We start from the raw sequence: 144,179 nt of genomic DNA on the forward strand, positions 1-144,179 counted from the left end.
ACTTAGTCATTTTTACGGTGTTTATCAGACTTTCAGATAGGGGAAATGTCAGTGACCGTTCTGATTTCATTTATAGAGCGATTCGCCCGATGAGTCCTTGATATTTAGTCGTTTTCAGCCAATTTTCTGAATTTTTTAAAATTTTACTTTTTTGTGAAAATATCCGCTAAATGAGGGAATAATATGTGTAAGGGTACCCCAGGAGAGTTCCAAATGTGTGTGGGTAGAATATATATCCCATGGGGTAAAATTGAAAAAAGTTGAAAAAATTTTTTTTTTGGACTTAGTCATTTTTCCCGTATTTATCAGACTTTCAGATGGGGGAAATTTCAGTGAGCATTCCGATTTCAGTTCCAGAGCAATTCGCCCGATGAGTCCTTGATATTTAGTCGTTTTCAGCAATTTTCTGAATTTTTGAAAATTTTACTTTTTTTGTGAAAATATCCGCTAAATGTGGGAATAATATGTGTGAGTGTACCCCAGGAGAGTTCCAAATGTGTTTGGGTAGAATATATATCCCACGAGGGTAAAATTGAAAAAAGTTGAAAAACATTTTTTTTTTGACTTACTCATTTTTCCGGCGTTATCAGACTTTCAGATCGGGGAAATGTCAGTGAGTATTCCGATTTCAGTTCCAGAGCAATTCGCCCGATGAGTCCTTGATATTTAGTAGTTTTCAGCCTATTTTCTGAATTTTTGAAAATTTCACTTTTTTGTGAAAATATCCGCTAAATGTGGGAATAATATGTGTGAGGGTACCCCAGGAGAGTTCCAAATGTGTGTGGGTAGAATATATATCCCACGGGGGTAAAATTGAAAAAAGTTGCACAATTTTTTTTTGGGACTTAGTCATTTTTCCGGCGTTTATCAGACTTTCAGATAGGGGAAATGTCAGTGAGTGTTCCGATTTCAGTTCCAGAATGATTCACCCAATGAGTCCTTGATATTTAGTCGTTTTCAGACAATTTTCAGAATTTTTATAATTTTTTTTAGACTTAGTCCTTTTTCCGGCGTTTTATCAGACTTTCAGATAGGGGAAATGTCAGTGAGCATTCCGATTTCAGTTCCAGAGCGATTCGTCCGATGATTCCTTAATTTTTAGTTGTTTTCAGCCAATTTTCTGAATTTTTTTAAATTTTACTTTTTTGTGAAAATATCCACTAAATGAGGGAATAATATGTGTGAGGGTAGCCTAGGAGAGTTCCAAATGTGTGTGGGTAGAATATATATCCCACGGGGGTAAAATTGAAAAATGTTGAAAAAATTTTTTTTTTGGACTTAGTCATTTTTACGGTGTTCATCAGACTTTCAGATAGGGGAAATGTCAGTGAGTGTTCAGATTTCAGCTCCAGAGCGATTCGCCCGATGAGTCCTTGATATTTAGTCGTTTTCAGCCAATTTTCTGAATTTTTGAAAATTTCACTTTTTTGTGAAAATATCCACTAAATGAGGGAATAATATGTGTGAGGGTACCCCAGGAGAGTTCCAAATGTGTGTGGGTAGAATATATATCCCACGGGGGTAAAATTGAAAAAAGTTGAAAATTTTTTTTTTTTGGATTGTCATTTTTCAGGCATTTATCAGACTTTCAGATAGGGGAAATGTCAGTGAGCATTCCTATTTCATTTCCAGAGCGATTAACCCGATCAGTCCATGATATTTAGTCGTTTTCAGACAATTTTCCGAATTTTTGAAAATTTCACTTTTTTGTGAAAATATCCGCTAAATGAGGGAATAATATGTGTGAGGGTACACCAGGAGAGTTCCAAATGTGTGTGGGTAGAATATATATCCCACGGGGGTAAGATTGAAAAAAGTTGAAAACATTTTTTTTTTGGACTTAGTCATTTTTACGGTGTTTATCAGACTTTCAGATAGGGAAAATGTCAGTGACCGTTCTGATTTCATTTCCAGAGCGATTCGCCCGATGAGTCCTTAATATTTAGTCGTTTTCAGCCAATTTTCTGAATTTTTGAAAATTTCACTTTTTTGTGAAAATATCCACTAAATGAGGGAATGCTATTTGTGAGGGTGCCCCAGGAGAGTTCCAAATGTGTGGGTAGAATATATATCCCACGGAATAAAATTTAAAAAAGTTGAAAAAAAATTTTTTTTGGACTTAGTCATTTTTCTGGCGTTTAGGAGACTTTCAGATAAGGGAAATGTCAGTGAGCATTCCGATTTCAGTTCCAGAATGATTCATCCAATGAGTCCTTGATATTTAGTCGTTTTCAGCCAATTTTCAGAATTTTTATAATTTTTTTTAGACTTAGTCATTTTTCCGGCGTTTATTAGACTTTCAGATGGGGGAAATTTCAGTGAGCATTCCGATTTCAGTTCCAGAGCAATTCGCCCGATGAGTCCTTGATATTTAGTCGATTTCAGCCAATTTTCTGAATTTTTGAAAATTTTACTTTTTTTGTGAAAATATCCGCTAAATGTGGGAATAATATGTGTGAGTGTACCCCAGGAGAGTTCCAAATGTGTTTGGGTAGAATATATATCCCACGAGGGTAAAATTGAAAAAAGTTGAAAAACATTTTTTTTTTGACTTACTCATTTTTCCGGCGTTATCAGACTTTCAGATCGGGGAAATGTCAGTGAGTATTCCGATTTCAGTTCCAGAGCAATTCGCCCGATGAGTCCTTGATATTTAGTAGTTTTCAGCCTATTTTCTGAATTTTTGAAAATTTCACTTTTTTGTGAAAATATCCGCTAAATGTGGGAATAATATGTGTGAGGGTACCCCAGGAGAGTTCCAAATGTGTGTGGGTAGAATATATATCCCACGGGGGTAAAATTGAAAAAAGTTGCACAATTTTTTTTTGGGACTTAGTCATTTTTCCGGCGTTTATCAGACTTTCAGATAGGGGAAATGTCAGTGAGTGTTCCGATTTCAGTTCCAGAATGATTCACCCAATGAGTCCTTGATATTTAGTCGTTTTCAGACAATTTTCAGAATTTTTATAATTTTTTTTAGACTTAGTCCTTTTTCCGGCGTTTTATCAGACTTTCAGATAGGGGAAATGTCAGTGAGCATTCCGATTTCAGTTCCAGAGCGATTCGTCCGATGATTCCTTAATTTTTAGATGTTTTCAGCCAATTTTCTGAATTTTTTTAAATTTTACTTTTTTGTGAAAATATCCACTAAATGAGGGAATAATATGTGTGAGGGTAGCCTAGGAGAGTTCCAAATGTGTGTGGGTAGAATATATATCCCACGGGGGTAAAATTGAAAAATGTTGAAAAAATTTTTTTTTTGGACTTAGTCATTTTTACGGTGTTCATCAGACTTTCAGATAGGGGAAATGTCAGTGAGTGTTCAGATTTCAGCTCCAGAGCGATTCGCCCGATGAGTCCTTGATATTTAGTCGTTTTCAGCCAATTTTCTGAATTTTTGAAAATTTCACTTTTTTGTGAAAATATCCACTAAATGAGGGAATAATATGTGTGAGGGTACCCCAGGAGAGTTCCAAATGTGTGTGGGTAGAATATATATCCCACGGGGGTAAAATTGAAAAAAGTTGAAAATTTTTTTTTTTTGGATTGTCATTTTTCAGGCATTTATCAGACTTTCAGATAGGGGAAATGTCAGTGAGCATTCCTATTTCATTTCCAGAGCGATTAACCCGATCAGTCCATGATATTTAGTCGTTTTCAGACAATTTTCCGAATTTTTGAAAATTTCACTTTTTTGTGAAAATATCCGCTAAATGAGGGAATAATATGTGTGAGGGTACACCAGGAGAGTTCCAAATGTGTGTGGGTAGAATATATATCCCACGGGGGTAAGATTGAAAAAAGTTGAAAACATTTTTTTTTTGGACTTAGTCATTTTTACGGTGTTTATCAGACTTTCAGATAGGGAAAATGTCAGTGACCGTTCTGATTTCATTTCCAGAGCGATTCGCCCGATGAGTCCTTAATATTTAGTCGTTTTCAGCCAATTTTCTGAATTTTTGAAAATTTCACTTTTTTGTGAAAATATCCACTAAATGAGGGAATGCTATTTGTGAGGGTGCCCCAGGCGAGTTCCAAATGTGTGGGTAGAATATATATCCCACGGAATAAAATTTAAAAAAGTTGAAAAAAAATTTTTTTTGGACTTAGTCATTTTTCTGGCGTTTAGGAGACTTTCAGATAAGGGAAATGTCAGTGAGCATTCCGATTTCAGTTCCAGAATGATTCATCCAATGAGTCCTTGATATTTAGTCGTTTTCAGCCAATTTTCAGAATTTTTATAATTTTTTTTAGACTTAGTCATTTTTCCGGCGTTTATTAGACTTTCAGATGGGGGAAATTTCAGTGAGCATTCCGATTTCAGTTCCAGAGCAATTCGCCCGATGAGTCCTTGATATTTAGTCGTTTTCAGCCAATTTTCTGAATTTTTGAAAATTTTACTTTTTTTGTGAAAATATCCGCTAAATGTGGGAATAATATGTGTGAGTGTACCCCAGGAGAGTTCCAAATGTGTGTGGGTAGAATATACATCCCACGAGGGTAAAATTGAAAAAAGTTGAAAAAAATTTTTTTTTTGACTTACTCATTTTTCCGGCGTTATCAGACTTTCAGATAGGGGAAATGTCAGTGAGCATTCCGATTTCAGTTCCAGAGCAATTCGCCCGATAAGTCCTTGATATTTAGTCGTTTTCAGCCAATTTTCTGAATTTTTGAAAATTTCACTTTTTTGTGAAAATATCCGCTAAATGTGGGAATAATATGTGTGAGGGTACCCCAGGAGAGTTCCAAATATGTGTGGGTAGAATATATATCCCACGGGGTAAAATTAAAATAAGTTGAAACTTTTTTTTTTTGGACTTTGTCATTTTTCCGCCGTTTATCAGACTTTCAGATAGGGGAAATGTCAGTGAGCGTTCCGATTTCTGTTCCAGTGCGATTCGCCAGATGAGTCCTTGATATTTAGTCGTTTTCAGCCAATTTTCTGAATTTTTGAAAATTTTACTGTTTTTGTGAAAATATCCGCTAAATGTGGGAATAATATGTGTGATTGTACCCCAGGAGAGTTCCAAATGTGTGTGGGTAGAATATACATCCCACGAGGGTAAAATTGAAAAAAGTTGAAAAAAATTTTTTTTTTGACTTACTCATTTTTCCGGCGTTATCAGACTTTCAGATAGGGGAAATGTCAGTGAGCATTCCGATTTCAGTTCCAGAGCAATTCGCCCGATAAGTCCTTGATATTTAGTCGTTTTCAGCCAATTTTCTGAATTTTTGAAAATTGCACTTTTTTGTGAAAATATCTGCTAAATGTGGGAATAATATGTGAGAGGGTACCCCAGGAGAGTGCCAAATGTGTGTGGGTAGAATATATATCCCACGGGGGTAAAAGTGAAAAAAGTTGCACAATTTTTTTTTTGGACTTAGTCATTTTTCCGGCGTTTATCAGACTTTCAGATAGGGGAAATGTCAGTGGGTGTTCCGATTTCAGTTCCAGAGTGATTCACCCAATGAGTCCTTGATATTTAGTCGTTTTCAGCCAATTTTCAGAATTTTTGAAATTTTTTTTGGACTTAGTCCTTTTTCCGGCGTTTTATCAGACTTTCAGATAGGGGAAATGTCAGTGAGTGTTCCAATTTCAATTCAAGAGCGATTTGCGAAATGAGTCGTTGATATTTAGTCGTTTTCAGCCAATTTTCTGAATTTTTGAAAATTTCACTTTTTTGTGAAAATATCTGCTAAATGAGAGAATAATATGTGTGAGGGTACCCCAGGAGAGTTCCAAATGATTGTGGGTAGAATATATATCCCACGGCGGTAAAATTGAAAAAAGTTAAAAACATTTTTTTTTTGGACTGTCATTTTTCCGCCGTTTATCAGACTTTCAGATAGGGGAATTGTCAGTGAGCGTTCCGATTTCAGTTCCAGAACGATTCGCCATATGATTCCTTGATATTTAGTCGTTTTCAGCCAATTTTCTGAATTTTTGAAAATTTCACTTTTTTTGTGAAAATATCCACTAAATGTGGGAATAATATGTGTGAGGGTACCCCTGGAGATTTCCAAATGTGTGTGGGTAGAACAAATATCCCACGGGGGTAAAATTGAAAAAAGTTGAAAAAATTTTTTTTGGAATTAGTCATTTTTCTGCCATTTATCAGACTTTCAGATAAGGGAAATGTCAGTGAGCGTTCCCTTTTCAGTTCCAGAGTGATTCGCCCGATGAGTACTTGATATTTAGTCGTTATCAGCCAATTTTCAGAATTTTTGAAAATTTCACTTTTTTGTGAAAATATCTGCTAAATGAGGGAAGAATATGTGTGAGGGTACCCCAGGAGAGTTCCAAATGTGTGTGGGTAGAATATATATCCCACGGGGGTAAAATTGAAAAAAGTTGAAATTTTTTTTTTTTTCGGACTCAGTCATTTTTCTGGCATTTATCAGACTTTCAGATGAGAGAAATGTCAGTGAGTATTCCGATTTCAGTTCCAGAGCGATTCTCCCGATGAGTCCTTGATATTTAGTCGTTTTCAGCCAATTTTCTGAATTTTTGAAAATTTGACTTTTTTGTGAAATTATCCGCTAAATGAGGGAATAATATGTGTGAGGGTACCCCAGGAGAGTTCCAAATGTGTGTGGGTAGAATATATATACCACGGGGTAAAATTAAAATAAGTTGAAACTTTTTTTTTTTTGGACTTAGTCATTTTTCCGCCGTTTATCAGACTTTCAGATAGGGGAAATGTCAGTGAGCGTTCCGATTTCTGTTCCAGTGCGATTCGCCAGGTGAGTCCTTGATATTTAGTCGTTTTCAGCCAATTTTCTGAATTTTTGAAAATTTTACTGTTTTTGTGAAAATATTCGCTAAATGTGGGAATAATATGTGTGAGTGTACCCCAGGAGAGTTCCAAATGTGTGTGGGTAGAATATACATCCCACGAGGGTAAAATTGAAAAAAGTTGAAAAAAATTTTTTTTTTGACTTACTCATTTTTCCGGCGTTATCAGACTTTCAGATAGGGGAAATGTCAGTGAGCATTCCGATTTCAGTTCCAGAGCAATTCGCCCGATAAGTCCTTGATATTTAGTCGTTTTCAGCCAATTTTCTGAATTTTTGAAAATTGCACTTTTTTGTGAAAATATCTGCTAAATGTGGGAATAATATGTGAGAGGGTACCCCAGGAGAGTGCCAAATGTGTGTGGGTAGAATATATATCCCACGGGGGTAAAAGTGAAAAAAGTTGCACAATTTTTTTTTTGGACTTAGTCATTTTTCTGGCGTTTATCAGACTTTCAGATAGGGGAAATGTCAGTGAGTGTTCCGATTTCAGTTCCAGAGTGATTCACCCAATGAGTCCTTGATATTTAGTCGTTTTCAGCCAATTTTCAGAATTTTTGAAATTTTTTTTGGACTTAGTCCTTTTTCCGGCGTTTTATCAGACTTTCAGATAGGGGAAATGTCAGTGAGTGTTCCAATTTCAATTCAAGAGCGATTTGCAAAATGAGTCGTTGATATTTAGTCGTTTTCAGCCAATTTTCTGAATTTTTGAAAATTTCACTTTTTTGTGAAAATATCTGCTAAATGAGAGAATAATATGTGTGAGGGTACCCCAGGAGAGTTCCAAATGATTGTGGGTAGAATATATATCCCACGGCGGTAAAATTGAAAAAAGTTAAAAACATTTTTTTTTTGGACTGTCATTTTTCCGCCGTTTATCAGACTTTCAGATAGGGGAATTGTCAGTGAGCGTTCCGATTTCAGTTCCAGAACGATTCGCCATATGAGTCCTTGATATTTAGTCGTTTTCAGCCAATTTTCTGAATTTTTGAAAATTTCACTTTTTTTGTGAAAATATACGCTAAATGATGGAATAATATGTGTGAGGGTACCCCAGGAGAGTTCCAAATGTATGTGGGTAGAATATATATCCCACGGGGTGTAAAATTGAAAAAAGTTGAAAAAATTTTTATTTTGAACTCAGTCATTTTTCTGGCATTTATCAGACTTTCAGATAGGGGAAATGTCAGTGAGCGTTCCGATTTCAGTTCCAGAGCGCTTCGCCCGATGAGTCCTTGATATTTAGTCTTTTTCAGCCAATTTTCTGAATTTTTGAAAATTTTACTTTTTTTGTGAAAATATCCACTAAATGTGGGAATAATATGTGTGAGGGTACCCCTGGAGAGTTCCAAATGTGTGTGGGTAGAACAAATATCCCACGGGGGTAAAATTAAAAAAAGTTAAAAAAAATTTTTTTTTGAATTAGTCATTTTTCCGCCGTTTATCAGACTTTCAGATAGGGGAAATGTTAGTGAGCGTTCCGATTTCAGTTCCAGAGTGATTCGCCCGATGAGTACTTGATATTTAGTCGTTATCAGCCAATTTTCTGAATTTTTGAAAATTTCACTTTTTTTGTGAAAATATACGCTAAATGATGGAATAATATGTGTGAGGGTACCCCAGGAGAGTTTCAAATGTGTGTGGGTAGAATATATATCCCACGGGGGTAAAATTGAAAAAACTTGAAACATTATTTTTTTTGGACTCAGTCATTTTTTTGGCATTTATCAGACTTTCAGATAAGGGAAATGTAGGTGAGCGTTCCGATTTCAGTTCCAGAGCGATTCGCCCGATGAGTCCTTGATATTTATTTGTTTTAAGCCACTTTTCAGAATTTTTGAAAATTTCACTTTTTTCTGAAAATATCTGCTAAATGAAAGAATAATATGTGTAAGGGTACCCCAGGAGAGTTCCAAATGTTTGTGGGTAGAATATATATCCCACGGCTGTAAAATTGAAAAAAGTTAAAAACATTTTTTTTTTGGACTTAGTCATTTTTCCGCCGTTTATCAGACTTTCAGATAGGGGAAAAGTCAGTGAGCGTTCCGATTTCAGTTCCAGAGCGATTTGCCAGATGAGTCCTTGATATTTAGTCGTTTTCAGCCAATTTTTTGAATTTTTGAAAATTTCACTTTTTTGTGAAAATATCCACTAAATTAGGGAATGCTATGTGTGAGGGTGCCCTAGGAGTGTTCCAAATGTGTGTGGGTAGAATATATATCCCACGAAGGTAAAATTGAAAAAAGTTGAAAAAATTTTTTTTTTAGACTTACTTATTTTTCCGGCGTTATCTGACTTTCAGATGGGGGAAAATGTCAGTGAGCATTCGATTTCAATTGCATAGCAATTCGCCCGATGAGTCCTTGATTTTTAGTCGTTTTCAGCCAATTTTCAGAATTTTTGAAAATTTCACGACTTTAGTGAAAATATCTGCTAAATGAGGGAATAATGTATGTGAGGGTACCTCAGGAGAGTTACAAATGTGTGTGGGTAGAATATGTATCCCACAAGGGTAAAATTGAAAAAAGTTGAAAAAAAATTTTTTTTGGACTTAGTCATTTTTCTGGCATTTATCAGACTTTCAGATAAGGGAAATGTCAGTGAGCGTTCCCTTTTCAGTTCCAGAGTGATTTGTCCAATGAGTACTTGATATTTAGTCGTTATTAGCCAATTTTCAGAATTTTTGAAAATTTCACTTTTTTGTGAAAATATCTGCTAAATGAGGGAATAATATGTGTGAGGGTACCCCAGGAGAGTTCCAAATGTGTGTGGGTAGAATATATATCCCACGGGGGTAAAATTGAAAAAAGTTGAAAAAAATTTTTTTTAGAATTCAGTCATTTTTCTGGCATTTATCAGACTTTCAGATAAGGTAAGTGTCAGTGAGCATTCCGATTTCAGTTACAGAGCGATTCGCCCGATGAGACCTTGATATTTAGTCGTTTTCAGACAATTTTCTGAATTTTCGAAAATTTCACTTTTTTGTGAAAATATCCACTAAATGAGGGAATAATATGTGTGAGGGTACCCCAGGAGAGTTCCAAATGTGTGTGGGTAGAATATATATCCCACAGGGTTAAAACTGAAAAAAGTTGAAAATTTATTTTTTTTCGACTTAGTCATTTTTCTGGCGTTTATCAGGCTTTCAGATAGGGGAAATGTCAGTGAGCGTTCCGATTTCAGTTCCAGGGTGATTCCCCCAAAGAGGCCTTGATAATTAGTCGTTTTCAGCCAATTCTCTGAATTTTTTAAAATTTTACTTTTTTGTGAAAATATCCGCTAAATGAGGGAATAATATGTGTGAGTGTACCCCAGGAGAGTTCCAAATGTGTGTGGGTAGAATTTATATCCCATGGGGGCAATATTGAAAAAAATTTTTTTTTTGGACTTAGTCATTTTTCCGCCGTTTATCAGACTTTCAGATAGGGTAAATGTAAGTGTGTGTTCCGATTTCAGTTCCAGAGCGATTCGCCCGATGAGTCCTTTATATTTAGTCATTTTCAGCCAATTTTCTAAATTTTTGAAAATTTCAATTTTTTATGAAAATATCTGCCAAATGAGGGAATAATATGTGTGAGGGTACTCCAGGAGAGTTCCAAATGTGTGTGGGTAGAATATATATCCCACAGGGGTAAAATTGAAAAAAGTTGAAAAAAATTTTTTTTTGGACTTTATCATTTTTCCGGCGTTTATCAGACTTTCAGATAGAGGATATGTCAGGGAGTGTTCCGATTTCAGTTCCAGAGTGATTCGCCCGATGAGTCCTTGATTTTTAGTCGTTTTCAGCCAATTTTCAGAATTTTTGAAAATTTGACTTCTTTGTAAAAATATCCGCTAAATGAGGGAATAATATGTGTGAGGGTACCCCAGGAGAGTTCCAAATGTATGTGGGTAGAATATATATCTCACGGGGATAAAATTGAAAAAAGTTTAAAACATTTTTTTTTGGACTTAGTCATTTTTCCGACGTTTATCAGACTTTCAGATAGGGGAAATGTCAGTGAGCAATCCGATTTCAGTTCCAGAGCGATTCTCCCGATGAGTCCTTGATATTGAGTCGTTTTCAGCCAATTTTCAGAATTTTTGAAAAGTTCATTTTTTGTGAAAATATCCACTAAATGTGGGAATAATATGTGTGAGTGTACCCCAGGAGAATTCCAAATGTGTGTGGGTAGAATATATATCCCACAGGGGTAAAATTGAAAAAAGGTGAAAAAAATTTTTTTTTGGACTTAGTCATTTTTCCTGCGTTTATCAGACTTTCAGATATTGGAAATGTCCGTAAGCATTCCGATTTCAGTTCCAGAGCGTTCCGCCCGATGAGTCCTTGATATTTAGTCGTTTTCAGCCAATTTTCTGAATATTTGTAAATTTCACTTTTTTGTGAAAATATCCGCTAAATGTGGGAATAATATGTGTGAGGGTACCCCAGGAGAGTTCCAAATGTGTGTATGTAGAATATATTTCCCACGGGGGTAAAATTGAAAAAATTTAAAAAAAAATTTTTTGGGGGCTTATTCATTTTTCCGGAGTTTATCAGACTTTCAGATATGGGATATGTCAGTGAGTGTTTCGATTTCAATTCCAGAGTGATTCGCCTGATGAGTCCTTGATATTTAGTCGTTTTCAGCCAATTTTCTGAATTTTTGAAAATTATACTTTTTTGTAAAAATATCCACTAAATAAGGGAATAATATGTGTGAGGGTACCCCAGGAGAGTTCCAAATGTGTGTGGGTAGAATATATATCCCACGGGGGTAATATTGAAAAAAATTTTTTTTTTGGACGTAGTCATTTTTCCGCCGTTTATCAGACTTTCAGATAGGGTAAATGTAATTGAGTGTTCCGATTTCAGTTCCAGAGCGATTCACCCAATGAGTCCTTGATATTTAGTCATTTTCAGCCAATTTTCTGAATTTTTGAAAATTTCAATTTTTTTGTGAAAATATCCGCTAAATGAGGGAATAATATGTGTGAGGGCACCCCAGGAGCGTTCCAAATATGTGTGGGTAGAATATATATCCCACGGGGGTAAAATTGAAAAAAGTTGAAAAAAAATTTTTTTTGGACTTAGTCATTTTTGCGGCGTTTATCATACTTTCAGATAGTGTTCAGTGTGCGTTCCAATTTCAGTTCCAGAGAGTTTTCCCCGATTAGTCCTTGATTTTTAGTCGTTTTCAGCCAATTTTCAGAATTTTTGAAAATTTCACTTCTTTGTAAAAATATCCTGTAAATGAGGAAATAATATGTGTGAGGGTACCCCAGGAGAGTTCCAAATGTATGTGGGTAGAATATATATCCCACGGGGATAAAATTGAAAAAAGTTTTAAAAATTTTTTTTTGGACTTAGTCATTTTTCCGACGTTTATCAGACTTCCAGACAGGGGAGCATGTCAGTGCGCGCATCCGATTTCAGTTCCAGAGCGATTCGCGGGATGAGTCCTTGATACTTAGTCGTTTTTGCAAAATTTTTGACTTTTTTGAAAATTTCACAATTTTGTGAAAACTTCCACAAAATGAGGTTCTAGTATGTTAGAGGGCATCCCAGGAGGGCTCCAAAAGTGTGGGTAAAATATATATCCCACAGGGGGAAAATTGAAAAAAAGTTGAAAAAAAAAATTTTTTGGGACTTAGAAAATTTTTCAACTTTTGTCAGACTTCCAGACAGGGGAGCGTGTCAGTGCGCGCATCCGATTTCAGTTCCTGAGCGATTCGCGCGATGAGTCCTTGATACTTAGTCGTTTTTGGCAAAATTTCTGACTTTTTGAAAATTTCACAATTTTGTGAAAACTTCCACAAAATGAGGTTCTAGTATGTTAGAGGGCATCCCAGGAGGGCTCCAAAAGTGTGGGTAAAATATATATCCCACAGGGGGAAAATTGAAAAAAAGTTGAAAAAAAAAATTTTTTGGGACTTAGAAAATTTTTCAACTTGTGTCAGACTTCCAGAGAGGGGAGCGTGTCAGTGCGCGCATCCGATTTCAGTTCCAGAGCGATTCGCGCGATGAGTCCTTGATACTTAGTCGTTTTTGCAAAATTTCTGACTTTTTTGAAAATTTCACAATTTTGTGAAAACTTCCACAAAATGAGGTTCTAGTATGTTAGAGGGCATCCCAGGAGGGCTCCAAAAGTGTGGGTAAAATATATATCCCACAGGGGGAAAATTGAAAAAAAAAATTTTTTGGGACTTAGAAAATTTTCACACATGTGTCAGACTTCCAGACAGGGGAGCATGTCAGTGCGCGCATCCGATTTCAGTTCCAGAGCGATTCGCGCGATGAGTCCTTGATACTTAGTCGTTTTTGCAAAATTTCTGACTTTTTAGAAAATTTCACAATTTTGTGAAAACTTCCACAAAATGAGGTTCTAGTATGTTAGAGGGCATCCCAGGAGGGCTCCAAAAGTGTGGGTAAAATATATATCCCACAGGGGGAAAATTGAAAAAAAAAATTTTTTGGGACTTAGAAAATTTTCCCACATGTGTCAGACTTCCAGACAGGGGAGCATGTCAGTGCGCGCATCCGATTTCAGTTCCAGAGCGAATCTCCCGATGAGTCCTTGATATTGAGTCGTTTTCAGCCAATTTTCTGAATTTTTGAAAATTTCATTTTTTGTGAAAATATCCACTAAATGTGGGAATAATATGTGTGAGTATACCCCAGGAGAATTCCAAATGTGTGTGGGTAGAATATATATACCACAGGGGTAAAATTGAAAAAAGGTGAAAAAAAAATTTTTTTGGACTTATTCATTTTTCCTGCGTTTATCAGACTTTCAGATATTGGAAATGTCCGTGAGCATTCCGATTTCAGTTCCAGAGCGTTCCGCCCGATGAGTCCTTGATATTTAGTCGTTTTCAGCCAATTTTCTGAATTTTTGAAAATTATACTTTTTTGTAAAAATATCCGCTAAATAAGGGAATAATATGTGTGAGGGTACCAAAGGAGAGTTCCAAATGTGTGTGGGTAGAATATATATTCCACGGGGGTAAAATTGAAAAAAGTTTAAAAAAATTTTTTTTTGGACTTAGTCAATTTTCCGGCGTTTATCAGACTTTCAGATAGGGGAAATGTCAATGAGCATTCCGGATTTCAGTTCCAGAGCGATTCACCCGATAAGTCCTTGATATTCAGTCATTTTCAGCCAATTTTCTGAATTTTTCAAAATTATACTTTTTTGTAAAAATGTCCGCTAAATGAGGGAATAATATGTGTGAGGGTACCCCAGGAGAGTTGAAATGTGTGTGGGTAGAATATGTATCCCACGGGGGTAAAATTGAAAAAAGTTGAAAAAAAATTTTTTTGGACTTAGTCATTTTTCCGTCTTTTATCAGACTTTCAGATAGGGGAAATATCAGTGAGCGTTCCGATTTCAGTTCCAGAGCGTTCCGCCCGATGAGTCCTTGATATTTAGTCGTTTTCAGCCAATTTTCTGAATTTTTGAAAATTATACTTTTTTGTAAAAATATCCGCTAAATAAGGGAATAATATGTGTGAGGGTACCAAAGGAGAGTTCCAAATGTGTGTGGGTAGAATATATATCCCACGGGGGTAAAATTGAAAAAAGTTGAAAAAAAATTTTTTTTGAATGTAGTCATTTTTCCGGCGTTTATCAGACTTTCAGATAGAGGAAATGTCAGTGAGCGTTCCGATTTCAGTTCCTGAGTGTATCGCCCGATGAGTCCCTGATATTTAGTCATTTTCAGCCAATTTTCAGAATTTTTAAAAAATTTCACTTTTTTGTGAAAATATCCGCTAAATGTGGGAATAAAATATGTGAGGGTACCCCAGGACAGTTCCAAATGTGTGTGGGTAGAATATATATCCCATGGGGGTAAAATTGAAAAAAGTTGAAAAAAATTTTTTTTTTGGACTGTCATTTTTCCGGCGTTTATCAGACTTTCAGATAGGCGAAATGTCAGTGAGCGTTCTGATTTCAGTTGAATAGCGTTTTCCCGATGAGTCCTTGATTTTTAGTCATTTTCAGACAATTTTCTGAATTTTTGAAAATGTCACTTTTTTGTGAAAATATCCGCTAAATGTGGGAATAATATGTGTGAGGGTACCCCAGGAGAGTTCCAAATGTGTGCGGGTAGAATATATAAAACAAGGGGGTAAAATTGAAAAAAGTGAAAAAATTATTTTTTGAACTTAGTCAGTTTTCCGGCGTTTATCAGATTTTCAGACAGGGGAAATGTCAGTGAGCGTTCCAATTTCAGTTCCAGAGCGTTTTGCCCGATGACTGCTTGATTTTTAGTCGTTTTCAGCCAATTTTCAGAATTTTTGAAATTTTCACTTTTTTTGTGAAAATATCCACTAAACGTGGGAATAATATGTGTGAGAGCACCCCAGGAGAGTTCCAAATGTGTGTGGGTAGAATACATATCCCACGAGGGTAAAATTGAAAAAAGTTGAAAAATTTTTTTTTTCGGACTTAGTCATTTTTCCGACGTTTATCAGACTTTCAGATAGGGGTCAGTGAGCATTGACATTTCAGTTCCAGAGTGTTTTGCCCAATGAGTCCTTGATTTTTAGTCGTTTTCAGCCAATTTTCTGAATTTTTTGAAAATTTCACTTTTTTGTGAAAATATCCACTAAATGTGGGAATAATATGTGTGAGGGTACCCCCGGAGCATTACAAATGTGTGTGGGTAGAATATATATCCCACGGGGGTAAAATTGAAAAAAGTTGAAAAAAATTTTTTTTTTGACTTAGTCATTTTTCCGGCGTTTATCAGACTTTCAGATAGGGGAAATGTCTGTGAGCATTCCGTTTTCAGTTCCAGAGCGTTTCGCCCAATGAGTCCTTGATATTTAGTCGTTTTCAGCCAATTTTCTGAATTTTTGAAAATTTCACTTTTTTGTGAAAATATCCACTAAATGAGGGAATAATATGTGTGAGGGTACCCCAGGAGAGTCCCAAATGTGTGTGGGTAGAATATATATCCCACGGGGGTAAAATTGAAAAAAGTTGAAAACATTTTTATTTTTGGACTTAGTCATTTTTCCGGCGTTTATCAGACTTTCTGAAAGGGGAAATGTCAGTGAGCATTCCGATTTCAGTTCCAGAGCGATTTGCCAGATGAGTCCTTGATATTTAGTCGTTTTCAGCCAATTTTCTGAATTTTTGAAAATTTCACTTTTTTGTGAAAATATCCACTAAATTAGGGAATGCTATGTGTGAAGGTGCCCTAGGAGTGTTCCAAATGTGTGTGGGTAGAATATATATCCCACGAAGGTAAAATTGAAAAAAGTTGAAAAAATTTTTTTTTTAGACTTACTCATTTTTCCGGCGTTATCTGACTTTCAGATGGGGGAAAATGTCAGTGAGCATTCGATTTCAATTGCATAGCAATTCGCCCGATGAGTCCTTGATTTTTAGTAGTTTTCAGCCAATTTTCAGAATTTTTGAAAATTTCACGACTTTAGTGAAAATATCTGCTAAATGAGGGAATAATGTATGTGAGGGTACCTCAGGAGAGTTACAAATGTGTGTGGGTAGAATATGTATCCCACAAGGGTAAAATTGAAAAAAGTTGAAAATAAATTTTTTTTGGACTTAGTCATTTTTCTGGCGTTTAGGAGACTTACAGATAGGGGAAATGTCAGTGAGCATTCCGATTTCAGTTCCAGAGCGATTCGGCCGATGAGTCTTTGATATTTAGTTGTTTTTAGCCAATTTTCTGAATTTTTGAAAATTTCAGTTTTTTGTGAAAATATCCGCTAAATGATGAAATAATATGTGTGAGGGTACCCCCAGGAGAGTTTCAAATGTGTGTGGGTAGAATATATATCCCACGGGGGTAAAATTGAAAAAAGTTGAAAAAAAATTTTTTTTGGACTTAGTCATTTTTCTGGCATTTATCAGACTTTCAGATAAGGGAAATGTCAGTGAGCGTTCCCTTTTCAGTTCCAGAGTGATTTGTCCGAAGAGTACTTGATATTTAGTCGTTATTAGCCAATTTTCAGAATTTTTGAAAATTTCACTTTTTTGTGAAAATATCTGCTAAATGAGGGAATAATATGTGTGAGGGTACCCCAGGAGAGTTCCAAATGTGTGTGGGTAGAATATATATCCCACGGGAGTAAAATTGAAAAAAGTTGAAATTTTTTTTTTTTCGGACTCAGTCATTTTTCTGGCATTTATCAGACTTTCAGATGAGGGAAATGTCAGTGAATATTCCGATTTCAGTTCCAGAGCGATTCGCCCGATGAGTCCTTGATATTTTGTCGTTTTCAGCCAATTTTCTGAATTTTTGAAAATTTCAGCTTTTTGTGAAAATATCCGCTAAATTAGGGAATATGTGTGAGGGTACCCCAGGAGAGTTCCAAATGTGTGTGGGTAGAATATATATCCCACGGGGGTAAAATTGAAAAAAGTTGAAAAAAATTTTTTTTAGAATTCAGTCATTTTTCTGGCATTTATCAGATTTTCAGATAAGGTAAGTGTCAGTGAGCATTCCGATTTCAGTTACAGAGCGATTCGCCCGATGAGACCTTGATATTTAGTCGTTTTCAGACAATTTTCTGAATTTTCGAAAATTTCACTTTTTTGTGAAAATATCCACTAAATGAGGGAATAATATGTGTGAGGGTACCCCAGGAGAGTTCCAAATGTGTGTGGGTAGAATATATATCCCACAGGGTTAAAATTGAAAAAAGTTGAAAATTTATTTTTTTTCGACTTAGTCATTTTTCCGGCGTTTATCAGGCTTTCAGATAGGGGAAATGTCAGTGAGCGTTCCGATTTCAGTTCCAGGGTGATTCCCCCAAAGAGGCCTTGATAATTAGTCGTTTTCAGCCAATTCTCTGAATTTTTTAAAATTTTACTTTTTTGTGAAAATATCCGCTAAATGAGGGAATAATATGTGTGAGTGTACCCCAGGAGAGTTCCAAATGTGTGTGGGTAGAATTTATATCCCATGGGGGTAATATTGAAAAAAATTTTTTTTTTGGACTTAGTCATTTTTCCGCCGTTTATCAGACTTTCAGATAGGGTAAATGTAAGTGTGTGTTCCGATTTCAGTTCCAGAGCGATTCGCCCGATGAGTCCTTTATATTTAGTCATTTTCAGCCAATTTTCTAAATTTTTGAAAATTTCAATTTTTTATGAAAATATCTGCCAAATGAGGGAATAATATGTGTGAGGGTACTCCAGGAGAGTTCCAAATGTGTGTGGGTAGAATATATATCTCACGGGGATAAAATTGAAAAAAGTTGAAAAAAATTTTTTTTTGGACTTTATCATTTTTCCGGCGTTTATCAGACTTTCAGATAGGGGATATGTCAGGGAGTGTTCCGATTTCAGTTCCAGAGTGATTCGCCCGATGAGTCCTTGATTTTTAGTCGTTTTCAGCCAATTTTCTGAATTTTTGAAAATTTGACTTCTTTGTAAAAATATCCGCTAAATGAGGGAATAATATGTGTGAGGGTACCCCAGGAGAGTTCCAAATGTATGTGGGTAGAATACATATCTCACGGGGATAAAATTGAAAAAAGTTTAAAACATTTTTTTTTGGACTTAGTCATTTTTCTGACGTTTATCAGACTTTCAGATAGGGGAAATGTCAGTGAGCAATCCGATTTCAGTTCCAGAGCGATTCTCCCGATGAGTCCTTGATATTGAGTCGTTTTCAGCCAATTTTCAGAATTTTTGAAAAGTTCATTTTTTGTGAAAATATCCACTAAATGTGGGAATAATATGTGTGAGTGTACCCCAGGAGAATTCCAAATGTGTGTGGGTAGAATATATATCCCACAGGGGTAAAATTGAAAAAAGGTGAAAAAAATTTTTTTTTGGACTTAGTCATTTTTCCTGCGTTTATCAGACTTTCAGATATTGGAAATGTCCGTAAGCATTCCGATTTCAGTTCCAGAGCGTTCCGCCCGATGAGTCCTTGATATTTAGTCGTTTTCAGCCAATTTTCTGAATATTTGTAAATTTCACTTTTTTGTGAAAATATCCGCTAAATGTGGGAATAATATGTGTGAGGGTACCCCAGGAGAGTTCCAAATGTGTGTATGTAGAATATATTTCCCACGGGGGTAAAATTGAAAAAATTTTAAAAAAAATTTTTGGGGGGCTTATTCATTTTTCCGGAGTTTATCAGACTTTCAGATATGGGATATGTCAGTGAGTGTTTCGATTTCAATTCCAGAGTGATTCGCCTGATGAGTCCTTGATATTTAGTCGTTTTCAGCCAATTTTCTGAATTTTTGAAAATTATACTTTTTTGTAAAAATATCCACTAAATAAGGGAATAATATGTGTGAGGGTACCCCAGGAGAGTTCCAAATGTGTGTGGGTAGAATATATATCCCACGGGGGTAATATTGAAAAAAATTTTTTTTTTGGACGTAGTCATTTTTCCGCCGTTTATCAGACTTTCAGATAGGGTAAATGTAAGTGAGTGTTCCGATTTCAGTTCCAGAGCGATTCGCCCAATGAGTCCTTGATATTTAGTCATTTTCAGCCAATTTTCTGAATTTTTGAAAATTTCAATTTTTTTGTGAAAATATCCGCTAAATGAGGGAATAATATGTGTGAGGGCACCCCAGGAGCGTTCCAAATATGTGTGGGTAGAATATATATCCCACGGGGGTAAAATTGAAAAAAGTTGAAAAAAAATTTTTTTTGGACTTAGTCATTTTTGCGGCGTTTATCATACTTTCAGATAGTGTTCAGTGTGCGTTCCAATTTCAGTTCCAGAGAGTTTTCCCCGATTAGTCCTTGATTTTTAGTCGTTTTCAGCCAATTTTCAGAATTTTTGAAAATTTCACTTCCTTGTAAAAATATCCTGTAAATGAGGAAATAATATGTGTGAGGGTACCCCAGGAGAGTTCCAAATGTATGTGGGTAGAATATATATCCCACGGGGATAAAATTGAAAAAAGTTTTAAAAATTTTTTTTTGGACTTAGTCATTTTTCCGACGTTTATCAGACTTTCAGATAGGGGAAATGTCAGTGAGCAATCCGATTTCAGTTCCAGAGCGAATCTCCCGATGAGTCCTTGATATTGAGTCGTTTTCAGCCAATTTTCTGAATTTTTGAAAATTTCATTTTTTGTGAAAATATCCACTAAATGTGGGAATAATATGTGTGAGTATACCCCAGGAGAATTCCAAATGTGTGTGGGTAGAATATATATACCACAGGGGTAAAATTGAAAAAAGGTGAAAAAAAATTTTTTTTGGACTTATTCATTTTTCCTGCGTTTATCAGACTTTCAGATATTGGAAATGTCCGTGAGCATTCCGATTTCAGTTCCAGAGCGTTCCGCCCGATGAGTCCTTGATATTTAGTCGTTTTCAGCCAATTTTCTGAATTTTTGAAAATTATACTTTTTTGTAAAAATATCCGCTAAATAAGGGAATAATATGTGTGAGGGTACCAAAGGAGAGTTCCAAATGTGTGTGGGTAGAATATATATCCCACGGGGGTAAAATTGAAAAAAGTTTAAAAAAATTTTTTTTTGGACTTAGTCAATTTTCCGGCGTTTATCAGACTTTCAGATAGGGGAAATGTCAATGAGCATTCCGGATTTCAGTTCCAGAGCGATTCACCCGATAAGTCCTTGATATTCAGTCGTTTTCAGCCAATTTTCTGAATTTTTCAAAATTATACTTTTTTGTAAAAATGTCCGCTAAATGAGGGAATAATATGTGTGAGGGTACCCCAGGAGAGTTGAAATGTGTGTGGGTAGAATATGTATCCCACGGGGGTAAAATTGAAAAAAGTTGAAAAAAAATTTTTTTGGACTTAGTCATTTTTCCGTCTTTTATCAGACTTTCAGATAGGGGAAATATCAGTGAGCGTTCCGATTTCAGTTCCAGAGCGTTCCGCCCGATGAGTCCTTGATATTTAGTCGTTTTCAGCCAATTTTCTGAATTTTTGAAAATTATACTTTTTTGTAAAAATATCCGCTAAATAAGGGAATAATATGTGTGAGGGTACCAAAGGAGAGTTCCAAATGTGTGTGGGTAGAATATATATTCCACGGGGGTAAAATTGAAAAAAGTTTAAAAAAATTTTTTTTGAACGTAGTCATTTTTCCGGCGTTTATCAGACTTTCAGATAGAGGAAATGTCAGTGAGCGTTCCGATTTCAGTTCCTGAGTGTATCGCCCGATGAGTCCCTGATATTTAGTCATTTTCAGCCAATTTTCAGAATTTTTAAAAAATTTCACTTTTTTGTGAAAATATCCGCTAAATGAGGGAATAATATGTGTGAGTGTACCCCAGGAGAGTTCCAAATGTGTGTGGGTAGAATTTATATCCCATGGGGGTAATATTGAAAAAAATTTTTTTTTTGGACTTAGTCATTTTTCCGCCGTTTATCAGACTTTCAGATAGGGTAAATGTAAGTGTGTGTTCCGATTTCAGTTCCAGAGCGATTCGCCCGATGAGTCCTTTATATTTAGTCATTTTCAGCCAATTTTGTAAATTTTTGAAAATTTCAATTTTTTATGAAAATATCTGCCAAATGAGGGAATAATATGTGTGAGGGTACTCCAGGAGAGTTCCAAATGTGTGTGGGTAGAATATATATCCCACAGGGGTAAAATTGAAAAAAGTTGAAAAAAATTTTTTTTTGGACTTTATCATTTTTCCGGCGTTTATCAGACTTTCAGATAGGGGATATGTCAGTGAGTGTTCCGATTTCAGTTCCAGAGTGATTCGCCCGATGAGTCCTTGATTTTTAGTCGTTTTCAGCCAATTTTGTGAATTTTTGAAAATTTCACTTTTTTGTGAAAATATCCGCTAAATGAGGGAATAATATGTTTGAGGGTACCCCAGGAGAGTTCCAAATGTGTTTGCGTAGAATATATATCCCACACGGGGGTAAAATTGAAAAAAGTTGATAAAAAAATTGTTTGGAACTTAGTCATTTTTCCATTGTTTATCAGACTTTCAGATAGGGGTCAGTGAGCGTTCCGATTTCAGTTCCAGTGTGTTTTGCCCGATGAGTCCTTGATTTTTAGTCGTTTTCAGCCAATTTTCTGAATTTTTGAAAATTTCACTTTTTTGTGAAAATATCCGCTAAATGAGGGAATAATATGTGTGAGGGTACTCCTGGAGAGTTCCAAATGTGTGTGGGTAGAATATATAAAACATGGGGGTAAAATTGAAAAAAGTTTAAAAATTTTTTTTTGAACTTAGTCAATTTTCCGGCGTTTATCAGAATGGCAGATAGGGGAAATGTCAGTGAGCTTTCCGATTTCAGTTCCAGAGCATTTCGCCCGATGAGTCCTTGATATTTAGTCGTTTTCAGCCAATCTTCAGAATTTTTGAAAATTTCACTTTTTGTGAAAATATCCACTAAATGTGGGAATAATATGTGTGAGGGTACCCCAGGAGAGTTCCAAATGTGTGGGTAGAATATATATCCCACGGGGGTAAAATTGAAAAAAGGTGAAATTTTTTTTTTTTTCGACTTAGTCATTTTTCCGACGTTTATCAGACTTTCAGAAAGGGGTCAGTGAGCGTTCCGATTTGAGTTCCAGAGCGTTTTGCCCGATGAGTCCTTGATTTTTAGTCGTTTTCAGCCAATTTTCTGAATTTTTGAAAATTTCACTTTTTTGTGAAAATATCCGCTAAATGAGGGAATAATATGTGTGAGGGTACCCCAGGAGCATTACAAATGTGTGTGGGTAGAATATATATCCCACGGGGGTAAAATTGAAAAAAGTTGAAAAAAAAAATTTTTTTGACTTAGTCATTTTTCCGTCGTTTATCAGACTTTCAGATAGGGGAAATGTCAGTGAGCATTCCAATTTCAGTTCCATAGCGTTTCGCCCGATGAGTCCTTCAGATTTAGTCATTTTTCCGCCAATTTTCTGAATTTTTTAAAATTTCACTTTTTTGTGAAAATATACGCTAAATGAGGGAATAATATGTGTGAGGGTACCCCAGGAGAGCTCCAAATGTGTGTGGGTAGAATATATATCCCACACGTAGGTAAAATTGAAAAAAGTTGAAAAAAAATTTTTTTTGGACTTAGTCATTTTTACGGCGTTTATCAGACTTTCAGATAGGGTTCAGTTCTAGAGCGTTTTGCCCGATGAGTCCTTGCTTTTTTGTCGTTTTCATTCAATTTTTTGAATTTTTGAAATTTTCACTTTTTTGTGAAAATATACGCTAAATGTGGGAATAATATGTGTGAGGGTACCCCAGGAGAGTTCCAAATGTGTGTGGGTAGAATATATATCCCACGGGGGTAAAATTGAAAAAAGTTGAAAAAAAATTTTTTTTGGACTTAGTCATTTTTCCGGCGTTTATCAGACTTTCAGATAGGGGAAATGTCAGTGAGTATTTCGATCTCAGTTCCAGAGAGTTTTGCCCGATGAGTCCTTGATTTTTAGTCGTTTTCAGCCAATTTTCTGAATTTTTTTAAATTTCACTATTTTGTGAAAATATCCGCTAAATGTGGGAATAATATGTGTGAGGGTACCAGAGAAGAGTTCCAAATGTGTGTGGATAGAATATAAATCCCACGGGGGTAAAATTGAAAAAAGTTGAAAATTTTTTTTTTTTTGAACCTAGTCATTTTTCCGGCATTTATCAGACTTTCAGATAGGGGTCAGTGAGCGTTCCGATTTCAGTTCCAGAGCGTTTTGCCCTATGAGTCCTTGATTTTTAGTCGTTTTCAGCCAATTTTCTGAATTTTTGAAAATTTCACTATTTTTGTGAAAATATCCGCTAAATGAGGGAATAATACGAGTGAGGGTTCCCCAGGAGACTTCCAAATGTGTGTGGGTAGTATATATATCCCACCGGGGTAAAATTGAAAACAGTGGAAAAAATTTTTTTTTTGAACTTAGTCATTTTTCCCGAGTTTATCAGACTTTCAGATAGGGGAAATGTCAGTGAGCGTTCCGATTTCAGTTCCAGAGCGATTCGACCGAAGAGTCCTTGATATTTAGTCGTTTTCAGTCAATTTTCTGAATTTTTGAAAATTTCAGTTTTTTGTGAAAACATCCGCTAAATGTGGGAATAAAATATGTGAGGGTACCCCAGGAGAGTTCCAAATGTGTGCTGGTAGGATATATATCCCACGGGGGTAAAATTGAAAAAAGTGAAAACATTTTTTTTTTTGGACTTAGTCATTTTTCCGGCGTTTATCAGACTTTCAGATAGGGGAAATGTCAGTGAGCATTCCTATTTCAGTTCTAGAGTGTTTCGTCCGATGAGCCCTTTATATTTAGTCGTTTTCATCCAATTTTCTGAATTTTTGAAAATTTCAGTTGTTTGTGAAAATATCCACTAATTGACGGAATAATATGTGTGAGGGTACCCCAGGAGAGTTCCAAATGTGTGTGGGTAGAATATATATCCAACGGGGGTAAAATTGAAAAAAGTTTAAAAAAATTTTTTTGGGACTTATTCATTTTTCTGGCGTTTATCAGACTTTCAGAGAGGGGAAATGTCAGTGAGCGTTCCGATTTCAGTTCCAGAGCGATTCGCCCGATGAGTCCATGATATTTAGTCTTTTTCAGCCAATTTTCTGAATTTTTGAAAATTTCACTTTTTTGTGAAAATATCCGCTTAATGTGGGAATAATATGTGTGAGGGTACCCCAGGAGAGTTCCAAATGTGTGTGGGTTGAAATATATATCCCACGGGGGTAAAATTGAAAAAAGTTGAAAAAATATTTTTTTTGGACTTAGTCATTCTTCCACCGTTTATCAGACTTTCAGATAGGGGAAATGTCAGTGAGTGTTCCGATTTCAGTTCCAGAGCGATTCGCCCGATGAGTCCTTAATATTTAGTCGTTTTCACCCAATTTTCTGAATTTTTGAAAATTTCACTTTTTTGTGAAAATATCAGATAAATGTGGGAATAATAAGTGTGAGGGTACCACAGGAGAGTTCCAAATGTGTGTGGGTAGAATATATATCCCACAGGGATAAAATTGAAAAAAGTTGAAAAAAAATTTTTTTTGGACTTTTTCATTTTTCCGGCATTTATCAGACTTTCAGATAGGGGATATGTCAGTGAGCGTATAGATTTTAGTTCCAGAGCAATTCACCCGATGAGTCCTTGATATTTAGTCATTTTCAGCCAATTTTCTGAATTTTTAAAAATTTCACTTTTTTGTGAAAATATCAGATAAATGTGGGAATAATAAGTGTGAGGGTACCCCAGGAGAGTTCCAAATGTGTGTGGGTAGAATATATATCCCACAGGGATAAAATTGAAAAAAGTTGAAAAAAAATTTTTTTTGGACTTTTTCATTTTTCCGGCATTTATCAGACTTTCAGATAGGGGATATGTCAGTGAGCGTATAGATTTTAGTTCCAGAGCAATTCACCCGATGAGTCCTTGATATTTAGTCATTTTCAGCCAATTTTCTGAATTTTTAAAAATTTCACTTTTTTGTGAAAATATCCGCTAAATGAGGGAATAATATGTGTGAGGGTCCCCCAGGAGAATTCCAAATGTGTGTGGGTAGAATATATATCCCACTAGCGTAAAATTGAAAAAAGTTGAAAACAATTTTTTTAGGGACTTTATCATTTTCCGGCGTTTATCAGTCTTTCAGATAGTGGAAATGTCAGTGAGCGTTCCGATTTCAGTAACCGAGCGTTTCGCCCGATGAGCCCTTTATATTTAGTCGTTTTCAGCCAATTTTTTGAATTTTTGAAAATTTCACTTTTTTGTGAAAATATCCACTAGATGACGGAATAATATGTGTGAGGGTACCCTAGGATAGTTCCACATGTGTGTGGGTAGAATATATATCCAACGGGGGTAAAATTGAAAAAAGTTGAAAATTATTTTTTTTTTATTTAGTCATTTTTCCGGTATTTATCAGACTTTCAGACAGGGGAAATGTCAGTGATCGTTCCGATTTCAGTTCCAGAGCGATTCGCCCGATGAGTTCATGATATTTAGTCTTTTTCAGCCAATTTTCTGAATTTTTGAAAATTTCACTTTTTTGTGAAAATATCCGCTTAATTTGGGAATAATATGTGTGAGGGTACCCCAGGAGAGTTCCAAATGTGTGTGGGTTGAAATATATATCCCACGTGGGTAAAATTGAAAAAAGTTGAAAAATATTTTTTTTGGGATTTAGTGATTTTTCCGGTATTCATCAGACTTTCAGATAGGGGAAATGTCAGTGAGCGTTCCGATTTCAGTTCCAGAGCGATTCGCCCGATGAGTCCTTAATATTTAGTCGTTTTCACCCAATTTTCTGAATTTTTGAAAATTTCACTTTTTTGTGAAAATATCAGATAAATGTGGGAATAATAAGTGTGAGGGTACCCCAGGAGAGTTCCAAATGTGTGTGGGTAGAATATATATCCCACAGGGATCAAATTGAAAAAAGTTGAAAAAAAATTTTTTTTGGACTTATTCATTTTTCCGGCATTTATCAGACTTTCAGATAGGGGATATGTCAGTGAGCGTACAGATTTCAGTTCCAGAGCACATCACCCGATGAGTCCTTGATATTTAGTCATTTTCAGCCAATTTTCTGAATTTTTAAAAATTTCACTTTTTTGTGAAAATATCCGCTAAATGAGGGAATAATATGTGTGAGGGTACCCCAGGAGAGTTCCAAATGTGTGTGGGTAGAATATATATCCCACTAGCGTAAAATTGAAAAAAGTTGAAAACTATTTTTTTAGGGACTTTATCATTTTCCGGTGTTTATCAGTCTTTCAGATAGTGGAAATGTCAGTGAGCGTTCCGATTTCAGTAACCGAGCGATTCGCCCGATGAGTCCTTGATATTTGGTCGTTTTCAGCCAATTTTCTGAATTTTTGAAAATTTCACTTTTTTTGTGAAAATATCCGCTAAATGAGAGAATAATATGTGTGAGGGTACCCCAGGAGAGCTCCAAATGTGTGTGGGTAGAATATATATCCCACTAGCGTAAAATCGAAAAAAGTTTAAAACAATTTTTTTAGGGACTTCATCTTTTTTCCAGTGTTCATCAGTCTTTCAAATAGGGGAAATGTCAGTGAGCGTTCTGATTTCAGTTCCAGAGCGTTTTGCCCGATGAGTCCTTGATATTTAGTCGATTTCAGCCATTTTTCTGAATTTTTGAAAATTTCACTTTTTTGTGAAAATATCCACTAAATGGGGGAATAATATGTGTGAGGGTACCCCAGGAGAGTTCCAAATGTGTGTGGGTAGAATATATATCCCATGGAAGTAAAATTGAAAAAAGTTTAAAACAATTTTTTATTGGACTTAGTCATTTTTCCAGCGTTTATCAGACTTTCAGAGGGGGGAAATGTCAGTGAGCGTTCCGATTTCAGTTCCAGAGCGATTCGCCCAATGAGTCCGTTATATTTAGTAGTTTTCAGCCAATTTTTTGAATTTTTGAAAATTTCACTTTTTTGTGAAAATATCCACTAGATGACGGAATAATATTTGTGAAGGTACCCCAGGAGAGCTCCACATGTGTGTTGGTAGAATATATATCCAACGGGGGTAAAATTGAAAAAAGTTGAAAAATTATTATTTTTTTTTATTTAGTAATTTTTCCGGTATTTATCAGACTTTCAGATAGGGGAAATGTCAGTGAGCGTTCCAATTTCAGTTCCAGAGCATTTCGCATGATGAGTCCTTGATATTTAGTGGTTTTCAGACAATTTTCTGAATTTTTGAACATTTCACTTTTTTGTGAAAATATCAGCTAAATGTGGGAATAATAAGTGTGAGGGTACCCCAGGAGAGTTCCAAATGTGTGTGGGTAGAATATATATCCGACGGGGGTAAAATTGAAAAAAGTTGAAAACAATTTTTTTAGGGACTTTATCATTTTCCGGGAATTTATCAGACTTTCAGATAGGGGAAATGTCAGTGAGCGTTCCGATTTCAGCTCCAGAGCTTTTCGGCCGATGAATCCTTGATATTTAGTCGTTTTCAGCCAATTTTCTGAATTTTTGAAAATTTCACTTTTTTGTGAAAATATCGACTAAATGAGGGAATAATATGTGTGAGGGTACCCCAGGAGAGTTCCAAATGTGTGTGGGTACAATATATATCCTACGGGGGTAAAATTGAAAAAAGTTGAAAACTATTTTTTTAGGGACTTTATCATTTTCCGGCGTTTATCAGTCTTTCAGATAGAGGAAATGTCAGTGAGCGTTCCGATGTCAGTACCCGAGCGATTCGCCCGATGAATCCTTGATATTTAGTAGTTTTCAGCCAATTTTCTGAATTTTTGTAAATTTCACTTTTTTTTTAAAATATCCACTAAATGAGGGAATAATATGTGTGAGGGTACCCAGGAGAGTTTCAAATATGTGTGGGTACAATATATATCCCACGGGGGTAAAATTGAAAAAAGTTGAAAAAAAATTATTTTTTTACTTAGTCATTTTTCCGGCGTTTATCAGACTTTCAGATAGGGGATATGTCAGTGAGCATACCGATTTCAGTTCGAGAGCAATTCGCCTGATGAGTCCTTGATATTTGGACGTTTTCAGCCAATTTTCAGAATTTTTGAAAATTTCACTTTTTTGTGAAAATATCCACTAAATGAGGGAATAATATGTGTGAGGGTACACCAGGAGAGCTCCAAATGTGTTTGGGTAGAATATTTATCCCACTAGCGAAACATTGAAAAAAGTTGAAAACTATTTTTTTAGGGACTTTATCATTTTTCCAGCGTTTATCAGACTTTCAGAGAGGGGAAATGTCAGTGAGCGTTCCGATTTCAGTTCCAGAGCGATTTGCCCGATGAGACCTTTATATTTAGTCGTTTTCAGCCAATTTTTTGAATTTTTGAAAATGTCACTTTTTTGTGAAAATATCCACTAAATGTGGGAATAATATGTTTGAGGGTACCCCAGGAGAGTTCCAAATGTGTGTGGGTAGAATATACAACCCACGGGGGTAAAATTTAAAAAAGTTGAAAAAAATATTTTTTTGGACTTAGCCATTTTTCCGGCGTTTATCAGTCTTTCAGATAGGGGAAATGTCAGTGAGCATTCCGATTTCAGTTCCAGAGCTATTCGCCCGATGAGTCCTTGATATTTAGTCGTTTTCACCCAATTTTTTGAATTTTTGAAAATTTCACTTTTTTGTGAAAACATCCACTAAATGACGGAATAATATGTGTGAGGGTACTCCAGGAGAGTTCCAAATGTGTGTGGGTTGGAATATATATCCCATGAGGGTAAAATTGAAAAAAGTTGAAAATTTTTTTTGGGGGGATTTAGTCATTTTTCCGGTATTTATCACACTTTCAGATAGGGGAAATGTCAGTGAGCGTTCCGATTTCACTTCCAGAGCGTTTCGCTCGATGAGTCCTTGATATTTAGTCGTTTTCAGCCAATTTTCAGAATTTTTGAAAATTTCACTTTTTTGTGAAAATATCAGATAAATGTGGGAATAATAAGTGTGAGGGTACCCCAGGAAAGTTCCAAATGTGTGTGGGTAGAATATATATCCCACAGGGATGAAATTGAAAAAAGTTTAAAAAAATTTTTTTTTGGACTTATTCATTTTTCCGGCATTTATCAGACTTTCAGATAGCGGATATGTCAGTGAGCGTACAGATTTCAGTTCCAGAGCAATTCACCCAATGAGTCCTTGATATTTAGTCATTTTCAGCCAATTTTCTGAATTTTTAAAAATTTCACTTTTTTGTGAAAATATCCGCTAAATGAGGGAATAATATGTGTGAGGGTACCCCAGGAGAGTTCCCAATGTGTGTGGGTAGAATATATATCCCACTAGCGTAAAATTGAAAAAAGTTGAAAACAATTTTTTTTTTGGACTTATTCATTTTTCCGGCATTTTTCAGACTTTCAGAGAGGGGAAATGTCAGTGAGCGTTCCGATTTCAGTTCCAGAGCGATTCGCCCGATGACCCCTTTATATTTAGTCGTTTTCAGCCAATTTTTTAAATTTTTGAAAATTTCACTTTTTTTGTGAAAATATCCACTAATTGACGGAATAATATGTGTGAAGGTACCCCAGGAGAGTTCCAAATGTGTGTGGGTAGAATATATATCCCATGGAAGTAAAATTGAAAAAAGTTGAAAACAATTTTTTATTGGACTTAGTCATTTTTCCAGCGTTTATCAGACTTTCAGAGAGGGGAAATGTCAGTGATCGTTCCGATTTCAGTTCCAGAGCGATTCGCCCAATGAGTCCGTTATATTTAGTAGTTTTCAGCCAATTTTTTTAATTTTTGAAAATTTCACTTTTTTGTGAAAATATCCACTAGATGACGGAATAATATGTGTGAGGGTACCCTAGGATAGTACCACATGTGTGTGGGTAGAATATATATCCAACGGGGGTAAAATTGAAAAAAGTTGAAAAATTGTTTTTTTTTTATTTAGTCATTTTTCCGGTATTTATCAGACTTTCAGATAGGGGAAATGTCAGTGATCGTTCCAATTTCAGTTCCAGAGCATTTCGCATGATGAGTCCTTGATATTTAGTAGTTTTCAGCCAATTTTCTGAATGTTTGAAAATTTCACTTTTTTGTGAAAATATCAGCTAAATGTGGGAATAATAAGTGTGAGGGTACCCCAGGAGAGTTCCAAATGTGTGTGGGTAGAATATATATCCGACGGGGGTAAAATTGAAAAAAGTTTAAAAAAATTTTTTTTTAGACTTAGTCATTTTTCCGGCGTTTATCAGTCTTTCAGATAGGGGAAATGTCAGTGAGCGTTCCAATTTCAGTACCCGATCGATTCGCCCGATCAGTCCTTGATATTTGGTAGTCTTTAGCCAATTTTCACTTTTTTTTTAAAATATCCACTAAATGAGGGAATAATATGTGTGAGGGTACACCAGGAGAGCTCCAAATGTGTGTCGGTAGAATATATATACCACTAGCGTGAAATTGAAAAAAGTTGAAAACAATTTTTTCAGGGACTTAATCATTTTTCCGGCGTTTATCAGACTTTCAGAGAGGGGAAATGTCAGTGAGCGTTCCGATTTCAGTTCCAGAGCGATTTGCCCGATGAGCCCTTTATATTTAGTCGTTTTCAGCCAATTTTTTGAATTTTTGAAAATTTCACTTTTTTGTGAAAATATCCACTAATTGACGGAATAATATGTGTGAGGTTACCCCAGGAGAGTTCCAAATGTGTGTGGGTAGAATATATATCCCATGGAAGTAAAAATTAAAAAAGTTGAAAACAATTTTTTTTTGGACTTAGTCATTTTTCCAGCGTTTATCAGACTTTCAGAGAGGGGAAATGTCAGTGAGCGTTCCGATTTCAGTTCCAGAGCGATTCGCCCAATGAGTCCTTGATATTTAGTCATTTTCAGCCAATTTTCTGAATTTTTGAAAATTTCACTTTTTTGTGAAAATATCCGCTAAATGAAGGAATAATATGTGTGAGGGTACCCCAGGAGAGTTCCAAATGTGTGTGGGTAGAATATTTATCCCACTAGCGTAACATTGAAAAAAGTTGAAAACTATTTTTTTAGGGACTTTATCATTTTTCCGGCGTTTATCAGACTTTCAGAGAGGGGAAATCTCAGTGAGCATTCCGATTTCAGTTCCAGAGCTATTCGCCAGATGAGTCCTTGATATTTAGTCGTTTTCAGACATTTTTCAGAATTTTTGAAAATTTCACTTTTTTGTGAAAATATCCACTAAATGAGAGAATAACATGTCTTAGGGTACCCCAGGAGAGATCCAAATGTGTGTGGGTAGAATATATATCCCACGGGGGTAAAATTGAAAAAAGTTGAAAAAAATTTTTTTTGGACATAGTCATTTTTCCGGCGTTTATCAGACTTTCAGATAGGGGAAGTGTCAGTGAGCGTTCTGATTTCAGTTCCAGAGCGATTCGCCCGATGAGTCCTTGATACTTAGTCGTTTTCAGCCAATTTTCTGAATTTTTGAAAATTTCACTTTTTTGTGAATATATCCGCTAAATGAGGGAATAATATGTGTGAGGGTACCCCAGGAGAGTTCCAAATGAGTGTGGGTAGAATATACATCCCACAGGGGTAAAATTGAAAAAAGTTTTAAAAAATTTTCTTGGGGGCTGTCATTTTTCTGGCATTTATCAGACTTTCAGATAGGGGAAATGTCAGCGAGTGTACCGATTTCAGTTCCAGAGCGATTCGCCCGATGAGTCCTTGATATTTAGTCGTTTTCAGCCAATTTTCTGAATTTTTGAAAATTTCACTTTTTTGTGAAAATATCCACTAAATGAGGGAATAATATGTGTTAGGGTACCCCAGGAGAGTTCCAAATGTGTGTGGGTAGAATATATATCCCACGGGGGTTAAATTGAAAAAAGTTTAAAAAATTTTTTGGGGGGACTTTGTCATTTTTCCAGCATTTATCAGACTTTCAGATAGGTGAAATGTCAGTGAGCGTTCCGATTTCAGTTCCAGAGTGATTCGCCCGATCAGTCCTTGATATTTAGTCGTTTTCAGCCAATTTTCTGAATTTTTGAAAATTTCACTTTTTTTGTGAAAATATCTGCTAAGTGAGGGAATAATATGTGTGAGGGTACCCCAGGAGAGTACCAAATATGTGTGGGTAGAATACATATCCCACGGGTGTAAAATTGAAAAAAGTTAAAAACATTTTTTTTTTGGACTGAGTCATTTTTCTGGCGTTTATCAGACTTTCAGATAGGGGAAATGTCAGTGAGCATTCCGATTTCACTTCCAGAGCGATTCGCCCGATGAGTCCGTGATATTTAGTCGTTTTCAGACATTTTTCTGAATTTTTGAAAATTTCACTTTTTTGTGAAAATATCCGCTAAATGAGAGAATAATATGTGTGAGGGCACCCCAGGAGAGTTCCAAATGTGTGTGGGTAGAATACATATCCCACAGGGGTGAAATTGAAAGAAGTTGAAAAATTTTTTTTTGGACTGTCATTTTTCCGGCGTTTATCATACTTTCAGATAGGGGAAATGTCAGTGAGCGTTCCGATTTCAGCTCCAGAGCGATTCGCCCGATGACTCCTTGATATTTAGGCGTTTTCAGCCAATTTTCTGAATTTTTGAAAATTTCACTTTTTTGTGAAAATATCTGCTAAATCGGAGAATAATATGTGTGAGAATACCCCAGGAGAATTCCAAATGTGAGTGGGTAGAACACATATCCCACGGGGGTTAAATTGAAAAAAGTTTAAAAAATTTTTTTTTTGGACTAAGTAATTTTTCCGTCGTTTATCAGACTTTCATATAGGGGAAATGTCAGTGAGCATTCCGATTTCACTTCCAGAGCGATTCGCCCGATGATTCCTTGATATTTAGTCGTTTTCAGCAATTTTTCTGAATTTTTGAAAATTTCACTTTTTTGTGAAAATATCCGCTAAATGAGGGAATAATATGTGTGAGGGTACCCCAGGAGAGTTCCAAATGTGTGTGGGTAGAATACAGATCCCACAGGGGTAAAATTGAAAGAAGTTGAAAACATTTTTTTTTTGGACTTAGTAATTTTTCCGGCGTTTATCAGACTTTCAGATAGGGGAAATGTCAGTGAGCGTTCCAGTTTCAGTTCCAGAGCGATTCGCCCGATGAGTCCTTGATATTTAGTCATTTTCATCCAAGTTTCAGAAATTTTGAAAATTTCACTTTTTTGTGAAAATATCTGCTAAGTGAGTTAATAATATGTGTGAGGGTACCCCAGGAGAGTTCCAAATGTGTGTCGGTAGAATACATATCCCACGGGGGTAAAATTGAAAAAAGTTGAAAATATTTTTTTTTTGGACTGTCATTTTTCCGGCGTTTATCAGACTTTCAGATAGGGGAAATGTCAGTAAGCGTTCCAATTTCAGTTCCAGAGCGATTCGCCCGATGAGTCCTTGATATTTAGTTGTTTTCAGCCATTTTTCAGAATTTTTGAAAATTTCTCTTTTTTGTGAAAATATCTGCTAAGTGAGGGAATAATATATGTGAGGGTACCCCAGGAGAGTTCCAAATGTGTTTGGGTAGAATACATATCCCACGGGGGTAAAATTGAAAAAAGTAGAAAACATTGTTTTTTGGACTGTCATTTTTCCGGAGTTTTTCAGACTTTCAGATAGGGGAAATGTCAGAGAGCTCTTCGATTTCAGTTCCAGAGCGATTCGCCCGATGAGTCCTTGATATTTAGTTGTTTTCAGCCAATTTTCAGAATTTTTGAAAATTTCTCTTTTTTGTGAAAATATCCACTAAATGAGGGAGTAATATGTGTGAGGATACCCCAGTAGAGTTCCAAATGTGTGTGGGTAGCATATACAGTCATATGAAAAAGTTTGGGCACCCCTATTAATCTTAAGCTTAATGTTTTATAAAAATTGGTGTTTTTGCAACAGCTATTTCAGTTTGATATATGTAATAACTGTTGGACACAGTAATGTTTCTGCCTTGAAATGAGGTTTATTGTGCTAACAGAAAATGTGCAATCTGCATTCAAACAAAATTTGACCGGTGCATAAGTATGGGCACCCTTATCATTTTCTTGTTTTAAATACTCCTGCCTACTTTTTACTGACTTACTAAAGCACTTTTTTTGGTTTTGTAACCTCATTGAGCTTTGAACTTTATAGCCAGGTCTATGCAATCATGAGAAAAGCTACTTAAAGTGGCCACTTGCAAGTTGTTCTCCTGTTTGAATCTCCTCTGAAGAGTGGCATCATGGGCTCCTCAAAACAACTGTCAAATGATCTGAAAACAACATAGTTGTTCAGGGGAAGGATACAAAAAGCTGTCTCAGAGATTTAACCTGTCAGTTTCCACTGTGAGGAACATAGTAAGGAAATGGAAGAACATAGGGACAGTTCTTGTTAAGGCCAGAAGTGTCAGGACAAGAAAAACATCAGAAAGGCAGAGAAGAAGAATGGTGAGATCAGTCAAGGACAATCCTCAGACCACCTCCAGAGAGCTGCAGCATCAACTTGCTGCAGATGGTGTCACTGTGCATCGGTCAACTATACAACAAACTTTGCACAAGGAGAAGCTGTATGGGAGAGTGATGCGAAAGAAGCCGTTTCTGCAAGTACGCACAAACAGAGTCGGCTGAGGTATGCAAAAGCACATTTGAAGAAGCCTATTTCTTTTTGGAAGAAGGTCCTGTGGACTGATGAAACCAAGATTGAGTTGTTTGGTCATACAAAAAGGCGTTATGCATGGTGGCAAAAAAACACAGCATTCCAAGAAAAACACTTGCTACCCACAGTAAAATTTGGTGGAGGTTCCATCATGCTTTGGGGCTGTGTGGTCAATGCCGGCACTGGGAATCTTGTTAAAGTTGAGGGACGCATGGATTCCACTCAGTATCAGCAGATTCTTGGCAATAGTGTTCAAGAATCAGTGATAAAGTTGAAGTTACGCAGTGGATGGATCTTTCAGCAAGACAATGATCCAAAACACCGCTCCAAATCTACTCAGGCATTCATGCAGAGGAACAATTACAATGTTCTGGAATGGCCATCCCAGTCCCCAGACCTGAATATCATTGAACATCTGTGGGATCATTTGAAGAGGCTGTCCATGCTCGGCGACCATCAAACTTAACTGAACTGGAATTGTTTTGTAAAGAGGAATGGTCAAAAATACCTTCATCCAGGATCCAGGAACTCATTAAAAGCTACAGGAAGCTACTAGAGGCTGTTATTTTTGCAAAAGGAGGATCTACTAAATATTAATGTCACTTTTCTGGTGAGGTGCCCATACTTATGCACCTGTCAAATTGTGTTTGAATGCAGATTGCACATTTTCTGTTACTACAATAAACCTCATTTCAAGGCAGAAACATTACTGTATCCAACAGTTATTACATATATCAAACTGAAATAGCTGTTGCAAAAACACCAATTTTTATAAAACATTAAGCTTAAGATTAATAGGGGTGCCCAAACTTTTTCATATGACTGTATATCAAACGGGGGTAAAATTGACAAAGGTTGAAAAAAATATTTTTTTTTGGGCTTAGTAATTTTTCCGGCGTCTATCAGACTTTCAGATAGGGGAAATGGCAGTGAGCATTACGCTTTCAGCTCCAGAGCGATTCGCATGATGAGTCCTTGATATTTAGTCGTTTTCAGACAATTTTCTGAATTTTTGAAAATTTCACTTTTTTGTGAAAATATCTGCTAAATGAGAGAATAATATGTGTGAGGGAACCCCAGGAGAGTACCAAATGTGTGTGGGTAGAATACATATCCCACGGGGGTAAAATTGAAAAAAGTTGAAAAAAATTTTTTTTTTGACTTAGTCATTATTCCGGCGTTTATCAGATTTTCAGATGGGGGAAATGTCAGTGAGCGTTACGATTTCAGCTACAGAGCGATTCGCCCGATGAGTCCTTGATATTTAGTCATTTTCAGCCAATTTTCAGAATTTTTGAAAATTTCACTTTTTTGTGAAAATATCTGCTAAATGAGGGAATAATATGTGTGAGGGTACCCCACCAAAGTTCCAAATGTGTGTGGGTAGAATATATATCCCACGGGGGTAAAATTGAAAAAAGTTTAAAAAATTTTTTTTTGGACTTAGTCATTTTTAAGGCGTTTATCAGACTTTCAGATAGGGGAAATGTCAGTGAGCTCTTCGATTTCAGTTCCAGAGCGATTCTCCCGATGAGTCCTTGATATTTAGTCGTTTTCAGCCAATTTTCGAAAATTTCACTTTTTTGTGAAAATATCTGCTATATGAGGGAATAATATGTGTGAGGGTACCCCAGGAGAGTTCCAAATGTGTGTGGGTAGAATATATATCCCACGGGGGTAAAATTGAAAAAAGTTTAAAAAATTTTTCTTTCTTTTCGACTTAGTCATTTTTCCGGCTTTTATCAGACTTTCAGATAGGGGAAATGTCAGTGAGCATTCCGATTTCAGTTGCAGGCCGATTCGCCCGATGAGTCCTTGATATTTAGTTGTTTTCAGCCAATTTTCAGAATTTTTGAAAATTTCACTTCTTTTGTGAAAATATCTGCTAAATGAGGGAATAATATGTGTGAGGATACCCCAGGAGAGTTCCAAATGTGTGTGGGTAGAATACATATCCCACGGGGGTAAAATTGAAAAAAGTTTTAAAAAATTTTTTTTTGGACTTAGTCATTTTTCCGGCGTTTATCAGACTTTCAGATAGTGGAAATGTCAGTGAGTGTTTCGATTTCAGTACCAGAGCTATTCGCCCAATGAGTCCTTGATATTTAGTCGTTTTAGCCATTTTTCTGAATTTTTGAAAATTTCACTTTTTTGTGAAAATATCCACTAAATGTGGGAATAATATGTGTGAGGGTACCCCAGGAGATTTCCAAATGTGTGTGGGTAGAATATATATCCCACAGGGTTAAAATTTAAAAAAGCTGAAAAAAAAATTTTTTTTTGGACTTAGTCATTTTTCCGGCATTTATCAGCATTTCAGATAGGGGATATGTCAGTGAACTTTCCTATTTCATTTCCAGAGCGATTCGTCAGATGAGTCGTTGATATTTAGTCGTTTTAAGCCAATTTTCAGAATTTTTGAAAATTTCACTTTTTTGTGAAAATATCCACTAAATGAGGGAATAATTTGTGTGAGGATACCCCAGCAGAGTTCCAAATGTGTGTGGGTAGCATATATATCTAAAGGGGTAAAATTGACAAAAGTTGAAAAAAATATTTTTTTGGGGGCTTTGTCATTTTGCCGGCGTTTATCAGACTTTCAGATAGGGGATATGTCAGTGAGCGTTCCGATTTCAGTTCCAGAGCGATTCGCCCGATGAGTCCTTGATATTTAGTCGTTTTCAGCCAATTTTCAGAATTTTTGAAAATTTCACTTTTTTGTGAAAATATCTGCTATATCAGGGAATAATATGTGAGGGTACACCAGGAGAGTTCCAAATGTGTGTGGGTAGAATACATATCCCACGGGTGTAAAATTGAAAAGAGTTGAAAAAATTTTTTTTTGGAACTTGGTTATTTTTCTGGCGTTTATCAGACTTTCAGATAGGGGAAATGTCAGTGAGCGTTCCGATTTCAGTTGCAGAGCGATTCGCCCGATGAGTCCTTGATATTTAGTCGTTTTCAGCCAATTTTCTGAATTTTTGAAAATTTCACTTTTTTGTGAAAATATCTGCTATATCAGGGAATAATATGTGAGGGTACGCCAGGAGAGTTCCAAATGTGTGTGGGTAGAATACATATCCCACGGGTGTAAAATTGAAAAGAGTTGAAAAAAATTTTTTTGGAACTTGGTTATTTTTTGGGCGTTTATCAGACTTTCAGATAGGGGAAATGTCAGTGAGCGTTCCGATTTCAGTTACAGAGCGATTCGCCCGATGAGTCCTTGATATTTAGTCGATTTCAGCCAATTTTCTGAATTTTTGAAAATTTCACTTTTTTGTGAAAATATCCACTAAATGAGGGAATAATATGTGTGAGGATACCCCAGTAGAGTTCCAAATGTGTGTTTGTAGCATATATATCAAACGGGGGTAAAATTGACAAAACTTGAAAAAAATATTTTTTTTTGGGCTTAGTCATTTTTCCGTCGTTTATCAGACTTTCAGATAGGGGATATATCAGTGAGCGTTCCGATTTCAGTTCCAGAGCGATTCTCCCCATGAGTCCTTGATATTTAGTCGTTTTCAGCCAATTTTCTGAATTTTTGAAAATTTCACTTTTTTGTGAAAATATCTGCTAAATGAGGGAATAATATGCGTGAGGGTACCCCAGGAGAGTTCCAAATGTGTGTGGGTAGAATACATATCCCACGGGGGTAAAATTCAAAAAAGTTGAAAAATATTTTTTTTTGGGCTTAGTCATTTTTCCGGCGTTTATCAGACTTTCAGATAGGGGAAATGTCAGTGAACTTTCCTATTTCATTTCCAGAGCAATTCGCCAGATGAGTCGTTGATATTTAGTCGTTTTCAGCCAATTTTCAGAATTTTTGAAAATTTCACTTTTTTGTGAAAATATCTGCTAAATGAGGGAATAATATGTGTGAGGATACCCCAGTAGAGTTCCAAATGTGTGTGGGTAGCATATACATAAAACGGGGGTAATATTGACAAAAGTTGAAAAAAATATTTTTTTTTGGGCTTAGTCATTTTCCGCCATTTATCAGATTTTCAGATAGGGGAAATGTCAGTGAACTTTCCTATTTCATTTCCAGAGCGATTCGCCCGATGAGTCCGTGATATTTAGTCGTTTTCAGCCAATTTTCAGAATTTTTGAAAATTTTACTTTTTTGTGAAAATATCTGCTAAATGAGGGAATAATATGTGTGAGGATACCCCAGGAGAGTTCCAAATGTGTGTGGGTAGCATGTATATCAAACGGGGGTAAAACTGACAAAAGTTGAAAAAAAATTTTTTTGGAACTTGGTCATTTTTCCGGCATTTATCAGACTTTCAGATAGGGGAAATGTCAGTGAGTGTTCCGATTTCAGTTCCAGAGCGATTCGCCCGATGAGTCCTTGATATTTAGTCGTTTACAGCCAATTTTCTGAATTTTTGAAAATTTCACTTTTTTGTGAAAGTATCCAATGAATGAGGGAATAATATGAGTGAGGATACCCCAGTAGAGTTCCAAATGTGTGTGGGTAGCATATATATAAAACGGAGGTAATATTGACAAATTTGAAAAAAATATTTTTTTTTGGGCTTAGTCATTTTCCGCCGTTTATCAGATTTTCAGATAGGGGAAATGTCAGTGAACTTTCCTATTTCAATTCCAGAGCGATTCGCCCGATGAGTACTTGATATTTAGTCGTTTTCAGCCAATTTTCAGAATTTTTGAAAATTTAACTTTTTTGTGAAAATATCTGCTATATGAGGGAATAATATGTGTGAGGGTACCCCAGGAGAGTTCCAAATGTGTGTGGGTAGAATACATATCCCACGGGGGTAAAATTGAAAAAAGTTGAAAAAATATTTTTTTTTGGGCTTAGTCATTTTTCCGGCGTTTATCAGACTTTCAGATAGGGGATATGTCAGTGAGCGTTCCGATTTCATTTCCAGAGCGATTCGCCCGATGAGTCTTTGATATTTACTCATTTTCCGCCAATTTTCTGAATTTTTGAAAATTTTACTTTTTTGTGAAAATATCTGCGAAATGAGGGAATAATATGTGTGAGGATACCCCAGGAGAGTTCCAAATGTGTGTGGGTAGCATATATATCAAAAGGGGGTAAAATTGACAAAAGTTGGAAAAAATATTTTTTTTTGGGCTTAGTCATTTTTTGGTCGTTTATCAAACTTTCAGATAGGGGAAATGTCAGTGAGCGTTCTGATTTCAGTTCCAGAGCGATTCGCCCGATGAGTCCTTGATATTTAGTCGTTTTCAGCCAATTTTCTGAATTTTTGAAAATTTCACTTTTTTGTGAAAATATCCACTAAATGAGGGAATAATTTGTGTGAGGATACCCCAGGAGAGTTCCAAATGTGTGTGGGTAGCATATATATCAAAAGGGGGTAAAATTGACAAAAGTTGGAAAAAATATTTTTTTTTGGTCTTAGTCATTTTTACGGCGTTTATCAGACTTTCAGATAGGGGATATGTCAGTGAGCATTCCCATTTCAGTTCCAGAGCGATTCGCCCGATGAGTGCTTGATATTTAGTCGTTTTCAGCCAATTTTCTGAATTTTTGGAAATTTCACTTGTTTGTGAAAATATCTGATATATGAGGAAATAATATGTGTGAGGGTACCCCAGGAGAGTTCCAAATGTGTGTGAGTAGAATACATATCCCACGGAGGTAAAATTGAAAAACGTTGAAAAAAAAATTTTTTTGGACTTAGTCATTTTTCCGGCATTTATCAGATTTTCAGATAGGGGAAATGTCAGTGAACTTTCTTATTTCATTTCCAGAGCAATTCGCCAGATGAGTCGTTGATATTTAGTCGTTTTCAGCCAATTTTCAGAATATTTTAAAATTTCACTTTTTTGTGAAAATATCTGCTAAATGAGGGAATAATATGTGTGAGGGTACCCCAGGAGAGTTCCAAATGTGTGTGGGTAGAATACATATCCCACGGGTGTAAAATTGAAAAAAGTTTAAAAAAAATTTTTTTGGAACTTGGTCGTTTTTCCGGCGTTTAGCAGATTTTCAGATAGGGGAAATGTCAGTGAGTGTTCCGATTTCAGTTCCAGAGCGATTCGCCACATGAGTCCTTGATATTTAGTCGTTTTCAGGCAATTTTCAGAATTTTTGAAAATTTCACTTTTTTGTGAAAATATCTGCTATATGAGGGAATAATATGTGTGAGGGTACGCCAGGAGAGTTCCAAATGTGTGTGGGTAGAATACATATCCCACGGGTGTAAAATTGAAAAAAGTTGAAAAAATATTTTTTTGGAACTTGGTCATTTTTCCGGCCTTTATCAGACTTTCAGATAGGGGAAATGTCAGGGAACTTTCCTATTTCATTTCCAGTGCGATTCGCCAGATGAGTCCTTGATATTTAGTCGTTTTCAGCCAATTTTCTGAATTTTTGAAAATTTCACTTTTTTGTGAAAATATCCACTAAATGAGGGAATAATTTGTGTGAGGATACCCCAGGAGAGTTCCAAATGTGTGTGGGTAGTATATATATCAAAAGGGGGTAAAATTGACAAAAGTTGCAAAAAATATTTTTTTTTGGGCTTAGTCATTTTTCCGGCATTTATCAGACTTTCAGATATGTCAGTGAGCGTTCCGATTTCAGTTCCAGAGCGATTCGCCCGATGAGTGCTTGATATTTAGTCGTTTTCAGCCAATTTTCAGAATTTTTGAAAATTTTACTTTTTTGTGAAAATATCTGCTAAATGAGGGAATAATATGTGTGAGGATACCCCAGGAGAGTTCCAAATGTGTGTGGGTAGCATATATATCAAACGAGGGTAAAATTGACAAAAGTTGAAAAAAAATTTTTTTGCAACTTGGTCATTTTTCCGGCGTTTATCAGACTTTCAGATAGGGGAAATGTCAGTGAGCATTACAATTTCAGTTCCTGAGCAATTCGCCAGATGAGTCCTTGATATTTAGTCGTTTTCAGCCAATTTTCTGAATTTTTTGAAAATTTCACTTTTTTGTGAAAATATCTGCTAAATGAGGGAATAATATGTGTGAGGGTACCCCAGGAGAGTTCCAAATGTGTGTGCGTAGAATACATATCCCACGGGGGTAAAATTGAAAAAAGTTAAAAAAAAAATTTTTTTGGACTTAGTCATTTTTCCGGCGTTTATCAGACTTTCAGATAGGGGAAATGTCAGTGAGCATTCCAATTTCAGTTGCAGAGCGATTTGCCCGATGAGTCCTTCATATGTAGTCGTTTTCAGCAAATTTTCTGAATTTTTGAAAATTTCACTTTTTTGTGAAAATGTCCATTAAATGAGGGAATAATATGTGTGAGGGTACCCCAGGAGAGTTCCAATTGTGTGTGGGTAGAATATATATCCCACGGGGGTAAAATTGAAAAATGTAAAAAAAAATTTTTTTTTGGAATTAGTCATTTTTACGGTGTTTATAAGACTTTCAGATAGGGGAAATGTCAGTGAGCGTTCCGATTTAATTTCCAGAGCGATTCGCCCGATGAGTCCTTGATATTTAGTAGTTTTCAGCCATTTTTCTGAACTTTTGAAAATTTCAGTTTTTTGTGAAAATGTCCATTAAATGAGGGAATAATATGTGTGAGGGTACCCCAGGAGAGATCCAAATGTGTGTGGGTAGAATATATATCCCACGGGGGTAAAATTGAAAAATGTAAAAAAAAATTTTTTTTTGGAATTAGTCATTTTTACGGTGTTTATAAGACTTTCAGATAGGGGAAATGTCAGTGAGCATTCCGATTTAATTTCCAGAGCGATTCGCCCGATGAGTCTTTGATATTTAGTCGTTTTCAGCCATTTTTCTGAATTTTTGAAAATGTCACTTTTTTGTGAAAATATCCACTAAATGAGGGAATAATATGTGTGAGGGTACCCCAGGAGACTACCAAATGTGTGTGGGTAGAATATATATCCCACGTGGGTAAAATTGAAAAGAGTTGAAAATTTTTTTTTTTGACTCAGTCATTTTTCCGACGTTTATCAGACTTTCAGAAATGGGAAATGTCAGTGAGCATTCCGATTTCAGTTCCAGAGCGATTCGACCGACGAGTTCTTGATATTTAGTAGTTTTCAGCCATTTTTCTGAACTTTTGAAAATTTCACTTTTTTGTGTAAATATCCACTAAATGTGGGAATAATATGAGTGAGGGTACTCCAGGAGAGTTCCAAATGTGTGTGGGTAGAATATATATCCCACGGGGCAAAATTGAAAAGAGTTGAAAATTATTTTTTTTGACTCAGTCATTTTTCCGGCGTTTATCAGACTTTCAGATAGGGGAAATGTCAATGAGCGTTCCGATTTCAGTTCCAGAGCGATTCGATCGATGAGTTCTTGATATTTAGTCGTTTTCAGCTATTTTTCTGAAATTTTGAAAATTTCACTTTTTTGTGAAAATGTCCATTAAATGAGGGAATAATATGTGTGAGGGTACCCCAGGAGAGTTCCAAATGTGTGTGGGTAGAATATATATCCCACGGGGGTAAAATTGAAAAAAGTAAAAAAAATATTTTTTTTGAAATTAGTCATTTTTACGGTGTTTATAAGACTTTCAGATAGGGGAAATGTCAGTGAGTGTTCCGATTTCATTTCCAGAGCGATTCTCCCGATGAGTCCTTGATATTTAGTCGTTTTCTGCCTTTTTTCTGAATTTTTGAAAATGTCACTTTTTTGTGAAAATATCCACTAAATGAGGGAATAATATGTGTGAGGGTACCACAGGAGACTACCAAATGTGTGTGGGTAGAATATATATCCCACGGGGGTAAAATTGAAAAGAGTTGAAAATTTTTTTTTTTTAATTAGTCATTTTTCCAGCGTTTATCAGACTTTCAGAAATGGGAAATGTCAGTGAGCATTCCGATTTCAGTTCCACAGCGATTCGCACGATGAGTCCTTGATATTTAGTCACTTTCAGCCATTTTTCTGAATTTTTGAAAATTTCACTTTTTTGTGTAAATATCTGCTAAATTAGGGAATAATATGTTTGAGGGTACCCCAGGAGAGTACCAAATGTGTGTTGGTAGAATTTATATCCCACGGGGGTAAAATTGAAAAAAGTTGAAAAAATCTTTTTTGGACTGTCATTTCTCCGGCGTTTATCAGACTTTCAGATAGGGGAAATGTCAGTGAGCATTTCGATTTCAGTTCCACAGCGATTCGTCCCATTCATTCTTTATATTTAGTCATTTTCAGCCAATTTTCTGAATTTTTGAAAATTTCACCATTTTGTGAAAATATCTGCTAAATGAGGGAATAATATGTGTGAGGGTACCCCAGGAAAGTACCAAATGTGTGTGGTAAGAATAACTATCCCACGGGGGAAAATTTGAAAAAAGTTTAAAAAAAATTAGGGTGCAGGGAATTACTCATTTATCCGGCGTTTATCAGGCTTTCCGATAGGGGAAATGTTAGTGAGCGCTCCGATTTCAGTTCCAGAGCGATTCGCTCGATGAGTCCTTGATAATTAGTCGTTTTCAGCCAATTTTCTTAATTTTTGAAAATTTCACTTTTTTGTGTAAATATCTGCTAAATTAGGGAATAATATGTTTGAGGGTACCCCAGGAGAGTACCAAATGTGTGTTGGTAGAATATATATCCCACAGGGGTAAAATTGAAAAACGTTTAAAAAAAATTTTTTTGGGACTTAGTCATTTTTCCGGCGTTTATCAGACTTTCAGATAGGGGAAATGTCAGTGAGCATTCAGATTTCAGTTCCAGAGTTTTTCGCCCGATGAGTCCATGATATTTAGTCGTTTTCACCAATTTTCTGAATTTTTGAAAATTTCACTTTTTTGTGAAAATGTCCGCTAAATGTGGGAATAATATGTGTGAGTGTACCCCAGTAGAGTTCCAAATGTGTGTGGGTAGGATATATATCCCACGGGGGTAAAATTGAAAAAAGTTGAAAAAATCTTTTTTGGACTGTCATTTCTCTGGCGTTTATCAGACTTTCAGATAGGGGAAATGTCAGTGAGCATTTCGATTTCAGTTCCACAGCGATTCGTCCGATTCATTCTTGATATTTAGTCATTTTCAGCCAATTTTCTGAATTTTTGAAAATTTCACCTTTTTGCGAAAATATCTGCAAAATGAGGAAATAATATGTGTGAGGGTACCCCAGGAAAGTTCCATATGTGTGTGGGTAGAATATATATCCCACAGGGGTAAAAGTAAAAAAAGCTGAAAAAATTTTTTTTTTGGACTTAGGCATTTTTCCGGCGTTTATCAGTCTTTCAGATAGGGGAAATGTCAATGAGCACTTAGATTTCTGTTCCAGAGCGATTCGCCCGATGAGTCCTTGATATTTAGTCGCTTTCAGCCATTTTTCTAAATTTTTGAAAATTTCATTTTTTTGTGAAAATTACCACTAAATGAGGGAATAATATGTATGAGGGTACCCCAGGAGAGTTCCAAATGTGTTTGGGTAGAATATGTATCCCACGGGGCTAAAATTGCAAAAAGTTGAAACATTTTTTTTTTTTCGACTTCGTCATTTTTCCGGAGTTTATCAGACTTTCAGATAGGGGAAATGTCAGTGAGCATTCCGATTTCAGCTCCAGAGTTATTCACTCGTTGAGTTCTTGACAATTAGTCGTTTTTAACCAATTTTCAGAATTTTTGAAAATTTCACTTTTTTGTGTAAATATCTGCTAAATGAGGGAATAATATTTGTGAGGGTACCCCAGGAGAGTTCCAAATGTGTGTGGTTAGAATATATATCCCACGGGGGTAAAATTGAAAGAAGTTGAAAAATTTTTTTGAGGGGAATTAGTAATTTTTCCGGCGTTTATCAGACTTTCAGATAGGGGAAATGTCAATGAGCGTTCCGATTTCAGTTCCAGAGCGATTCACCTGATGAGTCCTTGATATTTATGCGTTTTCACCATTTTTCTGAATTTTTGAAAATTTCACTTTTTTGTGTAAATATCTGCTAAATTAGGGAATAATATGTGTGAGGGTACCCCAGTAGAGTTCCAAATGTGTGAGGGTAGAATACATATCCCACGGGGGTAAAATTGAAAAAAGTTGCAAAAAATGTTTTTTTTGGACTTAGTCATTTTTCCGGCGATTATCAGACTTTCAGATAGGGGAAATGTCAGTGAGCGTTCCGATTTCAGTTCCAGAGCGATTCGCCCGATGAGTCCTTGAGTCGTTTCCAGCCAATTTTCAGAATTTTTGAAAATTTACATTTTTTGTGAAAATGTCCGCTAAATGTGGGAATAATATGTGTGAGGGTACCCCAGTAGAGTTCCAAATGTGTGTGGGTAGAATATATATCCCACGGGGGTAAAATTGAAAAAAGCTGAAAAAATTTTTTTGCAACTTGGTCATTTTTCCGGCGTTTATCAGTCTTTCAGATAGGGGAAATGTCAGTGAGCATTCCGATTTCAGTTTCAGAGCGATTCGCCCGATGAGTCCTTGATATTTAGTCATTTTCAGCCATTTTTATGAATTTTTGAAAATTTCACTTTTTTGTGAAAATATCCACTAAATGAGGGAATAATATGTGTGAGGGTACCGCAGGAGAGTTCCAAATGTGTATTGTTAGAATATAAATCCCACGGGGGTAAAATTGAAAAAAGTTGAAAAAATTTTTTTTGGACTGTCATTTCTATGGCGTTTATCAGACTTTCAGATAGGTGAAATGTCAGTGAGCATTCTGATTTCAGTTCCAGAGCGATTCGCCCGATGAGTCCTTGACAATTAGTCGTTTTCAGCCAATTTTCAGAATTTTGAAAAATTTCACTTTTTTTGAAAGTAACCACTAAATGAGGGAATAATATGTGTGAGGGTACCCCAGTAGAGTTCCAAATGTGTGTGGGTAGAATATATATCCCACGGGGGTAAAATTGAAATAAGTTGAAAAAAATTTTTTTTTTGGACTTAGTCATTTTTCCTGCGTTTATAAGACTTTCAGATAGGGGAAAAGTCATTGAGCATTCCGATTTCCGTTCCAGAGCAATTCGCCTGATGAGTCCTTGATATTTAGTCGTTTTCAGATAATTTTCTGAATTTTTGAAAATTTCACTTTTTTGTGAAAATATCCACTAAATGAGGGAATAATATGTGTGAGGGTACCCCAGGAGAGTTCCAAATGTGTGTGGGTAGAATATATATAACACGGGGGTAAAATTGAAAAAAGTTGAAAAAATGTTTTTTTTGGACTTAGTCATTTTTCCGGCGTTTATCAGACTTTCAGATAGGGGAAATGTCAGTGAGTGTACCGATTTCAGTTACAGAGCGATTCGACCGATGAGTCTTTGATATTTAGTCGTTTTCAGCCAATTTTCTGAATTTTTGAAAATTTCACTTTTTTGTGAAAATATCCACTAAATCAGGGAATAATATGTGTGAGGGTTCCCCAGGAGAGTTCCAAATGTGTGTGGGTAGAATATATATCCCACGGGGGTAAAATTGAAAAAAGTTGAAAAAAAATTTTTTTTGGACTTAGTCATTTTTCCGGCGTTTATCAGACTTTCAGATAGGGGAAATGTCAATGAGCGTTCCGATTTCAGTTCCAGAGCCATTCACCCGATGAGTCCTTGATATTTAGTCGTTTTCACCATTTTTCTGAATTTTTGAAAATTTCACTTTTTTGTGAAAATTACCACTAAATGAGGGAATAATATGTGTGAGGGTACCCCAGGAGAGTTCCAAATGTGTGTTGTTAGAATATAAATCCCACGTGGGTAAAATTGAAAAAAGTTGAAAAAATTTTTTTTGGACTGTCATTTCTCCGGCGTTTATCAGACTTTCAGATAGGGGAAAAGTCATTGAGCATTCCGATTTCCGTTCCAGAGCGATTCGCCTGATGAGTCCTTGACAATTAGTCATTTTTAGCCATTTTTCAGAACTTTTGAAAATTTCCCTTTTTTGTGAAAATATCCGCTAAATGAGGGAATAATATGTGTGAGGGTACCCCAAGAGAGTTTCAAATGTGTGTGGTTAGAATATGTATCCCACAGCGGTAAAATTGAAAGAAGTTGAAAAATTTTTTTGTGGAGAATTAGTAATTTATCCTGCGTTTATCAGACTTTCAGATAGGGGAAATGTCAGTGAGCGTTCCGATTTCAGTTCCAGAGCAATTCGCCCAATGTGTCCTTGATATTTAGTCGTTTTCCGACAATTTTCTGAATTTTTGAAAATTTCACTTTTTTGTGAAAATATCCACTAAATGAGGGAATAATATGTGTGAGGGTACCCCAGGAGAGTTCCAAATGTGTGTTGTTAGAATATAAATCCCACGTGGGTAAAATTGAAAAAAGTTGAAAAAATTTTTTTTGGACTGTCATTTCTCCGGCGTTTATCAGACTTTCAGATAGGGGAAAAGTCATTGAGCATTCCGATTTCCGTTCCAGAGCGATTCTCCTGATGAGTCCTTGACAATTAGTCATTTTTAGCCATTTTTCAGAACTTTTGAAAATTTCCCTTTTTTGTGAAAATATCCGCTAAATGAGGGAATAATATGTGTGAGGGTACCCCAAGAGAGTTTCAAATGTGTGTGGTTAGAATATGTATCCCACAGCGGTAAAATTGAAAGAAGTTGAAAAATTTTTTTGTGGGGAATTAGTAATTTATCCTGCGTTTATCAGACTTTCAGATAGGGGAAATGTCAGTGAGCGTTCCGATTTCAGTTCCAGAGCAATTCGCCCAATGTGTCCTTGATATTTAGTCGTTTTCCGACAATTTTCTGAATTTTTGAAAATTTCACTTTTTTGTGAAAATATCCACTAAATGAGGGAATAATATGTGTGGGGGTACCCCAGGAGAGTTCCAAATGTGTGTGGGTAGAATATATATAACACGGGGATAAAATTGAAAAAAGTTGAAAAAATGTTTTTTTTGGACTTAGTCATTTTTCCGGCGTTTATCAGACTTTCAGATAGGGGAAATGTCAGTGAGCGTTCCGATTTCAGTTCCAGAGCGATTCGCCCGATGTGTCCTTGATATTTAGTCGTTTTCAGCCAATTTTCTGAATTTTTGAAAATTTCACTTTTTTGTGAAAATATCCACTAAGTGAGGGAATAATATGTGTGAGGGTACCCCAGTAGAGTTCCAAATGTGTGTGGGTAGAATATATATCCCACGGGGGTAAAATTGAAAAAAGCTAAAAAAATTTTTTTTTTGGAATTAGTCATTTTTCCGGCGTTTATCAGACTTTCAGATAGGGGAAATGTCAATGAGCGTTCTGATTTCAGTTCCAGAGCCATTCACTTGATGAGTCCTTGATATTTAGTCGTTTTCACCATTTTTCAGAATTTTTGAAAATTTCACTTTTTTGTGAAAATTACCACTAAATGAGGGAATAATATGTGTGAAGGTACCCCAGGAGAGTTCCAAATGTGTGTTGTTAGTATATAAATCCCACGGGGGTAAAATTGAAAAAAGATGAAAACATTTTTTTTTGGACTTACTCATTTTTATGGCATTTATCAGACTTTCAGAGAGGGGAAATCTCAGTGAGCGTTCCGATTTCAGTTCCAGAGCGATTCGCCCGATGAGTCCATAATATTTAGTCGTTTTCAGCCAATTTTCGGAATTTTTGAGAATGTAACTTTTTTGTGAAAATATTTGATAAATGTAGGAATAATATGTGTGAGGGTACCCCAGGAGAGTTCCAAATGTGTGTAGGTAGAATATATATCCCACGGGGGTAAAATTGAAAAAAGTTTAAAAGTAAATTTTTTTGGACTTAGTCATTTTTCCGGCGTTTATCAGACTTTCACATAGGGGAAATGTCAGTGAGCATTCCGACATCAGTTCCACAGGGATTCGAACGATGAGTCCTTGATATTTAGTCGTTTTCAGCCAATTTTTTCAATTTTTGAAAATTTCACTTTTTTGTGAAAATATCCACTAAATGACGGAATAATATGTGTGAGGGTACCCCAGGAGAGTTCGAAATGTGTGTGGATAGAAGATATATCCCATGGGGGTAAAATTGAAAAAAGTAAAAAAAAAAATATTTTTTTTTGGACTTACTCATTTTTACGGCATTTATCAGACTTTCAGAGAGGGGAAATATCAGTGAGCGTTCCGATTTCAGTTCCAGAGTGATTCGCCCGATGAGTCCTTTATATTCAGTCCTTTTCAGGGAATTTTCTGAATTTTTGAAAATTTCACTTTTTTGTCAAAATATCCGCTAAATGAGGCAATAATATGTGTGAGGGTACCCCAGAAGAGTTCCAAATGTGTGTGGGTAGAATATATATCCCACGGGGGTAAAATTGAAAAAAGTGGAAAACATTTTTTTTTGGACTTAGTCATTTTTCCGTCATTTATCAGAGTTTCAGATAGGGGAAATGTCAGAGAGCATTCCGATTTAATTCCAGAGGGATTCGAACGATGAGTCCTTGATATTTATTCGTTTTCAGCCAATTTTTTCAATTTTTGAAAATTTCACTTTTTTGTGAAAATATCCACTAAATGACGGAATAATATGTGTGAGGGTACCCCAGGAGAGTTCCAAATGTGTGTGGATAGAAGATATATCCCATAGGGGTAAAATTGAAAAAGGCAAAAAAAATTATTTTTTTTTTGGACTTACTCATTTTTACGGCATTTATCAGACTTTCAGAGAGGGGAAATGTCAGTGAGCGTTCCGATTTCAGTTCCAGAGTGATTCGCCCCATGAGTCCTTTATTTTCAGTCATTTTCAGCCAATTTTCTGAATTTTTGAAAATGTCACTTTTTTGTGAACATATCCGCTAAATGTTGGAATAATATGTGTGAGGGTACCCCAGGAGAGATCCAAATGTGTGTGGGTAGAATATGTATCCTACAGGGGTAAAATTGAAAAAAGTTTAACAATTTTTTTTTTGGGACTTGGTAATTTTTCCGGCGTTTATCAGACTTTCAGATAGGGGAAATGTCAGTGAGCATTCCGATTTCAGTTCCAGAGCGATGCGCCCAATGAGTCCTTTATATTTAGTCATTTTCTGCCAATTTTATGAAATTTAGAAAATTTCACTTTTTTGTCAAAATATCCGCTAAATGAGGCAATAATATGTGTGAGGGTACCCCAGGAGAGTTCCAAATGTGTGTGGGTAGAATATATATCCCATGGGGGTAAAATTGAAAAAAGTAAAAAAAATTTTTTTTTTTTGGACTTACTCATTTTTCCGTCATTTATCAGAGTTTCAGATAGGGGAAATGTCAGTGAGCGTTCCGATTTAATTCCAGAGCGACTCGCCCGATGAGTCCTTTATATTTAGTCATTTTCAGCCAATTTTCTGAATTTTTGAAAATTTCACTTTTTTGTGAAAATATCCACTAATTAACGGAATAATATGTGTGAGGGTACCCCAGGAGAGTTCCAAATGTGTGTGGGTGGAATATATTTACCATGGGGGTAAAATTGAAAAAAATAAAAAAAAAAATTTTTGGGGACTTGTAGTAATTTTTCCGGCGTTTATCAGACTTTCAGAGATAGGAAATGTCAGTGAGCATTCAAATTTCAGTTCCAGTGCGATTCGCCCGATGAGTCCTTTATGTTTTGTCGTTTTCAGCCAATTTTTAAAATTTTTGAAAATCTCACTTTTTTGTGAAAATATCCTCTAAATGACGGAATAATATGTGTGAGGGTACGCCAGGAGAGTTCCAAATGTGTGTGGGTAGAATATATATCCCACGGGGGAAAAATTGAAAAAAGGTGGAAATTTTTTTTTTTTCGACGTAGTCATTTTTCCGGCGTTTATCAGACTTTCAGATAGGGGAAATGTCAGTGAGCGTTCCGATTTCACTTCCAGAGCGTTTCGTCCGATGAGTCCTTGATATTTAGTAGTTTTCAGCCAATTTTCAGAATTTTTGAAAATTTCACTTTTTTGCAAAAATATCCACTAAATGTGGGAATAATATGTGTGAGGGTACCCCAGGAGAGTTCCAAATGTGTGTGGTTAAAATATATATCCCACGGGGGTAAAATTGAAAAAGGTTGAAAAAAAATTTTTTTTGGGCTATCATTTTTACAACGTTTATCAGACTTTCAGAGAGGGGAAATGTGAGTGAGAGTTCCGATTTCAGTTCCAGAGCGATTCGCCCGATGAGTCCATGATATTTAGTCGTTTTCAGCCAATTTTCTGAATGTTTGAAAATTTCACTTTTTTTGTGAAAATATCCACTAAATAACGGAATACTATGTGTGAGGGTACCCCAGGAGAGTTCCAAATGTTTGTGGAAAGAATATATATCCCACGGGGGTAAAATTTAAAAAGTTAAAAAAAATTTTTTTTGGACTTAGTCATTTGTCCGGCGTTTATCAGACTTTCAGATAGGGGAAATGTCAGTGAGCATTCCGATTTCAGTTCCAGAGCATTTCGCCCAATGAGTCCTTGATATTTAGTCGTTTTCAGTAAATTTTCTGAATTTTTGAAAATTTCACTTTTTTTGTGAAAATATCCACTAAATTTGGGAATAATATGTGTGAGGGTACTCCAGATGAGTTCCAAATGTGTGTGGGTAGAATATATATCCCACGGGGTAAAATTGAAATAAGTTGAAAAAAAATTTGGGGGACTTAGTCATTTTTCCGGCGTTTATTAAACTTTCAAATAGGGGGTATGTCAGTTAGCATTCCGATTTCAGTTCCAGAGCGTTTCGCCCAATGAGTCCTTGATATTTAATCATTTTCAGCCAATTTATAGAATTTTTGAAAATTTCACTTTTTTGTGAAAATATCCACTAAATAACGGAATATTTTGTGTGAGGGTACCCCAGGAGAGTTCCAAATGTGTGTGGGTAGAATATATATCCCACGGGGGTAAAATTGAAAAAAGTTGAAAAGAAAAATTTTTTTGGACTTAGTCATTTTTCCTGTGTTTATCAGACTTTCAGATAGGGGAAATGTCAGTGAGCATTCCGATTTAAGTTCCAGAGCGATTCGCCCGATGAGTCCTTTTTTATTTAGTCATTTTCTGCCAATTTTCTGAATTTTTGAAAATTTCACTTTTTTGTGAAAATATCCTCTAAATGACGGAATAATATGTGTGAGGGTACCCCAGGAGAGTTCCAAATGTGTGTGGGTAGAATATATATCCCACGGGGGTAAAATTGAAAAAAGTTTAAAAATTTTTTTTTTGGGACTTGGTCATTTTTCCTGCGTTTTTCAGAGTTTCAGATAGGGGAAATGTCAGTGAGCGTTTTGATTTAATTCCAAAGCGATCCGGCCGACGAGTCCTTGATATTTAGTCGTTTTCAGCCATTTTTCTGAATTTTTGAAATTTTCTCTTTTTTGTGAAAATGTCCACTAAATGAGGGAATAATATGTGTGAGGGTACCCCAGGAGAGTTCCAAATGTGTGTGGGTAGAATATATGTCCCATGGGGGTAAAATTGAAATAAGTAGAAAAAAAATTTTTTTTTGACTTAGTCATTTTTCCGGCGTTTATCAGTCTTTCAGATAGGGAAAATGTCAGTGAGCGTTCCGATTTCAGTACCAGAGCGATTCATCCGATGAGTTCTTGATATTTAGTCGTTTTCAGCCAATTTTCTTAATTTTTGAAAATTTCACTTTTTTGTGAAAATATCCACTAAATGAGGGAATAATATGTGTGAGGGTGCCCCAGGAGAGTTCCAAATGTGTGTGGGTAGAATATATATAAAAAATGGGGGTAAAATTGAAAAAAGTTGAAAACAATTTTTTTTTGGACTGCCATTATTCCGGTGTTTATCAGACTTTCAGATAGGGGAAATGTCAGTGAGTGCTCCGATTTCAGTTTCAAAGCGATTCGCCCGATGAGTCCTTGATATTTAGTCGTTTTCAGCCAATTTTCAGAATTTTTGAAAATTTCACTTTTTGTGAAAATATCCGCTAAATGAGGGAATAATATGTGTGAGGGTAGCCCAGGAGAGTTACAAATGTGTGTGGGTAGAATATATATCCCACTAGCGTAAAATTGAAAAAAGTTTAAAACAATTTTTTTAGGGACTTTATCATTTTTCCGGCGTTTATCAGTCTTTCAGATAGGGAAAATGTCAGTGAGCGTTCCGATTTCAGTACCAGAGCGATTCGCCCGATGAGTCCTTGATATTTAGTCATTTTCAGCCATTTTTCTGAATTTTTGAAAATTTAACTTTTTTGTGAAAATATCCGCTAAATGAGGGAATAATATGTGTGAGTGTACCTCAGGAGATTTCCAAATGTGTGTGGGTAGAATATATATCCCACAGGGGTAAAATTTAAAAAAGTTGAAAAAACTTTTTTTTTGGACTTAGTCATTTTTCCAGCGTTTATCAGACTTTCAGATAGGGGAAATGTCAGTGAGCATTCCGATTTCAGTACCAGAGAGATTCGCCCAATGAGTCCTTGATATTTAATCGTTTTCAGCCAATTTTCTGAATTTTTGAAAATTTCACTTTTTTGTGAAAATATCGACCAAATGAGGGAATAATATGTGTGAGGGTACCCCAGGAGAGTTCCAAATGTGTGTGGGTAGAATATATATCAAACACGGGGGTAAAATTGAAAAAAGTTGAAAAAAATTTTCCGGCGTTTATCAGACTTTCAGATATGGAAATGTGAGAGAGCGTTCCGATTTCAGTTCCAGAGCGATTGGCCCGATGATTTCTTGATATTTAGTCGTTTTCAGCCAATTTTCAGAATTTTTGAAAATTTCACTTTTTTGTGAAAATATCTGCTAAATCAAGGAATAATATGTGTGAAGGTACCCCAGGAGATTTCCAAATGTGTGTGGGTAGAATATATATCCCACGGGCGTAAAATTGCAAAAAATTTTTTTGAGGACTTAGACATTTTTCCGGCATTTATCAGACTTTCAGATAGGGGAAATGTCAGTGAGCATTCCAATTACATTTCCACAGCGATTCGCCTGATGAGCCCTTGATATTTAAACGTTTTCAGCCAATTTTCTGAATTTTTGAAAATTTCACTTTTTTGTGAAAATATCCGCTAAATGAGGGAATAATATGTGTGAGGGTACCACAGGAGAGTTCCAAATGTGTGTGGGTAGAATATATATCCCACGGGGGTAAAATTGAAAAAAGTTGAAAAATTTTTTTTTTTCGACTTAGTCATTTATCCGGCGTTTATCAGACTTTCAGATAGGGGATATGTCAGTGAGCGTTCCGATTTCAGTTCCAGAGCAATTTGCCCGATGAGTCCTTGATATTTAGTCGCTTTCAGCCAATTTTCTGAATTTTTTACTTTTTTGTGAAAATATCCGCTAAATGAGGGAACAATAATGTGTGAGAGTACCCCAGAACAGTTCCAAATGTGTGTGGGTAGAATATATATCACGCTAGGGTAAAATTGAAAAAAGTTGAAAACAATTTTTTTGTTGACTTTATCATTTTTCCGGCGTTTATCAGACTTTCAGATAAGGAAATGTCAGCGAGCGTTCCGATTTCAGTTCCAGAGCAATTCGCCCGATGATTCCCTGATATTTAGTCGTTTTCAGCCAATTTTCTGAATTTTTGAAAATTTCACTTTTTTGTGAAAATATCCGCTAAATGTGGGAATAATATGTGTGAGGGTACCTCCGGAGAGTTCCAAATGTGTGTGAATAGAATATACATTCCACGGGGGTAAAACTGAAAAAAGTTGAAAAAAAATTTTTTTTTGGACTTAGTCATTTTTCCGCCATTTGTCAGACTTTCAGATAGGGGAAATGTCAGTGAGCGTTCCGATTTCAGTTTCAAAGCGATTCACCCGATGAGTCCTTGATATTTAGTCGTTTTCAGCCAATTTTCTGTATTTTAGAAAATTTCACTTTTTTGTGAAAATATCGACTATATGAGGGAATATGTGTGAGGGTACCCCAGGAGATTTCCAAATGTGTGTGGGTAGAATATATATCCCACGGGGGTAAAATTTAAAAAAGTTGAAAAATTTTTTTTTGTGGACTTAGTCATTTTTCCTGCGTTTATAAGACTTTCAGATAGGGGAGATGTCAGTGAGCCTTCCGATATCAGTTCCAGAGCGATTTGCCCGATGAGTCCTTGATATTTAGTCGTTTTCAGCCAATTTTCTGAATTTTTGAAAACTTCACTTTTTTTGTGAAAGTATCCACTAAATGAGGGAATAATATGTGTGAGGGTACCCCAGGAGAGTTCCAAATGTGTGTGGGTAGAATATATATAAAAAATGGGGGTAAAATTGAAAAAAGTTGAAAACAATTTTTTTTTGGACTGCCATTATTCCGGTGTTTATCAGACTTTCAGATAGGGGAAATGTCAGTGAGTGCTCCAATTTCAGTTTCAAAGCGATTCGCCCGATGAGTCCTTGATATTTAGTCGTTTTCAGCCAATTTTCAGAATTTTTGAAAATTTCACTTTTTTGTGAAAATATCCGCTAAATCAAGGAATAATATGTGTGAAGGTACCCCAGGAGATTTCCAAATGTGTGTGGGTAGAATATAAATTATATGAAAAAGTTTGGGCACCCCTATTAATCTTAAACTTAATGGTTTATAAAAATTGGTGTTTTGCAACAGCTATTTCAGTTTGATATATGTAATAACTGCTGGACACAGTAATGTTTCTGCCTTGAAATGAGGTTTATTGTACTAACAGAAAATGTGCAATCTGCATTCAAACAAAATTTAACAGGTGCATAAGTATGGGCACCCTTATTATTTTCTTGTTTTAAATACTCCTACCTACTTTTTACTGACTTACTAAAGCACTTTTTTTGGTTTTGTAACCTCATTGAGCTTTGAACTTCATAGCCAGGTGTATGCAATCATGAGAAAAGCTACTTAAAGTGGCCACTTGCAAGTTTTTCTCCTGTTTGAATCTCCTCTGAAGAGTGGCATCATGGGCTCCTCAAAACAACTGTCAAATGATCTGAAAACAAAGATTATTCAACATAGTTGTTCAGGGGAAGGATACAAAAAGCTGTCTCAGAGATTTAACCTGTCAGTTTGCACTGTGAGGAACATAGTAAGGAAATGGAAGAACACAGGGACAGTTCTTGTTAAGGCCAGAAGTGGCAGGCCAAGAAAAACATCAGAAAGGCAGAGAAGAAGAATGGTGAGATCAGTCAAGGACAATCCTCAGACCACCTCCAGAGAGGTGCAGCATCAACTTGCTGCAGATGGTGTCACTGTGGATCGGTCAACTATACAATGCACTTTGCACAAGGGGAAGCTGTATGGAAGAGTGATGCGAAAGAAGCCGTTTCTGCAAGCACGCCACAAACAGAGTCCGCTGAGGTATGCAAAAGCACATTTGGAGAAGCCAATTTCTTTTTGGAAGAAGGTCCTGTGGACTGATGAAACCAAGATTGAGTTGTTTGGTCATGCAAAAAGGCGTTATGCATGGCGGCAAAAAAACACAGCATTCCAAGAAAAACACTTGCTACCCACAGTAAAATGCTTTGGGGGCTGTGTGGCCAATGCCGGCACCGGGAATCTTGTTAAAGTTGAGGGACGCATGGATTCCACTCAGTATCAGCAGATTCTTGACAATAATGTTCAAGAATCAGTGATAAAGTTGAAGTTACGCAGGGGATGGATCTTTCAGCAAGACAATGATCCAAAACACAGCTCCAAATCTACTCAGGCATTCATGCAGAGGAACAATTACACTGTTCTGGAATGGCCATCCCAGTGCCCAAACCTAAATATCATTGAACATCTGTGAGATCATTTGAAGAGGGCTGTCCATGCTCGGCGACCATTAAACTTAACTGAACTGGAATTGTTTTGTAAAGAGGAATGGTCAAAAATACCTTCATCCAGGATCCAGGAACTCATTAAAAGATACAGGAAGCGACTAGAGGCTGTTATTTTTGCAAAAGGAGGATCTACTAAATATTAATGTCACTTTTCTGGTGAGGTGCCCATACTTATGCACCTGTCAAATTTTGTTTGAATGCAGATTGCACATTTTCTGTTAGTACAATAAACCTCATTTGAAGGCAGAAACACTACTGTGTCCAACAGTAATTACATATATCAAACTGAAATAGCTGTTGCAAAAACACCAATTTTTATAAAACATTAAGCTTAAGATTAATAGGGGTGCCCAAACTTTTTCATATAACTGTATATCCCACGGGGGTAAAATTGCAAAAAATTTTTTTGAGGACTTAGACATTTTTCCGGCATTTATCAGACTTTCAGATAGGGGAAATGTCAGTGAGCATTCCGATTACATTTCCAGAGCGATTCGCCCGATGAGCCCTTGATATTTAGACGTTTTCAGCCAATTTTCTGAATTTTTGAAAATTTCACTTTTTTGTGAAAATATCCGCTAAATGAGGGAATAATATGTGTGAGGGTACCCCAGGAGAGTTCCAAATGTGTGTGGGTAGAATATATATCCCACGGGGGTAAAATTGAAAAAAGTTGAAATTTTTTTTTTTTCGACTTAGTCATTTATCCGGCGTTTATCAGACTTTCAGATAGGGGATATGTCAGTGAGCGTTCCGATTTCAGTTCCAGAGCAATTTGCCCGATGAGTCCTTGATATTTAGTCGCTTTCAGCCAATTTTCTGAACTTTTTACATTTTTGTGAAAATATCCGCTAAATGAGGGAACAATAATGTGTGAGAGTATCCCAGAACAGTTCCAAATGTGTGTGGGTAGAATATAAATCACGCTAGGGTAAAATTGAAAAAAGTTGAAAACAATTTTTTTGGGGACTTTATCATTTTTCCGGCGTTTATCAGACTTTCAGATAAGGAAATGTCAGCGAGCGTTCCGATTTCAGTTCCAGAGCGATTCGCCCGATGATTCCTTGATATTTAGTCGTTTTCAGCCAATTTTCTGAATTTTTGAAAATTTCACTTTTTTGTGAAAATATCCGCTAAATGTGGGAATAATATGTGTGAGGGTACCTCCGGAGAGTTCCAAATGTGTGTGGATAGAATATACATTCCACGGGGGTAAAACTGAAAAAAGTTGAAAAAATATTTTTTTTTGGACTTAGTCATTTTTCCGCCATTTGTCAGACTTTCAGATAGGGGAAATGTCAGTGAGCGTTCCGATTTCAGTTTCAAAGCGATTCACCCGATGAGTCCTTGATATTTAGTCGTTTTCAGCCAATTTTCTGTATTTTAGAAAATTTCACTTTTTTGTGAAAATATCGACTATATGAGGGAATATGTGTGAGGGTACCCCAGGAGAGTTCCAAATGTGTGTGGGTAGAATATATATCCCACGGGGGTAAAATTTAAAAAAGTTGAAAAATTTTTTTTTGTGGACTTAGTCATTTTTCCTGCGTTTATAAGACTTTCAGATAGGGGAGATGTCAGTGAGCCTTCCGATATCAGTTCCAGAGCGATTTGCCTGATGAGTCCTTGATATTTAGTCGTTTTCAGCCAATTTTCTGAATTTTTGAAAACTTCACTTTTTTTGTGAAAGTATCCACTAAATGAGGGAATAATATGTGTGAGGGTACCCCAGGAGAGTTCCAAATGTGTGTGGGTAGAATATATATAAAAAATGGGGGTAAAATTGAAAAAAGTTGAAAACAATTTTTTTTTGGACTGCCATTATTCCGGTGTTTATCAGACTTTCAGATAGGGGAAATGTCAGTGAGTGCTCCAATTTCAGTTTCAAAGCGATTCGCCCGATGAGTCCTTGATATTTAGTCGTTTTCAGCCAATTTTCAGAATTTTTGAAAATTTCACTTTTTTGTGAAAATATCCGCTAAATCAAGGAATAATATGTGTGAAGGTACCCCAGGAGATTTCCAAATGTGTGTGGGTAGAATATACATTATATGAAAAAGTTTGGGCACCCCTATTAATCTTAAACTTAATGGTTTATAAAAATTGGTGTTTTGCAACAGCTATTTCAGTTTGATATATGTAATAACTGCTGGACACAGTAATGTTTCTGCCTTGAAATGAGGTTTATTGTACTAACAGAAAATGTGCAATCTGCATTCAAACAAAATTTAACAGGTGCATAAGTATGGGCACCCTTATCATTTTCTTGTTTTAAATACTCCTACCTACTTTTTACTGACTTACTAAAGCACTTTTTTTGGTTTTGTAACCTCATTGAGCTTTGAACTTCATAGCCAGGTGTATGCAATCATGAGAAAAGCTACTTAAAGTGGCCACTTGCAAGTTTTTCTCCTGTTTGAATCTCCTCTGAAGAGTGGCATCATGGGCTCCTCAAAACAACTGTCAAATGATCTGAAAACAAAGATTATTCAACATAGTTGTTCAGGGGAAGGATACAAAAAGCTGTCTCAGAGATTTAACCTGTCAGTTTGCACTGTGAGGAACATAGTAAGGAAATGGAAGAACACAGGGACAGTTCTTGTTAAGGCCAGAAGTGGCAGGCCAAGAAAAACATCAGAAAGGCAGAGAAGAAGAATGGTGAGATCAGTCAAGGACAATCCTCAGACCACCTCCAGAGAGGTGCAGCATCAACTTGCTGCAGATGGTGTCACTGTGGATCGGTCAACTATACAATGCACTTTGCACAAGGGGAAGCTGTATGGAAGAGTGATGCGAAAGAAGCCGTTTCTGCAAGCACGCCACAAACAGAGTCCGCTGAGGTATGCAAAAGCACATTTGGAGAAGCCAATTTCTTTTTGGAAGAAGGTCCTGTGGACTGATGAAACCAAGATTGAGTTGTTTGGTCATGCAAAAAGGCGTTATGCATGGCGGCAAAAAAACACAGCATTCCAAGAAAAACACTTGCTACCCACAGTAAAATTTGGTGGAGGTTCCATCATGCTTTGGGGCTGTGTGGCCAATGCCGGCACCGGGAATCTTGTTAAAGTTGAGGGACGCATGGATTCCACTCAGTATCAGCAGATTCTTGACAATAATGTTCAAGAATCAGTGATAAAGTTGAAGTTACGCAGGGGATGGATCTTTCAGCAAGACAATGATCCAAAACACAGCTCCAAATCTACTCAGGCATTCATGCAGAGGAACAATTACACTGTTCTGGAATGGCCATCCCAGTGCCCAAACCTAAATATCATTGAACATCTGTGAGATCATTTGAAGAGGGCTGTCCATGCTCGGCGACCATTAAACTTAACTGAACTGGAATTGTTTTGTAAAGAGGAATGGTCAAAAATACCTTCATCCAGGATCCAGGAACTCATTAAAAGATACAGGAAGCGACTAGAGGCTGTTATTTTTGCAAAAGGAGGATCTACTAAATATTAATGTCACTTTTCTGGTGAGGTGCCCATACTTATGCACCTGTCAAATTTTGTTTGAATGCAGATTGCACATTTTCTGTTAGTACAATAAACCTCATTTGAAGGCAGAAACACTACTGTGTCCAACAGTAATTACATATATCAAACTGAAATAGCTGTTGCAAAAACACCAATTTTTATAAAACATTAAGCTTAAGATTAATAGGGGTGCCCAAACTTTTTCATATAACTGTATATCCCACGGGGGTAAAATTGCAAAAATTTTTTTTGAGGACTTAGACATTTTTCCGGCATTTATCAGACTTTCAGATAGGGGAAATGTCAGTGAGCATTCCGATTACATTTCCAGAGCGATTCGCCCGATGAGCCCTTGATATTTAGACGTTTTCAGCCAATTTTCTGAATTTTTGAAAATTTCACTTTTTTGTGAAAATATCCGCTAAATGAGGGAATAATATGTGTGAGGGTACCCCAGGAGAGTTCCAAATGTGTGTGGGTAGAATATATATCCCACGGGGGTAAAATTGAAAAAAGTTGAAATTTTTTTTTTTTCGACTTAGTCATTTATCCGGCGTTTATCAGACTTTCAGATAGGGGATATGTCAGTGAGCGTTCCGATTTCAGTTCCAGAGCAATTTGCCCGATGAGTCCTTGATATTTAGTCGCTTTCAGCCAATTTTCTGAACTTTTTACATTTTTGTGAAAATATCCGCTAAATGAGGGAACAATAATGTGTGAGAGTATCCCAGAACAGTTCCAAATGTGTGTGGGTAGAATATAAATCACGCTAGGGTAAAATTGAAAAAAGTTGAAAACAATTTTTTTGGGGACTTTATCATTTTTCCGGCGTTTATCAGACTTTCAGATAAGGAAATGTCAGCGAGCGTTCCGATTTCAGTTCCAGAGCGATTCGCCCGATGATTCCTTGATATTTAGTCGTTTTCAGCCAATTTTCTGAATTTTTGAAAATTTCACTTTTTTGTGAAAATATCCGCTAAATGTGGGAATAATATGTGTGAGGGTACCTCCGGAGAGTTCCAAATGTGTGTGGATAGAATATACATTCCACGGGGGTAAAACTGAAAAAAGTTGAAAAAATATTTTTTTTTGGACTTAGTCATTTTTCCGCCATTTGTCAGACTTTCAGATAGGGGAAATGTCAGTGAGCGTTCCGATTTCAGTTTCAAAGCGATTCACCCGATGAGTCCTTGATATTTAGTCGTTTTCAGCCAATTTTCTGTATTTTAGAAAATTTCACTTTTTTGTGAAAATATCGACTATATGAGGGAATATGTGTGAGGGTACCCCAGGAGAGTTCCAAATGTGTGTGGGTAGAATATATATCCCACGGGGGTAAAATTTAAAAAAGTTGAAAAATTTTTTTTTGTGGACTTAGTCATTTTTCCTGCGTTTATAAGACTTTCAGATAGGGGAGATGTCAGTGAGCCTTCCGATATCAGTTCCAGAGCGATTTGCCTGATGAGTCCTTGATATTTAGTCGTTTTCAGCCAATTTTCTGAATTTTTGAAAACTTCACTTTTTTTGTGAAAGTATCCACTAAATGAGGGAATAATATGTGTGAGGGTACCCCAGGAGAGTTCCAAATGTGTGTGGGTAGAATATATATAAAAAATGGGGGTAAAATTGAAAAAAGCTGAAAAAAATTTTTTTTTGGACTTAGTCATTTTTCTGGCGTTTATATGACTTTCAGACCGAGGAAATGTCAGTGAGCATTCCGATCTCATTTCCAGAGCGATTCGCTGAATGAGTCCTTGATATTTAGTGGTTTTCAGCCAATTTTCTGAATTTTTGAAAATTTCACTTTTTTAGTGAAAGTATCCACTAAATGAGGGAATAATATGTGTGAGGGTACCCCAGGAGAGTTCCAAATGTGTGTGGTTAGAATATGTATCCCACGGGGGTAAAATTGAAAAAAGTTGAAAAAATTTTTTATTTTAGACTTAGTCATTTTTCTGGCGTTTATATGACTTGCAGATACGGGATATGTCAGTGAGCGTTCTGATTTCAGTTCCAGAGCAATTCACCCGATGAATCCATGATATTTAGTCGTTTTCAGCCATTTTTCTGAATTTTTGAAAATTTCACATTTTTGTGAAAATATCCGCTAAATGAGGGAATAATATGTGTGAGGGTACCCCAGGAGAGTTCCAAATGTGTGTGGGTAGAATATATATTCCACTAGCGTAAAATTGAAAAAAGTTGAAAAAAATTTTTTTCGGGACTTAATCATTTTTCCGGCGTTTATCAGACTTTCAGATAGGGGAAATGTCAGCGAGTGTTCCGCTTTCAGATCCAGAGCGATTCTCCCAATGAGTCCTTGATATTTAGTCGTTTTCAGTTATTTTTCTGAATTTTTGAAAACTTCGCTTTTTTGTGAAAATATTCTCTAAATAAAGGAATAATATGTGTGAGGGTACCCCAGGAGAGTTCCAAATGTGTGTGGGTAGAATAAATATCCAACGGGGGTAAAATTGAAAAAAGGTGAAAAAAAATTTTTTTTAGACTTAGTCATTTTTACGGCGTTTATCAGTCTTTCAGATAAGGGATATGTCAGTGAGCGTTCCGATTTCAGTTCCAGAGCGATTCGCCTCATGAGTCCTTGATATTTAGTCGTTTTCAGCCAATTTTCTGAATTTTTGAAAATTTCACTTTTTTGTGAAAATATTGACTAAATGAGGGAATAAAATGTGTGAGGGTACCCCAGGGGAGTTCCAAATGTGTGTGGGTAGAATACATATCCCACAGGGGCAAAATTGAAAAAAGTTGAAAACATTTTTTTTTTTGGAGTTAGTCATTTTTCCTGCATTTATCAGACTTTCAGAGAGGGGAAATGTCAGTGAGCCTTCCGATTTCAGTTCCAGAGCGATTCACCCAAAGAGTCTTGATATTTAGTCGTTTTCAGCCAATTTTCTGAATTTTTGAAAATTTCACTTTTTTTGTGAAAATATCCACTAAATGAGGGAATAATATGTGTGAGGGTACCCCAGGAGAGTTCCAAATGTGTGTGGGTAGAATATTTATCAAAAATGGGGGTAAAATTGAAAAAAGTTGAAAAATTTTTTTTTGGACTGCCATTTTTCCGGTGTTTATCAGACTTTCAGATAGGGGAAATGTCAGTGAATGTTCCGATTTCAGTTTCAAAGCGATTCGCCCGATGATTCCTTGATATTTAGTCCTTTTCCGCCAATTTTCAGAATTTTTGAAAATTTCACTTTTTTGTGAAATTATCCGCTAAATGAGGGAATAATATGTGTGAGGGTAGCCCAGGAGAGTTCCAAATGTATGTGGGTAGAATATATATCAAACACGGGGGTAAAATTGAAAAAAGTTGAAAACAATTTTTTTGAGGACGTTATCATTTTTCAAGCGTTTATCAGACTTTCAGATATGGGAAATGTCAGCAAGCGTTCCGTTTTCAGTTCCAGAGCGATTCGCCCGATGATTCCTTGATATTTAGTGTTTTTCAAACATTCTTCTGAATTTTTGAAAATTTCACTTTTTTGTGAAAATATCCGCTAAATGAGGGAACAATATGTGTGAGGGTACCCCAGGAGAGTTCCAACTGTGTGTGGGTAGAATATATATCCCAAGGGGGTAAAATTGAAAAAAGCTGTAAAAAATTTTTTTTTCGACTTAGTCATTTTTCTGCCGATTATCAGACTTTCAGACCGAGGAAATGTCAGTGAGCATTCCGGTTTCATTTCCAGAGCGATTCGCCCGATGAGTCCTTGATATTTAGTTGTTTTCAGCCAATTTTCAGAATTTTTGAAAATTTCACTTTTTTGTGAAAATATCCACTAAATGAGGGAACAATATGTGTGAGGGTACCCCAGGAGAGTTCCAAATGTGTGTGGGTAAAATATATATCCCACGGGGGTAAAATTGAAAAAAGCTGAAAAAAATTTTTTTTTGGACTTAGTCATTTTTCTGGCGTTTATATGACTTTCAGACCGAGGACATGTCAGTGAGCATTCCGATCTCATTTCCAGAGCGATTCGCTGAATGAGTCCTTGATATTTAGTGGTTTTCAGCCAATTTTCTGAATTTTTGAAAATTTCACTTTTTTAGTGAAAGTATCCACTAAATGAGGGAATAATATGTGTGAGGGTACCCCAGGAGAGTTCCAAATGTGTGTGGTTAGAATATGTATCCCACGGGGGTAAAATTGAAAAAAGTTGAAAAATTTTTTTATTTTAGACTTAGTCATTTTTCTGGCGTTTATATGACTTGCAGATACGGGATATGTCAGTGAGCGTTCTGATTTCAGTTCCAGAGCAATTCACCCGATGAATCCATGATATTTAGTCGTTTTCAGCCATTTTTCTGAATTTTTGAAAATTTCACATTTTTGTGAAAATATCCGCTAAATGAGGGAATAATATGTGTTAGGGTACCCCAGGAGAGTTCCAAATGTGTGTGGGTAGAATATATATTCCACTAGCGTAAAATTGAAAAAAGTTGAAAAATTTTTTTTTCGGGACTTAATCATTTTTCCGGCGTTTATCAGACTTTCAGATAGGGGAAATGTCAGCGAGTGTTCCGCTTTCAGATCCAGAGCGATTCTCCCAATGAGTCCTTGATATTTAGTCGTTTTCAGTTATTTTTCTGAATTTTTGAAAACTTCGCTTTTTTGTGAAAATATTCTCTAAATAAAGGAATAATATGTGTGAGGGTACCCCAGGAGAGTTCCAAATGTGTGTGGGTAGAATAAATATCCAACGGGGGTAAAATTGAAAAAAGTTGAAAAAAAATTTTTTTTAGACTTAGTCATTTTTACGGCGTTTATCAGTCTTTCAGATAAGGGATATGTCAGTGAGCGTTCCGATTTCAGTTCCAGAGCGATTCGCCTCATGAGTCCTTGATATTTAGTCGTTTTCAGCCAATTTTCTGAATTTTTGAAAATTTCACTTTTTTGTGAAAATATTGACTAAATGAGGGAATAAAATGTGTGAGGGTACCCCAGGGGAGTTCCAAATGTGTGTGGGTAGAATACATATCCCACAGGGGCAAAATTGAAAAAAGTTGAAAACATTTTTTTTTTTGGAGTTAGTCATTTTTCCTGCATTTATCAGACTTTCAGAGAGGGGAAATGTCAGTGAGCCTTCCGATTTCAGTTCCAGAGCGATTCACCCAAAGAGTCTTGATATTTAGTCGTTTTCAGCCAATTTTCTGAATTTTTGAAAATTTCACTTTTTTTGTGAAAATATCCACTAAATGAGGGAATAATATGTGTGAGGGTACCCCAGGAGAGTTCCAAATGTGTGTGGGTAGAATATATATCCCACTAGCGTAAAATTAAAAAAAGTTGAATAAAATTTTTTTTTTGGACTTAGTCATTTTTCCGCCGTTTATCAGACTTTCAGATAGGGGATATGTCAGTGAGCATTCCGATTTCAGTTCCAGAGCGATTCGCCCTATGAGTCCTTGATATTTAGTCGTTTTCAGCCATTTTTCAGAATTTTTGAAAATTTCACTTTTTTGTGAAAATATCCACTAAATGAGGGAATAATATGTGTGAGGGTACCCCAGGAGAGTTCCAAATGTGTGTGGGTAGAATATATATCCCATCGGGGTAAAATTGAAAAAAGTTGAAAAAAATTTTTTTTTTAGACTTAGTCATTTTTCTGGCGTTTATCAGACTTTCCGATAGGAGAAATGTCAGTGAGCGTTCCGATTTCAGCTCCAGAGCGATTCGCCTGATGAGTCCTTGATATTTAGTCGTTTTCAACCAATTTTCTGAATTTTTGAAAATTTCACTTTTTTGTGAAAATATCGACTAAATGAGGGAATAAAATGTGTGAGGGTACCCCAGGAGAGTTCCAAATGTGTGTGGTTAGAATACATATCCCACAGCGGGAAAATTGAAAAAAGTTGAATAATTTTTTTTTTTGGACTTTCTCATTTTTCCTGCGTTTATCAGACTTTCAGATACGGGATATGTCAGTGAGCGTTCTGATTTCAGTTCCAGAGCAATTCACCCAATGAATCCTTGATATTTAGTCGTTTTCAGCGATTTTTCTGAATTTTTGAAAATTTCACCTTTTTGTGAAAATATCCGCTAAATGAGGGAATAATATGTGTGAGGGTACCCCAGAAGAGTTCCAAATGTGTGTGGGTAGAATATATATACCACTTGCATAAAATTGAAAAAAGTTGAAAAAATTTTTTTTCGGGACTTTATCATTTTTCCGGCGTTTATCAGTCTTTCAGATAAGGGATATGTCAGTGAGCGTTCCGATTTCAGTTCCAGAGCGATTCGCCTCATGAGTCCTTGATATTTAGTCGTTTTCAGCCAATTTTCAGAGTTTTTGAAAATTTCACTTTTTTGTGAAAATATCCGCTAAATGAGGGAATAATATGTGTGAAGGTACCCCAGGAGAGTTCCAAATGTGTGTGGGTAAAATATATATCCCACTAGCGTAAAATTGAAAAAAAGTTGAAAAAATTTTTTTGGGGGACTTTATCATTTTTCGGGCGTTTATCAGACTTTCAGATACGGGAAATGTCAGCGAGCATTCCGATTTCAGTTCCAGAGCGATTCGCCCGATGAGTCCTGGATATTTAGTCGTTTTCAGCCAATTTTCTGAATTTTTGAAAATTTCACTTTTTTGTGAAAATTTCCACTAAATGAGGGAATAATATGTGTGAGGGTACCCCAGGAGAGTTCCAAATGTGTGTGGGTAGAATATAAATCCCACTAGCGTAAAATTGAAAAAAGTTTAAAAAAAATTTTTTCGGGACTTTCTCATTTTCCGGCGTTTATCAGACTTTCAGATAGGGGAAATGTCAGCGAGTGTTCCGATTTCAGTTCCAGAGCGATTCTCCCGATGAGTCCTTGATATTGGGGTCCTTGAGGGTACCCCAGGAGAGTTCCAAATGTGTGTGGGTAAAATATATATCCCACGGGGGTAAAATTGAAAAAAGTTTAAAAAAATTTTTTTTTGGACTTAGTCTTGTTTACGCCGTTTATCAGTCTTTCAGATAAGGGATAAATCAGTGAGCATTCCGATTTCAGTTCCAGAGCGATTCGCCCTATGAGTCCTTGATATTTAGTCGTTTTCAGCCATTTTTCAGAATTTTTGAAAATTTCACTTTTTTGTGAAAATATCCACTAAATGAGGGAATAATATGTGTGAGGGTACCCCAGGAGAGTTCCAAATGTGTGTGGGTAGAATATATATCCCATCGGGGTAAAATTGAAAAAAGTTGAAAAAAATTTTTTTTTTAGACTTAGTAATTTTTCTGGCGTTTATCAGACTTTCCGATAGGAGAAAAGTCAGTGAGCGTTCCGATTTCAGCTCTAGAGCGATTCGCCTGATGAGTCCTTGATATTCAGTCGTTTTCAACCAATTTTCTGAATTTTTGAAAATTTCACTTTTTTGTGAAAATATCGACTAAATGAGGGAATAAAATGTGTGAGGGTACCCCAGGAGAGTTCCAAATGTGTGTGGTTAGAATACATATCCCACAGCGGGAAAATTGAAAAAAGTTGAATAATTTTTTTTTTTGGACTTAGTCATTTTTCCTGCGTTTATCAGACTTTCAGATACGGGATATGTCAGTGAGCGTTCTGATTTCAGTTCCAGAGCAATTCACCCGATGAATCCTTGATATTTAGTCATTTTCAGCGATTTTTCTGAATTTTTGAAAATTTCACCTTTTTGTGAAAATATCCGCTAAATGAGGGAATAATATGTGTGAGGGTACCCCAGGAGAGTTCCAAATGTGTGTGGGTAGAATATATATACCACTTGCATAAAATTGAAAAAAGTTTAAAAAAAATTTTTTCGGGACTTTATCATTTTTCCGGCGTTTATCAGTCTTTCAGATAAGGGATATGTCAGTGAGCGTTCCGATTTCAGTTCCAGAGCGATTCGCCTCATGAGTCCTTGATATTTAGTCGTTTTCAGCCAATTTTCAGAGTTTTTGAAAATTTCACTTTTTTGTGAAAATATCCGCTAAATGAGGGAATAATATGTGTGAAGGTACCCCAGGAAAGTTCCAAATGTGTGTGGGTAAAATATATATCCCACTAGCGTAAAATTGAAAAAAAGTTGAAAAAATTTTTTTGGGGGTCTTTATCATTTTTCGGGCGTTTATCAGACTTTCAGATACGGGAAATGTCAGCGAGCATTCCGATTTCAGTTCCAGAGCGATTCGCCCGATGAGTCCTGGATATTTAGTCGTTTTCAGGAAATTTTCTGAATTTTTGAAAATTTCACAATTTTGTGAAAATATCCGCTAAATGAGGGAATAATATGTGTGAGGGTACCCCAGGAGAGTTCCAAATGTGTGTGGGTAGAATATATATTCCATGGGGGTAAAATTTAAAAAAGTTTAAAAAAATTTTTTTTTGACTTAATCATTTTTCCGGCCTTTATCAGACTTTCAGATAGGGTAAATGTCAGTGAGTATTCCGATTTCAGTACCAGAGCGATTCGCCCGATCAATCCTTGATATTTAGTCGTTTTCAGCCAATCTTCTGAATTTTTGAAAATTTCACTCTTTTGTGAAAATATCCACTAAATGAGGGAATAATATGTGTGAGGGTACCCCAGGAGAGTTCCAAATGTGTGTGGGTAGAATATATATCCCACGGGGGAAAAATTGAAAAAAGTTGAAAATTTTTTTTTTTGGACATAGTCATTTTTCCGCCGTTTATCAGACTTTCAGATAGGGGAAATGTCAGTGAGCGTTCCGATTTCATTTCCAGAGCGATTCGCCCGATGAGTCCTTGATATTTTGTTGTTTTCAGCCAATTTTCTGAATTTTTGAAAATTTAACTTTTTTGTGAAAATATCCATTAAATGAGGGAATAATATGTGTGAGGGTACCCCAGGAGAGTTGCAAATGTGTGTGGGTAGAATATATATCCCATGGGGGTAAAATTTAAAAAAGTTGAAAAAAATATTTTTTTGGACTTAGTCATTTGTCCGGCCTTTATCAGACTTTCAGATAGGGGAAATGTCAGTGAGCATTCCGATTTCATTTCCAGAGCGATTCGACCGATGAGTCCTTGATATTTAGTCGTGTTCAGCCAATTTTCTGAATTTTTGAAAATTTCACTTTTTTGTGAAAATATTCACTAAATGAGGGATTACTATGTGTGAGGGTACCCAGGAGAGTTCCAAATGTGTGTGGGTAGAATATATATCCCACGGGGGTAAAATTGAAAAAAGTTGAAAAAAATTTTTTTTTGGACATAGTCATTTTTCCGGCGTTTATAAGACTTTTAGATAGGGGAAATGTCAGTGAGTATTCCGATCTCAGTACCAGAGCGAATCGCCCGATGAATCCTTGATATTTAGTCGTTTTCAGCCAATTTTCTGAATTTTTGAAAATTTAACTTTTTTGTGAAAATATCCATTAAATGAGGGAATAATATGTGTGAGGGTACCCCAGGAGAGTTCCAAATGTGTGTGGGTAGAATATATATCCCACGGGGGTAAAATTGAAAATAATTGAAAAAAATTTTTTTTGGACGTAGTCATTTTTCCGGCGTTTATTAGACTTTCAGATAGGGGAAATGTCAGTGAGCATTCCGATTTCAGTTCCAGAGTGATTCGCCCGATGAGTCCTTGATATTTAGTCGTTTTCAGCCTATTTTCTGAATTTTTGAAAATTTCACTTTTTTGGGAAAATATCCGCTAAATGTGGGAATAATATGTGTGAGGGTACCTCAGGAGAGTTCCAAATGTGTGTGGGTAGAATATATATCCCACGGGGGTAAAATTGAAAAAAGTTGAAAACATTTTTTTTTGGACATAGTCATTTTTCCGGCGTTTATCAGACTTTCAGATAGGGGAAATGTCAGCGAGCGTTCCGATTTCAGTTCCACAGTGATTCGCCCGATGAGTCCTTGATATGTAGTCGTTTTCAGCCAATTTTCTGAATTTTTGAAAATTTCTCTTTTTTATGAAAATATCCGCTAAATGTGGGAATAATATGTGTGAGGGTACCTCAGTTGAGTTCCAAATGTGTGTGGGTAGAATATATATCCCACGGGGGTAAAATTGAAAAAAGTCAAAAACATTTTGTTTGGGGACTTTATCATTTTTCCGGCGTTTATCAGACTTTCAGATACGGGAAATGTCTGCGAGCGTTCCGATTTCAGTTCCAGAGCGATTCGCACGATGAAACCTGGATATTTAGTCGTTTTAAGCCAATTTTCTGAATTTTTGAAAATTTCACTTTTTTGTGAAAATATCCGCCTTATGAGGGAATAATATGTGTGAGGGTACCCCAGGAGAGTTCCAAATGTGTGTGGGTAGAATATATGTCCCACGGGGGTAAAATTGAAAAAAGTTGAAAACATTTTTTTTTTGGACTTAGTCATTTTTCCGGCATTTATCAGACATTCAGATAGGGGAAATGTCAGTGAGCGTTCCGATTTCAGTTCCAGAGCGATTCGCCCGATGAGTCCTTGATATTTATTCGTTTTCAGCCAATTTTCAGAATTTTTGCCATTTTCACTTTTTTGGGAAAATATCCGCTAAATGAGGGAATAATATGTGTGAGGGTACGTGCAACATACCTGGCGGCGTCCTTGCATAGTGGTCCATCTCCCACTGTGCAAGAGCGCGCACTTGCTCTCCTGTCCAGAATGTCTCTCTGGCTTCCCTCCATGCTGTCTGTTTGTGTCTGTTTCTGCTGCTTAAGGGCGGCGCCCGATCACTTCCTGCTTTTTGTCCCTTCTGTGGGTCACACCCCTTGTGCGTCCTCAGCCTATTGCTGTCTGTCACCTGGTTTATAGCTCAGCTGCTCCAATCAATCCCTGCCTGAGCATAGTGTTTCATTCAGTGTGTGCTTGCACTCTGAAGGTGCCAGGTCCCATTCTGTGTTCTCTTGTCTGCCTATCCTGGAGGCTGTATTTCCAGGCCTGTCTGAACACGCTCCTAGCCTGTTCCTCCCGCCTTCTAGGGGCCGATTACCTAGACCCGCTCCTGTATCTTGTCTGTCCTGTCTGAACACGCTCCTAGCCTGTTCCTCCCACCTTCTAGGGGCCGATTACCTAGACCCGCTCCTGTATCTTGTCTGTCCTGTCTGAACACGCTCCTAGCCTGTTCCTCCCGCCTTCTAGGTGCCGATTACCTAGACCTGCTCCTGTATCTTGTCTGTCCTGTCTGAACACGCTCCTTGCCTGTTTGTCCCGCCTCTTTGGGGGCAGTATTCCCAGACCCGCTCCTGTATCCCGCTGCAGTGTCGGTCTCCTCCGTACACTCAGTTCCAGTCTGAACTCTCTCCTATCCTTTACCTGTTTTGCCTCTATGTCCGTTCTTTTCCTTTTTCTGCAGTCTGAACTCGTACCTAACTCCTGCTTGTTGTCTCTGTACTCCCGTTTGTGAGTTTGTGGTCCACTCGTTACTTCACTTCAAGTACCCTGTGGGTATCTGGCTCTGACTTTCTCTTCCTGTCTGTTCCGTGTGAACAGAGCCCAGTCCCCCCTTCTCTGCCATGCTCACCGCTCTGGCGGTTCTAGCCTGCTCTGACTCCTTTGCTCACCGCTCCGGCGGTTCTAGCCTGCTCTGACTCCTTTGCTCACCGCTCCGGCGGTTGTAGCCTGCTCTGACTCCTTTGCTCACCGCTCCGGCAGTTCTAGCCTGCTCTGACTCCTTTGCTCACCGCTCCGGCGGTTCTAGCCTGCTCTGACTCCTTTGCTCACCGCTCCGGCGGTTCTAGCCTGCTCTGACTCCTTTGCTCACCGCTCCGGCGGTTCTAGCCTGCTCTGACTCCTTTGCTCACCGCTCCGGCGGTTCTAGCCTGCTCTGACTCCTTTGCTCACCGCTCCGGCGGTTCTAGCCTGCTCTGACTCCTTTGCTCACCGCTCCGGCGGTTCTAGCCTGCTCTGACTCCTTTGCTCACCGCTCCGGCGGTTCTAGCCTGCTCTGACTCCTTTGCTCACCGCTCCGGCGGTTCTAGCCTGCTCTGACTCCTTTGCTCACCGCTCCGGCGGTTCTAGCCTGCTCTGACTCCTTTGCTCACCGCTCCGGCGGTTCTAGCCTGCTCTGACTCCTTTGCTCACAGCTCCGGCGGTTCTAGCCTGCTCTGACTTCCTTGCTCACCGCTCCGGCGGTTTTAGCCTGCTCTGACTCCTTTGCTCACCGCTCCGGCGGTTCTAGCCTGCTCTGACTCCTTTGCTCACCGCTCCGGCGGTTCTAGCCTGCTCTGACTCCTTTGCTTACCGCTCCGGCGGTTCTAGCCGGCTCTGACCCTTTTGCTCGCTGCTCCGGCAGCCTTGCTCCGCTCTGACCCTTTTGCTCACTGCTCCGGCAGTCTCGCTCAGCTCTGACCCTTTGCTCACCGCTCCTGGCGGCCTTGTCCTGCTCTACTCTTGCTCACCGCTCCAGGCGGCCTTGTCATGCCCTGTTCTCGCTCACCTCTCTGGGCGGCCTCACTCTGCTGTTTGTCCGCCACATCTGTGGTTCTGTTCCTGAGTCCTAGTGTGTACTGGGTCCTATCCCGCCATTGTCCCTACCTGCTAGTGCCTCCCTGTCTGCACTCTAGCTGTGCTTGCCTGTACCCCTCTGCCTGTATTGTTCCTGAGTCCCAGTGTGTACTGGGTCCTATCCCGCCTGTGTTCCTACCTGCTAGTGCCTCCCTGTCTGCACTCTAGCTGTGCTTGCCTGTACCCCCCTGCCTGCATACCCACCTGCCTGCATACCAGTCGTGCCTGCCTATACCCACCTGTCTGTGCGCCAGCCTAACCAGCCTGTTCCTGTATTCCCCTGTGTGGGTCAACAGCCGTGTCCGGGGTCTGTCCTGGAGTAGCACCTGGTCCCTCTGCTCGGTTCCTCCTTGGTGCACTGGCGTCGTATGCCGTCGTGCGACCCTGGTCGGATCGAGTGAATACCTAGTTACGCCCCTCCAGGCATTCACTCTCCGGAACGGTCCAGTGGAATCACACGCACACGCCGCTCAGCCCGGGCGTGTGCATTACAGCATGCTCAGGCCATGGTTCCCGTTGAGCCCCACGGCCTTCGCTCTCTGAGAAGTTTTCCAGCGAATACATGCATTAAAATAAATAAATAATTTTTTTTTTCCCTTTAGCTGAGTTCCAGGCGAATTACGCACCCGTCCAGATGGATCTATCTGCTCTCGTTCCTGCGGATCCGCTACGTTATTATGGGGATCCAAGACAAAGTCGTGCATTTGTGGAGCAATGCATGCTACACTTCAAGTTCTACCCTCTATGTTTTCCCACCGATCGGGTTAAGGTGGCATTCATTATGTCTTACCTGGTGGGTGATGCCTTGGAATGGATCAACCCCCTATATGAAACACAGGATCCGATCCTCCTGGACCTAATGGCCTTCCTGGTGGCCTTTCTAATGGTCTTCGATGATCCTAACCCGGAGGCTCCTGCTGAAGCTTCACTTCCCAATATCCCGGAGCAGCCCCAATGGGTAATGTGTGTGGGTAGCGCAATAGTCCTCCAGCCCAATGAGATTACTGCCCACCCAGAATCCTCACAGGGTGACTATGCTTTCCGGAATACTTCTCCCAACCTCAAGAGGCAGTCCAGACGTGCTAGGCGTAGAGGCAAGCCGTCACGCCAGGGTCTGTCCTCCCTGAGACCTCCTGACCCCAACCTTGAAGTCCCTACTGAAGCTTCATCTCCCTGTATCCCGGAGAAGCCCCAACGGGTAATGTGCGTGGGTAGTGCACCAGTTCTCCTGCTCGAAGAGACTTCTGCCCATCCAGACTCCACACAGGGGAACTTCCTGCACCCGGCATCAGATGCTTCACCCACTTTAACCGGTGTGCATGTCCAAGGATGCTCCAAAGTTGTGGTTACCTCAGAGTCTGTGCACCTCTACTACCTGGCGGAGGACCCCCTGTTGCCTCCTGAATCCTCCGGGATACCGCTCGATGACAAATGGAGAGAGACTTCTCTTCACCCGGTACTCGATACTTTGTCCGCTTCGTCCTGTGAGCCTGACAATGGGTACCCCAAAGTGGTAGTTACCCCCGAGTCTCTACACCCCTCCGACCAGGCGGAGGACCTCCAGTTGTCTCCTGAACCCTTCGGGGTGCTACCTGGTAGCGAAAGGACAGAGACTCTCCTATACTCTGTACCTGATACCTCGCTCGCTTCGTCCAGTGTGTCCAACCTAGTGTACTCCGAAGCAGAGGTTACTCCCGAGTCTCTACACCCCTCCGACCAGGCGGAGGACCTCCAGTTGTCTCCAGAACCCTTCGGGGTGCTACCTGGTAGCGAAAGGACAGAGACTCTCCTATACTCTGTACCTGATACCTCGCTTGCTTCGTCCAGTGAGTCCGACCTAGTGTACTCTGAAGCAGAGGTTACCCGTGAGTCTCTACACCCCTCTGACCAGGCGGAGGACCGCCAGTTGTCTCCAGAACCCTTCGGGGTGCCACCTGGTGGTGAATGGACAGAGACTTTCCTATACTCGGTACCCGATACCTCGCCTGCTTCGTCCAGTGAGTCCGACCTAGTGTACTCTGAAGCAGATGTTTTCTCTGAGCCTCAGCGCTCTTCTGACCCGGCGGAGGACCTCCAGTTGTTTCCTGAATCCTCCGGGGTACCACCAGATAACAAAGAGACAGTGACTTTTCCTCATTATGTACCTGATAACCCGTCTATTTCTTCCTGTGAGCTTGACAAGATGTACCTCGAAGCAGAGATTACCCCCAAGTCTCTGTCCCCCTCCAACCCGGTGGAGGACTTCCAGTTGTCTCCTGTACACTCTGGGGTGCCACCTGAAAATATGTGGAGTGAGACTTCCTTGTGTGCTGTTCCTGGTACTCCACCCGTTTCGTCTGTTGCTGAGGATGGCTGGATGGGAGGTAGCATCCTAGCTACCCAGAGGAGACCAGTTTTTCCGGTGGACAGTGGAAGTGATCTCTTCGAAGTGAAGAATTGGCCCTCGAATTCCCTGCGGAAGATTCTGGCAGGCCTGAAGAAGAGGGGGCGTAAGGGGGGGGTACTGTAACATATCTGGCGGTGTCCTTGCATAGTGGTCCATCTCCCACTGTGCAAGAGCGCGCACTTGCTCTCCTGTCCAGAATGTCTCTCTGGCTTCCCTCCATGCTGTCTGTTTGTGTCTGTTTCTGCTGCTTAAGGGCGGCGCCCGATCACTTCCTGCTTTTTGTACCTGCTGTGGGTCACACCCCTTGTGCGTCCTCAGCCTATTGCTGTCTGTCACCTGGTATATAGCTCAGCTGCTCCAATCAATCCCTGCCTGAGCATAGTGTTTCATTCAGTGTGTGCTTGCACTCTGAAGGTGCCAGGTCCCGTTCTGTGTTCTCTTGTCTGCCTATCCTGGAGACTGTATTTCCAGGCCTGTCTGAACACGCTCCTAGCCTGTTCCTCCCGCCTTCTAGGGGCTGATTACCTAGACCCGCTCCTGTATCTTGTCTGTCCTGTCTGAACACGCTCCTAGCCTGTTCCTCCCGCCTTCTAGGGGCCGATTACCTAGACCCGCTCCTGTATCTTGTCTGTCCTGTCTGAACACGCTCCTAGCCTGTTCCTCCCGCCTTCTAGGGGCCGATTACCTAGACCGGCTCCTGTATCTTGTCTGTCCTGTCTGAACACGCTCCTTGCCTGTTTGTCCCGCCTCTTTGGGGGCAGTATTCCCACACCCGCTCCTGTATCCCGCTGCAGTGTCGGTCTCCTCCGTACACTCAGTTCCAGTCTGAACTCTCTCCTATCCTTTACCTGTTTTGCCTCTATGTCCGTTCTTTTCCTTTTTCTGCAGAGTCTGAACTCGTACCTAACTCCTGCTTGTTGTCTCTGTACTCCCGTTTGTGAGTTTGTGGTCCACTCATTACTTCACTGCAAGTACCCTGTGGGTATCTGGCTCTGCCTTTCTCTTCCTGTCTGTTCCGTGTGAACAGAGCCCAGTCCCCCCTTCTCTGCCTTGCTCACCGCTCCGGCGGTTCTAGCCTGCTCTGACTCCTTTGCTCACCGCTCCGGCGGTTCTAGCCTGCTCTGACTCCTTTGCTCACCGCTCCGGCGGTTCTAGCCTGCTCTGACTCCTTTGCTCACCGCTCCGGCGGTTCTAGCCTGCTCTGACTCCTTTGCTCACCGCTCCGGCGGTTCTAGCTTGCTCTGACTCCTTTGCTCACCGCTCCGGCGGTTCTAGCCTGCTCTGACTCCTTTGCTCACCGCTCCGGCGGTTCTAGCCTGCTCTGACTCCTTTGCTCACCGCTCCGGCGGTTCTAGCCTGCTCTGACTCCTTTGCTCACCGCTCCGGCGGTTCTAGCCTGCTCTGACTCCTTTGCTCACCGCTCCGGCGGTTCTAGCCTGCTCTGACTCCTTTGCTCACCGCTCCGGCGGTTCTAGCCTGCTCTGACTCCTTTGCTCACCGCTCCGGCGGTTCTAGCCTGCTCTGACTCCTTTGCTTACCGCTCCGGCGGTTCTAGCCTGCTCTGACCCTTTTGCTCGCTGCTCCGGCAGCCTTGCTCCGCTCTGACCCTTTTGCTCACTGCTCTGGCAGTCTCGCTCAGCTCTGACCCTTTGCTCACCGCTCCTGGCGGCCTTGTCCTGCTCTACTCTTGCTCACTGCTCCAGGCGGCCTTGTCCTGCCCTGTTCTCGCTCACCTCTCTGGGCGGCCTCACTCTGCTGTGTTTGTCCGCCACATCTGTGGTTCTGTTCCTGAGTCCCAGTGTGTACTGGGTCCTATTCCGCCAGTGTCCCTACCTGCTAGTGCCTCCCTGTCTGCACTCTAGCTGTGCTTGCCTGTACCCCTCTGCCTGTATTGTTCCTGAGTCCCAGTGTGTACTGGGTCCTATCCCGCCTGTGTTCCTACCTGCTAGTGCCTCCCTGTCTGCACTCTAGCTGTGCTTGCCTGTACCCCCCTGCCTGCATACCCACCTGCCTGCATACCAGTCGTGCCTGCCTATACCCACCTGTCTGTGCGCCAGCCTAACCAGCCTGTTCCTGTATTCCCCTGTGTGGGTCAACAGCCGTGTCCGGGGTCTGTCCTGGAGTAGCACCTGGTCCCTCTGCTCGGTTCCTCCTTGGTGCACTGGCGTCGTATGCCGTCGTGCGACCCTGGTCGGATCGGGTGAATACCTAGTTACGCCCCTCCAGGCATTCACTCTCCGGCACGGTCCAGTGGAATCACACGCACATGCCGCTCAGCCCAGGCGTGTGCAGTACAGCATGCTCAGGCCATGGTTCCCGTTGAGCCCCACGGCCTTCGCTCTCTGAGAAGTTTTCCAGCGAATACATGCATTAAAATAAATAAATATATATTTTTTTCCCTTTAGCTGAGTTCCAGGCGAATTACGCACCCGTCCAGATGGATCTATCTGCTCTCGTTCCTGCGGATCCGCTACGTTATTATGGGGATCCAAGACAAAGTCGTGCATTTGTGGAGCAATGCATGCTACACTTCAAGTTCTACCCTCTATGTTTTCCCACCGATCGGGTTAAGGTGGCATTCATTATGTCTTACCTGGTGGGTGATGCCTTGGAATGGATCAACCCCCTATATGAAACACAGGATCCGATCCTCCTGGACCTAATGGCCTTCCTGGTGGCCTTTCTAATGGTCTTCGATGATCCTAACCCGGAGGCTCCTGCTGAAGCTTCACTTCCCAATATCCCGGAGCAGCCCCAATGGGTAATGTGTGTGGGTAGCGCAATAGTCCTCCAGCCCAATGAGACTACTGCCCACCCAGAATCCTCACAGGGTGACTACGCTTTCCGGAATACTTCTCCCAACCTCAAGAGGCAGTCCAGACGTGCTAGGCGTAGAGGCAAGCTGTCACGCCAGGGTCTGTCCTCCCTGAGACCTCCTGACCCCAAACTTGAAGTCCCTACTGAAGCTTCATCTCCCTGTATCCCGGAGAAGCCCCAACGGGTAATGTGCGTGGGTAGTGCACCAGTTCTCCTGCCCGAAGAGACTTCTGCCCATCCAGACTCCACACAGGGGAACTTCCTGCACCCGGCATCAGATGCTTCACCCACTTTAACCGGTGTGCATGTCCAAGGATGCTCCAAAGCTGTGGTTACCTCAGAGTCTGTGCACCTCTACTACCTGGCGGAGGACCCCCTGTTGCCTCCTGAATCCTCCGGGATACCGCTCGATGACAAATGGAGAGAGACTTCTCTTCACCCGGTACTCGATACTTTGTCCGCTTCGTCCTGTAAGCCTGACAATGGGTACCCCAAAGTGGTAGTTACCCCCGAGTCTCTACACCCCTCCGACCAGGCGGAGGACCTCCAGTTGTCTCCAGAACCCTTCGGGGTGCTACCTGGTGGTGAATGGACAGAGACTTTCCTATACTCTGTACCTGATAGCTCGCTCGCTTCGTCCACTGAGTCCAACCTAGTGTACTCTGAAGCAGAGGTTACCCGTGAGTCTCTACACCCCTCTGACCAGGCGTAGGACCGCCAGTTGTCTCCAGAACCCTTCGGGGTGCCACCTGGTGGTGAATGGACAGAGACTTTCCTATACTCGGTACCCGATACCTCGCCTGCTTCGTCCAGTGAGTCCGACCTAGTGTACTCTGAAGCAGATGTTTTCTCTGAGCCTCAGCGCTCTTCTGACCCGGCGGAGGACCTCCAGTTGTTTCCTGAATCCTCCGGGGTACCACCAGATAACAAAGAGACAGTGACTTTTCCTCATTATGTACCTGATAACCCGTCTATTTCTTCCTGTGAGCTTGACAAGATGTACCTCGAAGCAGAGATTACCCCCAAGTCTCTGTCCCCCTCCAACCCGGTGGAGGACTTCCAGTTGTCTCCTGTACCCTCTGGGGTGCCACCTGAAAATATGTGGAGTGAGACTTCCTTGTGTGCTGTTCCTGGTACTCCACCCGTTTCGTCTGTTGCTGAGGATGGCTGGATGGGAGGTAGCATCCTAGCTACCCAGAGGAGACCAGTTTTTCCGGTGGACAGTGGAAGTGATCTCTTCGAAGTGAAAAATTGGCCCTCGAATTCCTTGCGGAAGATTCTGGCAGGCCTGAAGAAGAAGGGGCGTAAGGGGGGGGTACTGTAACATACCTGGCGGCGTCCTTGCATAGTGGTCCATCTCCCACTGTGCAAGAGCGCGCACTTGCTCTCCTGTCCAGAATGTCTCTCTGGCTTCCCTCCATGCTGTCTGTTTGTGTCTGTTTCTGCTGCTTAAGGGCGGCGCCCGATCACTTCCTGCTTTTTGTACCTGCTGTGGGTCACACCCCTTGTGCGTCCTCAGCCTATTGCTGTCTGTCACCTGGTATATAGCTCAGCTGCTCCAATCAATCCCTGCCTGAGCATAGTGTTTCATTCAGTGTGTGCTTGCACTCTGAAGGTGCCAGATCCCGTTCTGTGTTCTCTTGTCTGCCTATCCTGGAGGCTGTATTTCCAGGCCTGTCTGAACACGCTCCTAGCCTGTTCCTCCCGCCTTCTAGGGGCCGATTACCTAGACCCGCTCCTGTATCTTGTCTGTCCTGTCTGAACACGCTCCAAGCCTGTTCCTCCCGCCTTCTAGGGGCCGATTACCTAGACCCGCTCCTGTATCTTGTCTGTCCTGTCTGAACACGCTCCTAGCCTGTTCCTCCCGCCTTCTAGGGGCCGATTACCTAGACCCGCTCCTGTATCTTGTCTGTCCTGTCTGAACACGCTCCTTGCCTGTTTGTCCCGCCTCTTTGGGGGCAGTATTCCCACACCCGCTCCTGTATCCCGCTGCAGTGTCGGTCTCCTCCGTACACTCAGTTCCAGTCTGAACTCTCTCCTATCCTTTACCTGTTTTGCCTCTATGTCCGTTCTTTTCCTTTTTCTGCAGAGTCTGAACTCGTACCTAACTCCTGCTTGTTGTCTCTGTACTCCCGTTTGTGAGTTTGTGGTCCACTCGTTACTTCACTGCAAGTACCCTGTGGGTATCTGGCTCTGCCTTTCTCTTCCTGTCTGTTCCGTGTGAACAGAGCCCAGTCCCCCCTTCTCTGCCTTGCTCACCGCTCCGGCGGTTCTAGCCTGCTCTGACTCCTTTGATCACCGCTCCGGCGGTTCTAGCCTGCTCTGACTCCTTTGCTCACCGCTCCGGCAGTTCTAGCCTGCTCTGACTCCTTTGCTCACCGCTCCAGCGGTTCTAGCCTGCTCTGACTCCTTTGCTCACCGCTCCAGCGGTTCTAGCCTGCTCTGACTCCTTTGCTCACCGCTCCGGCGGTTCTAGCCTGCTCTGACTCCTTTGCTCACCGCTCCGGCGGTTCTAGCCTGCTCTGACTCCTTTGCTCACCGCTCCGGCGGTTCTAGCCTGCTCTGACTCCTTTGCTCCCCGCTCCGGCGGTTCTAGCCTGCTCTGACTCCTTTGCTCACCGCTCCAGCGGTTCTAGCCTGCTCTGACTCCTTTGCTCACCGCTCCGGCGGTTCTAGCCTGCTCTGACTCCTTTGCTCACCGCTCCGGCGGTTCTAGCCTGCTCTGACTCCTTTGCTCACCGCTCCGGCGGTTCTAGCCTGCTCTGACTCCTTTGCTCACCGCTCCGGCGGTTCTAGCCTGCTCTGACTCCTTTGCTCACCGCTCCGGCGGTTCTAGCCTGCTCTGACTCCTTTGCTCACCGCTCCGGCGGTTCTAGCCTGCTCTGACTCCTTTGCTCACCGCTCCTGCAGTTCTAGCCTGCTCTGACTCCTTTGCTCACCGCTCTGGCGGTTCTAGCCTGCTCTGACTCCTTTGCTCACCGCTCCGGCGGTTCTAGCCTGCTCTGACTCCTTTGCTCACCGCTCCGGCGGTTCTAGCCTGCTCTGACTCCTTTGCTCACCTCTCCGGCGGTTCTAGCCTGCTCTGAATCCTTTGCTCACCGCTCCGGCGGTTCTAGCCTGCTCTGACTCCTTTGCTCACCGCTCCGGCGGTTCTAGCGTGCTCTGACTCCTTTGCTCACCGCTCCGGCGGTTCTAGCGTGCTCTGACTCCTTTGCTCACCGCTCCGGCGGTTCTAGCCTGCTCTGACTCCTTTGCTTACCGCTCCGGCGGTTCTAGCCTGCTCTGACCCTTTTGCTCGCTGCTCCGGCAGCCTTGCTCCGCTCTGACCCTTTTGCTCACTGCTCCGGCAGTCTCGCTCAGCTCTGACCCTTTGCTCACCGCTCCTGGCGGCCTTGTCCTGCTCTACTCTTGCTCACCGCTCCAGGCGGCCTTGTCCTGACCTGTTCTCGCTCACCTCTCTGGGCGGCCTCACTCTGCTGTGTTTGTCCGCCACATCTGTGGTTCTGTTCCTGAGTCCCAGTGTGTACTGGGTCCTATCCCGCCAGTGTCCCTACCTGCTAGTGCCTCCCTGTCTGCACTCTAGCTGTGCTTGCCTGTAACCCTCTGCCTGTATTGTTCCTGAGTCCCAGTGTGTACTGGGTCCTATCCCGCCTGTGTTCCTACCTGCTAGTGCCTCCCTGTCTGCACTCTAGCTGTGCTTGCCTGTACCCCCCTGCCTGCATACCCACCTGCCTGCATACCAGTCGTGCCTGCCTATACCCACCTGTCTGTGCGCCAGCCTAACCAGCCTGTTCCTGTATTCCCCTGTGTGGGTCAACAGCCGTGTCCGGGGTCTGTCCTGGAGTAGCACCTGGTCCCTCTGCTCGGTTCCTCCTTGGTGCACTGGCGTCGTATGCCGTCGTGCGACCCATGGTCGGATCGGGTGAATACCTAGTTACGCCCCTCCAGGCATTCACTCTCTGGTACAGTCCAGTGGAATCACACGCACACGCCGCTCAGCCCGGGCGTGTGCATTACAGTACCCCAGGAGAGTCCCAAATGTGTGTGGGTAGAATATATATCCCACGGGGGTAAAATTGAAAAAAGTTAAAAAATTTTTTTTTTTCGACGTAGTCATTTTTCCGGCGTTTATCAGTCTTTCAGATAAGGGAAATGTCAGTGAGCAATCCGATTTCATTTACAGAGCAATTCGCCCGTTGAGTCCTTGATATTTTGTCGTTTTCAGCCAATTTTCGGAATTTTTGAAAATTTCACTTTTTTTGTGAAAATATCCACTCATTGAGGGAATAATATGTGTGAGGGTACCCCAGGAGAGTTACAAATGTGTGTGGGTAGAATATATATCCCACGGGGGTAAAATTGAAAAATGTTGAAAAAATTTTTTTTTGAGCTTAGTCATTTTTCCAGCGTTTATCAGACTTTCAGATAGTGGAAATGTCAGTGAGCCTTCCGATTTCAGTTCCAGAGCGATTCGCCCGATGAGTCCTTGATATTTAGTCGTTTTCACCCAATTGTTTGAATTTTTGAAAATTTCACTTTTTTGTGAAAATTAGTTTTGAGCGAACATGATCAACACTGCTCGGTACTCGCCCGAGCATCACGCTACTCGGGATGTTCGGCGAGCACCGAGCATTTCCGGGTTACTCGGGCAGGAGCTCGGGTCTCCGCCCTGTATGTTTGGCGCTCTTTACAGAGCCAATGAACATGCAGGGATTGCCAGCCAGTCACTGTAATGCCACAGCCATGTTGTTTGTGGGCATTATAGTGATTGGCTGGCCGCACAGCGTCACCTCGAGTATTTAAAACCGGGCGCCGCCATCTTGGACACAGTCGCTCCAGATCAGAGAGTGTAGGGACAGCGCTGCTGATTTAGGGAGAGATATATCCTGCAAAATAGTTAGTGTAGGGTCTGTAAAGGCTGCCAGATCAAACAAACAGTCCTTCTCAGGAGTAATATCCATCCCAGGTATATCAGGCAGGCTGTATAGGAGACGCAGTGGTTATACCAGCAAACGCTGCATTACAGTCCTGTGTGCTGCTCCTGTTGCTGAAATTGCTGGACTTAGCTCCAGGTTCCGGGGGCCAGGAAAAATCCTTTTTTTTTATCTAAATCCTCATTTTTTTTTCCTCCTTCACAATGTACAAATACCCATCTTATTAACCTTTTGGTGCCCCCCCCCCCCAAAAAAAAAGTGTTCCTCTGATTTTTCAGACACAAATATATCTATTGAAAATAGTCTGGTTTAGGCCAGAGAAATAGAAGTGTGGTTTTGCAGTTCTATGGGCCATTTGTATATAAAAAAAAAACAGTTTGAGTGTGTCGCTCACTGTTCAGCCGCAAATATATATATAGATTTTAAAAAGCCTGGTATACACCAGTAAATTATTACTGTGGTTTTGATGTTCCATGGTAAAACATCTCTATTATCCTGTTTTTGGCATTTTTTGCTGTTTAAAAATAATAATAGTGTCTCCCTGATTTTTCAGACACAAATATATCTGTTGAAAATAGTCTGGTGTAGGCCAGAGAGACAGAAGTGTGCTTTTGCTGTTCCACGGTAAAAAATCTCTATTATCCTGCTTTTTGCATTTTTTGCTGTAAAAAAAAAAAATAAATAGTGTCTCCCTGATTTTTCAGACACAAATATATCTGTTGAAAATAGTCTGGTGTAGGCCCGAGAAATACAAGTGTGGTTTTGCAGTTATACGGTGCAAAGCTCTGTATTATCCACTTTTGGGCCATTTGTATCTAAAAAAAACAGTTTGAGTGTGTCGCTCACTGTTCAGCCGCAAATATATATATATTTTAAAAAGCCTGGTATACACCAGTAAATTATTACTGTGGTTTTGATGTTCCACGGTAAAACATCTCTATTATCCTGTTTTTGGCATTTTTTGCTGTATAAAAATAATAATAGTGTCTCCCTGATTTTTCAGACACAAATATATCTGTTGAAAATAGTCTGGTGTAGGCCAAAGAGACAGAAGTGTGCTTTTGCTGTTCCACGGTAAAAAATCTCTATTATCCTGCTTTTTGCATTTTTTGCTGTAAAAAGAAAAAAAATAGTGTCTCCCTGATTTTTCAGATACAAATATATCTGTTGAAAATAGTCTGGTGTAGGCCCGAGAAATACAAGTGTGGTTTTGCAGTTCCACGGTACAAACCTCTGTATTATCCACTTTTGGGCCATTTGTATCCAAAAAAAAACAGTTTGAGTGTGTCGCTCACTGTTCAGCCGCAAATATATATATATTTTAAAAAGCCTGGTATACACCAGTAAATTATTACTGTGGTTTTGATGTTCCACGGTAAAACATCTCTATTATCCTGTTTTTGGCATTTTTTGCTGTATAAAAATAATAGTGTCTCCCTGATTTTTCAGACACAAATATATCTGTTGAAAATAGTCTGGTGTAGGCCAGAGAGACAGAAGTGTGCTTTTGCTGTTCCACGGTAAAAAATCTCTATTATCCTGCTTTTTGTATTTTTTGCTGTAAAAAAAAAAAAAAAAAAAATAGTGTCTCCCTGATTTTTCAGACACAAATATATCTGTTGAAAATAGTCTGGTGTAGGCCCGACATCCCAGTGTGGTTTCGCAGTTCCACGGGTCAAATCGCTGTACTATCCAGTTTTGGGCCTTTGGTATCTAAAAAAAAAGCAGTTTGAGTGTGTCGCTCACTGTTCAGCCGCAAATATCTCTATTTAAAAAAGTGTGGTATACCCCAGTAAACAATAACTGTGGTTTTGCTCTTCCACGGTTCTAATCGACTCTTTATAACCCTTTTTCCATTGATAGTGCAAGTGTAAGCTATTTTACTTCATTTACAATGGGCAAGGCGCGTGGCAAGGGACGTGGAAGTGGACGTTCTGGTGATGGTTCGTGCAGAGGACGGGGCCGTGGCCAAAGTGAAAATGTGCCACAACCAACAGCCACATCTTCTTTCTCCCACTTCTTGACCGAATTACTAGGGAAGCACAGAACAACACCAGTATTGAGAACTGATCAGTGTGAACAGGTTATTAATTCGATAGCAGACAATACTTCCAGTTACCTGGGCACCACCACCTCCGGTCTGTCTTCCACACAGTCAACTCTTAGTAGCCGTGAGTCTCGACCGCATACTCCTCTTCACCCTGATGCTCCTTCCTCCCACCATGCCGAGTGTCGTCAGACAGCAAGTGATCCAACACTTGGACACTCTGAAGAGCTGTTCACTGGTCCATTTCCATATTTGGGCCCCTCGCCTGATACGCTTGAAGTGGTGGAAGAGGAGATCCCATGTTGCGATGCCCAAATATTTGAACAACCACGGCCACAGGAAGTCGACGTTGGCAATCTGCCACAAGAGGTGGACGATGACGAGACACAATTGCCAGGAAGTGAGGAGGAGGATCGTGGTGCGCAAGTGGAAGAGGAGGAGGTGGTGGATGATCTAGTAACTGACCCAACGTGGAAGGAGGACATGCAGAGTGAGGCCAGCAGCACACAGGGGGAGGGAGGCAGAGTACCCCAACAGGCTGGAAGAAGCAGTGTGGTGGCCGTTCCCCGTAACACCAACACGAGGGACGTTGCCAGTACAAGCGGTAGGTCTTCCAGAGTCTGGAATTTTTTTAAATACTCTGCTGATAACCCCAAAAAGGCCATATGTTCCACCTGCTATGCCAGCATCAGCAGGGGTGACAAAACTACCAGCCTGACCACCACCAGCATGATCAGGCACATGGCAGCAAAGCACCCGACTTTGTGGGGCGAAACCCAGGGTCCACGACCAGTGTCAGCGGGTGTCACCACTGCTTTTTCCACTGTTGTGCATGCAATAGAACCCCCTGTTGTGTGTAAAAGGCAATCCCCTGTCCATACTGCATGTAAAGATGCCCCCTCTTCTCAGTCTTCACTTGTTATGGCAGTTTCTCAAGAAACAGCATCAACGTCCACGTCCACGTCCCACCGCAGCGTTCAATTGTCCATATCCCAGACCTTTGAACGAAAGCAGAAATTCGCAGCTAACGCCCCACAGGCCACAGTCCTAAATTCGCACATTTCACGACTGCTTGCATTGGAAATGCTGCCTTTTAGGCTGGTGGAGACGGAATCCTTCCGCAATCTTATGGCGGTGGCCGTCCCTCGGTACTCGGTCCCCAGCCAACACTATTTTGCCCGGTGTGCTATCCCCGCACTATACAAGCACGTGTCCCAAAGCATCTGCCGTGCCCTCAACAACGCAGTTACTGGGAGAGTCCACCTGACAATGGACACGTGGACAAGTGCTTGTGGCCAGGGACGGTACATCTCTCTGACAGCACACTGGGTAAACATAGTGGAAGCCGGGACCCAGTCGGACCTTGGGACGGAACACATCCTCCCCACACCGAGGATTGCGGGCCCTATGTCAGTCAGAGTTGCCCCCACAGTGTACAGCTCCTGTGCATCCTCCTCCTCCTCCTCCTCCTCCTCATGTTCAACCTTCATCTCAGATATCACCACATCAGTTACAAGCTGGAAGCATTGCAGTACTGCCTCCGCCAAGCGGCAACAGGCTGTGCTGAAACTCATAAGCTTAGGTGATAAACCTCACACTGCTTGTGAGTTGTGGACAGCTGTGAAAGAGCAGACAGATCTGTAGCTGAGACCGCTGAACCTACATCCCGGCATGGTCGTGTGTGACAATGGCCGTAACCTGGTGGCGGCTCTGAGGCGAGGTGAGATCACACACGTACCATGCCTGGCTCATGTGCTTAACCTCGTGGTTCAGCGGTTTCTTAAATCGTACCCCGAGTTGCCAGATCTGCTCGTGAAAGTACGCCGCCTGTCAGCTCATTTTCGCAAGTCGGCTACAGCTTCCGCCGCCCTTGCTGTGTTGCAGCAGCGTTTGCAGCTTCCGGCACACCGACTGGTGTGTGATGTCCCCACACGTTGGAACTCTACCCTCCACATGTTTCAAAGGATTTGTGAGCAGAAGAGAGCAGTTGTGGAGTACCAGCTGCAACAAGGCCGTCGATATTCAGGTCAGACTCCACACATAAGACCTCAGGAGTGGACCTGGATGTCTGACATATGTACCATCCTGACAAACTTTGAGGAGGCCACCAAGATGGTGAGTGGCGATGACGCCATCATTAGTGTCAGCATCCCACTTGTCTGTCTTTTGCAACGCTCTCTGCAGAGAATTAAAGAGGAGGCATTGCAGCCAGAGTATGATGAGATGGATCAAGAAGCCGTAGAGGGCGATTACACACAGCCCAGCCTCATCTCATCCCAACGTGCATTGGGGGACAATGAGGGAGAGGAGGAGGAGGAAGAACAGGAGCTGCTATCATGCGTTGTAGACGGTAGTACCTGTACAAGTGTCATACCGTCGGTTCAGCGTGGGTGGCCTGAGGACAGGGGGGAGGAGGAAGAGGAGGAGGAGAGCATGGTCAGTCGTCATCTTGGTGAGGACACGGAAATCTTGCCCGTTACCAGTCTGGCACGCATGGCTGACTTTATGTTATGCTGCCTTAACCGTGACCCTCGCGCTGTCAAAATTTTGGGTGACAGTCATTACTGGTTGGTGACACTTGTAGACCCCCGCTACAAGGAGAACTTTCACTCTCTTATTCCTGAGGTGGAGAGGTCTACAAAAATGGGGCTATACCAGAAGGCCCTTGCTGCAGAACTCTTAAAAAAATTCCCATCTGAACACGCTAGCGGCAGAGGTCACAGTTCGTTGCCCAACCAAGGCGTACAGGCGAGAGAGATGCAACTCCAATCCAGCAGAGGCAGGGGAACACTGTCAACGTTCTGGGACAGTTTTCTGACACCCGCCCAGCTTACAGGCCCTGAGGCGCGGGGTACTCTCACAAGCAGTGGAAAGTTTCAAAAGATGGTGAGGGAGTACCTTGCCGATCGTACCAGCATCCTCCGTGATTCCTCTGTGCCTTTTAATTATTGGGTATCCAAGCTGGACACTTGGAATGAACTCGCTCTGTACGCCTTGGAGGTCCTGGCCTGCCCTGCCGCTAGCGTGTTATCGGAGCGTGTTTTTAGTGCCGCTGGGGGAATTATAACTGATAAGCACACTCGCCTGTCAACTGACAATGCTGCAAGCTGACCCTTATCAAAATGAACAAGGGCTGGATTGGGCCAGACTTCTCATCACCACCAAATGACAGCAGAGTAACATAAAGTCAAATCCACTGTGTTATTTCGGGAGGTGTATTCACATGCACTGCTTCACACCCACACATGGGTATACGCTTCCTCGTTTCGACTGTTTAATCTTCTTCACCTTATCCTCAGCCTCCACCACCACTATACCACCAGGGTGCCAGCATTGCAAGTTCCTCCGTCCTAATTTTTGGCAGCTTTTGCTGGGAAAACATAAGCAAATACCATGGGAGACCCACTCCCCAATAATGGGACTTATGTTTGTAATATGCTGTACTGCATGGCTCTTGTAAGGGGCATTGCAAGTTGCTCCATCCAAATTTTTGGCAGCTTTTGCTGGGAAAGCATAAGCAAATACTATGGGAGACCCACTCCCCAATAATGGGACTTATGTTTGTAATATGCTGTACTGCATGGCTCTTGTAAGGGGCATTGCAAGTTGCTCCGTCCTAATTTTTGGCAGCTTTTGCTGGGAAAGCATAAGCAAATACTATGGGAGACCCACTCCCCATTAATGGAACTTATGTTTGTAATATGCTGCACTGCATGGCTCTTGTAAGGGGCATTGCAAGTTGCTCCGTCCTAATTTTTGGCAGCTTTTGCTGGGAAAGCATAAGCAAATACTATGGGAGACCCACTCCCCAATAATGGGACTTATGTTTGTAATATGCTTTACTGCATGGCTCTTGTAAGGGGCATTGCAAGTTGCTCCGTCCTAATTTTTGGCAGCTTTTGCTGGGAAAGCATAAGCAAATACTATGGGAGACCCACTCCCCAATAATGGGACTTATGTTTGTAATATGCTGTACTGCATGGCTCTTGTAAGGGGCATTGCAAGTTGCTCCGTCCTAATTTTTGGCAGCTTTTGCTTGCAAGGCATAAGCAAATACTATGGTACACCCACTCCCCAATAATGGGACTTATGTTTGTAATATGCTGTACTGCATGTGACGCGCCCCCTGGGCCGTGTGTACACGTGTGTGGGATATCCGGAGCCGGGTCTCTGGGGTCTGTAGTCTCCGTGGCGGTGACCCGGTCCCGTGGCTCAGGCTGGTCAAACCAGTGGCAATCTTTCTTAGGTTTTGAGGTTAATTGTCCGACTGCGCCACCAGTGGATTGCGGTCAGGGAGTACCACCGCTGCGAGGCAGACCGCTGAGGCTGGTGTTGTGTGCGCAGCATAAAATGGGATAACTCCCCTCGGGAGGAGTATAGCCTCAGGGCAGTGAGTGTGGATGATGGGGGTGATGGTGCACGAGCGCAGCAGGAAGGACTCAGAGTCTTTGCAGTGCAGTTCAGGATCTTTACTGATGATTATAAGGTAGACCCTCCCGGGAGTACTGGCTAGCATAAGAGTCCTGGTCAGTCTGTGAGCAAGCAGGAGTTCCCCTGGCCAGGTGGAGTTGTAGGCCTCCCCGTCTGTCTGCACTCTTCCTGGCTACCTTGCTGTAAGCGGGTAGAAGTAGCCCACGTCCCTGAGTGTACCGTGTAGTGCTCACCCGTATGGCTGGTGACTTGGGGCCTTCTGTTAGCCTCCGCTCCACGACGGCGGTGCTGGTCCCTTGCTTGTGACTGAGCCTCCGGGCTTCTATGGCCAGAGGACCTGAAATCCCCTGCCGGCTGGTTTCTGCTGCTGGATATATAAGTCCTCACAGCTTCGGACTCCTGTGTCCGGTTCCTATTGTCTTCTGCCAGGTCGAGCTCTGCTCAGCTTCCAGCCCCTTGTCTTTAGCTCCTAGCTCCTACAGAGCTCCTTGCTGTTACTTTCCCTTGCTATCACTCTGACTCTGACTGTTCTCTTTTCTCTGACTCACTCAACCCCACCCCAGATCCAGTTTATAAGGGCAGAATTCTCCCCTACCAGGACTGGGGCAGGAGGATGTTGCATGTTTAAGGGATCCTGACCAGGAACCCTCCCACTTGCTCTACGTCGTAATCTCTATTACTGTGGTGACCAGACCCCTGGGGTGCCACACATGGCTCTTGTAAGGGGCATTGCAGTACCTCATAATTTTTGGAAAGCATTCCATTCACTGCTTAGGCCAACAGTGCACAGGAGACCCAGTTGCTATAAATGGAAAAAAAGGTTTAGTGAACGCCCTCTGACCTCCATGTCATTTCCAAGGGTCATTGGAGTGCCTCGAAATTTTTGGTAGGCATTCAACTCACTGTATGCCCTATAACTGTGTAGCCGAACCGCTCCTTTTGTTACAGAAACATATCCTACAAGACATATCTGGTTGACTGGCCTGATATTGATGTGAATGGTCCCTGTTCCTCCTGCTCTTTTTCCTTTGTCACTACCTCATCCATCATTTATCACCTGAAGCTTTGTTTTAACGGGAGTCATAGAACTTGGATAGTAGCACTAAAACATCCAGCAATCCTCGGAGGAGGTAGGATATGCGCCAAAATGCTGACCTCCTCAGGCCTAGCCGCTACTACATACATGCGCTTGCATTACAACAAAACAAAGCAGATGCTAACTTCTATCATCCTCATCATGCTCCTCACCTTGGCACTCTCAACTCCCCTGATGGAGAAGCCAGGGCCCACCGGAGGAGTCTGATAGTCCGGTGGGCTCGGCCAATGCTGCCCTAAAGCAGGCCAGGCTAAGAAAATTGTGGGAAAGGTTACCGGTACAAATAGGGGTGGCTGGGGACCGAGTATGGACACCCGACCACCCCCTGGAGGCTGGGGAGCAAGCGGGGACACCCGGCCACCAGGCGGCTGGGGACTGAGTATGGATACCAGGCCGCCGAAACAGCCATGGCGTGGTGGCCAGATTCCGCCTCCATATGCCTAAAAGGCCCAATTTAAAGTGCAAGCAAGCAAGCAGTATGGTATTGCAGCCTGGGGGTGGGTGGGTGGCAGGCCGCATACTTGCGCTTGCATTGCAAGGAATGGGAGAGGTACAATTGAACACTGCCCTGGGACAAGGACTTGAATGGGGATAGTTGCAAGTCTGCAATGACAGGTGCAAGGAGGGAGGCATCTTCGCATGTACCATGAACAGGGGTTTGGCATGCACACACTACAGCGGAATAGGCTCTCCTTCCCACTAAATGCACTGGGGAGGGCACAGATAATGTTTTGGTATACGCGCTTAATCTTATGTATAAGGCACACCAGGACAAATAGGGGCGGCTGGGGACTGAGTATGGATACCTCGCTGCCGAAGCAGCCATGAGGTAGTGGCCAGCTTCGGCCTCCTCTAAACTATAAGGCCCCATTTCAAGTGCAAGCTAGCAGTATGAATTGCAGTCTGGGGGTGGGTGGGTGGCAGGCTGCACACTTACACTTGCATGAGAAGAAAACATAGCAGATGCTAACTTCTGTCATCATCATCATGCTCCTCACCTTGGCACTCTCAACTCCACCGATGGAGAAGTCAGGGCCCACCAGAGGAGTCTGGTTCTCTGGTGGGCTCGTCCAATGCTGCCTAAAGCAGGCCGGGCTAAGAAAAGTGTGTGGGGGGATGTTCCAAGGAGAAATTGGGGCGGCTGGGGACCATTTATGGACACCCGACTGCCCCCAGGCGGCTGGGGACCGTGTGGACACTCGGCCGCGGGGCGGCTGGGGACTGAGTATGGACACCCGGCCGCCGGGCGGCTGGGGACTGCGTATGGATTCCAGGCCGCCAACACAGCCATGACGTGGTGGCCAGATTCCGCCTCCACATGCCTAAAAGGCCCAATTTCAAGTTCAAGCAAGCAAGCAGTATGGTATTGCAGCCTGGGGGTGGGTGGGTGGCAGGCTGCATACTTGCGCTTGTATTGCAAGGAATGGGGGAGGTACAATTGAACACTGCCCTGGGACTAGAACTTGCATGGGGATAGTTGCAAGTCTGCATCTTCTGATGCGGCAAGGATCACTTATGATGATCACACTTTTAGACAGTGACCTGGGAGTCAGCGATGCTTCCAGGGGTCTTCCCCATGCTGTTCCCATGTCTTTTCAGCACTTTATGCATGTGTCACACAGCACATGGCCAGATAAGGTTGTAAAATGTTAAAATGACATTTCCCGGTGAATGCATTTGTCATAGTTGAAAGCAATACAAAAGTGCAAAAACGCATAAAAAATGCTACTTGTGAACATATCCGTAGGTGTGGAGGAGTATTTTTGTTTTTGGTCATTTATTTTAACTTATACACAAGTCTTTTCCCTGGAAAGGATGTTCCTTAACATATTTCACAGGAAAAAAGTTTCACTTTCATTTTATTGTGCGCCTGTAAAAGTGGCTTAATACCTCTGACCACGTTGTTGACAGCAGTGACCTGGGGGTCAGAAATGCTTCCTGGGGCGATCCTCATGCTGTCCCCATGTCATTTGAGCACTGTCACTATCGTTTTGGGCACTTGTTAGGCTTTTAAAAGACTGCCGGGGGTGCCACCGCAAAAATGCTCGAGTCTCCCATAGACTTACATTGGGATCGTTGCTCGGGTCGAGCACCCGAGTATCACGGCGAGCTCGGCCCAAGCTTCGAGCACCCGAGCATTTTAGTGTTCGCTCAACACTAGTGAAAATATCCGCTAAATGAGGGAATAACATGTGTGACGGTACCCCAGGAGAGTTCCAAATGTGTGTGGGTAGAATATATATCCCACGGGGGTAAAATTGAAAAAAGTTGAAAATTTTATTTTTTTGGACTTAGTCATTTCTCCGGCGTTTATAAGACTTTCAGATAGGGGAAATGTCAGTGAGCGTTCCGATTTCAGTTCCAGAGCGATTCGCCCGATGAGTCCTTGATATTTAGTCGTTTTCAGCCAATTTTCTGAATTTTTGACATTTTCACTTTTTTGTGAAAATATCCACTAAATGAGGGAATAATATGTGTGAGGGTACCCCAGGAGTGTCCCAAATGTGTGTGGGTAGAATATATATCCCACGGGGGTAAAATTGAAAAAACTTGAAAAAATTTTTTTTTGGACTTAGTCATTTTTCCGGCATTTCTCAGACTTTCAGAGAAGGGAAATGTCAGTGAGCGTTCCGATTTCAGTTCCAAAGCGATTCGCCCGATGAGTCATTGATATATAGTCGTTTTCAGCCATTTTTCTGAATTTTTGAAAACTTCACTTTTTTGTGAAAATATCCACTAAATGAGGGAATAATATGTGTGAGGGTACACCAGGAGAGTTCCAAATGTGTGTGGGTAGAATATATATCCCACGGGGGTAAAATTGAAAAAAGTTGAAACATTTTTTTTTTTGGACTTAGTCATTTCTCCGGCGTTTAGCAGACTTTCAGAGAAGGGAAATGTCAGTGAGCGTTCCGATTTCAGTTCCAGAGCGATTCGCCCATGAGTCCTTGATATTTAGTCGTTTTCAGCCAATTTTCTGAATTTTTGAAAATTTCACTTTTTTTGTGAAAATATCCGCAAAATGAGGTAATAATATGTGTGAGGGTACCCCAGGAGAGTTCCATATGTGTGTGGGTAGAATCTATATCCCACGGGGGTAAAACTGAAAAAAGTCGAAAAAATTTTTTTTTTGGACTTAGTCATTTTTCCGGCATTTATCAGACTTTCAGGTAGGGGAAATGTCAGTGAGCGTTCCGATTTCAGTTCCAGAGCGATTCGCCCGATGAGTCCTTGATGTTTAGTCGTTTTCAGCTAATTTTCTGAATTTTTGAAAATTTCACTTTTATGTGAAAATATCCGCTAAATGAGGGAATAATATGTGTGAGGGTACACCAGTAGAGTTCCAAATGTGTGTGGGTAGAATATATATCCCAAGGGGGTAAAATTGAAAAAAATGTGAAAAATTTTTTATTTTGGACTTAGTCATTTTTCCAGCGTTTATCAGACTTTCAGATAGGGGAAATGTCAGTGAGCGTTCCGATTTCAGTACCAGAGCGATTCGCCTGATGAGTCTTTGATATTTAGTCGTTTTCAGCCAATTTTCTGAATTTTTGAAAATTTTACTTTTTTTGTGAAAATATCTGCTAAATGAGGGAATAATATGTGTGAGGGTACCCCAGGAGAGTTCCAAATGTTTGTGGGTAGAATATATATCCCACTGGGGTAAAATTGACAAAAGTTAAAAAATTTTTTTTTTTGGACTTAGGCATTATTCCGGCGTTTATCACACTTTCTGATAGGAGAAATGTCAGTGAGCGTTCCGATTTCAGTTCCAGAGCGATTCGCCCGATGAGTCCTTGATATTTAGTCGTTTTCAGCCAATTTTCAGAATTTTTGAAAATTTCACTTTTTTGTGAAAATATCCGCTAAATGAGGGAATAATATGTGTGAGGGTACCCCAGGAGAGATCCAAATGTGTGTGGGTAGAATATATATCCCATGGGGGTAAAATTGAAAATAGTTGAAAAAAATTTTTTTTTGAATTTAGTCATTTTTCCGGCGTTTATCAGACTTTCAGAGAAGGGAAATGTCAGTGAGCATTCCGATTTCATTTACAGAGCGATTCGCCCGATGAGTCCTTGATATTTAGTCGTTTTCAGCCAATTTTCTGAATTTTTGAAAATTTCACTTTTTTGTGAAAATATCTGCTAAATGAGGGAATAATATGTGTGAGGGTACAACAGGAGAGTTCCAAATGTGTGTGGGTAGAATATATATCCCACTGGGGTAAAATTGAAAAAAGTTGAAAAAATTTTTTGGGGGGATTTAGGCATTTTTCCGGCGTTTATCAGACTGTCAGAGAAGGGAAATATCAGTGAGCGTTCCGATTTCAGTTCCAAAGCGATTCGCCCAATGAGTCATTGATATATAGTCGTTTTCAGCCAATTTTCTGAATTTTTGAAAATTTCACTTTTTTTGTGAAAATATCCGCTAAATGAGGGAATAATATGTGTGAGGGTACCCCAGGAGAGTTCCAAATGTGTGTGGGTAGAATATATATCCCACAGGGGTAAAATTGAAAAAAGTTGAAAAAAATTTTTTTTTTGACTTATTCATTTTTATGGCATTTATCAGACTTTCAGATAGGGGAAATGTCAGTGAGCATTCCGATTTCAGTTCCAGAGCGAATCGCCCGATGAGTCATTGATATATAGTCGTTTTCAGCCAATTTTCAGAATTTTTGAAAATTTCACTTTTTTGTGAAAATATCTGCTAAATGAGTGAATAATATGTTTGAGGGTACACCAGGAGAGTTCCAAATGTGTGTGGGTAGAATATATATCTCACGGGGGTAAAATTGAAAAAAGTTGAAAACAATTTTTTTTTGGACTTAGTCATTTTTCCGGCATTTATCAGACTTTCAGAGAACGGAAATGTCAGTGAGCGTTCCGATTTCAGTTCCAAAGCGATTCGCCCGATGAGTCATTGATATATAGTCGTTTTCAGCCATTTTTCTGAATTTTTGAAAACTTCACTTTTTTGTGAAAATATCCACTAAATGAGGGAATAATATGTGTGAGGGTACACCAGGAGAGTTCCAAATGTGTGTGGGTAGAATATATATCCCACAGGGGTAAAATTGAAAAAAGTTGTAACATTTTTTTTTTGGACTTAGTCATTTCTCCGGCGTTTAGCAGACTTTCAGAGAAGGGAAATGTCAGTGAGCGTTCCGATTTAATTTACAGAGCGATTCGCCCGATGAGTCCTTGATATTTAGTCGTTTTAAACCAATTTTCTGTATTTTTGAAAACTTCACTTTTTTGTGAAAATATCCGCTAATTGAGGGAATAATATGTGTGAGGGTACCCCAGGAGAGTTCCAAATGTGTGTGGGTAGAATATATATCCCATGGGGGTAAAATTGAAAATAGTTGAAAAAAATTTTTTTTTGGACTTAGGCATTATTCCGGCGTTTATCACACTTTCAGATAGGGGAAATGTCAGAAAGCTTTCCGATTTCATTTCCAGAGCGATTCGCCCGATGAGTCCTTGATATTTAGTCGTTTTCAGCCAATTTTCTGAATTTTGAAAATTTCACTTTTTTGTGAAAATATCCGCTAAATGAGGGAATAATATGTGTGAGGGTACTCCAGGAGAGTTCCAAATGTGTGTGGGTAGAATATATATCCCACGGGGGTAATATTGAAAAAAGTTGAAAATTTTCTTTTTTTGGACTTTGTCATTTCTCCGGCGTTTATCAGACTTTCAGATAGGGAAAATGTCAGTGAGCGTTACGATTTCAGTTCCGGAGCGATTCACCCGATGAGTCCTTGATATTTAGTCGTTTTCAGCCAATTTTCTGAATTTTTGAAAATTTCACTTTTTTGTGAAAATATCCGCTAAATGTGGGAATAATATGTGTGAGGGAACCCCAGGAGAATTCCAAATGTTTGTGGGTAGAATATATATCCCACGGGGGTAAAATTGAAAAAAGTTGTAAAAATTTTTTTTTGCATTTAGTCATTTCTCCGGCGTTTATCTGACTTTCAGACAAGGGAAATGTCAATGAGCGTTCTGATTTCAGTTCCAGAGCGATTCACCCGATGAGTCCTTGATATTTAGTCGTTTTCAGCCAATTTTCTGAATTTTTGAAAATTTCACTTTTTTCTGAAAATATCCGCTAAATGAGGGAATAATATGTGTGAGGGTACCCCAGGAGATTTCCAAATGTGTGTGGGTAGAATATATATCCCACGGGGGTAAAATTTTAAAAAGTTGAAAACATTTTTTTTTTGGACTTTGTCATTTTTCCGGCATTTATCAGACTTTCAGATAGGTGAAATGTCAGTGAGCGTTCCTATTTCAGTTCCAGAGCGATTTGCCCTATGAGTCCTTGATATTTAGTCGTTTTCAGCCAATTTTCAGAATTTTTGAAAATTTCACTTTTTTGTGAAAATATCCGCTAAATGAGGGAATAATATGTGTGAGGGTACCCCAGGAGAGTTCCAAATGTGTGTGGGTAGAATATATATCCCACGGGGGTAAAATTGAAAAAAGTTGAAACTTTTTTTTTTTTTGGACTTAGTAATTTTTCCGGCATTTATCAGACTTTCAGATAGGGGAAATGTCAGTGAGCATTCCGATTTCATTTTCAGAGCGATTCGCCCGATGAGTCCTTGATATTTAGTCGTTTTCAGCCAATTTTCTGAATTTTTGAAAATTTCACTATTTTGTGAAAATATCCGCTAAATGAGGGAATAATATGTGTGAGGGTACCCCAGGAGAGTTCCAAATGTGTGTGGGTAGAATATATATCCCACGGGGGTAAAATTGAAAAAAGTTGAAAACATTTTTTTTTTGGACTTTGTCATTTTTCCGGCATTTATCAGACTTTCAGACAGGGGAAATGTCAGTGAGCGTTCCTATTTCAGTTCCAGAGCGATTTGCCCGATGAGTCCTTGATATTTAGTCGTTTTCAGCCAATTTTCTGAATTTTTGAAAATTTCATTTTTTTGTGAAAATATCCGCTAAATGTGGGAATAATATGTGTGTGGGAACCCCAGGAGAGTTCCAAATGTGTGTGGGTAGAATATATATCCCACGGGGGTAAAATTGAAAAAAGTTGAAAAATATTTTTTTTGCACTTAGTTATTTTTCCGGCATTTATCAGACTTTCAGAGAGGGAAAATGTCAGTGAGCCTTACGATTTCAGTTCCGGAGCGATTCACCCGATGAGTCCTTGATATTTAGTCGTTTTCAGCCAATTTTCTGTATTTTTGAAAATTACTCTTTTGTGAAAATATCCGCTAAATGAGGGAATAATATGTGTGAGGGTACCCCAGGAGAGTTCCAATTGTGTGTGGGTAGAATTTATATTCCACAGGGGTAAAATTGAACAAAGTTGAAAATTTTTTTTTTTTGGGACTTAATCATTTTTCCGGCGTTTATCAGACATTCAGATAGGGGAAATATCAGTGAACATTCCGATTTCAGTTCCAGAGCGATTCGCCCGATGAGTCCTTGATATTTAGTCGTTTTCAGCCAATTTTCGAAAATGTCACTTTTTTGTGAACATATCCGCTAAATGAGGGAATAATATGTATGAGGGTACCCCAGGAGAGTTCCAAATGTGTGTGGGTAGAAGATTTATCCCACGGGGAAAAAATTGAAAAAATTTAAAAAAAATTATTTTTGACCTTAGTCATTTTTCCGGCGTCTATCAGACTTTCAGATTGGGGTCAGTGAGCGTTCCGATTTCAGTTCCAGAGTGATTCGCCTGATGAGTCATTTATATTTAGTCATTTTCAGCCAATTTTCTGAATTTTTGAAAATTTCACTTTTTTTGTGATAATATCCGCTAAATGAGGGAATAATATGTGTGAGGGTACCCCAGGAGAGTTCCAAATGTGTTTGGGTAGAATATATATCCCACGGGGGTAAAATTGAAAAAAGTTGAAAAAATTTTTTTTTGGACTTAGTCATTTTTCCGGCGTTTATCACACTTTCAGATAGGGGTCAGTGAGCATTCCGATTTCAGTTCTAGAGCATTTCGCCCGATGAGTCCTTGATATTTAGTCGTTTTCAGACAATTTTCTGAATTTTTGAAAATTTTACTTTTTTGCAAAAATATTTGCTAAATGAGGGTATAATATGTGTGAGGGTACCCCAGGAGAGTTCCAAATGTGTGTGCGTAGAATATATATCCCACGGGAGTAAAATTGAAAAAAGTTGAAAAAAAATTTTTTTTGAACTTAGTCATTTTTCCGGCGTTTATCAGACTTTCAGAGAGGGGAGTTGTCAGTGAGCGTTCCGATTTCAGTTCAAGAGCGATTAGAACGATGAGTCCTTGATATTTCGTCGTTTTCAGCCAATTTCCTGAATTTTTGAAAATTTCAATTTTTTTGTGAAAATATCCACTAAATGACGGAATAATATGTGTGAGGGTACCCCAGGAGAGTTCCAAATGTGTGTGGGTAGAATATATATCCCATGGGGTAAAATTGAAAAAAGTTGAAAATTTTCTTTTTTTGGACTTAGTCATTTCTCCGACGTTTATCAGACTTTCAGACAGGGGAAATGTCAGTGAGCGTTCTGATTTCAGTTCCAGAGCGATTCGCCCGATGAGTCCTTGATATTTAGTCGTTTTCAGCCAATTTTCCGAATTTTTGAAAATTTCACTTTTTTGTGAAAATATCCGCTAAATGAGGGAATAATATGTGTGAGGGTACTCCAGGAGAGTTCCAAATGTGTGTGGGTAGAATATATATCCCACGGGGGTAAAATTGAAAAAAGTTGAAAATTTTCTTTTTTTGGACTTTGTCATTTCTCCGGCGTTTATCAGACTTTCAGATAGGGAAAATGTCAGCGAGTGTTACGATTTCAGTTCCGGAGCGATTCACCCGATGAGTCCTTGATATTTAGTCGTTTTCAGCCAATTTTCTGAATTTTTTAAAATTTCACTTTTTTGTGAAAATATCCGCTAAATGTGGGAATAATATGTGTGAGGGAACCCCAGGAGAGTTCCAAATGTGTGTGGGTAGAATATATATCCCACGGGGGTAAAATTGAAAAAAGTTGTAAACATTTTTTTTTGCACTTAGTCATTTCTCCGGCGTTTATCTGACTTTCAGACAAGGGAAATGTCAATGAGCGTTCTGATTTCCGTTCCAGAGCGATTCGCCCGATGAGTCCTTGATATTTAGTCGTTTTCAGCCAATTTTCTGAATTTTTGAAAATTTCACTTTTTTCTGAAAATATCCGCTAAATGAGGGATAATATGTGTGAGGGTACCCCAGGAGATTTCCAAATGTGTGTGGGTAGAATATATATCCCACGGGGGTAAAATTTTAAAAAGTTGAAAACATTTTTTTTTTGGACTTTGTCATTTTTCCGGCATTTATCAGACTTTCAGATAGGTGAAATGTCAGTGAGCGTTCCTATTTCAGTTCCAGAGCGATTTGCCCTATGAGTCCTTGATATTTAGTCGTTTTCAGCCAATTTTCAGAATTTTTGAAAATTTCACTTTTTTGTGAAAATATCCACTAAATGAGGGAATAATATGTGTGAGGGTACACGAGGAGAGTTTCAAATGAGTGTGGGTAGAATATATATCCCAAGGGGGTAAAATTGAAAAAAGTTGAAAATTTTCTTTTTTTGGACTTAGTCATTTCTCCGGCGTTTATCAGACTTTCAGATAGGGAAAATGTCAGTGAGCGTTACGATTTCAGTTCCGGAGCGATTCACCCGATGAGTCCTTGATATTTAGTCGTTTTCAGCCAGTTTTCTGAATTTTTGAAAATGTCACTTTTTTGTGAAAATATCCGCTAAATGAGGGAATAATATGTGTGAGGGTACCCCAGGAGAGTTCCAAATGTGTGTGGGTAGAATATATATCCCACGGGGGTAAAATTGAAAAAAGTTGAAAACATTTTTTGTTTGGACTTTGTCATTTTTCCGGCATTTATCAGACTTTCAGATAGGGGAAATGTCAGTGAGCTTTCCTATTTCAGTTCCAGAGCGATTTGCCCTATGAGTCTTTGATATTTAGTCATTTTCAGCCAGTTTTCTGAATTTTTTAAAATTTCACTATTTTGTGAAAATATCCGCTAAATGAGGGAATAATATGTGTGAGGGTACCCCAGGAGAGTTCCAAATGTGTGTGGGTAGAATATATATCCCACGGGGGTAAAATTGAAAAAAGTTGAAAATTTTCTTTTTTTGGACTTAGTCATTTCTCCAGCGTTTATCAGACTTTCAGGTAGGGAAATGTCAGTGAGAGTTCCGATTTCAGTTCCAGAGCGATTCGCCCGATGAGTCCTTGATATTTAGTCGTTTTCAGCCATTTTTCAGTATTTTTGAAAATTTCACTTTTTTGTGAAAATATCCGCTAAATGAGGGAATAATATGTGTGAGGGTACCCCAGGAGAGTTCCAAATGTGTGTGGGTAGAATATATATCCCACGGGGGTAAAATTGAAAAAAGTTGAAAACATTTTTTTTTTTGGACTTTGTCATTTTTCCGGCATTTATCAGACTTTCAGATAGGGGAAATGTCAGTGAGCATTCCTATTTCATTTCCAGAGCGATTCGCCCGATGAGTCCTTGATATTTAGTCGTTTTCAGCCAATTTTCTGAATTTTTGAAAATTTCTATTTTTTGTGAAAATATCCGCTAAATGTGGGAATAATATGTGTGAGGGAACCCCAGGAGAGTTCCAAATGTGTGTGGTTAGAATATATATCCCACGGGGTAAAATTGAAAAAAGTTGAAACATTTTTTTTTTGCACTTAGTCATTTCTCCGGCGTTTATCTGACTTTCAGATAGGGGAAATGTCAGTAAGCGTTCTGATTTCAGTTCCAGAGCGATTCGCCCGATGAGTCCTTGATATTTCGTCGTTTTCAGCCAATTTTCTGAATTTTTGAAAATTTCACTTTTTTGTGAAAATATCCGCTAAATGAGGGAATAATATGTGTGAGGGTAGCCCAGGAGAGTTCCAAATGTGTGTGGGTAGAATATATATCCCACGGGGGTAAAATTGAAAAAAGTTGAAAGATTTTTTTTTTGGGACTTTGTCATTTCTCCGGCGTTTATCAGACTTTCAGATAGGTTAAATGTCAGTGAGCATTCCGATTTCAGTTCCAGAGCGATTTGCCCAATGAGTCCTTGATATTTAGTTGTTTTCAGCCAATTTTCAGAATTTTTGAAAATTTCACTTTTTTGTGAAAATATCCGCTAAATGAGGGAATAATATGTGTGAGGGTACCCCAGGAGAGTTCCAAATGTGTGTCGGTAGAATATATATCCCACGGGGGTAAAATTGAATAAAGTTGAAAAAATTTTTTTTTTGGACTTAGTCATTTTTCCGGCGTTTATAAGACTTTCAGATAGGGGAAATGTCCGTGAGCTTTCCGATTTCAGTTCCAGAGCATTTCGCCCAATGAGTCCTTGATATTTAGTCGTTTTCAGCCAATTTTCAGATTTTCTGAAAATTTCACTTTTTTGTGAAAATATCTGCTAAATGAGGGAATAATATGTGTGAGGGTTCCCCAGGAGAGTTCCAAATGTGTGTGGGTACAATATATATCCCACGGGGGTAAAATTGAAAAAAGTTGAAAAAAATATTTCTTTTGACCTAGTCATTTTTCCGGCGTTTACCAGACTTTCAGATAGGGGAAATGTCAGTGAGCGTTCCGATTTCAGTTCCAGAGCGATTCGCCCGATGAGTCCTTGATATTTAGTCGTTTTCAGCCAATTTTCTGAATTTTTGAAAATTTTATTTTTTTGTGAAAATATCCGCTAAATGTGCGAATAATATGTGTGAGGGTACCCCAGGAGAGTTCCAAATGTGTGTGGGTAGAATATATATCCCACAGTGGTAAAATTGAAAATAGTTGAAAAAATTTTTTTGGGGACTTAGTCATTTTTCCGGCGTTTATCAGACTTTCAGATAGCGGAAATGTCCGTGAGCTTTCTGATTTTAGTTCCAGAGCATTTCGCCCAATGAGTCCTTGATATTTAGTCGTTTTCAGCCAATTTTCAGATTTTCTGAAAATTTCACTTTTTTGTGAAAATATCTGCTAAATGAGGGAATAATATGTGTGAGGGTTCCCCAGGAGAGTTCCAAATGTGTGTGGGTAGAATATATTTACCATGGGGGTAAAATTGAAAAAAATAAAAAAAAAAAATTTTTGGGGACTTGTAGTAATTTTTTCGGCGTTTATCAGACTTTCAGAGATAGGAAATGTCAGTGAGCATTCAAATTTCAGTTCCAGTGTGATTCGCCCGATGAGTCCTTTATGTTTTGTCGTTTTCAGCCAATTTTTAAAATTTTTGAAAATCTCACTTTTTTGTGAAAATATCCACTAAATGACGGAATAATATGTGTGAGGGTACGCCAGGAGAGTTCCAAATGTGTGTGGGTAGAATATATATCCCACGGGGGTAAAATTGAAAAAAGTTGAAAAAAATTTTCTTTTGACCTAGTCATTTTTCCGGCGTTTACCAGACTTTCAGATAGGGGAAATGTCAGTGAGCGTTCCGATTTCAGTTCCAGAGCTATTCGCCCGATGAGTCCTTGATATTTAGTCGTTTTCAGCCAATTTTCTGAAATTTTGAAAATTTTATTTTTTTGTGAAAATATCCGCTAAATGTGCGAATAATATGTGTGAGGGTACCCCAGGAGAGTTCCAAATGTGTGTGGGTAGAATATATATCCCACGGGGGTAAAATTGAAAAAAGTTGAAAAAATTTTTTTTTAAGACTTTGTCATTTCTCCGGCATTTATCAGACTTTCAGATTGGGGAAATGTCTGTGAGCTATCCGATTTCAGTTCCAGAGCGTTTCACCTGATGAGTCATTGATATTTAGTCGTTTTCAGCCAATTTTAAGAATTTTTGAAAATTTCACTTTTTTGTAAAAATATCCGCTAAACGAGGGAATAATATGTGTGAGGGTACCCCAGGAGAGTTCCAAATGTGTGTGGGTAGAACGTATATCCCACGGGGGTAAAATTGAAAAAAGTTGAAAAAATATTTTTTTTCGACTTAGTCATTTCTCCAGCATTTATCAGACTTTCAGATTGGGGAAATGTCTGTGAGCTATCCGATTTCAGTTCCAGATCGTTTCGCCTTATGAGTCATTGATATTCAGCCGTTTTCAGCCAATTTTCAGAATTTTTGAAAATTTCACTTTTTTTTGTGAAAATATCCGCTAAATGTGGGAATCATATGTGTGAGGGTACCCCAGGAGAGTTCTAAATGTGTGTCGGTAGAATATATATCCCACAGGGGTAAAACTGAAAAAAAATTTTTTTTGGACTTACTCATTTTTCCGGCGTTTGTCAGACTTTCAGATAGGGGAAATGTCAGTGAGCATTCCGATTTCAGTTCCAGAACGCTTTGCCCCATGAGTCCTTGATATTTAGTCGTTTTCAGACAATTTTCTGAATTTTTGAAAATTTCACTTTTTTTGTGAAAATATCCGCTAAATGTGGGAATAATATGTGTGAGAGTGCCCCAGGAGAGTTCCAAATGTGTGTGGGTAGAATATATATCCCACAGTGGTAAAATTGAAAAAAGTTGAAAAAAAAATTTGTTTGGGACTTAGTCATTTTTCCGTCTTTTATCAGACTTTCAGATAGGGGAAATTTCAGTGAGCGTTCCGATTTCAGTTCCAGAACGTTTTGCCCCATGAGTCCTTGATATTTAGTCGTTTTCAGCCAATTTTCAAAAATTTCACTTTTTTGTGAACATATTCGCTAAATGAGGGAATAATATGTATGAGGGTACCCCAGGAGAGTTCCAAATGTGTGTGGGTAGAATATATATCCCACGGGGGTAAAATTGAAAAAAGTTGAAAAAAAATTATTTTTGGACTTAGTCATTTTTCTGGCGTTTATCAGACTTTCAGATTGGGGTCAGTGAGCGTTCCGATTTCAGTTCCAGAGCGATTCGCCCGATGAGTCCTTTATATTTAGTCATTTTCAGCCAATTTTCTGAATTTTTGATAATTTCAGTTTTTTGTGAAAATATCCACTAAATGATGGAATAATATGTGTGAGAGTGCCCCAGAAGAGTTCCAAATGTGTGTGGGTAGAATATATATCCCACGGGGGTAAAATTGATAATAGTTGAAAAAATTTTTTTTTGGACCTAAACATTTTTCCGGTGTTTATCAGACTTTCAGATAGGGGAAATGTCAGTGAGCGTTCCGATTTCAGTTCCAGAGCGTTTCGCCCGATGAGTCCTTGATATTTAGTCGTTTTCAGCCAATTTTTGAAAATTTCACTTTTTTGTGAAAATATCCACTAAATGATGGAATAATATGTGTGCGGGTACCCCAGGAGAGTTCCAAATGAGTGTGGGTAGAATATATATCCCACGGGGTAAAATTGAAAAAAGTTGAAAATTTTTTTTTTTTTCGACTTAGTCATTTTTCCGGCGTCTATCAGACTTTAAGATAGGGGAAATGTCAGTGAGCATTCCAATTTCAGTTCCAGAGCGATTTGCCCGATGTGTCCTTGATATTTAGTCATTTTCAGCCAATTTTCTGAATTTTTTAAAATTTCACTTTTTTGTGAAAATATCTGGTAAATCAGGGAATAATATGTGTGAGGGTACCCCAGGAGAGTTCCAAATGTGTGTGGGTAGAATATATATCCCACGGGGGTAAAATTGAAAAAAGTTGAAAATAATTATTTATGGACTTAGTCATTTTTCCGGCATTTATCAGACTTTCAGATAGGGATCAGTGAGCGTTCCGATTTCAGTTCCAGAGCGATTCGCCCGATGAGTCCTTGATAATTAGTCGTTTTCAGCCAATTTTCTGAATTTTTGAAAATTTTATTTTTTTGTGAAAATATTCGCTAAATGTGCGATTAATCTGTGTATTAGTCGAATATATATCCCACGGGGGTAAAATTGAAAAAAGTTTAAAAATTTTTTTTTGCTACTTAGTCATTTTTCTGGCGTTTATCAGACTTTCAGATAGGGGAAATGTCAGTGAGCATTCCGATTTCAGCTCCAGAGCGATTCGCCCGATGAGTCCTTTATATTTAGTCGTTTTCAGCCAATTTTCTGAATTTTTGATAATTTCACTTTTTTTGTGAAAATATCCACTAAATGACAGAATAATATGTGTGAGGGTACCCCAGGAGAGTTCCAAATGTGTGTGGGTAAAATATGTATCCCACGGGGGTAAAATTGAAGAAAGTCGAAAAAAAATTTTTTTTGGACTTAGTCATTTTTCCGGCGTTTATCAGACTTTCAGATAGGGGAAATGTCAGTGAGCGTTCCCATTTCAGTTCCAGAACGTTTCGCCCCATGAGTCCTTGATATTTATTCGTTTTCAGACAATTTTCTGTATTTTTGAAAATTACTCTTTTGTGAAAATATCCGCTAAATGAGGGAATAATATGTGTGAGGGTACCCCAGGAGAGTTCCAATTGTGTGTGGGTAGAATTTATATTCCACAGGGGTAAAATTGAACAAAGTTGAAAATTTTTTTTTTTTGGGACTTAATCATTTTTCCGGCGTTTATCAGACTTTCAGATAGGGGAAATATCAGTGAACATTCCGATTTCAGTTCCAGAGCGATTCGCCCGATGAGTCCTTGATATTTAGTCATTTTCAGCCAATTTTCTGAATTTTTGAAAATTTCACATTTTTGTGAAAATATCCACTAAATGACGGAATAATATGTGTGAGGGTACCCCAGGAGAGTTCCTAATGTGTTTGGGTAGAATATATATCCGACGGGGTAAAATTGAAAAAAGTTGAAAAAATTTTTTTTTTGGAGTTAGTCATTTTTCCAGCGTTTATCAGACTTTCAGATAGGGGAAATGTCAGTGAGCATTCCGATTTCAGTTCCAGAGCGATTCGCCCGATGAGTCCTTGATATTTAGTCATTTTCAGCCAATTTTCTGAATTTTTTAAAATTTCACTTTTTTGTGAAAATATCCGGTAAATCAGGGAATAATATGTGTGAGGGTACCCCAGGAGAGTTCCAAATGTGTGTGGGTAGAATATATATCCCACGGGGGTAAAATTGAAAAAAGTTGAAAATAATTATTTATGGACTTAGTCATTTTTCCGGCATTTATCAGACTTTCAGATAGGGATCAGTGAGCGTTCCGATTTCAGTTCCAGAGCGATTCGCCCGATGAGTCCTTGATAATTAGTCGTTTTCAGCCAGTTTTCTGAATTTTTGAAAATTTTATTTTTTTGTGAAAATATTCGCTAAATGTGCGATTAATCTGTGTGAGGGTACCCCAGGAGAGTTCCAAATGTATTAGTCGAATATATATCCCACGGGGGTAAAATTGAAAAAAGTTTAAAAATTTTTTTTTGCTACTTAGTCATTTTTCCGGCGTTTATCAGACTTTCAGATAGGGGAAATGTCAGTGAGCATTCCGATTTCAGCTCCAGAGCGATTCGCCCGATGAGTCCTTTATATTTAGTCGTTTTCAGCCAATTTTCTGAATTTTTGATAATTTCACTTTTTTTGTGAAAATATCCACTAAATGACAGAATAATATGTGTGAGGGTACCCCAGGAGAGTTCCAAATGTGTGTGGGTAAAATATGTATCCCACGGGGGTAAAATTGAAGAAAGTCGAAAAAAAATTTTTTTTGGACTTAGTCATTTTTCCGGCGTTTATCAGACTTTCAGATAGGGGAAATGTCAGTGAGCGTTCCCATTTCAGTTCCAGAACGTTTCGCCCCATGAGTCCTTGATATTTATTCGTTTTCAGACAATTTTCTGTATTTTTGAAAATTACTCTTTTCTGAAAATATCCGCTAAATGAGGGAATAATATGTGTGAGGGTACCCCAGGAGAGTTCCAATTGTGTGTGGGTAGAATTTATATTCCACAGGGGTAAAATTGAACAAAGTTGAAAATTTTTTTTTTTTGGGACTTAATCATTTTTCCGGCGTTTATCAGACTTTCAGATAGGGGAAATATCAGTGAACATTCCGATTTCAGTTCCAGAGCGATTCGCCCGATGAGTCCTTGATATTTAGTCATTTTCAGCCAATTTTCTGAATTTTTGAAAATTTCACTTTTTTGTGAAAATATCCACTAAATGACGGAATAATATGTGTGAGGGTACCCCAGGAGAGTTCCTAATGTGTTTGGGTAGAATATATATCCGACGGGGTAAAATTGAAAAAAGTTGAAAAAATTTTTTTTTTGGAGTTAGTCATTTTTCCAGCGTTTATCAGACTTTCAGATAGGGGAAATGTCAGTGAGCATTCCGATTTCAGTTCCAGAGCGATTCGCCCGATGAATCCTTGATATTTAGTCGTTTTCAGCCAATTTTCGAAAATGTCACTTTTTTGTGAACATATCCGCTAAATGAGGGAATAATATGTATGAGGGTACCCCAGGAGAGTTCCAAATGTGTGTGGGTAGAATATTTATCCCATGGGGGAAAAAATTGAAAAAAGTTTAAAATAATTATTTTTGACCTTAGTCATTTTTCCGGCGTCTATCAGACTTTCAGATTGGGGTCAGTGAGCATTCCGATTTCAGTTCCAGAGTGATTCGCCTGATGAGTCCTTTATATTTAGTCATTTTCAGCCAATTTTCTGAATTTTTGAAAATTTCACTTTTTTGTGATAATATCCGCTAAATGAGGGAATAATATGTGTGAGGGTACCCCAGGAGAGTTCCAAATGTGTTTGGGTAGAATATATATCCCACGGGGGTAAAATTGAAAAAAGTTGAAAAAAATTTTTTTTGGACTTAGTCATTTTTCCGGCGTTTATCAGACTTTCAGATAGGGGTCAGTGAGCATTCCGATTTCAGTTCTAGAGCATTTTGCCCGATGAGTCCTTGATATTTAGTCGTTTTCAGACAATTTTCTGAATTTTTGAAAATTTCACTTTTTTGCAAAAATATTTGCTAAATGTGGGAATAATATGTGTGAGAGTACCCCAGGAGAGTTCCAAATGTGTGTGGGTAGAATATATATCCCACGGGGGTAAAATTGAAAAAAGCTGAAAAAAAAAATTTTTTTGGACTTAGTCATTTTTCCGGCGTTCAACAGACTTTCAGATAGGGGTCAGTGAGCGTTCCAATTTCAGCTCTAGAGCATTTCGCCCGATGAGTCCTTGATATTTAGTCGTTTTCAGCCAATTTTCTGAATTTTTGAAAATTTCACTTTTTTGTGAAAATATCCGCTAAATGAGGGTATAATATGTGTGAGGGTACTCCAGGAGAGTTCCAAATGTGTGTGCGTAGAATATATATCCCACGGGAGTAAAATTGAAAAAAGTTGAAAAAAAATTTCTTTTGGACTTAGTCATTTTTCCGCCGTTTATCAAACTTTCAGAGAGGGGAATTGTCAGTGAGCGCTCCAATTTCAGTTCAAGAGCGATTAGAACGATGAGTCCTTGATATTTAGTCGTTTTCAGCCAATTTTCTGAATTTTTGAAAATTTCACTTTTTTGTGAAAATATCCACTAAATGAGGGTATAATATGTGTGAGGGTACCCCAGGAGAGTTCCAAATGTGTGTGCGTAGAATATATATCCAACCGGGGTAAAATTGAAAAAAGTTGAAAAAAATTTTTTTTTGGAGTTTGTCATTTTTCCGGCGTTTATCAGACTTTCAGAGAGGGGAATTGTCAGTGAGCGTTCCGATTTCAGTTCAAGAGCGATTAGAACGATGAGTCCTTGATATTTAGTCGTTTTCAGCCAATTTTCTGAATTTTTCAAAATGTCACTTTTTTGTGAAAATATCCGATAAATGAGGGTATAATATGTGAGAGGGTACCCCAGGAGAGTTCCAAATGGGTATGGGTAGAATGTATATCCAACGGGGGTAAAATTGAAACAAGTTTAAAAAGTTTTTTTTTGGACTTAGTCATTTTTCCAGCGTTTATCAGACTTTCAGATAAGGAAATGTCAGCGAACGTTCCGATTTCAGTTCCAGAGCGATTCGCACGATGATTCCTTGATATTTAGTTGTTTTCAGCCAATTTTCTGAATTTTTGAAAATTTCACTTTTTTTGTGAAAATATCCGCTAAATGAGGGTATAATATGTGTGAGGGTGCCCCAGGAGAGTTCCAAATGTGTGTGGGTAGAATATATATCCCACGGGGGTAAAATTGAAAAAAGTTGAAAAAAAATATTTTTTTTGGACTTTGTCATTTTTCCGGCGTTTTCAGACTTTCAGATAGGGGAAATGTCAGTGAGCATTCCAATTTCAGTTCCAGAGCGATTCGCCTGATGATTCCTTGATATTTAGTCGTTTTCAGCTAATTTTCAGAATTTTTGAAAATTTCACTTTTTTGTGAAAATATCCACTAAATAAGGGAATAATATATGTGAGGGTACCCCAGGAGAGTTCCAAATGTGTGTGGGTAGAATATATATCCCACGGGGGTAAAATTGAAAAAAGTTGAAAACAATTTTTTTTTTTACTTAGTCATTTTTCCGGCGTTTATCAGACTTTCAGATAGGGGATATGTCAGTGAGCGTTCCGATTTCAGTTCCAGAGCGATTCGCCCGATGAGTCCTTGTTATTTGGTCGTTTTCAGCCAATTTTCTGAATTTTTCACTTTTTTGTGAAAATATCCTTTAAATGAGGGAATAATATGTGTGAGGGTACCCCAGGAGAGTTCCAAATATGTGTGGGTAGAATAAATATCCTACTAGCGTAAAATTGAAAGAAGTTTAAAAAAATTTTTTGGGGGACTTTATCATTTTTCCGGCGTTTATCAAACTTTCAGATAGCGGATATGTAAGTGAGTGTTCCGATTTCAGTTCCAGAGCGATTCTCCCGATGAGTCCATGATATTTAGTCGTTTTCAGCCAATTTTCTGAATTTTTGAAAATTTCACTTTTTTGTTAAAATATCCACTAAATGACGGAATAATATGTGTGAAGGTACCCAAGGAGAGTTCCAAATGTGTGTGGGTAGAATATATATTCCACGGGGGTAAAATTGAAAAAAGTTGAAAAATTTTTTTTTGGTCTTAGTCATTTTTCCAGCGTTTATCAGACTTTAAGAGAGGGGAAATGTCAGTGAGCTGTCCAATTTCAGTTCCAGAGTGATTCTCTAGATGAGTCCTTGATATTTAGTCATTTTCAGCCAATTTTCAGAATTTTAGAAAATTTCACTTTTTTGTTAAAATATCCGCTAAATGAGGGAATAATATGTGTGAGGGTACCCCAGGAGAGTTCCAAATGTGTGTTGGTAGAATATATATCCAATGGGGGTAAAATTGAAAAAATTTTTTTTGGGACTTAGTCATTTTCCCGGCGTTTACCAGACATTCAGATAGGGGTCAAGTGAGGGTTCCGATTTCAGTTCCAGAGCGATTCTCTAGATGAGTCCTTGATATTTAGACATTTTCAGCCAATTTTCAGAATTTTTGAAAATTTCACTTTTTTCTGAAAATATCCACTAAATGTGGGAATAATATGTGTGAGGGTACCCCAGGAGAGTTCCAAATGTGTGTGGGTAGAATATATATCCTACGGGGGTAAAATTGAAAAAAGTTTAAAAATTTTTTTTTTTTAACTCAGTCATTTTTCCCACGTTTATCAGACTTTCAGATAGGGGAAATGTCAGTGAGCATTCCGATTTCAGTTAAAGAGCGTTTCGTCCGATGAGTCCTTGATATTTAGTCGTTTTCAGTCAATTTTCTGAATTTTTGGAAATTTCAATTTTTTGTGAAAACATCCACTAAATGTATGAATAATATGTGTGAGGGTACCCCAGGAGAGTTCCAAATGTGTGTGGGTAGAATATATATCCCACGGGGGTAAAATTGAAAAAAATTGAAAACATTTTTTTTTTAACTTAGTCATTTTTCCAGCGTTTATCAGACTTTCAGATAGAGGAAATGTCAGTGAGCATTCCGATTTCAGTTCCAGAGCGTTTTGCCCGATGAGCCTTGATATTTCGTCGTTTTCAGTCAATTTTCTGAATTTTTGAAAATTTCACTTTTTTGTGAAAACATGCGCTAAATGTGGGAATAATATGTGTGAGGGTACCCCAGGAGAGTTCCAAATGCGTGTGGGTAGAATATATGTCCCACACGGGGGTAAAATTAAAAAAAGTTGAAAAAAATTTTTTTTTGGACTTAGTCATATTTCCGGCGTTTATCAGACTTCCAGATAGGGGTCAAGTGAGCGTTCCGATTTCAGTTCCAGAGTGTTTTTCCCAATGAGTCCTTGATTTTTAGTCGTTTTTAGCCAATTTTCTTAATTTTTGAAATTTTCACTTTTTTGTGAAAATATCCACTAAATGACAGAATAATATGTGTGAAGGTACCCAAGGAGAGTTCCAAATGTGTGTGAGTAGAATATATATCCCACGGGGGTAAAATTGAAAAAGGTTGAAAAATTTTTTTTTTGGTCTTAGTCAATTTTCCGGCGTTTATCAGTCTTTTAGATTGGGGAAATGTCAGTGAGCGTTCCGATTTCAGTTCCAGAGCGATTCTCCCAATGAGTCCATGATATTTAGTCGTTTTCAGCCAATTTTCAGAATTTTTGAAAATTTCACTTTTTTGTTAATATATCCGCTAAATGAGGGAAAAATATGTGTGAGGGTACAGCAGGAGAGTTCAAAATGTGTGTGGGTAGAATATATATCCCACGGGGGTAAAATTGAAAAAAGTTTAAAAAAATTTTTTTTTGGACTTAGTCATTTTTCCGGCGTTTATGAGACTTTCAGAGAGGGGAAATGTCAGTGAGCGTTTCGATTTCAGTTCCAGAGCGATTCGCCCAATGAGTCCATTATATTTAGTCGTTTTCAGCCAATTTTCTGACTTTTTTAAAATTTCACTTTTTTGTGAAAATATCCGCTAAATGAGGGAATAATATGTGTGAGGGTACCCCAGGAGAGTTCCAAATGTGTGTGGGTAGAATATATATCCCACAGGGAAAAAATTGAAAAAAGTTGAAAAAATTTTTGTTTTGGATTTAGTCATTTTTCCGGTATTTATCAGACTTTCAGATAGGGGAAATGTCAGTGAGCGTTCCATTTTCAGTTCCAGAGCATTTCGTCCAATGAGTCCTTGATATTTAGACGTTTTCAGCCAATTTTCTGAATTTTTGAAAATTTCACTTTTTTGTGAAAATATCGACTAAATGAGGGAATAATATGTGTGAGGGTACCCCAGGAGAGTTCCAAATGTGTGTGGGTAGAATATATATCCCACAGGGAAAAAATTGAAAAAAGTTGAAAAATTTTTTTTTTTCGATTTAGTCATTTTTCCGGTATTTATCAGACTTTCAGATAGGGGAAATGTCAGTGAGCGTTCCGATTTCAGTTCCAGAGCGTTTTGCCCAATGAGTCCTTGATATTTAGACTTTTTCAGCCAATTTTCTGAATTTTTGAAAATTTCACTTTTTTTGTGAAAATATCAGCTAAATGTGGGAATAATAAGTGTGAGGGTACCCCAGGAGAGTTCCAAATGTGTGTTGGTAGAATATATATCCCATGGAAGTAAAATTGAAAAAAGTTGAAAACAATTTTTTTTTGGACTTAGTCATTTTTCCGGCGTTTATCAGACTTTCAGAGAGGGGAAATGTCAGTGAGCGTTCCGATTTCAGTTCCAGAGCGATTCGCCCAATGAGTCCATTATATTTAGTCGTTTTCAGCCAATTTTCTGACTTTTTTAAAATTTCAATTTTTTGTGAAAATATCGACTAAATGAGGGAATAATATGTGTGAGGGCACCCCAGGAGAGTTCCAAATGTGTGTGGGTAGAATATATATCCCACAGGGAAAAAATTGAAAAAAGTTGAAAAAATTTTTGTTTTGGATTTAGTCATTTTTCCGGTATTTATCAGACTTTCAGATAGGGGAAATGTCAGTGAGCGTTCCAATTTCAGTTCCAGAGCATTTCGCCCAATGAGTCCTTGATATTTAGACGTTTTCAGCCAATTTTCTGAATTTTTGAAAATTTCACTTTTTTGTGAAAATATCGACTAAATGAGGGAATAATATGTGTGAGGGTACCCCAGGAGAGTTCCAAATGTGTGTGGGTAGAATATATATCCCACAGGGAAAAAATTGAAAAAAGTTGAAAAAAATTTTTTTTGGGATTTAGTCATTTTTCCGGTATTTATCAGACTTTCAGATAGGGAAAATGTCAGTGAGCGTTCCGATTTCAGTTCCAGAGCGTTTTGCCCGATGAGTCCTTGATATTTAGACTTTTTCAGCCAATTTTCTGAATTTTTGAAAATTTCACTTTTTTTGTGAAAATATCATCTAAATGTGGGAATAATAAGAGTGAGGGTACCCCAGGAGAGTTCCAAATGTGTGTGGGTAGAATATATATCCGACGAGGGTAAAATTGAAAAAAGTTTAAAAAAAATTTTTTTTGGACTTAGTCATTTTTCCGACGTTTATCAGACTTTCAGATAGGGGATATGTCAGTGAGCGTACCGATTTCAGTTCCAGAGCAATTCACCCGATGAGTCCTTGATATTTAGTCATTTTCAGCCAATTTTCTGAATTTTTGAAAATTTCACTTTTTTGTGAAAATATCCACTAAATGAGGGAATAATATGTGTGAGGGTTCCCCAGGAGAGTTCCAAATGTGTGTGGGTAGAATATTTATCCCACTAGCGTAGAATTGAAAAAAGTTGAAAACATTTTTTTTTTGGACTGTCATTTTTCCAGCGTTTATCAGACTTTCAGATAGGGGAAATTTCATTGAGCGTTCTGATTTCAGTTCCAGAGCGATTCGCCCGATGAGTCCTTGATATTTAGTCGTTTTCAGCCAATTTTCAGAATTTTTGAAAATTTCACTTTTTTGTTTATATATCTGCTAAGTGAGGGAATAATATGTGTGAGGGTACCCCAGGAGAGTTCCAAATGTGTTTGGGTAGAATACATATCCAACGGGGGAAAAAATTGAAAAAAGTTGAAAACATTTTTTTTTGGACTGTCATTTTTCCGGCGTTTATCAGACTTTCAGATAGAGGAAATGTCAGTGAGCATTCCGATTTCAGTTCCAGAGTGATTCGTCCAATCAGTCCTTGATATTTAGTCGTTTTCAGCCAATTTTCAGAATTTTTGAAAATTTCACTTTTTTGTGAAAATATCTGTTAATTGAGGAAATAATATGTGTGAGGGTACCCTAGCAGAGTTCCAAATGTGTGTGTGTAGAGTACATATCCCACTGGAGTAAAACTGAAAAAAGTTGAAAACATTTTTTTTTTGGACTGTCATTTTTCCGGCGTTTATCAGACTTTGAGATAGGGGAAATGTCAGTAAGCATTCTGATTTCAGTTCCAGAGCGATTTGACCGATGAGTCCTTGATATTTAGTCGTTTTCAGCCAATTTTCAGAATTTTTGAAAATTTCACTTTTTTGTGAAAATATCTGCTAAATGAGGGAATAATATGTGTGAGGGTACCCCAGGAGAGTTCCAAATGTGTGTGGGTAGACTATATATCCCACGGGGGTAAAATTGAAAAAAGTTGAAAAATTTTTGTTTTGGGACTTGGTCATTTTTCCGGCGTTTATCAGACTTTCAGATAGGGGAAATGTCAGTGAGCGGTCCGATTTCAGTTCCAGAGTGATTCGTCCAATCAGTCCTTGATATTTAGTCGTTTTCAGCCAATTTTCAGAATTTTTGAAAATTCCACTTTTTTGTGAAAATATCTGCTAATTGAGGAAATAATTCGTGTGAGGGTACCCGAGGAGAGTTCCAAATGTGTGTGGGCAAAATACATATCCCACTGGGGAAAAAATTGAAAAAAGTTGAAAAATCTTTGTTTTGGGACTTGGTCATTTTTCCGGCGTTTATCAGACTTTCAGATAGGGGAAATGTCAGTGAGAGTTCCAATTTCAGTTCCAGAGCGATTCGCCCGATAAGTCCTTGATATTTAGTCGTTTTCAGCCAATTTTCAGAATTTTTGAAAATTTCACTTTTTTGTGAAAATATCTGCTAAGTGAGGGAATAATATATGTGAGGGTACCCTAGCAGAGTTCCAAATGTGTGTGTGTGTAGAGTACATATCCCACTGGAGTAAAACTGAAAAAAGTTGAAAACATTTTTTTTTTGGACTGTCATTTTTCCGGCGTTCATCAGACTTTGAGATAGGGGAAATGTCAGTGAGCGTTCCGATTTCAGTTCCAGAGCGATTCGCCCGTTGAGTCCTTGATATTTAGTCGTTCTCAGCCAATTTTCTGAATTTTTGAAAATTTCACTTTTTTGTGAAAATATCTGCTAATTGAGGAAATAATACGTGTGAGGGTACCCCAGGAGAGTTCCAAATGTGTGTGGGCAAAATACATATCCCACTGGGGAAAAAATTGAAAAAAGTTGAAAACATTTTTTTTTGGACTGTTATTTTTCCGGCGTTAATCAGACTTTCAGATAGGGGATATGTCAGTGAGCGCTCTGATTTCAGTTCCAGAGCTATTCGCCCGATGAGTCCTTGATATTTAGTTTTTTTCAGCCAATTTTCTGAATTTTTGAAAATTTCACTTTTTTGTGAAAATATCTGCTAAGTGAGGGAATAATATGTGTGAGGGTACCCCAGGAGAGTTCCAAATGTGTGTGGGTAGAATTCATATCCCACGGGGGAAAAAATTGAAAAAAGTTGAAAACATTTTTTTTTGGACTGTCATTTTTCCGGCGTTTATCAGACTTTCAGATAGGGGAAATGTCAGTGACCATTCCAATTTCAGTTCCAGAGCGATTCGCCCGATGAGTCCTTGATATTTATTCATTTTCAGCCATTTTTCTGAATTTTTGAAAATTTCACTTTTTTGTGAAAATATCCACGAAAGTGTTAGGGTACCCCAGGAGAGTTCCAAATGTGTGTGGGTAGAATATATATCCCACGGGGGTAAAACTGAAAAAAGTTGAAAAATTTTTTTTTTTACTTAGTCATTTTTCCGGCGTTTATCAGACTTTCAGATAGGGGAAATGTCAGTGAGCATTCCAATTTCAGTTCCACAGCGATTCATCCGATGAGTCCTTGATATTTAGTCATTTTCAGCCAATTTTCTGAATTTTTGAAGATTTCACCTTTTTGTGAAAATGTCTGCTAAATGAGGAAATAACATGTGTGAGGGTACCCCAGGAAAGTTCCAAATGTGTGTGGGTAGAATATATATCCCAAGGGGGTAAAATTGAAAAAAGTTGAAAAATTTTTTTTTTTGGAATTAGTCATTTATCCGGCCTTTATCAGACTTTCAGATAGGGGAAATGTCAGTGAGTGTATCGATTTTGTTCCAGAGCGATTCGCCCGATGAGTCCTTGATATTTAGTCGTTTTCAGCCAATTTTCTGAATTTTTGAAAATTTCACTTTTTTGGGAAAATATCCACTAAATGAGGGAATAATATGTGTGAGGGTACCCCAGGAGAGTTCCAAATGAGTGTAGGTAGAATATATATACCACAGGGGTAAAATTGAAAAAAGATTAAAAAAAATTTTTTTTGGGGCTTAGTCATTTTTCCGGCGTTTATCAGACTTTCAGATAGGTGAAATGTCAGTGAGCGTTCATATTTCAGTTCCTGAGCGATTCGCCCGTTGAGTCCTTGATATTTAGTCGTTTTCAGCCATTTTTCTGAATTTTTGAAAATTTCACTTTTTTGTGAAAATAACCACTAAATGAGGGAATAATATGTGTGAGGGTACCCCAGGAGAGTTCCAAATGTGTGTGGTTAGAATATATATCCCACGGGGGTAAAATTGAAAGAAGTTGAAAAAATTTTTTTTTTGGACTTAGTCATTTTTCCGGCGTTTATCACGTTTTCAGATAGGGGAAATGTCAGTGAGCGTTCCGATTTCAGTTCCAGAGCGATTCACCCGATGAGTCCTTGATATTTAGTCGTTTTCAGCCAATTTTCTGAATTTTTGAATATTTCACATTTTGTGAAAATATCCACTAAATGAGTGAATAACATTAGTGTTGAGCGAGCACTAAAATGCTCGGGTGCTCGAAGCTCGGGCCGAGCTCACCGTGATACTCGGGTGCTCGACCCGAACAACGAGCCCAATGTTAGTCTATGGGAGACTCGAGCATTTTTGCAGTGGCACCCCCGGCATTCTTTTAAAAGCCTAACAAGTGCCCAAAACGATAGTGACAGTGCTCAAACATGGGGACAGCATGGGGATCGCCCCAGGAAGCATTTCTGACCCCCAGGTCACTGCTGTCAACAACGTGGTCAGAGGTATTAAGCCACTTCTACAGGCTCATAATAAAACGTTCAAAAACAAAAGTGAATCTTTTTTCCTGTGAAATATGTTAAGGAACATCCTTTCCAGGGTAAAGACTTGTGTATAAGTTAAAATAAATGACCAAAACCAAAAATACTTCTCCACACCTTCGGCTATGTTCACAAGTAGCATTTTTTATGCGTTTTTGCACTTTTGTATTGCTTTCAACTATGACAAATGCATTCACCGTGAAATGTCATTTTAACATTTTACAACCTTATCTGGCCATGTGCTGTGTGACACATGCATAAAGTGCTGAAAAGACAAGGGAACAGCATGGGGAAGACCCCTGGAAGCATCTCTGACTCCCAGGTCACTGTCTAAAAGTGTGCCCATCATAAGTGATCCTTACCGCATCAGAAGATGCAGACTTGCAGCTATCCCCATGCAAGTTCTAGTCCCAGGGCAGTGTTCAATTGTACCTCCCCCATTCCTTGCAATACAAGCTCAAGTATGCAGCCTGCCACCCACCCACCCCCAGGCTGCAATACCATACTGCTTGCTTGCTTGAACTTGAAATTGGGCCTTTTAGGCCTGTGGAGTCGGAATCTGGCCACCACGTCATGGCTGTGTTGGCGGCCTGGAATCCATACTCAGTCCCCAGCCGCCCGGCGGCCGGGTGTCCATACTCGGTCCCCAGCCTCCCCGCGGCCGGGTGTCCACACACGGTCCCCAGCCGCCTGGGGGCAGCCGGGTGTCCATAAACGGTCCCCAGCCGCCCCTATTTCTCCTTGGAACATCCCCCCACCCACTTTTCTTAGCCCGGCCTGCTTTAGGCAGCATTGGACGAGCCCACCAGAGAACCACACTCCTTCGGTGGGCCCTGACTTCTCCATCGGTGGAGTTGAGAGTGCCAAGGTGAGGAGCATGACGATGATGACAGAAGTTAGCATTTGCTATGTTTTCTTTTAATGCAAGTGTAAGTGTGCAGCCTGCCACCCACCCACCTCCAGACTGCAATTCCATACTGCTAGCTTGCACTTGAAATGGGGCCTTTTAGTTTGGAGGAGGCCGAAGCTGGCCACTACCTCATGGCTGCTTCGGCAGCGAGGTATCCATACTCAGTCCCCAGCCGTCCATATTTGTCCTGGTGTGCCTTATACATAAGATTAAGCGCGTATGCCAAAACATTACCTGTGCCCTCCCCAGTGCATTTAGTGGGAAGGAGAGCCTATTCCGCTGTAGTGTGTGCATGCCAAACCCCTGTTCATGGTACATGCGAAGATGCCTCCCACCTTGCCCCTGTCATTGCAGACATGCAACTATCCCCATTCAAATCCTTGTCCCAGGGCAGTGTTCAATTGTACCTCTCCCATTCCTTGCAATGCAAGCGCAAGTATGCAGCCTGCCACCCACCCACCCACCCACAGGCTGCAATACCATACTGCTTGCTTGCTTGCACTTTAAATTGGGCCTTTTAGGCATGTGGTGGCGGAATCTGGCCACCACGCCATGGCTGTGTCGGCGGCCTGGTATCCATACTCAGTCCCCAGCCGCCTGGTGGCCGGGTGTCCCCGCTTGCTCCCCAGCCTCCAGAGGGTGGCCGGGTGTCCATACTCGGTCCCCAGCCACCCCTATTTGTCCCGGTAACCTTTTCCACACTTTTCTTAGCCTGGCCTGCTTTAGGGCAGCATTGGCCGAGCCCACCGGACTATCAGACTCCTCCGGTGGGCCCTGGCTTCTCCATCAGGGGAGTTGAGAGTGCCAAGGTGAGGAGCATGATGAGCATGATAGAAGTTAGCATCTGCTTTGTTTTGTTGTAATGCAAGCGCATGCATATAGTAGCGGCTAGGCCTGAGGTGGTCAGCGTTTTGGTGCATATCCTACCTCCTCCGAGGATTGCTGGATATTTTCCTGCTACTATCCAAGTTCTATGACTCCCGTTAAAACAAAGCTTCAGGTGATAAATGATGAATGAGGTAGTGGCAAAGGAGAAAGAGCAGGAGGAACAGGGACCATTCACATCAATATCAGGCCAGTCAACCAGATATGTCTTGTAGGATATGTTTCTGTAACAAAAGGAGCGGTTCGGCTACACAGTTATAGGGCATACAGTGAGTGCAATGCCTACCAAAAATTTCGAGCCACTCCAATGCCCCTTGGAAATGACATGGAGGTCAGAGGGCGTTAACTAAACCTTTTTTTCCATTTATAGCAACTGGGTCTCCCGTGCACTGTTGGCCTAAGCAGTGAATGGAAGGCTTTCCAAAATTTATGAGGAACTGCAATGCCCCTTACAAGAGCCATGTGTGGCACCCCAGGAGTCTGGTCACCACAGTAATAGAGATATTACGTCGGAGAGCAAGTGGGAGGTTTCCTGGTCAGGATCCCTTAAACATGCAACATCCTCCTGCCCCAATCCTGGGAGGGGAGAATCCTGCCCTTATAAACTGGATCTGGGGCAGGGTTGAGTGAGTCAGAGAACAGTCAGAGTCAGAGTGAGAGCAAGGGAAAGTAACAGCAAGGAGCTCTGTAGGAGCTAGGAGCTAAAGACCAGGGGCTGGAAGCTGAGCAGAGCTCGCCCTGGCAGAAGACAATAGGAACCGGACACAGGAGTCCGAAGCTGTGAGGACTTATATATCCAGCAGCAGAAACCAGCCGGCAGGGGATTTCAGGTCTTCTGGCCATAGAAGTCCGGAGGCTCAGTCACAAGCAAGGGACCAGCACCGCCGTCGTGGAGCGGAGGCTAACAGAAGGACCCAAGTCACCAGCCATTTGGGTGAGCACTACAGGGTACGCTCAGGGACGTGGGCTACTTCTACCCGCTTACAGCAAGGTAGCCAGGAAGAGTGCAGACAGACAGGGAGGCCTACAACTCCACCTGGCCAGGGGAACTCCTGCTTGCTCACAGACTGACCAGGGCTCTTATGCTAGCCAGTACTCCCGGGAGGGTCTACCTTATAATCATCAGTAAAGACCCTGAACTGCACTGCAAAGACTCTGAGTCATTCCTGCTGCGCTCGTGCACCATCACCCCCATCATCCACACTCACTGCCCTGAGGCTATACTCCTCCCGAGGAGAGTTATCCCATTCTATGCTGCGCACACAACACCAGCCTCAGCGGTCTGCCTCGCAGCGGTAGTACTCCCTGACCGCAATCCACGGGTGGCGCAGTCGGATAATTAACCTCAAAACCTAAGAAAGACTGCCACTGGTTTGACCAGCCTGAGCCACGGGACCGGGTCACCGCCACGGAGACTACAGACCCCAGAGACCCGGCACCGGGTATCCCACACACGTGTACACACGGCCCAGGGGGCGCATCACATGCAGTTCAGCATATTACAAACATAAGTCCCATTATTGGGGAGAGGGTGTCCCATGGTATTTGCTTATGCTTTCCAAGCAAAAGCTGACAAAAAAAAGGACGGAGCAACTTGCAATGCCCCTTACAAGAGCCATGCAGTACAGCATATTACAAACATAAGTCCCATTATTGGGGAGTGAGTGTCCCATAGTATTTGATTATGCTTTCCCAGCAAAAGCTGCCCAAATTTAGGACGGAGCAACTTGCAATGCCCCTTACAAGAGCCATGCAGTACAGCATATTACAAACATAAGTTCCATTATTGGGGAGTGGGTGTCCCATAGTATTTGCTTATGCTTTCCCAGCAAAAGCTGCCAAAAATTAGGACGGAGCAACTTGCAATGCCCCTTACAAGAGTCATGCAGTACAGCATATTACAAACATAAGTCCCATTATTGGGGAGTGGGTGTCCCATAGTATTTGCTTATGCTTTCCCAGCAAAAGCTGCCAAAAATCAGGACGGAGCAACTTGCAATGGCCCTTACAAGAGCCATGCAGCACAGCATATTACAAATATGTCCCATTATTGGGGAGTGGGTGTCCCATAGTATTTGCTTATGCTTTCCCAGCAAAAGCTGCCAAAAATTAGGACGGAGCAACTTGCAATGCCCCTTACAAGAGCAATGCAGTACAGCATATTACAAACATAAGTCCCATTATTGGGGAGTGAGTGTCCCATGGTATTTGCTTATGCTTTCCCAGCAAAAGCTGCCAAAAATTAGTACGGAGCAACTTGCAATGCCCCTTACAAGAGCCATGCAGTACAGCATATTACAAACATAAGTCCCATTATTGGGGAGTGGGTGTCCCATAGTATTTGCTTATGCTTTCCCAGCAAAAGCTGCCAAAAATAAGGATGGAGCAACTTGCAATGCCCCTTACAAGAGCCATGCAGTACAGCATATTACAAACATAAGTCCCATTATTGGGGAGTGGGTGTCCCATAGTATTTGCTTATGCTTTCCAAGCAAAAGCTGCCAAAAATTAGGACGGAGCAACTTGCAATGCCCCTTACAAGAGCAATGCAGTACAGCATATTACAAACATAAGTCCCATTATTGGGGAGTGGGTGTCCCATAGTATTTGCTTATGCTTTCCAAGAAAAAGCTGCCAAAAATAAGGACGGAGCAACTTGCAATGCCCCTTACAAGAGCCATGCAGAACAGCATATTACAAACATAAGTCCCATTATTGGGGAGTGGGTGTCCCATAGTATTTGCTTATGCTTTCCCAGCAAAAGCTGCCAAAAATTAGGACGGAGCAACTTGCAATGCGCCTTACAAGAGCCATGCAGTACAGCATATTACAAACATAAGTCCCATTATTGGGGAGTGGGTGTCCCATAGTATTTGCTTATGCTTTCCAAGCAAAAGCTGCCAAAAATTAGGACGGAGCAACTTGCAATGCCCCTTACAAGAGCAATGCAGTACAGCATATTACAAACATAAGTCCCACTATTGGGGAGTGGGTGTCCCATAGTATTTGCTTATGCTTTCCAAGCAAAAGCTGCCAAAAATAAGGACGGAGCAACTTGCAATGCCCCTTCCAAGAGCCATGCAGAACAGCATATTACAAACATAAGTCCCATTATTGGGGAGTGGGTGTCCCATAGTATTTGCTTATGCTTTCCCAGCAAAAGCTGCCAAAAATTATGACGGAGCAACTTGCAATGTGCCTTACAAGAGCCATGCAGTACAGCATATTACAAACATAAGTCCCATTATTGGGGAGTTGGTGTCCCATAGTATTTGCTTATGCTTTCCAAGCAAAAGCTGCCAAAAATTAGGACGGAGCAACTTGCAATGCCCCTTACAAGAGCCATGCAGTACAGCATATTACAAACATAAGTCCCATTATTGGGGAGTGGGTGTCCCATAGTATTTGCTTATACTTTCCCAGCAAAAGCTGCCAAAAATTAGGACGGAGCAAATTGCAATGCCCCTTATAAGAGCCATGCAGTACAGCATATTGCAAACATAAGTCCCATTATTGGGGAGTGGGTGTCCCATAGTATTTGCTTATGCTTTCCCAGCAAAAGCTGGCAAAAAATAGGACGGAGCCACTTGCAATGCCCCTTACAAGAGCCATGCAGTACAGCATATTACAAACATAAGTCCCATTATTGGGGAGTGGGTGTCCCATAGTATTTGATTATGCTTTCCCAGCAAAAGCTGCCAAAAATAAGGATGGAGCAACTTGCAATGCCCCTTACAAGAGCCATGCAGTACAGCATATTACAAACATAAGTCCCATTATTGGGGAGTGGGTGTCCCATAGTATTTGCTTATGCTTTCCAAGCAAAAGCTGCCAAAAATTAGGACGGAGCAACTTGCAATGCCCCTTACAAGAGCAATGCAGTACAGCATATTACAAACATAAGTCCCATTATTGGGGAGTGGGTGTCCCATAGTATTTGCTTATGCTTTCCAAGAAAAAGCTGCCAAAAATAAGGACGGAGCAACTTGCAATGCCCCTTACAAGAGCCATGCAGAACAGCATATTACAAACATAAGTCCCATTATTGGGGAGTGGGTGTCCCATAGTATTTGCTTATGCTTTCCCAGCAAAAGCTGCCAAAAATTAGGACGGAGCAACTTGCAATGCGCCTTACAAGAGCCATGCAGTACAGCATATTACAAACATAAGTCCCATTATTGGGGAGTGGGTGTCCCATAGTATTTGCTTATGCTTTCCAAGCAAAAGCTGCCAAAAATTAGGACGGAGCAACTTGCAATGCCCCTTACAAGAGCAATGCAGTACAGCATATTACAAACATAAGTCCCACTATTGGGGAGTGGGTGTCCCATAGTATTTGCTTATGCTTTCCAAGCAAAAGCTGCCAAAAATAAGGACGGAGCAACTTGCAATGCCCCTTCCAAGAGCCATGCAGAACAGCATATTACAAACATAAGTCCCATTATTGGGGAGTGGGTGTCCCATAGTATTTGCTTATGCTTTCCCAGCAAAAGCTGCCAAAAATTATGACGGAGCAACTTGCAATGCGCCTTACAAGAGCCATGCAGTACAGCATATTACAAACATAAGTCCCATTATTGGGGAGTTGGTGTCCCATAGTATTTGCTTATGCTTTCCAAGCAAAAGCTGCCAAAAATTAGGACGGAGCAACTTGCAATGCCCCTTACAAGAGCCATGCAGTACAGCATATTACAAACATAAGTCCCATTATTGGGGAGTGGGTGTCCCATAGTATTTGCTTATACTTTCCCAGCAAAAGCTGCCAAAAATTAGGACGGAGCAAATTGCAATGCCCCTTATAAGAGCCATGCAGTACAGCATATTGCAAACATAAGTCCCATTATTGGGGAGTGGGTGTCCCATAGTATTTGCTTATGCTTTCCCAGCAAAAGCTGGCAAAAAATAGGACGGAGCCACTTGCAATGCCCCTTACAAGAGCCATGCAGTACAGCATATTACAAACATAAGTCCCATTATTGGGGAGTGGGTGTCCCATAGTATTTGATTATACTTTTTTGCAGCAAAAGCTGCCAAAAATTAGGACGGAGCATCTTGCAATGCCCCTTACAAGAGCCATGCAGTACAGCATATTACAAACATAAGTCCCATTATTGGGGAGTGGGTGTCCCATAGTATTTGCTTATGCTTTCCCAGCAAAAGCTGCCAAAAACTAGGACGGAGCAACTTGCAATGACCCTTACAAGAGCCATGCAGTACAGCATATTACAAAAAAAAGTCCCATTTTTGGGGAGTGGGTGTCCCATAGTATTTGCTTATGCTTTCCCAGCAAAAGCTGCCAAAAATTAGGATGGAGCAACTTGCAATGCCCCTTACAAGAGCCATTCAGCACAGCATATTACAAACATAAGTCCCATTATTGAGGAGTGGGTGTCCCATAGTATTTGCTTATGCTTTCCCAGCAAAAGCTGCCAAAAATTAGGATGGAGCAACTTGCAATGCCCCTTACAAGAGCCATGCAGTACAGCATATTACAAACATAAGTCCCATTATTGGGGAGTGGGTGTCCCATGGTATTTGCTTATGCTTTCCCAGCAAAAGCTGCCAAAAATTAGGACGGAGCAACTTGCAATGCCCATTACAAGAGCCATGCAGAACAGCATATTACAAACATAAGTCCCATTATTGGGGAGTGGGTATCCCATAGTATTTGCTTATGCTTTCCCAGCAAAAGCTGCCAAAAATTAGGACGGAGCAACTTGCAATGCCCCGTACAAGAGCCATGCAGTACAGCATATTACAAACATAATTCCCATTATTGGGGAGTTGGTGTCCCATAGTATTTGCTTATGCTTTCCAAGCTAAAGCTGCCAAAAATTAGGACGGAGCCACTTTCAATGCCCCTTACAAGAGCCATGCAGTACAGCATATTACAAACATAAGTCCCATTATTGGGGAGTGGGTGTCCCATAGTATTTGCTTATGCTTTCCCAGCAAAAGCTGCCAAAAATTAGGACGGAGCAACTTGCAATGCCCCTTACAAGAGCCATGCAGTACAGCATATTGCAAACATAAGTCCCATTATTGGGGAGTGGGTGTCCCATAGTATTTGCTTATGCTTTCCCAGCAAAAGCTGGCAAAAATTAGGACGGAGCCACTTGCAATGCCCCTTACAAGAGCCATGCAGTACAGCATATTACAAACATAAGTCCCATTATTGGGGAGTGGGTGTCCCATAGTATTTGCTTATGCTTTTTTTGCAGCAAAAGCTGCCAAAAATTAGGACGGAGCAACTTGCAATGCCCCTTACAAGAGCCATGCAGTACAGCATATTACAAACATAAGTCCCATTATTGGGGAGTGGGTGTCCCATAGTATTTGCTTAAGCTTTCCAAGCAAAAGCTGCCAAAAATAAGGACGGAGCAACTTGCAATGCCCCTTACAAGAGCCATGCAGAACAGTATATTACAAACATAAGTCCCATTATTGGGGAGTGGGTGTCCCATAGTATTTGCTTATGCTTTCCCAGCAAAAGCTACCAAAAATTAGGACGGATCAACTTGCAATGCCCCGTACAAGAGCCATTTAGTACAGCATATTAGAAACATAAGTCCCATTATTGGGGAGTTGGTGTCCCATAGTATTTGCTTATGCTTTCCAAGCAAAAGCAGCCAAAAATTAGGACGGAGCAACTTGCAATGCCCCTTACAAGAGCCATGCAGTACAGCTTATTACAAATATAAGTCCCATTATTGGGGAGTGGGTGTCCCATAGTATTTCCTTATGCTTTCCCAGCAAAAGCTGAAAAAATTAGGACGGAGCATCTTGCAATGCCCCTTACAAGAGACATGCAGTACAGCATATTACAAACATAAGTCCCATTATTGGGGAGTGGGTGTCCCATAGTATTTGCTTATGCTTTCCCAGCAAAAGCTGCCAAAAATTAGGACAGAGCAACTTGCAATGCCCCTTACAAGAGCCATGCAGTACAGCATATTACAAACATAAGACCCATTATTGGGGAGGGGGTGTCCCATAGTATTTGCTTATGCTTTCCAAGCAAAAGCTGCCAAAAATTAGGGCGGAGCAACTTGCAATGTCCCTTACAAGAGCCATGCAGTACAGCATATTACAAACATAAGTCCCATTATTGGGGAGTGGGTGTCCCATAGTATTTGCTTATGCTTTCCCAGCAAAAGCTGCCAAAAATTAGGACGGAGCAACTTGCAATGCCCCTTACAAGAGCCATGCAGTACAGCATATTACAAACATAAGTCCCATTATTGGGGAGTGAGTGTCCCATAGTATTTGCTTATGCTTTCCCAGCAAAAGCTGCCAAAAATTAGGATGGAGCAACTTGCAATGCCCCTTACAAGAGCCATGCAGTACAGCATATTACAAACATAAGTCCCATTATTGGGGAGTGGGTGTCCCATAGTATTTGCTTATGCTTTCCCAGCAAAAGCTGCCAAAAATTAGGACGGAGCAACTTGCAATGCCCCTTACAAGAGCCATGCAGTACAGCATATTAGAAACATAAGTCCCATTATTGGGGAGTGGGTGTCCCATAGTATTTGCTTATGCTTTCCAAGCAAAAGCTGCCAAAAATTAGGACGGAGCAACTTGCAATGCCCCTTACAAGAGCCATGCAGTACAGCATATTACAAACATAAGTCCCATTATTGGGGAGTGGGTGTCCCATAGTATTTGCTTATGCTTTCCCAGCAAAAGCTGCCAAAAATTAGGACGGAGCAACTTGCAATGCCCCTTACAAGAGCCATGCAGTACAGCATATTACAAACATAAGTCCCATTATTGGGGAGTGGGTGTCCCATAGTATTTGCTTATGCTTTCCAAGCAAAAGCTGCCAAAAATTAGGACGGAGCAACTTGCAATGCCCCTTACAAGAGCCATGCAGTACAGCATATTACAAACATAAGTCCCATTATTGGGGAGTGGGTGTCCCATAGTATTTGCTTATGATTTCCCAGCAAAAGCTGCCAAAAATTAGGACGGAGCAAATTGCAATGCCCCTTATAAGAGCCATGCAGTACAGCATATTGCAAACATAAGTCCCATTATTGGGGAGTGGGTGTCCCATAGTATTTGCTTATGCTTTCCCAGCAAAAGCTGGCAAAAAATAGGACGGAGCCACTTGCAATGCCCCTTACAAGAGCCATGCAGTACAGCATATTACAAACATAAGTCCCATTATTGGGGAGTGGGTGTCCCATAGTATTTGATTTTGCTTTTTTGCAGCAAAAGCTGCCAAAAATTAGGACGGAGCATCTTGCAATGCCCCTTACAAGAGCCATGCAGTACAGCATATTACAACATAAGTCCCATTATTGGGGAGTGGGTGTCCCATAGTATATGCTTATGCTTTCCCAGCAAAAGCTGCCAAAAACTAGGACGGAGCAACTTGCAATGACCCTTACAAGAGCCATGCAGTACAGCATATTACAAAAAAAAGTCCCATTTTTGGGGAGTGGGTGTCCCATAGTATTTGCTTATGCTTTCCCAGCAAAAGCTGCCAAAAATTAGGACGGAGCAACTTGCAATGCCCCTTACAAGAGCCATTCAGCACAGCATATTACAAACATAAGTCCCATTATTGAGGAGTGGGTGTCCCAAAGTATTTGCTTATGCTTTCCCAGCAAAAGCTGCCAAAAATTAGGATGGAGCAACTTGCAATGCCCCTTACAAGAGCCATGCAGTACAGCATATTACAAACATAAGTCCCATTATTGGGGAGTGGGTGTCCCATGGTATTTGCTTATGCTTTCCCAGCAAAAGCTGCCAAAAATTAGGACGGAGCAACTTGCAATGCCCATTACAAGAGCCATGCAGAACAGCATATTACAAACATAAGTCCCATTATTGGGGAGTGGGTATCCCATAGTATTTGCTTATGCTTTCCCAGCAAAAGCTGCCAAAAATTAGGACGGAGCAACTTGCAATGCCCCGTACAAGAGCCATGCAGTACAGCATATTACAAAAATAATTCCCATTATTGGGGAGTTGGTGTCCCATAGTATTTGCTTATGCTTTCCAAGCTAAAGCTGCCAAAAATTAGGACGGAGCCACTTTCAATGCCCCTTACAAGAGCCATGCAGTACAGCATATTACAAACATAAGTCCCATTATTGGGGAGTGGGTGTCCCATAGTATTTGCTTATGCTTTCCCAGCAAAAGCTGCCAAAAATTAGGACGGAGCAACTTGCAATGCCCCTTACAAGAGCCATGCAGTACAGCATATTGCAAACATAAGTCCCATTATTGGGGAGTGGGTGTCCCATAGTATTTGCTTATGCTTTCCCAGCAAAAGCTGGCAAAAATTAGGACGGAGCCACTTGCAATGCCCCTTACGAGAGCCATGCAGTACAGCATATTACAAACATAAGTCCCATTATTGGGGAGTGGGTGTCCCATAGTATTTGCTTATGCTTTTTTTGCAGCAAAAGCTGCCAAAAATTAGGACGGAGCAACTTGCAATGCCCCTTACAAGAGCCATGCAGTACAGCATATTACAAACATAAGTCCCATTATTGGGGAGTGGGTGTCCCATAGTATTTGCTTATGCTTTCCAAGCAAAAGCAGCCAATAATTAGGACGGAGCAACTTGCAATGCCCCTTACAAGAGCCATGCAGTACAGTTTATTACAAATATAAGTCCCATTATTGGGGAGTGGGTGTCCCATAGTATTTCCTTATGCTTTCCCAGCAAAAGCTGCCAAAAATTAGGACGGAGCAACTTGCAATGCCCCTTACAAGAGACATGCAGTACAGCATATTACAAACATAAGTCCCATTATTGGGGAGTGGGTGTCCCATAGTATTTGCTTATGCTTTCCCAGCAAAAGCTGCCAAAAATTAGGACAGAGCAACTTGCAATGCCCCTTACAAGAGCCAAGCAGTACAGCATATTACAAACATAAGACCCATTATTGGGGAGGGGGTGTCCCATAGTATTTGCTTATGCTTTCCAAGCAAAAGCTGCCAAAAATTAGGGCGGAGCAACTTGCAATGTCCCTTACAAGAGCCATGCAGTACAGCATATTACAAACATAAGTCCCATTATTGGGGAGTGGGTGTCCCATAGTATTTGCTTATGCTTTCCCAGCAAAAGCTGCCAAAAATTAGGACGGAGCAACTTGCAATGCCCCTTACAAGAGCCATGCAGTACAGCATATTACAAACATAAGTCCCATTATTGGGGAGTGAGTGTCCCATAGTATTTGCTTATGCTTTCCCAGCAAAAGCTGCCAAAAATTAGGACGGAGCAACTTGCAATGCCCCTTACAAGAGCCATGCAGTACAGCATATTACAAACATAAGTCCTATTATTGGGGAGTGGGTGTCCCATAGTACTTGCTTATGCTTTCCCAGCAAAAGCTGCCAAAAATTAGGATGGAGCAACTTGCAATGTCCCTTACAAGAGCCATGCAGCACATCATATTACAAACATATGTCCCATTATTGGGGAGTGGGTGTCCCATAGTATTTGCTTATGCTTTTCCAGCAAAAGCTGCCAAAAATTAGGACGGAGCAACTTGCAATGCCCCTTACAAGAGCCATGCAGTACAGCATATTACAAACATAAGTCCCATTATTGGGGAGTGGGTGTCCCATAGTATTTGCTTATGCTTTCCAAGCAAAAGCTGCCAAAAATTAGGACGGAGCAACTTGCAATGCCCCTTACAAGAGCCATGCAGTACAGCATATTACAAACATAAGTCCCATTATTGGGGAGTGGGTGTCCCATAGTATTTGCTTATGATTTCCCAGCAAAAGCTGCCAAAAGTTAGGACAGAGCAACTTGCAATGCCCCTTACAAGAGTCATGCAGTACAGCATATTGCAAACATAAGTCCCATTATTGGGGAGTGGGTGTCCCATAGTATTTGCTTATGCTTTCCCAGCAAAAGCTGGCAAAAAATAGGATGGAGCCACTTGCAATGCCCCTTACAAGAGCCATGCAGTACAGCATATTACAAACATAAGTCCCATTATTGGGGAGTGGGTGTCCCATAGTATTTGCTTATGCTTTTTTGCAGCAAAAGCTGCCAAAAATTAGGACGGAGCAACTTGCAATGCCCCTTACAAGAGCCATGCAGTACAGCATATTACAAACATAAGTCCCATTATTGGGGAGTGGGTGTCCCATAGTATTTGCTTATGCTTTCCCAGCAAAAGCTGCCAAAAATTAGGATGGAGCAACTTGCAATGCCCCTTACAAGAGCCATGCAGTACAGCATATTACAAACATAAGTCCCATTATTGGGGAGTGAGTGTCCCATAGTATTTGCTTATGCTTTCCCAGCAAAAGCTGCCAAAAATTAGGACGGAGCAACTTGCAATGCGCCTTACAAGAGCCATGCAGTACAGCATATTACAAACATAAGTACCATTATTGGGGAGTTGGTGTCCCATAGTATTTGCTTATGCTTTCCCAGCAAAAGCTGGCAAAAATTAGGACGGAGCAACTTGCAATGATCCTTACAAGAGCCATGCAGTACAGCATATTACAAACATAAGTCCCATTATTGGGGAGTGGGTGTCCCATAGTATTTGCTTATGCTTTCCAAGCAAAAGCTGCCAAAAATTAGGACGGAGCAACTTGCAATGCCCCTTACAAGAGCCATGCAGTACAGCATATTACAAACATAAGTCCCATTATTGGGGAGTGGGTGTCCCATAGTATTTGCTTATGCTTTCCCAGCAAAAGCTGCCAAAAATTAGAACGGAGCAACTTGCAATGCCCCTTACAAGAGCCATGCAGTACAGCATATTACAAACATAAGTCCCATTATTGGGGAGTGAGTGTCCCATCGTATTTGCTTATGCTTTCCCAGCAAAAGCTGCCAAAAATTTTGACGGAGCAACTTGCAATGCCCCTTACAAGAGCCATGCAGTACAGGATATTACAAACATAAGTCCCATTATTGGGGAGTGGGTGTCCCATAGTATTTGCTTATGCTTTCCCAGCAAAAGCTGCCAAAAATTAGGACGGAGCAACTTGCAATGCCGCTTACAAGAGCAATGCAGTACAGCATATTACAAACATATGTCCCATTATTGGGGAGTGGGTGTCCCATAGTATTTGCTTATGCTTTCCAAGCAAAAGCTGCCAGAAATAAGGACGGAGGACCTTGCAATGCCCCTTACAAGAGCCATGCAGAACAGCATATTACAAACACAAGTCCCATTATTGGGGAGTGGGAGTCCCATAGTATTTGCTTATGCTTTCCCAGCAAAAGCTGCCAAAATTTAGGACGAAGCAACTTGCAATGCACCTTACAAGAGCCATGCAGTACAGCATATTACAAACATAAATCCCATTATTGGGGAGTGGGTGTCCCATAGTATTTGCTTATGCTTTTTTGCAGCAAAAGCTGCCAAAAATTAGGACGGAGCAACTTGCAATGCCCCTTACAAGAGCCATGCAGTACAGCATATTACAAACATAAGTCCCATTATTGGGGAGTGGGTGTCCCATAGTAATTGCTTATGCTTTTTTGCAGCAAAAGCTGCCAAAAATTAGGACGGAGCAACTTGCAATGCCCCTTACAAGAGCCATGCAGTACAGCATATTACAAACATAAGTCCCATTATTGGGGAGTGGGTGTCCCATAGTATTTGCTTATGCTTTCCCAGCAAAAGCTGCCAAAAATTAGGACGGAGCAACTTGCAATGCCCCTTACAAGAGCCATGCAGTACAGCATATTACAAACATAAGTCCCATTATTGGGGAGTGGGTGTCCCATAGTATTTGATTATGCTTTCCCAGCAAAAGCTGCCTAAAATTAGGACGGCGCAACTTGCAATGCCCCTTACAAGAGCCATGCAGTACAGCATATTACAAACATAAGTCCCATTATTGGGGAGTGGGTGTCCCATAGTATTTGCTTATGCTTTCTCAGCAAAAGCTGCCAAAAATTAGGACGGAGCAACTTGCAATGCCCCTTACAAGAGCCATGCAGTACAGCATATTACAAACATAAGTCCCATTATTGGGGAGTGGGTGTCCCATAGTATTTGCTTATGCTTTCCCAGCAAAAGCTGCCAAAAATTAGGACGGAGCAACTTGCAATGCGCCTTACAAGAGCCATGCAGTACAGCATATTACAAACATAAGTCCCATTATTGGGGAGTGGGTGTCCCATAGTATTTGCTTATGCTTTCCCAGCAAAAGCTGCCAAAAATTAGGACGGAGCAACTTGCAATGACCCTTACAAGAGCCATGCAGTACAGCATATTACAAACATAAGTCCCAGTATTGGGGAGTGGGTGTCCCATGATATTTACTTATGCTTTCTCAGCAAAAGCTGCCAAAAATTAGGACGGAGCAACTTGCAATGCCCCTTACAAGAGCCATGCAGTACAGCATATTACAAACATAAGTCCCATTATTGGGGAGTGGGTGTCCCATAGTATTTGCTTATGCTTTCCAAGCAAAAGCTGCCAAAAATTAGGACGGAGCAACTTGCAATGCCCCTTACAAGAGCCATGCAGTACAGCATATTACAAACATAAGTCCCATTATTGGGGAGTGGGTGTCCCATAGTATTTGCTTATGCTGTTCCAGCAATAGCTGCCAAAAATTAGGATGGAGCAACTTGCAATGCCCCTTACAAGAGCCATGCAATACATTATGTTACAAGCATGAGTCCCATTAATGGGGAGTGGGTGTCCCATAGTATTTGCTTATATTTCCCAGCAAAAGCTGCCAAAAATTAGGACGGAGCAACTTGCAATGCCCCTTACAAGAGCCATGCAGTACAGCATATTACAAACATAAGTCCCATTATTAGGGAGTGGGTGTCCCATAGTATTTGCTTATGCTTTCCCAGCAAAAGCTGCCAAAAATTAGGATGGAGCAACTTGCAATGCCCCTTACAAGAGCCATGCAGTACAGCATATTACAAACATAAGTCCCATTATTGGGGAGTGGGTGTCCCATAGTATTTGCTTATGCTTTCCCAGCAATAGCTGCCAAAAATTAGGACGGAGCAACTTGCAATGCCCCTTACAAGAGCCATGCAATACAGTATGTTACAAGCATAAGTCCCATTATTGGGGAGTGGGTGTCCCATAGTATTTGCTTATGCTTTCCCAGCAAAAGCTGCCAAAAATTAGGACAGAGCAACTTGCAATGCCCCTTACAAGAGCCATGCAGTACAGCATATTACAAACATAAGTCCCATTATTGGGGAGTGGGTGTCCCATAGTATTTGCTTATGCTTTCCCAGCAAAAGCTGCCAAAAATTAGGACGGAGCAACTTTCAATGCCCCTTACAAGAGCCATGCAGTACAGCATATTACAAACATAAGTCCCATTATTGGGGAGTGGGTGTCCCATAGTATTAGCTTATGCTTTCCAAGCAAAAGCTGCCAAAAATTAGGACGAAGCAACTTGCAATGCCCCTTACAAGAGCCATGCAGTACAGCATATTACAAACATAAGTCCCATTATTGGGGAGTGGGTGTCCCATAGTATTTGCTTATGCTTTCCCAGCAAAAGCTGCCAAAAATTAGGCCGGAGCAACTTGCAATGCCCCTTACAAGAGCCATGCAGTACAGCATAATACAAACATAAGTCCCATTATTAGGGAATGGGTGTCCCATAGTATTTGCTTATGCTTTCCCAGCAAAAGCTGCCAAAAATTAGGATGGAGCAACTTGCAATGCCCCTTACAAGAGCCACGCAGTACAGCATATTACAAACATAAGTCCCATTATTGGGGAGTGGGTGTCCCATAGTATTTGCTTATGCTTTCCCAGCAAAAGCTGCCAAAAATTAGGACGGAGCAACTTGCAATGCCACTTACAAGAGCCATGCAGTACAGCATATTACAAACATAAGTCCCATTATTGGGGAGTGGGTGTCCCATAGTATTTGCTTATGCTTTCCCAGCAAAAGCTGCCAAAAATTAGGACGGAGCAACTTGAAATGCCCCTAACAAGAGCCATGCAGCACAGCATATTGCAAACATAAGTCCCATTATTGGGGAGTGGGTGTCCCATAGTATTTGCTTATGCTTTCCCAGCAAAAGCTGCCAAAAATTAGGACGGAGCAACTTGCAATGCCACTTACAAGAGCCATGCAGTACAGCATATTACAAACATAAGTCCCATTATTGGGGAGTGGGTGTCCCATAGTATTTGCTTATGCTTTCCCAGCAAAAGCTGCCAAAAATTAGGACGGAGCAACTTGAAATACCCCTAACAAGAGCCATGCAGTACAGCATATTGCAAACATAAGTCCCATTATTGGGGAGTGGGTGTCCCATAGTATTTGCTTATGCTTTCCCAGCAAAAGCTGCCAAAAATTAGGACGGAGCAACTTGCAATGCCCCTTACAAGAGCCATGCAGTACAGCATATTACAAACATAAGTACCATTATTGGGGAGTGGGTGTCCCATAGTATTTGCTTATGCTTTTTTGCAGCAAAAGCTGCCAAAAATTAGGACGGAGCAACTTGCAATGCCCCTTACAAGAGCCATGCAGTACAGCATATTACAAACATAAGTCCCATTATTGGGGAGTGGGTGTCCCATAGTATTTGCTTATGCTTTCCCAGCAAAAGCTGCCAAAAATTAGGACGGAGCAACTTGCAATGCCCCTTACAAGAGCCATGCAGTACAGCATATTACAAACATAAGTCCCATTATTGGGGAGTTGGTGTCCCATAGTATTTGCTTATGCTTTCCCAGCAAAAGTTGCCAAAAATTAGGACAGAGCAACTTGCAATGCCCCTTACAAGAGCCATGCAGTACAGCATATTACAAACATAAGTCCCATTATTGGGGAGTGTGTGTCCCATAGTATTTGCTTATGCCTTTTTGCAGCAAAAGCTGCCAAAAATTAGGACGGAGCAACTTGCAATGCCCCTTACAAGAGCCATGCAGTACAGCATATTACAAACATAAGTCCCATTATTGGGGAGTGGGTGTCCCAAAGTATTTGCTTATGCTTTCCCAGCAAAAGCTGCCAAAAATTAGGACGGAGCAACTTGCAATGCCCCTTACAAGAGCAATGCAGTACAGCATATTACAAACATAAGTCCCATTATTGGGGAGTTTGTGTCCCATAGTATTTGCTTATGCTTTCCCAGCAAAAGCTGCCAAAAATTAGGACGGAGCAACTTGCAATGCCCCTTACAAGAGCCATGCAGTACAGCATATTACAAACATAAGTACCATTATTGGGGAGTGGGTGTCCCATAGTATTTGCTTATGCTTTTTTGCAGCAAAAGCTGCCAAAAATTAGGACGGAGCAACTTGCAATGCCCCTTACAAGAGCCATGCAGTACAGCATATTACAAACATAAGTCCCATTATTGGGGAGTGGGTGTCCCATAGTATTTGCTTATGCTTTCCCAGCAAAAGCTGCCAAAAATTAGGACGGAGCAACTTGCAATGCCCCTTACAAGAGCCATGCAGTACAGCATATTACAAACATAAGTCCCATTATTGGGGAGTTGGTGTCCCATAGTATTTGCTTATGCTTTCCCAGCAAAAGTTGCCAAAAATTAGGACAGAGCAACTTGCAATGCCCCTTACAAGAGCCATGCAGTACAGCATATTACAAACATAAGTATCATTATTGGGGAGTGTGTGTCCCATAGTATTTGCTTATGCCTTTTTGCAGCAAAAGCTGCCAAAAATTAGGACGGAGCAACTTGCAATGCCCCTTACAAGAGCCATGCAGTACAGCATATTACAAACATAAGTCCCATTATTGGGGAGTGGGTGTCCCATAGTATTTGCTTATGCTTTCCCAGCAAAAGCTGCCAAAAATTAGGACGGAGCAACTTGCAATGACCCTTACAAGAGCCATGCAGTACAGCATATTACAAACATAAGTCCCAGTATTGGGGAGTGGGTGTCCCATGATATTTACTTATGCTTTCTCAGCAAAAGCTGCCAAAAATTAGGACGGAGCAACTTGCAATGCCCCTTACAAGAGCCATGCAGTACAGCATATTACAAACATAAGTCCCATTATTGGGGAGTGGGTGTCCCATAGTATTTGCTTATGCTTTCCAAGCAAAAGCTGCCAAAAATTAGGACGGAGCAACTTGCAATGCCCCTTACAAGAGCCATGCAGTACAGCATATTACAAACATAAGTCCCATTATTGGGGAGTGGGTGTCCCATAGTATTTGCTTATGCTGTTCCAGCAATAGCTGCCAAAAATTAGGATGGAGCAACTTGCAATGCCCCTTACAAGAGCCATGCAATACATTATGTTACAAGCATGAGTCCCATTAATGGGGAGTGGGTGTCCCATAGTATTTGCTTATGCTTTCCCAGCAAAAGCTGCCAAAAATTAGGATGGAGCAACTTGCAATGCCCCTTACAAGAGCCATGCAGTACAGCATATTACAAACATAAGTCCCATTATTGGGGAGTGGGTGTCCCATAGTATTTGCTTATGCTTTCCCAGCAAAAGCTGCCAAAAATTAGGACGGAGCAACTTGCAATGCCCCTTACAAGAGCCATGCAGTACAGCATATTACAAACACAAGTCCCATTATTGGGGAGTGGGTGTCCCATAGTATTAGCTTATGCTTTCCAAGCAAAAGCTGCCAAAAATTAGGACGGAGCAACTTGCAATGCCCCTTACAAGCGACATGCATTACAGCATATTACAAACATAAGTCCCATTATTGGGGAGTGGGTGTCCCATAGTATTTGCTTATGTTTCCCAGCAAAAGCTGCCAAAAATTAGGACGGAGCAACTTGCAATGCCCCTTACAAGAGCCATGCAGTACAGCATATTACAAACATAAGTCCCATTATTAGGGAGTGGGTGTCCCATAGTATTTGCTTATGCTTTCCCAGCAAAAGCTGCCAAAAATTAGGATGGAGCAACTTGCAATGCCCCTTACAAGAGCCATGCAGTACAGCATATTACAAACATAAGTCCCATTATTGGGGAGTGGGTGTCCCATAGTATTTGCTTATGCTTTCCCAGCAATAGCTGCCAAAAATTAGGACGGAGCAACTTGCAATGCCCCTTACAAGAGCCATGCAATACAGTATGTTACAAGCATAAGTCCCATTATTGGGGAGTGGGTGTCCCATAGTATTTGCTTATGCTTTCCCAGCAAAAGCTGCCAAAAATTAGGACAGAGCAACTTGCAATGCCCCTTACAAGAGCCATGCAGTACAGCATATTACAAACATAAGTCCCATTATTGGGGAGTGGGTGTCCCATAGTATTTGCTTATGCTTTCCCAGCAAAAGCTGCCAAAAATTAGGACGGAGCAACTTTCAATGCCCCTTACAAGAGCCATGCAGTACAGCATATTACAAACATAAGTCCCATTATTGGGGAGTGGGTGTCCCATAGTATTAGCTTATGCTTTCCAAGCAAAAGCTGCCAAAAATTAGGACGAAGCAACTTGCAATGCCCCTTACAAGAGCCATGCAGTACAGCATATTACAAACATAAGTCCCAATATTGGGGAGTGGGTGTCCCATAGTATTTGCTTATGCTTTCCCAGCAAAAGCTGCCAAAAATTAGGCCGGAGCAACTTGCAATGCCCCTTACAAGAGCCATGCAGTACAGCATAATACAAACATAAGTCCCATTATTAGGGAATGGGTGTCCCATAGTATTTGCTTATGCTTTCCCAGCAAAAGCTGCCAAAAATTAGGATGGAGCAACTTGCAATGCCCCTTACAAGAGCCACGCAGTACAGCATATTACAAACATAAGTCCCATTATTGGGGAGTGGGTGTCCCATAGTATTTGCTTATGCTTTCCCAGCAAAAGCTGCCAAAAATTAGGACGGAGCAACTTGCAATGCCACTTACAAGAGCCATGCAGTACAGCATATTACAAACATAAGTCCCATTATTGGGGAGTGGGTGTCCCATAGTATTTGCTTATGCTTTCCCAGCAAAAGCTGCCAAAAATTAGGACGGAGCAACTTGAAATGCCCCTAACAAGAGCCATGCAGCACAGCATATTGCAAACATAAGTCCCATTATTGGGGAGTGGGTGTCTCATAGTATTTGCTTATGCTTTCCCAGCAAAAGCTGCCAAAAATTAGGACGGAGCAACTTGCAATGCCACTTACAAGAGCCATGCAGTACAGCATATTACAAACATAAGTCCCATTATTGGGGAGTGGGTGTCCCATAGTATTTGCTTATGCTTTCCCAGCAAAAGCTGCCAAAAATTAGGACGGAGCAACTTGAAATACCCCTAACAAGAGCCATGCAGTACAGCATATTGCAAACATAAGTCCCATTATTGGGGAGTGGGTGTCCCATAGTATTTGCTTATGCTTTCCCAGCAAAAGCTGCCAAAAATTAGGACGGAGCAACTTGCAATGCCCCTTACAAGAGCCATGCAGTACAGCATATTACAAACATAAGTACCATTATTGGGGAGTGGGTGTCCCATAGTATTTGCTTATGCTTTTTTGCAGCAAAAGCTGCCAAAAATTAGGACGGAGCAACTTGCAATGCCCCTTACAAGAGCCATGCAGTACAGCATATTACAAACATAAGTCCCATTATTGGGGAGTGGGTGTCCCATAGTATTTGCTTATGCTTTCCCAGCAAAAGCTGCCAAAAATTAGGACGGAGCAACTTGCAATGCCCCTTACAAGAGCCATGCAGTACAGCATATTACAAACATAAGTCCCATTATTGGGGAGTTGGTGTCCCATAGTATTTGCTTATGCTTTCCCAGCAAAAGTTGCCAAAAATTAGGACAGAGCAACTTGCAATGCCCCTTACAAGAGCCATGCAGTACAGCATATTACAAACATAAGTCCCATTATTGGGGAGTGTGTGTCCCATAGTATTTGCTTATGCCTTTTTGCAGCAAAAGCTGCCAAAAATTAGGACGGAGCAACTTGCAATGCCCCTTACAAGAGCCATGCAGTACAGCATATTACAAACATAAGTCCCATTATTGGGGAGTGGGTGTCCCAAAGTATTTGCTTATGCTTTCCCAGCAAAAGCTGCCAAAAATTAGGACGGAGCAACTTGCAATGCCCCTTACAAGAGCAATGCAGTACAGCATATTACAAACATAAGTCCCATTATTGGGGAGTTTGTGTCCCATAGTATTTGCTTATGCTTTCCCAGCAAAAGCTGCCAAAAATTAGGACGGAGCAACTTGCAAGGCCCCTTACAAGAGCCATGCAGTACATCATATTACAAACATAAGAACCATTATTGGGGAGAGGGTGTCCCATAGTATTTGCTTATGCTTTCCCAGCAAAAGCTGCCAAAAATTAGGACGGAGCAACTTGCAATGCCCCTTACAAGAGCCATGCAGTATAGCATATTACAAACATAAGTCCCATTATTGGGGAATGGGTGTCCCATAGTATTTGCTTATGCTTTCCCAGCAAAAGCTACCAAAAATTAGGACGGAGCAACTTGCAATGCCCCTTACAAGAGCCATGCAGTACAGCATATTACAGACATAAGTACCATTATTGGGGAGTGGGTGTCCCATAGTATTTGCTTAGGCTTTCCCAGCAAAAGCTGCCAAAAATTAGGACGGAGCAACTTGCAATGACCCTTACAAGAGCCATGCAGTACAGCATATTACAAACATAAGTCCCGTTATTGGGAAGTGGGTGTCCCATAGTATTTGCTTATGCTTTCCCAGCAAAAGCTGCCAAAAATTAGGATGGAGCAACTTGCAATGCCCCTTACAAGAGCCATTCAGCACAGCATATTACAAACATAAGTCCCATTATTGGGGAGTGGGTGTCCCATAGTATTTGCTTATGTTTCCCAGCAAAAGCTGCCAAAAATTAGGAAGGAGCAACTTGCAATGCCCCTTACAAGAGCCATGCAGTACAGCATATTACAAACATAAGTCCCATTATTGGGGAGTGGGTGTCCCATAGTATTTGCTTATGCTTTCCCAGCAAAAGCTGACAAAAATTAGGACGGAGCAACTTGCAATGCCCCTTACAAGAGCCATGCAGTACAGCATATTACAAACATAAGTCCCATTATTGGGGAGTGGGTGTCCCATAGTATTTGCTTATGCTTTCCAAGCAAAAGCTGCCAAAAATTAGGACGGAGCAACTTGCAATGCCCCTTACAAGAGCCATGCAGTACAGCATATTACAAACATAAGTCCCATTATTGGGGAGTGGGTGTCAGATAGTATTTGCTTATGCTTTCCCAGCAATAGCTGCCAAAAATTAGGATGGAGCAACTTGCAATGCCCCTTACAAGTGCCATGCAGTACAGCATATTACAAGCATAAGTCCCATTATTGGGGAGTGGGTGTCCCATAGTATTTGCTTATGCTTTACCAGCAATAGCTGCCAAAAATTAGGACGGAGTAACTTGCAATGCCCCTTACAAGAGCCATGCAGTACAGCATGTTACAAGCATAAGTCTCATTATTGGGGAGTGGGTGTCCCATAGTATTTGCTTATGTTTCCCAGCAAAAGCTGCCAAAAATTAGGACGGAGCAACTTGCAATGCCCTTTACAAGAGCCGTGCAGTACAGCATATTACAAACATAAGTCCCATTATTGGGGAGTGGGTGTTCCAGAGTATTTGCTTATGCTTTCAAAGCAAAAGCTGCCAAAAATTAGGACGGAGCAACTTGCAATGCCCCTTACAAGAGCCATGCAGTACAGCATATTACAAACATAAGTCCCATTATTGGGGAGTGGGTGTCCCATAGTATTAGCTTATGCTTTCCAAGCAAAAGCTGCCAAAAATTAGGACGGAGCCACTTGCAGTGCCCCTTACAAGAGCCATGCAGTACAGCATATTACAAACATAAGTCCCATTATTGGGAAGTGGGTGTCCCATAGTATTTGCTTATGCTTTCCCAGCAAAAGCTGCCAAAAATTAGGATGGAGCAACTTGCAATGCCCCTTACAAGAGCCATGCAGTACAGCATATTACAAACATAAGTCCCATTATTGGGGAGTGGGTGTCCCATAGTATTTGCTTATGCTTTTTTGCAGCAAAAGCTGCCAAAAATTAGGACGGAGTAACTTGCAATGCCCCTTACAAGAGCCATGCAGTACAGCATATTACAAACATAAGTCCCATTATTGGGGAGTGGGTGTCCCATAGTATTTGCTTATGCTTTCCCAGCAAAAGCTGCCAAAAATTAGGACGGAGCAACTTGCAATGCCCCTTACAAGAGCCATGCAGTACAGCATATTACAAACATAAGTCCCATTATTGGGGAGTGGGTGTCCCATAGTATTTGCTTATGCTTTTTTGCAGCAAAAGCTGCCAAAAATTAGGATGGAGCAACTTGCAATGCCCCTTACAAGAGCCATGCAGTACAGCATATTACAAACATAAGTCCCATTATTGGGGAGTGGGTGTCCCAAATATTTACTTATGCTTTCCCAGCAAAAGCTGCCAAAAATTAGGACGGAGCAACTTGCAATGCCCCTTACAAGAGCCATGCAGTACAGCATATTACAAACATAAGTCCCATTATTGGGGAGTGTGTGTCCCATAGTATTTGCTTATGCTTTCCCAGAAAAAGCAGCCAAAAATTAGGACGGAGCAACTTGCAAGGCCCCTTACAAGAGCCATGCAGTACAGCATATTACAAACATAAGAACCATTATTGGGGAGTGGGTGTCCCATAGTATTTCCTTATGCTTTCCCAGCAAAAGCTGCCAAAAATTAGGACGGAGCAACTTGCAATGCCCCTTACAAGAGCCATGCAGTACAGCATATTACAAACATAAGTACCATTATTGGGGAGTGGGTGTCCCATAGTATTTGCTTATGCTTTCCCAGCAAAAGCTGCCAAAAATTAGGACGGAGCAACTTGAAATGACCCTTACAAGAGCCATGCAGTACAGCATATTGCAAACATAAGTCCCATTATTGGGGAGTGGGTGTCCCATAGTATTTGCTTATGCTTTCCCAGCAAAAGCTGCCAAAAATTAGGACGGAGCAACTTGCAATGCCCCTTACAAGAGCCATTCAGCACAGCATATTACAAACATAAGTCCCATTATTGGGGAGTGGGTGTCCCATAGTATTTGCTTATGTTTCCCAGCAAAAGCTGCCAAAAATTAGGAAGGAGCAACTTGCAATGCCCCTTACAAGAGCCATGCAGTACAGCATATTACAAACATAAGTCCCATTATTGGGGAGTGGGTTTCCCATAGTATTTGCTTATGCTTTCCCAGCAAAAGCTGCCAAAAATTATGATGGAGCAACTTGCAATGCCCCTTACAAGAGCCATGCAGTACAGCATATTACAAACATAAGTCCCATTATTGGGGAGTGGGTGTCCCATAGTATTTGCTTATGCTTTGCCAGCAAAAGCTGCCAAATTTAGGACGGAGCAACTTGAAATGACCGTTACAAGAGCCATGCAGTACAGCATATTACAAACATAAGTCCCATTATTGGGGAGTGGGTGTCCCATAGTATTTGCTTATGCTTTCCCAGCAAAAGCTGCCAAAAATTAGGACGGAGCAACTTGCAATGCCCCTTACAAGAGCCATTCAGCACAGCATATTACAAACATAAGTCCCATTATTGGGGAGTGGGTGTCCCATAGTATTTGCTTATCTTTCCCAGCAAAAGCTGCCAAAAATTAGGAAGGAACAACTTGCAATGCCCCTTACAAGAGCCATGCAGTACAGCATATTACAAACATAAGTCCCATTATTGGGGAGTGGGTTTCCCATAGTATTTGCTTATGCTTTCCAAGCAAAAGCTGCCAAAAATTAGGACGGAGCCACTTGCAATGCCCCTTACAAGAGCCATGCAGTACAGCATATTATAAACATAAGTCCCATTATTGGGAAGTGGGTGTCCCATAGTATTTGCTTATGCTTTCCCAGCAAAAGCTGCCAAAATTTAGGATGGAGCAACTTGCAATGCCCCTTACAAGAGCCATGCAGTACAGCATATTACAAACATAAGTCCCATTATTGGGGAGTGGGTGTCCCATAGTATTTGCTTATGCTTTTTTGCAGCAAAAGCTGCCAAAAATTAGGACGGAGTAACTTGCAATGCCCCTTACAAGAGCCATGCAGTACAGCATATTACAAACATAAGTCCCATTATTGGGGACTGGGTGTCCCATAGTATTTGCTTATGCTTTCCCAGCAAAAGCTGCCAAAAATTAGGACGGAGCAACTTGCAATGCCCCTTACAAGAGCCATGCAGTACAGCATATTACAAACATAAGTCCCATTATTGGGGAGTTGGTGTCCCATAGTATTTGCTTATGCTTTCCCAGCAAAAGTTGCCAAAAATTAGGACAGAGCAACTTGCAATGCCCCT

The sequence above is a fragment of the Phyllobates terribilis genome, unplaced genomic scaffold (genome assembly GCF_046119375.1).
Source record: "Phyllobates terribilis strain yellow unplaced genomic scaffold, ASM4611937v1 Scaffold_9__5_contigs__length_417890890, whole genome shotgun sequence".
In the NCBI taxonomy this organism is placed as follows: Eukaryota; Metazoa; Chordata; class Amphibia; order Anura; family Dendrobatidae; genus Phyllobates; species Phyllobates terribilis.